Raw genomic sequence first — 135,474 nt, 5'->3', positions numbered from 1 at the left:
TGGGATACATAGTTCATAAAAAGAAAAATTAAAGTTTGTTTAATCTTAAAAAATAAATAAATATATATATAGAACTTATTTTTTATAAATAAAAAATCCTTATTTAAAAAATAATTTATACGCTGCTTATTTTATTTTTAAAAAAAAAAACTTAAACAAACAAACCTCGTTTACATGATTTGTGGTGAACAAAAGTAATATAATAGAAAACATATATTTCTGATAATTATAAAATACTATTCATATATCAAAGTTTAAAAATAAATAAATTTAACATTATAAAAGCTCTTAGTTGAGTTCGTGGAGAAATTAGACACGTAAATGCTGTTTGAATAAAGTATGTATAATGTGACCGGCATTATTTTGTTGAGCAATCTTTTCTTCACGGCCACACTGAACAATGACAGGGAAAAAAATTGTACGTGTAAGAGAAATTGTAAAAAAAAATTCAGTATAATCAAATATATTCATAAATCATAAAAATCAATAATATATATAGACAGATAGATAAATAGAAAATATATATGTAATTTAGAGATGTCTATTTTTTTATTATTTTATCTTTATAATTATCTTAAATTATGTATTTTCTTCTATTATAAACAATTTAGTATTATTTTATTTTTATTTTACATTTTTTATTTTTTAAATAAAAATATAAAGTACTTATTTTAGTCTCACGTTATTTATTTTAATTTGATGTTTAATGTTTAACATTTTATTTAAATTGTTTAAATATTTCTATTGAATAAATTAATATTTTCTTAATTATTTGTACTACGCATATTAATGTTAGTTGATGCATCATCAAACATTTATCTACTATAACATCTCTCTTAGTTTATCTTATATTACCAAGTTAATAAGGTTATTATAAATAACGGATTTAATTAAACAGATATACTATAACGAATTAAAATAATTTGTTTTATTACCCTATTAAAATAAATTGTTTAAAACTTAAAAAAAAAATGAATGAATGACGAAAAGTATGTTTTATCTAAGTTCATAATTTGGATAAAATACAGTTTTATTGGTAATGTACCTGATAGGCACTTAATTGAGAAAAAGGGTATTTACGTCTTTTGGTGATGTTAATATCAGAACCTCGGCCAGGCTGACAAATTTGGCATGGCGCCGGCACCCCAAACGAAAGTAGATGAAGATCACTGCATGACTGCCACGTGCGCAAACACATGTCCTACGATATGGATAACGTTTTATTTTATTATCATTTTCTTATTAAACTTTCAATTCCTAATATATATTTATCATGTAACTCATATTTACTTATTCTCATATAAGATAAGATGCTTCTTATTTTGTAATAAGTATTTTATGTTTTTTTATATATAAATTTTTATCTTCTTAGGAGTGTATTGATTTAGGATTTCATAGAATTTTAAAAGATTTTTTTTTTAGTAAAAAAGTTTGTCGGTATTCAATCAGAATTTTATGTCACTTAAAAATAATATAGTGGTATTCAATCAGGATTTTCAAGATTTTTTAAAGAGTCCATTAAAATTCATTGGTATTCATTTAAGACTTTTTACAACTTAAAAACAATCCTGATATTCAAAAATATAAGAATTTTAAAGGATTGTTATATTATAGGGATTTTGATAGACTTTTTAATGGTATCCATAAATACCAAATTCATAAAACAATCTCAGCCAAACCCATAAGATTTTGGAGGATTGTTTAAAGTGGCTTTTCAAGTGCTTCAAGAATTTTCAAATGAACTTTTTATCTCTTTTTTTTCTATGCTCATGTCTTCTTCATTTTTTTTTCTCTTGTTAATAATATTGCACTACCATTCTCCTATTTGGTAAAATTTTTATACGTAAATGATAGTGTCATTGACTTGTCTATTTTTCTCTCCGTTCTCTTTAATTGACTTGCTCTATTTTGGTCTATTTAATTGAGATTGTTCCTCAGTTATATAACACAAAAAACACTTGAAATTTTTACTTTTAAGTAGTAATTTTTTTATAACACTAGTCAAGAAAAGGGAAAGGTGAAAGTTAAAATTAATATCATGGTTTCTATAATCAACTATAAATCTTCAATACCTTGTAATCAATTTAGATTTATTAAAAATGTAAAAGATGAATTTGAGTTAGGGTTTCTGTAAGTAGAATGAGATAAGAATGGATTTTAGTTGGGGGAAGAACCCTCTCAACAAAAAAACTGCGATCTCTCTTCCTCTCTTAAATTTGTTATTGTTATCCTTCCCTTTTTATGACTCAACAATTATTTTATTTCTTTTTTTACTATGAATTTTATTTTTTTAATTTTTATATTATGAAATTAGGATTTTTATATTTTAAAAAAGAAAATTAACATAAGACATTGTAGTATCTTAGAATTCAATACCAAAAATATTTCTTTACGAGTGAATAATTGAAAGCAATTAAAAATTGAAAAAATTATTTTGTACCCGTAACAAATTTAATATATATATTTTTTCTCCCAATTTATGTTTGTAAATTTCTATTTTAGTACCGATATAAAATGAATGGACATATTTAGTTATAAGAGAGTAGGGTAGTTGTCCCACTATTTTTTAATCATTTATAAAATTATAAATAAAATATTTTAAATCACAAATTATAAAAAATTTGAAATGTTGTTTAGAATAATTTTTAGCATGTGTGGGACTACATAACTTTCTTCGTAAAAAATGTCATTACGATGAATTTCCAATTGAAGTGATGGATGAACCTTCATCCTCAACATTATTGGTTAATAAAAATCATAATTTTGAGCCTATTATTAAAACACAAGAGCAAGGACGAAAAGATACTAATATTTGGAGGACTAGTATAGCTATAAATATGTGGGTGAATTCTATTTAAAACGACATGATATTACGAAAAATTATTATTATTATTTATCCAGACATTATTTTTTTGATTTTTATATTTGACTCTTTTTAAATTTGAATGTATGAAAAAAATCATGAATTCTTATCCTGTGTCAAAAATTTATGAAAGTCTGCAAAGTTCACAAAATCTCGCAAAATCTATTAAAATCCTAACTTAAAAGTCTTGCATAATCCATTAAAATTATGATTGAAAGTCTTGTGAAATCCTACAAAATCTAAAAAGTCATGAAAATCTAAAAATGTCCTTTAAAATCTTAATCCTTTTAAATTTTTAGATGCAATTGTAAATTAATTATTATAAAAGCTAATAGACCTATTGTATTTGTATATAATAATATATAATTGAAAAATAATATAAAAAAATATTACCAGTATATTTTAAGTATTTTAAAAAAATATGATTTTTAATTGATTAATAATAATATAAAATATATATTAAACAAACGTTAAAATTTAATTTTATGATTTAGAAAGTGGCTTTAAATTGTAATTAGCAAAATAATGTTTTAATCATAAACGCAAAATATATAATATATTAATTAATAAGCTTATGACTTTTTCTACAAGAAGTTTATGATAATTTAACACCAAAAAGAAAAAACAGTTTATGATTAAAGTTAAAAATTCTTACGAACCCTTAATCTATATTCAACGGCGGAAAAGAAAGAATTTGTATTTGTGTCTAGGTGGAGATAGGAGATAATGTATGGTTATCGTTCGTTTTAGAAATAAAATTTATACTAATATAAAGAAATACTTATATTAGCAATTATTTTATTTTTTATATTTGATAAATGATGTTTTGAATTTTAAGAAACGTAACGATGAATAAAATGTGTATATTAAAAAAAATATGAATATATATGTAGATAAGTCTTAAGTTTCATTAATTAATAATTATATAAAATATATTTTTTATTTTTTCTTAAATTATTATTATCACCATCAACCACACTTATCATAATAGTTGGAGAGAAGAGTTAAAATTTGGAACTAGAAATATGGAAACATATACGTTCTTTATATGTCCATCTTTATAATCTTCTTTATATTGGTGACTATATTATTATTATTATTATTATTATTATTATTATTATTATTATAATATCTGGAATTTATAACTATTTAATAAAAGAAATAACTGGTTTACTTTTTGTAAAAAAAAAGACTAATTTATTTTTTAACTACTCTTTAAATTACCTATTACTGTATTTGTTAACTACTCTCTAAATTACTCGTTACTTATTTTGGACTGTCGTATTAAATTAATAGAAATATAAATCATTAAAAAATTAAATTTAATAGTTAAAAATAAAAATGTGGCCAGGCACGTAGTTTCAATCTTTCTACTAATAATTTATAACTGTACCAGAGAGACCGTATCGGTCACGTGGGCCAACACGTGCCATTTCGTCAGACACCCATGCATAGCCACGTACAAGCATCACCATCAACGTCGGCTCGGCATGAGGCCGAGAACCGACATCAGTCTGGTTAATGCAAATATGGACCATCATCACTCATCGATTCGGCTCGGTCAGGTACCGTTCCGACATAGAACATACCGGAAGTATACAGGCTGCCGTATACGGACTAGACGGCTCGGTCATTTGCCGTTCCGACTAGTATTGATTAGCCGGCTCGGCCTCTTGCCGAAGGGTTAAGCAAGTCATAACAAGTAATCACAATCAAGAAAGGTAAGTACATGATTAAAGCCTAAACGACCAATTAGTACCGTATTACCTAATTTGGTAAATATCTGAGAGGGCCCATCACGCTCAGGCCCATGTCAGATGCTATAAATAGGTCACACGTAACAAGGTATGTCACTGTTCATTAATTATCCTAGAATATCGTACTTATCCTGACTTGAGCGTTGGAGTGCCTTTTGCAGGTGCCTCCCCCCTCTGAAGAATCCGTTTGAAGTATCCGTTCGGCCCTTCTTACCAAGAAGACTACGAGTGTATCCTTAAGCAGGTACAATAACTATAAGTCTTTTTTATTATACTTTTTATCTTTTAATTTTTTTTTAAATTACCCATTAATTTACATTTTAACTATTATCTAATTTACTCACGACACTTACTATTCATAATAATAATAATAAATAATAATAATAAAAAACAGGGACAGGTACATGGTATATGTTATTCAAAACTACTAATGACAATACTCGTCTTGTATTCATATCAACGAAGAAAGTTTTAATTTGTAGCTTGTTTATGTTTTGTTTAGAAAAAAAAACCTAGAAATTCAAGAAATTTAAAATTTTTATAATTTGAATTACTTTAAATTTTATCATTTTTTAAACATTTTATTTAGATAAATTAATTTTAATTTTTAATTTTTAATTTTAATTTAAATATGATAATTTTATTTCTATCATAGATAAAATTGATTATATATATGTATATATAAAAAAAATAAGATTTTAAAATTAAATTTTATTAAAAAAAATATTAACTAATTTTTAAATAATTAATAGTTTTAAAAACTAATACTAGATAAAATTTAATAATTAAAAATTATCTTTGAATATTCAATAATTGAGAAATAAGAAAGAGATATAAAAGATATATAGGTGAGATAAAAAGAAGAAATATGAAGAATTTAAAATTCTTACTTTTTTTATAGAAATTTTAAATTTTTTTTATTTCAAAAAATTTCACAAATATTTGAATTTCAAATTCTTTATAAACCCTAAACCCTAAATTTTTTTATCCAAACAAAGCATTTCATCTCAAGATATTGAAAGTTTTTCAAAAATATAAATTACTCCATTCAAATTCTTCATCTAAACACACTATTAGGATAAATACACAAATTTTTGATAAAGTTAATATTTATCTGCTTAGCATGTTGACACAAATAAATAAATCCTTCAATCTAATATTCACATTGCAACTTTTTTGGGGGCCCAAATACACTGCAATAATATATGGGTTGAGAGGGGAGCCCAATTGAACAGTTAAAATGGGCAAGCCTGAAATCGTTATCGCAATAAAGTCCTTAGTCGTTGGAAAAGATGGCCCAAGTAACGATCCTTTCCTTGTTTGAAGAAGCTTAGATAAACGTCCCTTCCAAAAATATGCTTACAAGTTACAAGACGTGAGACATCAATCAATCGTTTGTAACGTTTGTGTTTGTGATGCCCCCAAAATAAGACGTTTGTGAAGCATATTTTATGCGTTAGATTTCAAAAGATTTCGATTCAGTTTTGTTTATGAGTAATAGAATATGATCATCTTCATTTTTTTTAATTTTTTTTTTATAAATTGTATCAAGTATAATTAGTGAGTTTTATTTTATAACTAATATTTTAATCGGTGGAATACATAGGTTAAATATTATTATATATAATTTATGTATACAAATAAATATTATATTTAAATATATAAATTATATTAAAAATTTGTATAAATAGTTATTTTTAAATATATAAATTATATTTTAGATTTATGATAGATAACTTTTATTATAACATAATATTATTTTTATTTATTTTAAAATATTAAATTTAATTCATAAATAATCATGACAAATAAAAATTAAATTAAATTAAATAAGAACTTAACAAAATTTTAAAAAAATTTATCACTAAAAAAATCTCTAAAAATAATTTTGTACAAAATAAAAGTTTATATTTAATATATAGAAGTTGATTAATTAAAATAAACTTCTGTTTGATGAAAAATATTTTTTTTATCCGATATAATATCACAACAATATTATTAGTCGACACAGAAGGAGAAAATCTAATTATAAACCTAGTTGACTGATTGAAATACTAAAAAATGCATTCCCTGTTCATCTAGCATTTATTTTTGAGTTGATCATCCATACACTAGTAGTGTAAAGTATTTTTACATTGACAATTAATTATATCTTTTAAATTATTTTATTTTATTTTTATTTTATTAAATAAGTAACTGATATGGTACTATTAAAAGATATGATTGGTTGTCAGTGTAAAAAAAATTTTACACTAATAGTGTATAGGTGATTAACTCTTTGTTTTTTCTTCATGATTTTTTTTTGTCGTATTTTTTCTTGACCTTTTTTAATTTATTTTATACTATTTTAAAAAGTTACAAATATTCCATTGCGTAAAATATTACACCATGCCGTTAATCAACACAATCAATTCTATAATTTAAGTGCAAATTTTTGCTATTATGTCTGTCATTGATGTAGAAAAAAAAAGGAAAAAATAAAAAGAAAAGGAGAGGAAGTGGGAGGAAAAAAAAAAAGGAAAACTCTATGGTACCCCGTCGGTACCGGAATAGTCGAATATATTTTATATTTTTTATTATAATTATTTGTTTTATTTTTATTTTAATTTATTATTTTTAATAATTTATCTTTATAAAAAATTTATATCTTTAAATTATTTTTTTATTTTTTAAATTTTATTTTAATGTGGCATCCATTATAATTAAATGATTTAATATTAATATTAATATTTTGTTAATACGTTTTAATTTTTTTTAGTATGAATTTTTTAATTTATAGTATAAATTAATTTTTCAACTATATTATTTATTATTATTTTAATATTTTTATAATATTATTATATTTTTTGTTTTAAGTTTTTAATTCTATCACATATAAATAAAATTTATTATGAAAATTAACCTTTTGATTATTTTTTTTAATTAGTCTTTTTGATTGATTCATCTTCTACAAATTTTTTTATCTAAAATTTATGTTATTTAAAATTTATTTTTTAAAATTTATTTTTTAAAATTTATTTGTTCACATAATTTGAAGTACTAAAACCCTTCAATTATCATGAATACCATAGCAGTTCCAAAAAAAAATACCTTGCTGATGTGTGCTGAATCAATGTCCTAACTCCTGACCGGAATATTTCAGATTTCAGTTCATCACTGACCACTTGCCTGTTTATATAAATAAATAAATAAATAAGTATATATATATATATATATATATATATATATATATACACTTTTGTGGATTATATTCATTTAGAACATCTAAAGCAAAATTTAGCTACACTATTCATCTTAAAATATTCATTAATTTTGAAAAAAAAAGTTATATTTTAATTATTATTTTAGGTAATTAAGAAAACACATATCAACCTTCAAATTCTTAATATTTATTAAATAAAATGAGATAGAACAACGGTAAAGCGATAGTAATAGGAATGTTTGATAATAAAAAAAATAATAAGTGTAAATCTTTTTCGTTTGAGTTATAGGGATATTCCAATTCCTAACATTAAAAACTTATCATCCCTATCATGAATGAGCTTGAAATGGAAATCCATTTAGCTTGGAAAATGCATCGAATTTGATTATTTTGTGATGCGTTTTGTTCTGATTTTTGCACATTTTGTTGTTTATTATTTGAGCTGAAAGAGATAATGGAAGTTAGAATGACTTTATTTTGGTCTGGTTTGTAGTGACCAAAGTGATCTATAAGGTATTTTAGTGTTTTTTTGTACACCATAATCCATTATGAGCAATACAATCAATTATAATTCGATTTGGCACCACAAAGAAGGCGTTTGTTATTCCATTCAAGTGTTTATTAATCAAGTATCAATATTCTCGTAATTGACTATTGTTGGTTCATTGAACGTAACTTTTTTTTTAAAAAGATTGTGTTTTGTTTAGTATATTTTTTTCCGTAAAAGTTATATTGTTATTTCTCTTATCCCTTACTTTGTTGGGCACGTATATTTTTGATATAAGATTAGTTACATAGATATATAGTGACCAACGAAGACGTGCACCTTGAGTAATTGATTAAAAATGTTATGCAAATTACACGTACTTCTCTCGATTCCTCACCAAACACACGAAAAAAGCAGTCATATTCGAACCACCGTGAAAGCTTCACGTACGGTGAGTTTCCAACAAACAAAAAACATATACATTTTCCCACTTACACATCCATGATCCATGTAACGTTATATTTGACACAGCCCATAGTGACACTCACCAAAGGCATGACACCATTGTAGTATGTGGATACAATATGTTCTCTTCTCACCACCATTCTCTTGTGCCTCCAACCTCTTGGTCTGCGTCATGAAAGAATAAAAAGCTGGTGGAACTCAAGTTTGAATATAAATCCTTGTAAAACAAAGGTTTCAAACTCACTCATACACGTGCATCTTTTACATATATACACGAAATCATGCATGATACTAGGTCAGTTTTGTGCGCTCACTTGGTTATTGTTTGTGATTTTATGTTTTTATACGATGCTGCTGTAAGTGAGGCTCGAATACTATGTAAATTACTTTTCTCATTTCTGTGTGCACATGCTGGAAAATAATCGTAAAACAGTCGCAAGCATCTTCGACTCTTCCTGCTCCTTTCCTTCTCTCATTCTCTCTTTTCATTCTCTTTGTTTACTTAGATACTGTGTTGTGCTACTATAGATCACATGTATATAATTATAACAATATATCGTATAAGGCAAGTAAATTTTATTTTATTTCATTAGTTTCCCTTTTTTTTTACGATTAAATCCTGAGTTTGCATTGACTTTCAATATTAATTGTAGTTTATGATAAAGATTAGTTATAATGAAAGTTAATTAACGTAAAAATATATATAATTTAGAAATTTTTGGATTTATATACATATGTAGTAAGTTAATTGTAACAAATTCAAAACAATAACAATAAAATATTGAAAAGTCGTGGATTTTAAAAATAAAATAATGTATTTCAAATTTATATTAAAATAATTAAAATCAAATTTTATAACATAATAATAACAATAACAATAATAATAATAATAATAATAATAATAATAATAATAATAATAATAGTAGTAGTAGTAGTAACTTTTACAATTTTAATTAAAAAGGGGTTGATTGGATTTTAACATTCAAAACTTCTAGAACATAAGTTATGTACAACTTAACCATTTTAAAACTCTTAAAAATAAATATATAATTATTTAAAATATAATTAAAGTTAAGATGTAATTTTAAATATAAAAAAATTTGATTTAATATGACATTTTTTAATCTTATAAATTCTCAAGATACAAATTGTGAGAACTTGATAGTCTTAATATCTTTCAAATTAATGTATTTTATAAATTATAAAATTTAAATAAAAATTTTATAATTCATCAAGAAAATAAATTATTTAAAATCAAGTAATTCTTAATAGAAGATTATTTAAATATGACATTCTTTTAATTCTATGATTTTAGGCCCAAGTTATAATAACTTGATGTTTTTAAACTTTTTCCTCTAAAATAAAAATACTAACTTAAAATTAAATTCCTATACCACAAATAATAATAATAATAATAATAATAATAATAATAAATTAAAATATTTTAATAGATTAACTTTGGTGTACATCTTTATCAATTTATATTTTAAGGTGTATGAACTATGATTCTAAATTTAATAAAAAGTAAAATCTAAATAAAAAAATTAACACACAAATATTTAAAAAAAAAAAAAGAAAGAAATTGTGATTCTGAATTTTCATTACCAATGGGATACATGGGAGTAAGAAAATCATTCCTGTCGAACCAAAAATTAAAAAAATAATAATATTATTTCTCATTTTTTTTATAACAATAACAACAACAATAAATAATTTTAGTATTCATTAAAATAAAATATATGTACTTGTTAAATAAAATATATTTGATTTTCATAGTTAATTTTATTAATTTAGGGTGAGATAATATTTTAAAAGTCATAAATAATTTACTTAATTAATTAAAAATAACCATTTTTATAACGAATATTCTAAGATATTAATACCTTCATATATATATATATATATATATATATATATATATAAATAAAAGTGATTCTCAAACTTAAATTTGTTTTTTTAAAACATATTTTTTATTTTATAATTTTTCAATATTTTTTTCATAAAATAAGCATAGTTGCAACTCTTTAATTTTTAATTTATTTTTGTCATCTCATGACGACCTACAATTATTATTATTTTTATTTCTCTTTTATTTTTTTTCTTAAATCAAACATTTCTTATTTAAATACATTCCTTTACTTATTTATATTCACTTATTACTTTATATTATTTTTACTCTATTTATGATGAAAGGATTAACTTAGTTTTACAAAAATATTTTAAGGAACTAAAGATAAACTTTATAAACATAGGGCACCGGACTATTATAAAAATAAAAATGAGAGATGCAATTTTTTTTAATAAGATTGAGATTAAATAAATCTATATTTATTAAAACTAAAACTATTTAAGTCAAATTATAAATATTAGCCTCTCATTTGTTTTTTTGTTGGTTTGCGGTGTAGCTTTCTCCTTTTCATGTGAAATCCATGTGGGTATCCTAATATTCCTCGCGTAATTAGTTAATTTCATTATATCCGTTGCCAACATATTGCATTGGTCAATGACAAATCCCAGCAAGAATGATGCTGAAAATCATGGTGGAGATCGCGTAGATACAAGTCAAATCCTACTTGAGATTATTGCTTAATATATATTTTTGATAACTCAATATATATGCTAGTTGAGATTACTCTTTAATATATAATTTATGTTCTACATTAAATGTTAATGATTCAATTATTAAATTTAAAGTTTTTAATGTATAATTTAATGATTCAATCGTTAAATTTAAATTTTAATCCAATTTAATAATTTATATTTTACATTAAATTTTAATGATTCAATTATTGAATTAAAATTTTTTAATGCATAAATTAAGTTTAAAATTATTTTAAAAAAATTGGTAGCTATTTGATATTCCGTTTCATTAATTCAAACCAACGTATAAAATATTTTTATGATTATTCATCAATTTGATCTAGTAAAATAGAGTATCAAATAATTTTTAAATTTTTTAAAACTTTATAAACTTGATCTATGCATTAATTTTTTTTAATTCAATAGTTAAATTATTAAAATTTGATGTAAAACATGAGTTATTAAGTAGAGTAATTCTTAGTGTAGTTACTTCAATTAATAACTCACGATCTATATCAAATTTTAATGATCCAAGCATTAAATTAAAAGTTCTTAAAATATAAATGTATGCAATTTTTTTTTAAAAATTAAAGATTATTTAATATTTCATTTTATTAATTTAAATTGATAAACTTTATGTAAAAGTAAATTTTATTGATTAAATTATAATTTTATATTATCTTAAATATGTATGTCAAATTTTATTAAAATTAAATATATAAAAAACAATCCAATTGTTCATTATTCATATATTAATAAATCTTAAAATGTATACATTAAGTCTATTTTGATATATTCTATACCTTAAACCCTAAATGTCATATTAAATAATTTTAAATTAATATAAAATTATATATATTAAATTTATTTTTTAATATGATATCAAAAGATATATATTCAATAAGAAAAAATAATTATCACTATTGATAATTTAATAGCATTAAACGAGAAAGTATATCGAAAAAAAAATTACATTAACTATAAGTTAATATTATATATAATTAGAAAATAATTATAATCTTACATACTGACTTTATAAAATTAAGGTATAAGGTTAAATTTATATTTAAAAAGCTTTGAAAATTATTTTTATTACCAGGCTATCTGATTGGAACCCGTTGGATCGTTGATATATAAATAGAATATTAATGGTATTATTTTGCGTGAAATATAATGATGTATGTTAGATATGGCTTTTGTGGCCACCAAGAAAGTGAATATGACACCTATAATGGATCCTATGATAACCATTTTTATGACGCTTTATATCATCTTTCATGTGCCTCTATAAAGTGGCCTCACAGTTGCCTAGTGCTTTTAATTGCAAGTAAGGAAAATGTTTAATTAAACTTTATTTGATAAAATAATTTTTATTTTATCATATAGTAAAATTATTAATTTTATAATGATTCTTTTAAAATTATATTTAGCATATATACTTTTTAATTCATTAATAATATAGAAATGTTTATCCTGATTCTATATTAATTCATTTAGTGGCGATATTTTAAATACGATTGTCTTTGAAATTGTGGGAAAAAAAATATTAAAAAAAAAAACGTACACAGCATCATTGTTTATTATATTATTATTGTCGCACGCGCGTAAAGGTTCGGTGGGATTTGGCGGTACACTTCAGTGACGTACCATATCGCACTGGCGAACTATGAAAATAAAATATATTTCAGCAAAATAAAAACAAATTAAAAATTCAGTATTATTTAATTATAATGAATAAAGACAAATTTATATTATAATGAGGATGGATAGATATACTATTTTATTTTAATTAAACTACTAATATATATTTAAAAATATTATATTTTATATATTTTTTTTAATTTTATATATTGAACCTACTTAAATTTATTTTTGATATTTATATTTTTTTCTTTGTATATATAATTAATGATGATTATTAATTTTTATTTTTTTTTAATAATATTACTCCATTAAACTAAAGTCTTGATTTAAGACTGACACAAGGTGTGCATAAATATAAAGCATATATAGGTTCACCACAAATAAAAACATAAATCATTATTATCAGAAAATAAAGAGAAAGAGAGAGAGAAAACGTGTAAAACATGTGGATATATTTTTTTTTATCTGAATGTACAATACTTGATAACAAGTATTTATAGATAAGATTACATAGTTTTAATACCACTAAACTCTAGCAAAATCAAAACAAAAAAGAGAAAATATACAACACATTAGGCTCTACAGTAAGAGTTTAAATCTATACTACTTATAATAGAAAAATGTTATATACATTATAGACTAAGTGTTCTAACATTCTCATATTTTCATTCGCAAAAATAAAAAACTAACACGAAAAAAAAGAGAATCGACCATTTAAGTATTCTTAATTGTATAAAAAATACTAGAAGTAGGGGCATATAATATAGATAGATATATGGTATATATTTGTGTATATTGAATTGTGAATACAGAGACAATAGAATCATTTCTAATTCAACCAAATAATGGTATCCATAGATAAAAGAAAATCAATAAAGATATTGAAATCGAGTAGGAGACAAGGCTTTGGTAAGAATGTCCGTACACTGTTCATCTAAGAGAACATGTAGAACTTTGAGACTGTTGTTGATTACTTTTTCCCTCAAAGAAAATATCAAGTTTCATATGTTTAGTTCATACATGTAGGATAGGATTATGAGACAAAGCTACCATGCTCAAGTTATCATAGTATATGATAGGAGACATAATTTTAATATGTAATTGTTGTAGTAGATAACAGTGTTCAAAATCGAACTAGGTCGAAAAGAAAATTGAGAATCGATCCAAAAAAAATTGAAAACTGAAAAAAAAAAATCATTAATTTAAAATTTTTAGATGTGTTTTTCAGAGAACCGACTGATTCGATTTAGTTTTCGGTACAGTCAGCTAGAACTGAACTAAAATCGACTACATCGTAGTGCTGCCAGTCACTACACCTGCACGTGCGACTATAAGTTATAAAAATTTTAAATTATGTAAAATTTGATATTTATAATTATAAGGTACTTACATAATTTAAATAATGTATATTTTAAGTTTTTCTTTTACTCAGCAATGTGTATTTTAAGTTAACTTGTAATTTGTTTATTAACTTATAAATTCCTTTAAAGAATCCATTTGAAAGATACAATTTATTTAAATTTATCTAATAAGCAATTCCCAAATGTTTGGTAGAGATTATGAAAATAACTTATAATATGATAATAAACAACTTTTAAATTATCTTAATAAACTCTTCAAAACAGTTTTAAAAAAAACTTATAATTTATGTAGAATTAATTTAACCTTATTCCCTCTTCGTTTATAAGAACAAATTAAATTATAATAAATGTTTATATTTTCTTATTAATTATGATATTGATATAAAATATTTATCATTAAAAATACTAATTAATTTATGTTAAAAAATCGTGAATGCACACAAAAGAAACTTAAAATAAAGGCAAACTAATAAGTTATTGATTTAAATAAAACTAGATTCGATTTTCTTCAAATATGTAATAATGTACAAATTTGTTAATTATTATTATTTTAAAAATAATTATATGTTGAGGTAAGTTGAGGTTTATTGTTAAGAAATTCTAGAAATTAAAAAATTTCTTAAGAATTTTCAGGTGTTTTCATTCTAAATTCTTCTTTTTTTTTTCTAACCTTTCAAAGTGTTGTAACCAATCATAATTGAGAAACTGAGTAGAGATTCGAGCTTGAATCAAATCTCTTGGTGTATGTATGAAGCTTTCGGATAATTCGTAGTTGTTTAAGTTTCTACATGCAGTAAATATTTCATTATCTCAAAAAGAATGTTAAATCCACCAAGAAATTAGTGTATCAAAAAAGTCATTAGATGATTGCATCTCTTTCACAACTGTACATTGCCACTATAGCATCTTTTTTCTTCTCTTGACGGCCGGTTGGATAAGAATTCAGAATAGCCAGCACAATAATAATTGAATGTTGAAAATTGCAACTTGTTATAAAAAAGTGAAAAAGTGAGAGAATAAATAAGATAATATAAGATGGAGAAAACAATTTGATTAATATATTATTTTTAGAAAAAAATTAACTTATTTATAAGTACATGTAGTAATTAAATAATTATATAATAAAAAAATAATATATAAAACAAATATAAATAATAATAATTAATAATAAATATTGATATTTATTAATTAAATTACTAATTATTATTCATAACATAATTAATCATTAATTAGTTTTGTTTTTTCCGAGTCAATATACTATTTTTTATTCATTTAATATATACGAGTACTAAATTTAAGTTTATTTTTCTCTTTAAAAAAGTATTTATTTTAATAAAAATAAGTCGGTTAATAGCAGTGTATGGTTATAAATAATCTTCGAAAAGTATTTTTCTTTTATATATGTACAACCTCCAAACTTACCAACATTTTTTTTTTGACAGCATACCAACATTTAATTTTAAATACCGTATTATTTGTTTTAAACTTCTAGTAAGTGGATTATATTTTAAACATTTATATAATTATCTTTGAAATTTTAAAGTTTAGAAATAGTTTTTTTTATGTATTGAGAAAAATAAACAAGATAAACGAAAAGAATTAAAATAAAAAAAAATATTTTCTCACCAATTAGGAACTAAAAATAAGAGGATTCCTCCATATAAGTAGTTTTATTTCTAATTCCCAACTCACAAGAGCATGAGCCACCTTGTTTATATTGCGAGAGACAATGATAGATTCAGAAATTTTAAATTGTAGGAGCAATACTTATAAAAGAAAAATTTATAATACTAGAAATTTGATAATACTATTTGAAACTTTAAATATATATTGTTATTAATTTATTACAAATTTTCATATTTTAAAAATAATTAATAATTTTCCTATTTTAATAGTGTAATTTTTATTTATATAAATAATTAAAATTTTATTTGATCATTCTTCTTATTTGATTTTTCATGACGATCCTTATGGTTTATTTGGAATGATGAAAATAAAGGAAAAATCAAAACACACAGACCTTACACTTGAATTTAAATTTTTAAATATATAATTATCCTTCAAATATAAATATCGAATAGTAAAAAAAATTAGGATTGAAAAAACAAAATAAATGAGTTACTCAAAACTAAAAAGGTGAAATACATGAGATAAGTTTTGAAATTATTTTTCTATTTTTCAAAAACTGAAAACAAACACAATCCTTTATATATTATTGGAGAAAAGAAAATGCAATATATATATATATATATATATATATATATATATATATATTAAAACAAATAAAAAAAAGTGGTGGGAGCGATTGCATCTACATTCCATAAGTTGAATATGTCCCTATCGAGAGATACTCACAAAAATAACTCTCCAATCTTAAGTCACTATCCTCCTCATATTGTTGATAATAACCTAAAGCTTGTCAAGATGACTCTCATGATTTTACTCTTGAATCACCAACACCGCCCCCAACATAATTTGATTCACAAATTATGTGCTCCTAACCTGAGTGTCAGCACAACTCCAAATCTTTCACTTTTACCAACAATTTTGCATGAAGTGGATCACCATTACTCGTGAAGCTTGCAAAACCACTCTTCCAACCTCTTACTACATCCCTCACAACACCTCCAAATCCCATAACTCTTTTATCACTCAACCAACTACCATCTATATTCAACTTTAGCCATGGGTATCTAAGGGGGACCAACACACATTCTCCCCCAACTCCTCTTCTGCTTCAAATATGGGAGATTATCCACAATAATTATCCCAATCTGATGTAACACATATTGAGTATTTCTTTTCCTAGAAAATCATATTGTTGCGAAACCTCCATACCCACTAGAGGATCATACTCAACCTTATACCATCTTAATGTTGAATGACAATTAAGAAGCAAGTATTGGTATCATTCATCATAAACACTAGAGCAAACCTCTAACCCATTTGTAGCCATATTTCATTCAAATGAGGATAGCCCCCTAAGGCATGTAATAAAGTCTCCGTTGAGCACAAACATCTATGGCATGCATCACTAGACACAAGATGTCAAGAGAACATGAACTAGTTTGTAGGTAAAGCCTTATGTAATCCTTGTTAAAGAAAGAATATTTAACCTTTTGTGGTATATGCAATTTTCATAAACCCTTCCATATGTGTTGCCACAAACAAGGTGCCTCAATTTGAAGAAAACGAAAACCTGAACTTGTAGTGTAACAGTCTAATACATCACCCTTCCATGAGATATGATCCTCGCTACCCCTAACAAAGAGAATGCTAATCTACTAAAATCGTAAGGCTTACTCATTAGGAAGCTGAGTGTATAAGAACCTGAAATCCCAAACTCCATTCCTTCATCATTGCGCCATTGTCGCTTTCACATCATGAATATGAACAAATGATTAAACTAATTTTTAATAACATTGAGAGTAATAAAAAAAAATTAAGCCTAACAAAGTATTCAGTTAGAAGAAGATTGAAAGGATTGGAAGGGAAGAATGATGTTTTTTTTAAAATATAATTTTATTGCTCGGGGCAAAATCTTCCTGGAAGTGGTGTTCTTGGAGAACTCCACCGCATGCTGTGCTGGATAGCTTCTTCCTTGATTTAGCCTTCCTTTAGTTGGTTCTTTTCCTTTATGCTGTCTTTGTTTCTTTGCTTTCTTATAATACAAAAAAAAAAAAAAAAAAAAAAAAAGCTAAGAGAAGAGAATATATATTTTTTCAATCTAATTCTTTGATTCCTCAAATATTTGAGGATTTGGAAAAGGCAAAGTGGTGTATTGACTAAACTATACATCTTTACTTATTTTTGAAATCTAAAATTACAATACATAAAACTATAAAAGTAAATAAAATTTTAAAACCTTCACTTTCGCTATTGTGAATAAAAAAGAAAATGACCATGTTGCCTCCTCTCCTTTTGTTTAATCAAAATTCCTCTCATCATTTCCATCTCTTCTAGTAAAATTTTTCTTTCGCTTCCTTAAACCAAACAGTTTTCTAAAAGATTATTTTATATTAAAATAACGAATGAGAGTGTAATATATTAATCTTTTCAAGAGGAAAATATAATTTTAAAATAAAAATAACAATATAATTTAAGATTCTCTTGAAAGAAACAAGTACAGGATATATTTATATATTTGGTCTATTTAGAGTAATTTACAAGATTATTTATTGTTAAACAACGAAAATACAAAAAAGTTACTTCAATAAATTCTTAATTCAATAATAAAAACACTTAAATATATTTTCAATCTTTATAAAAAAAAAACGTATTTTGGCTTTGGTCTCAGTAAAAAAAAAAACTTATTTTTCACCCTTGAAAGACTTTTAAATATTTTTTTTCTTGTAAAATAAATAATTCTTTGTATCATTATAAATATTTTTCTTTAATTTTTATTCCCCTAAAATCTAAAATCATTATGTTTTATCTTTAAGAATCATTTCAAAGTAAATAAATAATACTTATGTTAAATATATAAAAATATTTAAAAGTGTCGCGTTAACATAATATTATAAATAATTATAAATATAACATGCAAATATGACTTAACTTTTTTACTAAACACATAAATAATTAAAAAAAAATCTCTTAATAATAGAAACTAAACAATAATTTTAAATTTTGGATGATGAAAAATATTTTTTTTATAAATTAAAATCAAAATTTAATCTTTTTGAGATACCAGTAACGTATTTAAGTGGTACAAAAATTGAATTCAAGTTTTTAATTAGAAAGTGGAGACCTGAATTGGCACTTTTTGGCTACCGTTAATCAGGTTTTGGCGGAACTTTTACGAATAAAAAAGGTAGAAGGCCATTTGCAATATCAGAAAAGCACCTTGTATTTGTTTTTATCTACAAATCTATAAAAATGAAACGACAAAGATATCTTGTTCAGTCTACAGAAGAAAGGATTGCTGAGTTTGGTTTTTGAATAATTAGAGGAAGAAAGTGCAAAGCAGATCATGAAATCAAATTAAAGAAGAACACTGAGATGATTCCGATTCGGATACTCAATCCAGATGATGTGCCTTCAATCTGTCCTATTATCTTATCCTATGTATTCCTCAACCATTGGCCCTTCCTAACTTAATATGTTCATTTTTATGACAACGTTATGCATTTTTTTTTTAACTTCCGCAACATTCACCATCATTCATTCCCTTTATTTATTCTTTTCTTACCAACATTAATTGCTTTTACTGTGAAAAAGATCTAAAAGTAAAATTATATATTGAACCTTGCATAACAGCATAAGTAATAATGGTTAACTATAATTACTATACTTATATATATATATATATATATATATATATATATAATTGTCCTTCTATATTTACACTAAATAAAATTTTATATAAGGATGTTGTTTAAATTAAACGTCCTTATAAAATTTCCAACATCTAAGGATGTTGTTTAAATAAGTTTTTATACATTTAAAATGTATTTAGCAATATTTTCTCACGATTAGATTTAGTAACCTATTTTTTTAGTTTAAAGCTTAAAAATAACGTTTGTGTTTTTATATAAATTAAAAAGGTATCTTCTTAAAAAAAAAAAAATCAGTGCCATATAAAAAGGCTTAGTTAAAAGCTTTTAAAAATGCAACCCTAATTTTAGAACGGTATGATAATCCATTTTACGAAATAAACTGATATAATATCTTGTTAAAATGTTTGGTGGCAACTCTCTTCAAGAAAATGTTAACTTGAGGTGCTAGTTGAGTAGTTGTGATGAGTTAAAGCTATTTGTTTTATGTATGTTCAATAACTTTTTGGGGGAGTCTTCACTGACAAATTCAACACGCACCCTACTCATCTTAGTACGTAATAGCGGAAGTGTCTCATGATTTTACGACAACTTTCATTTACCAAAAAGAAAAAAAAAATGGAACTAAAAGTCTAAAACCTTTATAATTTAATGGCTACAATAATTACCCGTCCCCCTTTGAGTGGAAAATGATCCATGATGACGGGGCAGCCTATGCTTAAACACAAAGTTGTAATTTGGAAGTAATGGAGAGAGTAATGATAATAATAAGCATGAGGTAGGGTGGGAAAGTTTTTGGTTAAAGATATGAATAAGATTTGCATCCTATGAAAGTGATCATGATCATTTTATTTAAGAAAAAAAAAAGTCAGAAGAATCCATTATTTTTGGGAGGTTTGTTTCATGTGATATTGAAAAGAGTCTAGCATGGTCTCTGGCACAGAGAGGAGGAGTCTGAGGGATTGAGCGTCCCCGGCAACCGGTAAAAACAAGCAGTAAATATCACTAGTCAAGGGACCCATCTGCAAAGGCTTGCCCTCTCCAAAGTCAAGGTCCTCCAACCCGAGCTTTGACCACTGGGAAATGACGAAAGTAGTGGAGAGATCCGTTTTGACCCTTTTGTCCTCCAACAAATCAACCATGGACCTCACATACTCCTCGCTCTTCACCCTCGCCTTCGCTTCCTGCACAACCCTCACAGCCTGGCGCAGGTTAGACCCAACCAACTCCTGGACGCTGCTTTCGGCGCACGCTAGCACAAAGCCGTTCCCGTAGTACCCTTGCGGAAGGTTAAGCACGCCTCTTACGTTCACCGAGAAAAGAAGTTTCACAAGGAGCGTCGGGGGTAGGCTTTGGTTGAGGGAGCGAATCCAAGAGCGCCACGTGTGTGCGGCCAGGGTCTCGAAGGAGGTGCACTTGAGGGAAGGGACGCACTGCTTCTTTAGGCAAAGGAGGTGAGAGGGGGTGAGCGTGAACGAGGTGGCTACCAATGTTTGTGATTGTATCAACCGAAGGAGGTCCACTTCAGGGATTGGGCTTGGGCTTGGGCTTGGCCTTGGCCTTGGTGCGCTGTAGGAGGGGTGACGGAACTTTACCTGGGCGGGGTCTCTGGGCTTCAGCACGTGGCGCCAGTGGAAGGGGACCACGGTCAAGTCGGATTCGGGCTTTCGGGTGAGTTCGGCCCAGGCGTGTAGAAACTGGGACGTGCCTATGCCGTCGCATAGGCAGTGGCTGATCGCGGTGCACAGGATCATTCCCCCGCAACCCAGACTCGTTACCTGAATAATTATAAATAAATCACGACACGACACGACACCACACTTAAAATTTTAGTAACACTTGAGTGGATCATGGTCAAATCGGATAAGGTAAATAAATGTAAGGTGGGAATAAAATGTTTATATAAAATATATATATATATATTTTTTTTTCCGTGTTTGAAAATATATATGTATTCAGGAGTTTAAACTTGCTATTTTACTCACAGTTTCGTTCTGATTCTTAATATTATAGGAACTTTTGGACGATGTATATTGATGCAGCTACGAGTACTCTCATAATGTGGTTGTGAAGACACCAAAAATCTTCTTGTTACTACCAAAATTGTAGTCATAAACCGGTTTTTAACACTTTGGTAAAAAGAAAAGTAATACAGTAGATAGGATAAATAATGTAATGAAAAAGCAAGAGAAAGATAAGAAGAAAATGAGTGTACTTTGAGAATTTTCCATTTTAATACGTAAGGAGGAAGGATAATATTTTTTTTTAAACTAATTTACTTGATATTTAATTAATAAATGGATATATTTGAATTTAAAAATAATACATATATTTATCTTTTTATTTTTTTTATCAAGCAATAATAAGATTATTAAAAATAAATTAACGTTACTTAGAGGAAAAATTCTGTTTTGTGTGGAGGAGAAAACTAGGTTTTGCCTTTTTAAATTATAATCATCAACTTTAATTTAGACGTGTTAAGTAATTATCATTAATTAGTTGTAAGTAATAATCACTAGTTGACTAGTTAGTGTTAATTATTTGTAACATGTTTGATTGATTTTTTTTTTTGGGGAGGAGGGGAGGTCGGTTGTCGGCGATAGTTAAAATTTAAAAACTCTAAAAGGTTAAAAAAAAAATTAACAACTTCATCTAACAGTTGTCTTAAAGTTGTTTTTTTTTTTTTTTTAAATTAAATCGTTTGTTAAACAAATTTTGAACTAAATTCTTTATAATTTGAGTAAGAACCAACAACCAAGTAGATGAAATGGCCAGTTCTAGTTTGTAGATCGACAACCTAATAAATATGTAGTCAATTATAAGATTTTTAATCCGATTTAAGAAATGTCATCCTCAAGACTTTTCCCTCTCATAAATGATCAACAATGACCGACTAACAGATTCATCAGTAAATAATAGCAACCACATACAATCATATATATCAGCTCCACAGGGGATTTATTAATCTTGTAAAAACAAAAATGTAGATGTCGATCTTTTCATTCATTTATGAGAGGCTCCGATCAAGGTTTCTGAAAATGAACTTCACCCGAGTGAAATAGACTACTTGGTAAAGGAAAAGAGAAGCACATATACATCAGGTGGGAAGAAATTCATTCAAAAACAAATTGTCCCCATGATTTTATAGTATATTTCTAGTACCACACATCTTCACGTCAAAGTTCTTTGAACCTAAACCATAAATAGTGGATACTATACAAGGTTAAAATTTTTTTTTTATTAATAGAGAATGGAAAATTTAAGCAAGGCTTGAACTATAAACTATAAACTAGTTGGTCATAGAATTTAATTAATAATAAATAATCTGACCTGTATTACAAGAGGAGGAACATCTACGAAAGTGTGAGCTTCGACCTTATACAAGAACTTCTTCCAAGACTTGTTTGGAGTTTTGGAAGGTTCAAGTAACTGATGAAGAGTGGTGTCGACGAAAGCCTCAGCAAAAAGAGCACCTTCTCCATTGCAATCCAGCTGAAGCTTGTGATCATCAACGTTCCTCAACCTGCCAGCCAAGGGGTAATAATCCACTAGAACTCTTGCCAGAGAAGACTTCAAGATGTCCAAGCTTAGAGCCTTGTTGAATAGGTAGAAATACTTGATGGAGAACCTTAGGAACTTTTGGTCGTCGAGGTTAGACAAATAGAGAGAATGTTTTGGCGTGGGAGCACTAGGGGAAATTGTCACTGGCTTCCCACGATAGATACAATCAGGGACATCCACAGATTGTAACATGTTTTATGAGAGTGGAAGAAAGTGCAGAGAAGGAATTAGAAATGGAGATTGAACCATAGCAAAGGGTGTGTTAAGATGAGGCTGCCCTCCTCCTCCTCCTCATCATAGCTTTTTATATAGTGCTCTTTCTACACTGTCACTTCACTTGTTTAACACAAATTCTAATACCTTTTCTCTAAGAAAATAATAAAAAGGAAAAAAGTTAAGTCAACACTGCAGCAGGTTCTGCTGATAAGAGGGAAGCACTATACACTTTAATTAATCATCAACCTAAGCCACTAAACATTTCAATAATAATTTTCAAAATGTATTAAAGTTTAACAAAAAAAATATTGCAGTTTTATGTACCATGTCTTTTTAATCACATATAATCATGCAGATAAAATTGTTAACTGTTATAATAATTTTTTGTATTGTGAAAATCTTATATACCGAATATATAGCAGGATATGACTAATAAATATTTGGTTTAATCAAGAAAACAATATATATATATTTTTCCTTAAAATTGGATATTCATGAACCAACCTAACCTAGTGCTTTGCATCTGTTAGATGAAAGGTAAAAAGTTATTTGAGAGAGTAGCACGTGTAGGAAATTGAAAAATGGTGGTCGTTTAGGAACTTGAACACGCATGTTGTACTATGAAATGTATATGGACTTGAATAGTCTAGAATTTTCTTTTTCTTTTCAAAAAGGAATTCTGGAGACAGCACCTTTAGAATTTTAAATCATATCATCTAGATAAATTCGTCAAGTTTTAATAATATATTTTCTGTACCATAAAATTAAGACGGATGAGTATGCATGAACTTTTCCTTCTCACTAGAAAGGTCAAACAAATGAGAGCAACACCTCATTTCCAATGTAAACAGAATAATAAAAAAGTATAAAAATGGTGGCGGGAACACTTGTCCTATATCTGGACAGATTTAATAATAATATTGATTCAGATAAGGTAAATCATGCTATTTTATAGCAAATATTCTTCCTTTTTCATCGAAAATATCGAGATCAAATGTCTACGTATGCACTGAAGTATGAACCGAATTGAGTGGATAATTAAGAAATTGAAAATGCCTATTATTCAACCTACGTATAGATTCCCATTATCCTGCTCCTGGTTAAAATTAGGTCACTCGGCCGCAAAACCAAAGCATATGTCACATCTTGGACAAGTGGATTACTTTCATATAGAGATTAGAGACTGTTATTGTTCGTACATATATATGTATATATTTCTATACACGAGTTAGACTTTAGGGGTTGATGCTGGGGCGTATGTAGGTATAATTGATGGATGCATTTGTTTATTATTTGTAGAGAGTATTCAAAAATTAATTATTAAGAAAGTCCTCACATCAATAATAAAATTCAGACTCACTTTCTTGTGGATTATCCTTACTAGATCAATCTTTAGGTATGATATGTCATATATGCATCCATCAAGGTTTAAAAGTTTTATCTTGATCAATTATTAAAACAAGTTCTTTAATGATTAACAACTTTTAATAATAATTATTATTAGTTTTTGTAACATATGATGAATTTGTTAATTTATACTTTATTACTTATGATTAAAATGGCATCAATTAATTAAAATATAATGTAGAAAATACAAGATCTCTTTAGTTTCAGAATATATATTTTAGTTTGTTTAATATTTTCAATAAAAATAAATATTTTATTCTATTTTTTAAAATTTATGCTGGAAATAAAATCAAAAAATTGTACAATCTTACAAGTGGAATAAAAGTAAAAATAAACAATATTTTCATAATTATAAAAAAAAATTAAATGTTTTCTCAAACTAAACATACTATCAAAAACAATCCTAAAAAATATTTCAGAAGATCATTTCCTAATTCCTACCATATAATTTGGTAAAAAAAAAAAATCTTACCATATAATTGGACAGCTAATATAATATATATAGAGAGAGATATATATATCATGTAATTCAATATATATGTTGCGGCTAGTGTGTACTATTAATTAAGGAAGTCAATGTGATATGTAACGCACTCGATAATGCTTTATTAATTATGTGTATATAATCAAACATTCTAATTTTACCTTTATTACAAAAAAAAATCTTGTTATATATATAAATGCCTAAACTTATGCATAAAAATATTATGTAATTTTATTATATATAAAAAAATCAGCAGTGCTGTGTCATATATAAAAAGTGCACCTAGACTTCGAATTTCTGGAAACAATACCATATATATATTGTTAAGAGCTAGTTATCAGGACTAATATCCTACCATTTATTCACTCATTATTATGATTTATTCTCTCATTATTATGATGTAATTTCCTGTTTTACATTGTAATCTTTTTCTTTAAATCATATTGATTGCCTCACACAAATTGTGGTGAGATTTATCACATCTTACATGGTATCAGGTTACGGTTCCAAACCCTAGCCTCCAAACCCTTGTATCGTCATCTGCCACCACGGTCGTGCATTCTCCCCCAACCATGCGATCGTCCAATTCTGTTTGCGGTCCTCTCTCATGGCTGACGATACCACTCCTCCGTCTCTGCCATTTGCTACCTTGGTTCACATGATCACCATTCGACTTAACTCTGAGAATTTTCTTCTCTGGCGTAAACAGGTTACTTCTCTTCTTCAAAATCAGAATTTGTTTCACATTGTTGATGGTTCTATTGAACCACCGTCGCAAATCCTTGATTCTATTCCAAATCCTCGATTCGCTCAATGGCAAGCTCAAGATCGAAATGTCACCAGTCTCCTACTTTCTTCCTTGACCGAGGAGGCCCTCTCTGAGACACTTAGTGCTGACACTGCTCGGGATATTTGGAATGCTCTGCATACTGCCTATGCTTCACGCAGCAAGGCTCGTGAACTGCGCCTCCGTGACGAGCTTCAACTCATGCGTCGTGGTTCCATCTCTGTGACAGAATATGGAAAGAAATTTCACACTATTTGTGATCAGTTAGCTGCTATTGGTGCTCCTATTGCTAATGATGACAAAGTACACTGGTTCCTTCGTGGTCTTGGTCCTTCCTATGCAAATTTTTCCACGGGTCAGCTTGATCAGGTACCTTTGCCTCGATTTACTGATATTCTTTGTAAGGTCGAAAGCCATGCTATTTTTCAGGCATCTCTTGAGGAACCAACGCCCTCTCAGCCAGCTGCCTTCTATGCGAACAATCAATCTCGCTCATCTGGCAATCAGTCGTCTCGTAGTGGTAACCGTGGACATTCCAATGATGGTTCTAATGGTGGTAACCGTGGCAATTCTAATGGTGGTTCTCGTCAACGTCGCAACAACTCTGGTCGTCGCAACTCTTATGTCCCTCGATGTCAGATTTGTCGTGAACAGGGTCATTATGCTAACAAATGTCCTGTTCGCTGGGACCGGTCTTCTGAGTCTGCTAATTTGGCTCAGGCATTTGCTGCCAGTTGCTCGGTGGACACCTCAAACCAGTCAGATTGGTATATGGACACTGGTGCCACATCTCACATGACACCTTCTTCGTCTCAGTTGACTGATTCCCAAAATCATAATGGTACTGATCATGTTTTTGTGGGTAATGGGACCTCTTTAAATATTACTCATGTTGGTTCTCGTTCTTTATCACATACTGTTCCTTTGTCAGATGTTTTGGTTGTGCCTAATCTAACTAAAAATCTTGTATCTGTTAGCAAACTGACTCGTGATAATCATGCTAAAGCTATTTTTGTGGATGACTCCTTTGTTATTCAGAATCGAAAGACAGGTAGAGTTCTGGCAAGGGGACGATGTGATCAAGGACTCTATGTGATGGATCAAGGACCACAAGCGTTGCTTACTACTAGTTCTTCACTGCCTCGTGCCTCTTTTGAACTTTGGCACTCTCGTTTGGGACATGTTAATTTTGATGTTATTAATAAGTTAAATAAGCAAGGTTATTTAAATGTTTCGTCTATTTTGCCTAAGCCAATCTGTTGCACTACTTGTCAGATGGCTAAGAGTAAACGTTTGGTTTTTTATGACAATAATAAAAGGGCTTCTGCCGTTCTTGATCTTATTCATTGTGATTTATGGGGACCCTCTCCAGTTGCTTCTGTTGCTGGATATTCTTATTTTGTTATTTTTGTGGATGATTTCTCTCGCTTTACCTGGTTTTATCCATTACGACATAAATCAGATTTTTATGATGTGCTTGTTCGGTTCAAAGTCTTTGTGGAAAACCAATTTTCTCGATTTATTAAAGTTTTCCAAAGTGACAATGGCACCGAGTTCACGAATAACAAAGTACAGGATTTATTTGCTTCTTCTGGTGTGCTTCATCGGTTCTCATGCCCGCATACTCAAGCACAGAATGGTCGGGTTGAACGGAAACATAGACATGTTCTTGAGATTGGTCTTGCAATGTTGTATCAGTCACATGTTCCTACTCGTTATTGGGTTGATGCTTTTAGTTCTGCGGTATATATTATTAATCGTGTTCCCTCTCAGGTGCTATCTGGCCAGATTCCATTCACACTTCTATTTCAAGTTGCGCCTACATATGCTAATTTTCATCCTTTTGGTTGTCGTGTGTTTCCATGCTTGCGCCCATACATGAAAAATAAATTTAGTCCTCGGAGTTCTCCTTGCATATTTTTGGGTTATAGTAGTCATCACAAAGGATTCAAATGCTTAGATCTGACCACTTCCAGGATTTATGTGTCTCGCCATGCTCAATTTGATGAAACTTGCTTCCCTTTTGCAGGTTCTCCTTCTTCTAGCATCGATCTTATGGTTTCTTCATTTTATGAACCAATCACAGGCTTCAAGTCTTCTTCGATGTCTGCTTCCTCTAGTTTTCCGACGAGACCACCACCAGTTACTACCTTGTCTTGTCCATCATGTGTTTCCTTGGATGCTGCTCTGGCTCCCCATCCTGCTCCACCTGTTGCACCTGCTTTATCGGAACTTGTCTCTCCTCCACGAACTCCATCCCCAGCATCGGCCTCTCCTATAGTGTTGCCTGCTTCTTCTAATGCTTCTATTCAACCAGCCCCGGTTGCTGTTCGTATGCAGACTAGATCACAGAATGGCATTTTTCGGCCTAATCCGCGTTATGCCCTCGCTCATCACCAGCCTACTGCTCTTCTCACTGCTTTGCATGTTGCTTCTGATCCCAAGGGTTTTAAATCCGCCATGAAGCATCCTCAATGGTTGGCAGCAATGGAGGATGAGCTCTCTGCTCTTCGTAACAATCATACTTGGACCTTAGTCCCTCGTCCATCTGCTACTAATATTGTTGGTAGTAAATGGGTTTTTCGTACCAAACACAAAAGTGACGGCACTATTGAGCGCTTAAAAGCGCGTTTGGTGGCTCAAGGTTTCACGCAAATTCCAGGTTTTGATTACTCACTCACTTTCAGTCCGGTTGTCAAGGCTACTACTATTCGTCTTATTTTATCACTTGCCGTGCTTAATGGCTGGCCACTTCATCAGTTGGATGTAAAAAATGCTTTTCTTCATGGCCACCTCACTGAAATTGTCTATATGGAACAACCTCCTGGCTTTGTTGATCCTCGTTTTCCGACTCATGTCTGCCGGTTGAACAAGGCTCTATATGGGCTCAAACAGGCGCCCCGTGCTTGGTTTGAACGTTTGAGCTCTTTTCTGATGCGCTCTGGTTTTATTTGCAGCAGGGCTGATCCATCCTTGTTCTTCTTCTATCGCGGGCGCATCACTCTCTACCTCTTGGTTTATGTGGATGATATTATTCTTACTGGAAGTGATCCCCCCTTTCTCACTCAATTTATTGCTCGTCTTAATGCTGAGTTTGCAATTAAATATCTAGGAAAGCTTGGCTACTTCCTTGGTCTTGAGATCACTTATACTGCCGATGGTTTGTTCTTGGGACAAGCCAAATATGCTCATGATCTGCTTTCCCGAGCTATGATGCTTGAGGCCAAACCTGTCTCGACCCCATTGGCTGTCGGTTTTCATCTTGTCAGTGATGGAGTGGCCTACTCTGATCCAACTCAGTACCGCTCTTTGGTTGGGGCCTTACAATACTTAACCATTACTCGCCCTGATTTATCATATGCCGTCAACATGGTAAGTCAATTTCTCCAGGCTCCTACTATTGATCATTTTCAAGCTGTCAAACGTATTCTCCGTTATGTTTGTGGTACACAACATTTTGGACTTACGTTTCGCAGCTCACCTTCTCCCGCGGTTCTTGGTTATAGTGATGCTGATTGGGCTCGCTGCACGGACACTCGTCGGTCTACCTATGGCTATGCTATCTTTCTTGGTGACAATCTTTTGTCTTGGAGTGCCAAGAAACAACCTACTGTTGCCCGCTCTAGTTGTGAATCTGAGTACCGGGCCATGGCCAACACAGCTTCTGAACTTGTTTGGTTGCTCAATCTCCTTCGTGAACTTCGTGTTGGGTTGTCTGCGACTCCTCTCCTTCTCAGTGATAATCAAAGTGCATTGTTTATGGCTCAGAATCCTGTTGCTCATAAGCGTGCTAAGCATATTGATTTGGATTGTCACTTCATCCGTGAGTTAGTTGCCTCTGGTCGCTTGGTTGTTCGCCATGTTCCTACTTCTCTACAACTTGCTGATATTTTTACAAAGGCGTTGCCTCGTCCGTTGTTTGAATTGTTTCGATCCAAGCTTCGTGTTGGTCTTAATCCAACGCTTAGCTTGACGGGGGGGTGTTAAGAGCTAGTTATCAGGACTAATATCCTACCATTTATTCTCTCATTATTATGATTTATTCTCTCATTATTATGATGTAATTTCCTGTTTTACATTGTAATCTTTTTCTTTAAATCATATTGATTGCCTCACACAAATTGTGGTGAGATTTATCACATCTTACATACATATCAATGAGACGATGCACCTACATTCCTCACGAACAACAGTGCCATTTCATAGTCACAGATGGGAAACACAGAGTTTATCGTGGTCCAGAATGAATCTTCGCTTGATATATTACAGCTCCTGAGGCAAATTTAATGTTGTTGAACTCAAAATTACCCTTTCTTTTAGTCCCGCGTTGACTAGGTAAGAAATATTATTACTACGGGATAATCACACTGACACCTAGGACAATTCTTCATTCAAACTTGAAAAAACATTGTTTCTTTTGGTATCATAAACCGAAGAACCATGGGATGGATTAAACTAAATATCATGCATTCATCACATCAACTAAATTGAACATCATACTTAATGGCTACTATTCTGCCGACGAGTTGTTCTACCTAACATTAATATGCTTCTGTTTGATTTAAATAAGGTGTATCCGTTCGTAAATCAATCACCTTGACATTTTGAGTATCGATTATCAATTTCACCTGTTTGCCATGATTAGATATTGCGATTCCTTCCATATGCTAATCCAAACAGAGGCGTTATAACTTCTAACAACTTTGCATGTCCCAAAGCAAAGGCACAAACGTTGCCAGAACAACTAGTCCAATCCTTCGTAGCTTTTACCTCAATCAAACAAGTCCATGCAAGACATTATTGGCGACATAATAACAAGGAACACCGTTTTATAAGATCTAGGTTGGCTCAACTCCACTATTCCCTAATAATTGATCTTCCTTAGGCTTTCACAATGAAACTTTCGTGCCTTATTTTACCTAACTTGACAACTTAAGTTTCAAGAACGAGATTATGACTTTGAAAGGTGCAAAACGTAAAATTAGTGTATACGTTTTCGATACAGATTTTCAATCCTTCCACTAGTTGTTATAAGAGTATAATATTTTTTTATATATATTTTAAATCAGTCCCTCTTTAGTCTCCTTTTTTTATGTGTAAAGGGACAAAATTGTTCTTTCATGCACCGATTTCATTTCGAATAATATTATTTCAGGCCAAGAAAGTTTTCCCTTCACTCCTTTGTCTTCTATTCTATAATATTATTGATGATGCTGTTCTCTCTTTTATTGATGGATAATTTCAGGAATAAGGGCCATGTTCTATCTTGTGAAAGAAAATAAATTCTACATGAGATCATTACTGATCCAAGGATTGACATGTGCATCTTGCAGAGCAGTGAAAGCTTTAGTTGATCAACACTTCAATTATCCTATGGCATTTGAAACTCAATCATGTTTACAAACACCTAAATTTCTATTGGTGTGTGTTTTTCAACATGCTTTAGTAGAAAGGAAGACTAACCCAACAAAAAGGTACTTCATTCCTAGTCCATTGAATTTGGAAGTATTATAACCTTCCAATTCATTTGCTTGAATCGAATCTAAATCCAGTCGCCTGTGAACAAAACAATAACTTATTTCATAGTCATAATGTCGAACAGTTTTATTGATATGGACCATCTATAATTGTGCGGGTGTGAGAAAGCTTGTCCTTTTTCTGGTGTTGGAGCTTACGGAAAAACTTTTTAATTTTATTCCACTTTTTTTAGTAATGTAACAAAAAACCAAACATTCCAAGACGAGATCCATGTCTGCTGCCTCACTCATCTTTTGTCGAAAAGGATAGCTCATTGAAATATAGATCCATCCACGGCTATATTTGTCTATAGATGTAATACGCACTAAAACAACTTAATGTAGCGTCTCAGAATCAAAAAACCCAATACCAATACTAATTGTCTTCCCACAGCTCTGGATTTGATACGGTCACCTCAATGCATTTGCTTTCTTCTAGCACGGTCTCATTGTTTTGCAAATATACGAAACTTGTTTTCTTATTGAGCTACTAATATACAATTGATATGTAATGAACATCCCCACCTTTGAATAAAATATATGTTATGTCTAAAGGTCAAGACCTATGTGTTCGGAACTGCACTTTTCTGTGTACCTTATACGCTGCCTACGGCTTTCCACTTTCATCACACTTTTTCCTTTTTGACTTTTGCCTCTAAAGTTTCGAGACATACGGGGCCAAAGGAATCGAATTCCCGTCAAAAACCAGCTCAAGTTCAATGGCATATACATTATAACGAATCTCTCCAGTCCAACCCATTACCAAGGAGGCTACCCACATCATAAGACTACTGAGATGAGATTACATAAAGTAAACAATTTTAAGTTTTACAAGTTCTCCTCAAATTACACAGTTTTATTATCATTGCCTGCTTAGTAATTTGTCTTGTACATATATTCATTTTCATTCATAATCTTGTACAGGCAGGGAGCCTGCCATCTTTTCACTCTATATGCTGCCATCCCCCCAAATTTAACTGCAAATCGCAAATTAATCAATCAATTTTAACTAAATAAAAATGTTACATGTAGTTTGCTGGAATCTGGAATAATTCAGTACACATGGACACCAATGAGTTGAAAAGCAAGTAACCTCAGAATTTGGACTTGCAGAGATTCCAATTACAACCGGGCAACGTATGAGTTTGCTTGGGTTACATATCTAACCCAACGATAAGGATTTTGTGTTTTTGATGTCTTTGCTATCTGCAAATACTTCACCTACACCAAAATAATGGCATCTTTAGAACTATTCAAGGGAGTGCAAATACACCAGATAGAAAAAAAAAAGAAAAAAAAAAGGGTTCTATAATAATAAAGAGTTTAGTTGAATCTGTATTTAAAATAACAAGGGATGATAATTGATAACACGGGCATCCATGTTAGTAGTATCCAGTAACACAAGCTTCAAGAAAATCAACAAAGACATAATAATAAGACTTAATTTCTAGGTTAGCATATAACGATGACACTATAATATACTATTTCCATTCCATTTTATTTGATATTTTAGCAATATATATATATATATATATATATATATTGATTGTCATTTTACAATATCAATGAAACATTCAATGTGTTTTTTCTATTATATTCTTAACAATTTATTGTGGAGTGAAAATATAAAAGAAATATAAATGAGAGAATCTAATTAATATGAAAGATGTATTGAGAAATTGTATAATACTAGTAACTAATATGAAATTTAAAATATTAATTGTATTTCTTATTACAATTGCAAAAACCTTAAATGTCAAATAAAATGGAACGGGAGAAGTGTCATTGAAAACTTCCGACACATTTTTCCACTAACACATATATAAGTCAAAGACAGACTATTTTAGCTTTGTTTAATAAAACGTAAAAGAAAACATAGCCTCAAGAAAATCCCTAGCATTTTACCTGAAGCCTTGAAGAATTGTACATAGGTATAATGAAAGTCATGCTAACAGGCCCTGCTTCTTTCATTATATTTCCTGTGCTCATTACAAACACGTTAATTCATTACAAAGAACAGTGCCTTTTGAAACATTAAGCCAAAACAGAATTATCAGAATTGTACCATGTAACTCCTGTGAAAATGTCAGCTTTGCTCGTAAAGTATGTTCAGATCCACCAACAACCTGTAAGAGGATGGATCAACCATTATTGACATATATTAAAACGACTCATTAGCATTAAATACCCAACTGGGATTTTTATGAACATCACTAGATCTGGGCTTAAAAATATACTAATCGTCAGTGGAAAAACAAACAACCAATATTACCTTTTTCAGGCCCCATTCCAGTCTTTTATTTGCTTCCTTAAAATCAGTGGTGTGTCCCACTGCTCCAGGTTCTAACTCAAAATTAACACTGAAAAATTAAAAAAATTTACAACAGGATATAAGATCAAGTAATCAGGTTGGTACAAACAAAAGGTAGCCAACCCTGTGCAATAAATTACATTATAGTTACACACTTACACATACAGACATATGCAAAGCACAAAAAAGGTAGAATATTTAGCAGATCAGATTCCAACCACCCCATTTGCATCAAGAAGAATAAATCAGCCTCCAGCAAGTACATGCATGGTTTCCCTACTTATCTCATTTTCTTTCTCACATCTCCCATATTCTAGCTCAGTCCCTAATTATAAGACCCTTTCAACAAAATTACACCTTTTAAGAAAATTAGTTAATTTAGTTAAGAGCATTAAATTTTTCAATAATTTAAACTACTTTTTCAAAATTAACCTTTGTGGGAAATCAAATAGCATTTTAGGAAATAATAAATTAGGAAATTTGTATATTTCCTTGTAATTTGTACAGATTTGAATAATTAGGAACAATCCCATAAATCAAGGGATTCTAGAATAAAATAGAGTTATTATATTTCCTAAAATAGCATAGGTCTCCTGTATATATCTTGCATGATCTCTTTGTATTATGATATAGAAAATCAGTTTTCATTTAACCTAATTTTCCAGATGGTATCAGAACCATTTAGATCCACTTTAAAAATGGGTCACCCACCATTGATGCATGCCTCATAGGCATGAGGGGGTGTATTGGGAAAAACCCAAGTCCCGCCAATCCTAGATCATTAAAAAGGGCCACCCACCATTTATCCACGTACCAAGCCCAATAGTGCTAGACGTGAGGGGGTGTATTGGGAAAAACCCAAGTCCCACATCGACTAGAGATTAGGCAATTGAATAGTATATAAGTGGAAAGCAACCCTCACCTTACAAGCCGGTTTTGTAGGGTTGAGTTAGGCTTAATCCACTATTCTAACACTTTACCCTCTCTCAGATGGTATCAGAGCTTCCGACCTAGGAAGCTTTGTCTGCGCACTGTAAACCCTAAGACGGCAGCCTACATTGCTGCTGCATTTTTTCCCTAACCCTAAGACGGCAGCCTGCATTGCTGCTGCATTTTTTCTAACCCTAAGACGGCAGCCTGCATTGCTGCTGCATCTTTCCCTGCTATTTTCTCTGTGCCTTAATCGCACAACCTTTCCTTTTATTCTTCACCACTCAGCCACCTTGCTATAATGTCAGGGGAAAAGGAGGTTGTGAACCCAACCCCAGAAACAGGGAATACCCAATCCCAACAACCTGGAGAACTGCAGAATATTCATTCTGCATATAGACTAAATGAAAGAAATTATTTGAAGTGGGCCCAACCTGGTCAAGGAATTGGCCAAGAAAAGGAAGCTGGTCAAGAAAGTGAAATTAATTGTGAAGATGATCAAGGAGATGTTGAAGATAAGAGATTTGGTAAGAAGCTGGTGTACTCAAGGAAGATTAAGGCCATTCCAGGATCAAGCCATGTTCAAGAATCCAACTCGACTCCACAAAAAGAGGTAACAATTTTTTCTCCAGCTGTGCAGGTTGAAATTGAAACCCAAAATGATCTTGACCTCCCAATTGCCATTAGAAAAGGGACAAGAAAATGCACCAAAGAGCCACTTTACCCTCTCTCAAATTACTTGTCTTTTAAAAATTTCTCTCCTAAATAGTACACTTGTACCTAATACCCTATCTGAGGCATTGTCTGATAGAAAATGGAGGCAAGCCATGGATGTAGAGATGGAAGCATTGGAGAAGAACAACACCTGGGAGTTAGTCACCTTACCAATAGGAAAGAAACCGGTTGGATGTAAGTGGGTCTATACAGTGAAATACAAGGCTGATGGATCAATTGAGAGATATAAGGCAAGATTGGTTGCCAAAGGGTTCACCCAAACCTATGGAGTTGATTATTTGGAGACCTTTGCTCCGGTTGCCAAAATGAACACAGTTAGGGTGATATTGTCTCTTGCTGCTAATTATGGTTGGAACTTGGAACAATTTGATGTTAAGAATGCTTTCCTACATGGAGACCTTGAAGAAGAAATTTATATGGAGATACCTTCGGGATATGGTAGAGATGTTGCTGCCAACACTGTTTGCAAGTTGAAAAAGGCATTATATGGGCTAAAGCAGTCCCCCCGTGCATGGTTTGGTAGGTTTACTAAAGTTATGACAGGCCTAGGTTACAAACAAAGCCAAGGGGACCACACTTTGTTCTTTAAACATTCCAAGTCAGGGGGAGTAACAATGTTATTGGTGTATGTGGATGACATAATATTAACTGGAGATGATAAAGAAGAGCAGCAATTGTTGAGCCAATGCTTGGGCAAGGAATTTGAGATCAAGACCTTGGGAAAACTAAAATATTTTTTGGGAATTGAAGTTGCCCACTCCAAGAAAGGGATATTTATATCCCAACAGAAATATATCACTGATTTGCTCAAGGAAACTGGCAAGGCAGCTTGCAAACCTGCTAGTACCCCATTAGAACCAAACCTAAAGCTTGGAAATGCAGAAGAAGATGTTGCTGTTGACAAAGAGATGTACCAACGATTAGTGGGCAGACTTATATATTTGTCTCATACCAGGCCAGATATTGCCTATGCAGTGAGTTTAATTAGCCAATTTATGCACAGTCCAAAGGAGACCCATTTACAAGTTGCCCACAGAATTTTACAGTACCTTAAAGGAACTCCAGGAAGAGGAATCCTATTCAAAAGAAATGGTAATGTGAAGCTTGAAGCCTATACAGATGCTGATTATGCAGGGTCAATCGTGGATAGGAGGTCAACTACAGGATATTGCACCTTTCTTGGAGGGAATCTTGTAACTTGGAGAAGCAAAAAACAGGGTGTAGTGGCTCGGTCCAGTGCTGAAGCGGAATTCAGAGCCATGGCACAAGGTATATGTGAGTTGCTATGGCTTAAAATCATCTTAGAAGACTTGAAGATAAAATCGGAAGGACCTATGAAGCTCTATTGTGATAATAAGTCATCAATAAGCATAGCCCACAATCCAGTGTAGCATGATAGAACAAAGCATATTGAAGTAGACAGACACTTCATCAAAGAAAAGCTTGATAGTGGCTTGATATGCACTCCATATGTGTCCTCTCAAGACCAAATTGCAGACATTCTTACCAAGGGATTAGGCAGCCACAATTTTGAGAAAATTGTATCCAAGCTGGGAATGGAAAACACCTATTCACCAGCTTGAGGGGGAGTGTGGGAAATCAAATAGCATTTTAGGAAATAATAAATTAGGAAATTTGTATATTTCCTTGTAATTTGTACAGATTTGAATAATTAGGAACAATCCCATAAATCAAGGGATTCTAGAATAAAATAGAGTTATTATATTTCCTAAAATAGCATAGGTCTCCTGTATATATCTTGTATGATCTCTTTGTATTATGATATAGAAAATCAGTTTTCATTTAACCTAATTTTCCAGAACCTTCTCTCTTTTTCAACCTAATTAATCAATATTTGGAAAAGAGAGATATCTATGTGGCTATTTATCTTCCCCAATCCTAATAAGAGAGTTTTTATTCAATTAACTTCAAGTATTTATTATTTTGTCTAAAAGAATTGTTTGTTAAATAAGGGTATTTTAGAGAAGATATAATTCATGCAAATGACAATTAGAAGTCTTATAAAAAGGGACAATCAAAAAAGTGAAAAAGGTCTAATATATAGGGACACATGTCGTAGTCATTAGTGAGGCAGTAACTTCCACAATGGTCTAGTGCCCTAGTAACCACTCCTTTTTTTTTTCTTTTTTTCATTTTGCATGTTGACTGTTTTAAGTTCTGATTTATGATTGGATACATACAGTATTGGGCATTAGACTTTCATCTTGAATGTTTGGATGTGGGAATAGTAGGTGCTGAAAAAGGAATGGTTTGCTAGAACTTGAAAAGGAAAATGTATTCCAAGTCAAATATGGTGAAATTGGCTGTTGTAAGTATTTGTGTCCTATTTGATGCTCAGTTCACATATACTACCTTCAGTCTTTTATATAAGAAACAAATAACTAATTCATCGAGACGGATAAAAATAGTTAGGTTATGTTTGGATTGGTAGTAGATGGTGGAATGGGGAGAAATGGAGAGGGGGAGAGTTGTTCCATTGTTTGATTTGTAAAAATAGGAAATAAACACAATGGAAGAAGATGGATCATGATCCATTCCATTGCTTAACCCCAACTTTCTTCCCCCTAAAATTTAGGGTACTCTTGATGAAACAAAATTTTCAAATTATAAAAAATTACAATTTTATCTTTGCAAATTCTATCCTAGTTATTAGTCTCTTATGGATAATACGTAAGTTGGCTAATTTTAATTAATAATGCCATAAATTTAAATTCTGTTCCAAAACATATCATTTGAATTAAATTGTTTAAATAGTGATTATATTTAACAAAACCACCTAATTCAAGAACTAATTTTTACCAATGTGTGACTTGTGTTGTTATTGTTAATAGACAATAAATGAATTCACTTGTATAAGGGATGAGCAAGTGTCTCATTAATAAATAATAGGTTTCACAATGAAAGATATAAAAGGAAATTAGCAATTAATACATCTTAAAGTAAACCTATTTTTCTTATAATTAGGACAAGAAAAAAAGTAACCATTTGTTTTTTATATAAGGACCAAAGGTAGCATTTTTTTTTCTTCATAATCTCTCCTGCAATTTAATGTCCATCCGTTCCACTGATAGCAAGAAAATATTACAAGCAAGCAACCGAGCATGACAGGAAAGGAAACCTGTCATCTAGTGATTTTCTAGTTTTGTGTTGAATTACTAATGTCTATCTTCAGTGCTTGATGTAGTCCAGATTGCAAGATTGATACAGATTCTGCTGCTTATTCAAAGGTTGCACCAAGTATGCTAACATAAATGACATAAAAACGTTGTTTTTTTTTTCTATTTGTTTTTTTTTTTTAGTGGATTGATGGTTATCTCATTTGAACCACCTAACACGTAGCCTTCAGTAACTTAAATCCTAATCATCTATCAAACAGACCAACCAGTCTGTTAGTTAGCTACCTATCTCATTATTGACAATTATACACCAAAGAATTCCTATCAACTATGATTACAATTAAATGTACAATAATCATGAAGAAAATGTAATTACCGAGCAGTAAATGATGGCAGAGGCATCTGTATTAGAACACTGTTAGCATTGACACTTGAGTTGAATTCAGCTCGCACTTTAATGGTCACTTCAGCCTACAAAAATATGCAGAAAATCAGAACATGCTAAAGAACATGAAGATTTAGAAAGTTAAAAGGGAGTTCAAAACCACCTTCAGGGATCCTGTTTCTTCAATCAATGCATTAATACGAAAGGGTGGTTTAAATGGTTGAGTCATACGATAATTCATGACTGGAAATTCACCATCTGGTGGTACCTATCAAACAATGGAACAGTCATTAGTCAGGGAACTCAAAACAAAAGTGCAACATGCTATTGTAGTATCTATTATCTATACATGTAAGCTAGTACACAAGGTACTTACCAATGACAAAGTTCTGTCAACATCAAAACTGTCAAGGTGAACTGACTCATGGAAGTTACAATCATCTAAAATCACAGCACCTGAACCTCTATAATCTGTTAAAGATGATTGAATGAGACCAGGAAATAATGAGAAGACATAGCAAAAGGTGATCGGGATACGAAAAATCAACTAGTCAACTAAAATCTTTTCAAGAAAACTATCCATCTATCAGTGATTCAACCAAAGCATAATAAACCCAACTAAAAATATCCCCATTTTTGTTTTGGTAAACCAAGGTATCTCTTAGCCGAAAGTTAAGGACTAATTTTTCTAAGTACTCAAATCCATTTAAGAGGTTGACCCTTCTAACAAATGTTTTTCTATACACACTAACCAAAGATTAAAACACTTACCACATGCTTAAAGAACAAGGTTATCTATCAATCATGTCACATCTTATTGGTAAATATCCCTTATTGACACTAAATATAGAATTATTTTCAATACAACAATAATTTAAATATTTAATAAAGAGAATACAAAGTTGAGAATATGTTCGGACAACAAGAAAATTACATGATAGAGAACTGTACACATTTTCGTCAAAATATAACTTTAGATTGGCCTACCACTTGTTCCTATACTTAGGTCCTCATTCAGAGCAAGTCGAATCTCCGGGTTACCAGTAAGATAACTCTTCATTTGAATGGTGCCATCAATCTCACTTGTAAGTATAAATCCCTGTTTCCAACAACTAACTCATATCAAAATGCTACAGAATTTTGCATAGTATACGTGTGGAAAAGGAAAGGGCGACATCATAGCAGACAGAACAGAAAAGCCATAAAAAAAAAAAGATGACCAATATATACTCACACTAGAGTTGAAGGTAACACTTATTTTCTCAATTACATCAACAAAGATCTCATCCCTCTTCCTACCACCAGGTTCATTAGCAACCACAGACTTTGTAATAGCTGTACCTGGCATTCGTTTACTACCTTGCTGAAAATACAGGTGTTTAACAAGTCAATAAAACCATGCATGACAACCAATAATATGCCTGCAGCAAGTAACTGGCTGAATCTACAAATAGATAGCAACATACCATAAAAATGGAAGCAGGACCAAGGGGAGGCATCCGTGCAGCATCAATCACAATTGGCTCGTTGAAAACATATGACTTCAAAACCTCAGTGGATGTTGTTTGCACATAACCAAAATCCTATCACAAATCAACATATTAAACAGAAAATGCTGCAATTAGAATCACAACAAAAAGTTCACTTTCTTATCAATCTTAGGTAAGCATGCTTTGTGAGCCAACATGGTTATGCAGTTATTTTGTGCATGCATGCAAATCACCAGTTCAGGCAAGGAAGAAAAGCAAACGCTTACAATGACTTCATCGAGCAACTCATACACGAGCACGAAGTTCTTTCGAAAGGAATCTTCATTGAGAACACCAAGGTAATCTTTGATGACACGTGCAATTCTTTGTAGAAGTTCCAAAACAAGGGAAGGGGAGACATTGACTCTAGTTGTAGCAACAAATAGCAATCCAGCAACCTTCACATGGAAGTAGTTCACACCATCTATATTCTATGGAAAACGGAAAGAAGAGAAAACACACACACACAAAAAAAACAAAAACAAAATCAGGTTAACAAGAGGGAAAAGTATAAAAATTAAATTAATTGTCGAGAAATGTGAAAAAGAAAAGTTGATAATTGACATAATGACTGAAATACCTACAAAAACAGGTGGAGCATCTCCCTCAGCATCCTCTTTCCAGAACTTTACTTTTCGGAAAAATGTCTCAGCGCTACCTTTTTGAGCTTCACCGCGATCTGCATTAATTTAATTATTAAAAAAAAAGTGAGAAAGGAAAATTGAATCGAATGGATCATGAAAATGGAAGAGAGAATGAACTCACAGTCACGGTAGACGATGTTATCGCCTCTCTGGGAAAGCACGAAGAACTGCAAAATCATTTTTCTTTCTTCTTTCTCTCTTCAACTCTACTCATCGTCCATCTTTACTTTCTCCACGCTTCGCAACAAACGCATTGCCGTTTTGCCACGCACAACCCATGGCCCACAAATTGGCAACGTCATTTTACTCGTGTCGTTTTATTATTATTGTTTTTTTTTGTATAATATACATGCAATAATTTACATAACATATTTTTGTGTTTATATTTTTTTATGTGAGTCCAAAGATAAAAGACATTCCCATCTATTTTACTTTGATTTTTTTTTTCTCTCAATTTCCATACATCTAAAAGTTTAAAATATGGTGAGCAATGCATTTTTTAAGGGTAGATTTAAAATTTAAAATTGAAAAGGAACAAATTTCAAATTAAAAAGACAAAAACACATCATTTTATATATAAAGAGTATAGTTGAAAAAATAATTACTCTCAACTAAAAGCATTTAAATTTAATAATGGGAGTAAATTTATTGGGAGAAATAAAATGTACTTTGTAAAACTCTACGATTAAAAAAAATTCTAAACTTTAATATAAAAAAATAATTACAATACCATATTTTTACACCGAAACTGAATAATAGATAGTCGTATATTTTTTTTTTTGGTAAAGAATGAAATTAAACAGCAAATAACTCAAGACATAGAGTCTCGACCTAACGGTAACAGAATAAAATCAGGAGAACTCCTCCAAAATACATTGGAACTTACGTTCCTTACACCCCAACTAGCCAGTGTATGAGCTACTGAATTCACGTCTCTAGGGATATGACTTACATAAACTCCCCAGTCCCTAGCTAACATGCACTTAATACGGCGAATAACATCATAGTGCTTATGCAGATGATCCCTCTCCATTGACCAGTCTTGAAATAGCGTAACTTCTCCTAGGCAATCACAATCGCAACTCACCTTCTGAAACCCACCTTCCCAACAAAATGATAAACCCTCCTCCAAGGCCAACAGCTCCGCTCGTAACGCATCCCCATGACGAACTCCCCGCGAGAATCCTCCCCTCCACATACCGGCCGAATCTCGAATTACTCCACCCATCCCCATAGCAGAATTCTCACTCAACCAACTCCCGTTCGTGTTTAGTTTGACCCATGGATGCTCCGGAGGCCTCCAAAGAGATTGCTCCACCCATAAACGCCTCTGAGCGTTGTACACACTATTCTCCACCGTAGACATTATCACCTTCCGACGGACCGCCGAGACCGAACAAAGCTCGTCGTTAAACACCATGTAATTCCTGAACCGCCAGACCCACCACAAGGTAATGGAGAGCTTAATAGCATCCAGATGCAGAATAATCCCTTTCAGCCACTGGGAGCAGTCCATTACAGAGAAAGACCAGTCCACACTGACCCCACCAGACATCAGCACCTCCCTCGAGTACGGGCAATCCCGAAGTGCATGTAAAATAGTCTCTTGAGGGCAAGAGCAACGCGGACACGCACCAGACTCTGCCAACCTCCTATCAGCCCGTACCTGATTCGTTGGAAGGGATGAGTGAAAACATTGCCACAAGAAGAACTTTACCTTCTCAGGGAGCCTTAACTTCCAGAGCTTCTTCCAAACTTCATCCTCTTCTATGGACAGACCCGTATTCAGGAAACGATATCCAGACGCCGCTGTATAACACCCCGAGCTATCACCCCTCCAAGCAAAATGATCCAGCCCCAAGGAGGCGTTGGAGACTGTCAGTCGTTGGATCGAGTGAATCAGTTCTGCCGGGATAACAATATACAAGGAATTGAAGTCCCATTGATTACTAACCCAGCAGTCTGCGACCGTTTTGTTAGTATCAGCAATATGAACAAAAGGAACTCTCCCACACCACAGCCCAGTCCCTGACCAGTCCGTGTACCACAAGGATGAGGCACCCGATCTTAGATGAGGCTCGAATCCCTCCCGAAGGGAAGGAAGGCCTTAATAAGACTTAACCAGGTTGGAGACGCACCCCGTCTATTTTGCGCACACAGGATAGAGTCACCATGTAGGTATATACTACTGAGGATATGAACCCAAGGCTTCTGTGGAGCCGTAAGCAGATCCCAAATTAACTTCCCAAGGAGCGACACATTCACCCTTCGCGCCTCCCTAACCCCCAGGCCGCCCAACGTCATAGGTTGTGTAACAACTTCCCAACTCACTGGGGACCAAAACTGTGTACTGTCGGACTTAGCCCAGAGCATACGGCGACAAGCCTGATCAATTCTATTGCACACTGCTTGAGGAAGCCACAGAGATTGCATGCTATAAACTGGAATAGAGGAGATAGTGGACTTTACTAGACACAACTTACCAGCCTTATTAAGAAGCTTGGACTTCCAAGCCGCAAGTCTACCCTGGATCTTATCCATCACATCATAAAAATCTGCGCACCTCGGCTGACCATGAGTCATGGGAACCCCCAAGTACTTCCCGATCCGAGTTGTGTGGCCAATCCCTAGCAACCCCTCCAACGTATCAATCCTCCTCTGAGAAACCCTTCTAGAGCACACGAACTGAGACTTATTCAAGTTGACTTTCAAACCTGATGAACGCGAGAACTCTCCCGAGATTGACGCCACCAACTGAGCCTGATCCTCGGAAGCTTGACAGAACAGTAAAATATCATCAGCAAAGAGAAGGTGTGAGAGTGGTAACCCCCCAGGGGAAAGCTGAATCAGTTTCCACTGACCCTCCTGGAGCATCTCGGAAATTCGAAGGGCTAGCCGCTCCATGCAAAAAACAAACAGGTACGGAGATAGTGGGTCACCCTGCCGAAGGCCACGAGACGGAGCAAAAGGCGGTAATGTGCTTCCATTCCAAAGGAGTGAAATTGTCGAATTCTTCAACCCCCACATGATGAGTTGGATAGTGACTGGGGGAAACCCAAACTGCTCCAACGTAGACTCCAAAAAATCCCACCTGACCCTGTCGTATGCCTTTTCAAGGTCAATCTTTAACGCCAATGAACCCACACCTGAGCCTTCTTTCCTTACGTAATGGAAGGGTTCTTGAGCAATAATACTATGGTCCCAAGTCCCCCTCCCAGGGATAAAACTGCCCTGGAAAGGACCAATGACATCCTGCAGGAAGGGTCTAAGACGAGTCACCAGAACTTTAGAAATAACCTTCCAGGCCACATTACATAGGCTTATAGGGCGAAATTCCTTCAGCCTAACCGGATGGTCCACCTTCGAAATTAACACCATTTGAGTCTCCAGTAGTGATACTTCTGAGAACCCGAGCTGAAAAACATCTTTCACTGTACGTCATAGCTCATCACCCACAATAGGCCAATACTGCTTGAAAAAGAACGGTTGAAACCCGTCCGGCCCCGGTGCCTTGTACGACTTCATGCTCATCACCGCCCGGCGAACCTCCTCCTTCGTGACTGGGGCAGTTAAGGCAGATTGGGCCTCAACCCCCAGGCCAGGTGGAACCCCAGTATGCATGTCTAGAGATTCTTGATCGCTGATTATCGAGAAAAGATCTTTATAGAATCGGACTGCCTCAGTTTTCAATATCGCAGGATCCGTGTGCCAAGACCCATCAGGTAGAAACAACCCCTGTATTTTATTCCTCCTTCTCCTCGCAAGGGTTTGAGCGTGGAAGAAGGACGTATTCCGGTCCCCAAACCTCACCCACTTCTCTCTAGATTTCTGAAACCATAAAAACTCCTCCTGAAGACAAGTTTCATCTAACTCCACTTGAATGGCCTTTTCTAAACGCGACAGACTCTCCGACTCCCCTAACTCCAGTTGTAGTTGAACCCCTTTGAGACGTCTTTGCAGAGCCTTTTTTCTAGTAATGATATTCCCGAACACCTCGTGATTAAACTTGGTGGCATCCACACGAACAGCTTGTAAACCACTAGCAAGGGTCGGAGTACTCCGGCACCACGCCTCCCTAACAACTCGCTCAAAATCCTTATGGGTGGCTCAAGCAGCTTGGAACCGAAAGGGTCGATCATGAGAATTTGCCCGTGAGCCTTCCCGCCGCAGTAGGAGAGGGCAATGATCAGAGTAGACCCTACACAGATTCTCAACATATGCTTCCGGAAACATTTCTTGCCATGCAACATTACACACTGCACGATCCAACCGCTTCGCCAGCACAACCCCACGTTGATTACGATACCACGTAAAACGGAGACCCTTGGCCCCCGTGTCAAGCAGATTACAATCATTCAAAACCTCCAGAAACTGAGAAGCCCTTGATACCGAGAAGCGCCCGCCCCTACACTCCGTTGACAACATAATTTCATTAAAGTCCCCAAGCACTAGCCATGGTGACGTAACCCGACCTCCCAACTCCTGAAGATGAGCCCAAACCTGTTGTCTGAGGACCACCCGAGGATTTGCATAAACTGTCGTAAACACCCAGCTCTTCCTTCCTTCAACCACCTTAAACGAGATAGCTTGAGGGTGAGAGGCAAAGTCAGATATGTTAGCAGAGCACGATCCCGCCATTAGAACCCAAATACCTCCGAAATGCCCTGTAGCCTCCACGCTATAACACAACGTATAGTCCAACTTCCTCCAAAAGGATTCCACCGAGGAAAATTGGCAGTGAGTTTCCAAAACAATAAAAAAAGACGGGTGGTGGAGCCTTACCAACTCCGAGACCCTCCTCTTACCTTTGGCATTAACCGCCCCTCTAATGTTCCAACTCAAAATGTTAAAATTTGTAGTCATTAATAACAGCAAGATACGACAACACTCAAACCATCATGGTCTCCAAAGGCTGGTCATACTGCATGAAATCTTCCGTCCCCGGAATCTCACGTACGGTGTCCTCGGAGCCATTGTGTACGGTGATTGTGCACCCCGTTTGAAGCCCACTGGACTCTGTACACTGCATTCCCTCCTGCACAGCGTGTGCGTCACCTAGATGAGGCCTATTGTGCGTGTGTCGGTCCTAAAGAGCACTCGAGGCTGCTGACGCGGACGCACTACCTGGAATGATCCGTGGTTGAGCACTTGAATCCCCCCCTCTGCTGCGTTTCTTTCTATCTAACATGGTGTTAAGTCTCAATTTTACCTCTTTTTGGATGAGACTTATTGAAAAAATTCCACTCATCCTTTGAACCATTGCAATATAATTGTTCTTTTTTTGGTTCATTTTGTGTGCAGATATAACTAACCCAAATTTAGCTAACAATACCTTAATACACCTCATTTTTGTGCAGGTATTGAGCTAGAGAAGTGAGGATTGAAGATTCTTAGGATTGGGAATCCAAGAGGCTAAGGAGCAGAGAAGAAATTGCGTCAGGCGCAAAATGACTCGCGCCGGGCTTGAGAAGAACAGAGTCTGGAAGTCGTGGCGCCGGGCGAGAGAATACATGCGCCGGGCGTGGTCGAGACATAGAGTGCTTGAAACTCTCTGGAAGACATCGCGCCGGGCGTAAAAGGAAATTGCGCCGGGCTTACACTGAGGTAGAAAGTGCACAGAAGAGTACGCGCCGGGCGCGAAGACTTACACGCTGGGCGCGAAACCCTAATCTGATCTCCCTGGCTCGTATTTGAAGCCATTTTCGGGGGAGAAACCCCCATTCTCACATTGGGCACCTCCAGGAGCTGCGGAAGGGATTCCTAGGGCTTGGGATCGTCCGTGTGCGGATCTTTCCTTCGGTTCTTCACTTCCTCTTCCATCTCTATTTTTGTATTTGCCCTCATTGTTGTGAGTGGTTTCACCCATTTTGTGGGGTTAGATGTAACCAACGTACTCTATTGTAATCTTTACGATTTTAATGATATATATACATGTTGTTTTATTCTTTGTTGTGTTTGTTTCTATTCTTAATGCTTGCTTTGGATTGATCACCCTTTGCATGATTTAAGGTTCCATGGGTATTGGAAAATAACCTTTGAAACTAGTTCTGAAACATATGCCTAGTGGTGATTGTATCTAGGGATAGAGCTTGACCCATTAGTAGTCTTAAACCCTAGCCCGTAATGCGGGTGTAGATATTGGGTACTCAAGGGATTGATATTCAATATCCGCACCTAGGCTCTTTCTCTAAGGGATTAGGTTTGAGTAAACTCTTGGGTTGACTAAGCAATGAATTCAACAAGAGATTAAGGATACATTAGTGTTACGTTTGGTGAAATCTGACCCCCACAACCTCACAATACCACAATACCATTCCTTACCTTTTCCACTCACAAAACAATATTTATTTACAACTTTCATTCCAATAGTCACAACTTTGAATTCACTGCACAAACTATGAAATTGGAATTATTCTTTAGTCACGAATAGTCAATAAATGCTTATATTACCTTCTAATCCCTGTGGATACGATATTTTTACTACTTGAACGGCCGGTATACTTGCCGTGTTTGAGACCGTTGATAGAATTAAATGAATTTACAAATATTAACAAAAGTGTTTCAATGGAAATCTCAACACATGGGACCCATACGGTTATCATTCGCAATCACCCCGTGGCCCCCATCAGTAACTAATGAGGCCAATGCATGGCCCTGTTGACATGGGGACTCTCTCGCCACATGTGTGCTTTTAACACCTGCACGTGTTTCCGCCAAATTGTGGGCTCCCCTCTTCGAGTAACTTGGCACATTATAATGCTGCTCCGTGATTACCTCAATCCCATTGTGAGCGGAAGATCTGCCCTTACTCAACGGTTTCCCGAGATTCGATTTTCGATTCCTCCGTTTCACAATTAACCAATCTCCATGCGGTTCAGGCGCGATTGCCCCTCTGACATGCGGAGCAGATTGCTCACCTGTTGGAACAGCAGAACCCTCACCATGCAGTGGATCCCTTGGCGGCTGCTCCGTATTTTCCTTCTCACCCATGCCAGTTACCGTTGACTCAGACCTAACGGCATGCGGGCGATTCCGTAGAACATGCCCATAGCAGCCGCACGAGGAGCACAACAAGTGTAGTCCCTCATATTCCACCTTATACCACACACCATTGAGGAAAAATCTTCCTACGACTGGTTCCTCCAAATTAATCTCGACACAGACCCGTGCAAACCTGCCCCGAGTCATGTTCAGGGTATTAAGGTCCACCTTAACTGGTTTTCCTATGGCTGAGGCAATTGTTAAGAGAACACTCTCATCATAGAACATAACTCCTAAACCTGGAAACCGGATCCATACGAGAGTACTGTCGACCTTTGTTGCAGACGCAACGAACTCCGGGGACTATGGTCTCACAATCAGATAGTGATCGAAGAGCATCCACGGGCCCCCGTGCATGACCCGATCCCTATCTGCTTCCAGATCAAACTTCACCATGAAATACCCATTTGAGACGTCCAACAGTTCAAAACCTCCTTGAACCTTCCACAAAGCAGGCAGTCGGTCCCGCAGGGTTAGGAACCCACCTCTCTCCCTAGCAGCTTGATCACTAGACACTGTTCCCATGGCTCACACAATTGTTTAAGGGTGGGCGCCGTAATGCTAAATTTGGGTAGCAACCGATCACCACCCTCAAACTCCAACGTCATCGCCCCCTCTTTAATGAGATCTCGAACAGCCGGCCGCGTAGTCGGAGCACCCAGTACCTTCTCCTTAAAGGTCATTGTCTGACTCATCTCAAGACTCCCGACTCCCCCATCCGGCGACTCCGATGGTGGTTGACTCCCCATAGGCATGCCCCAAATCCTCTCCATCCTCCGTATGCTATTTGTTTTGTAAAATTAGATAGTCGTATATGATGAATTTGCAATTACTTTAAAAATATTGTTCACTCAATAATTTGAATTTCTAACTAATTGAGGGTGTAAAATTTTTATTTAAACTTTAAAATAAGGCTTTTTAATTTACAATGTGGCTAAAAACTCAACTAAAAATCACAATCGAATGAAAATTGATTTAAAGCTTGTTTAGATATAAAGTAAAAATATTTTTTTAAGATTTTTTCACTAAAAATAAAATAAAAAGTAATAAAAAAAATCTCAAAAATATGTATAAATTTGTATGTTCTTACTAAAAAAATAAACTCAGTTATACATTGGTACACAAGTGCACTTTCTTCACAAATTTATTGGCAAACTGATAATTTCTCAAAATAATTTATATTTATAAATTTTTGCTTACAATAATTTCTCTGAATAATTAAAATTTGATTATTTTTTCAAATGGACTCTTACTAAATAATAAGCTCAGTTATACATTGATACACAAATGTACTTCTTCACAAAACTATTGGCAACTTGATAATTTCTCAAAATAATTTATATTTATAAATTTTTGCTTAAAATAATTTCTTTGAATAATTAAAAATTAATTTTTTTATTATTTAAATTTTCTTCAAAAAGTTTTGAAAATGCACATTTAATTTGTAAAAGTGTGGATTAATAATATCTTTAACAATTCATTAACCAATCAAAAATTATTATTATATAATTTTTAAAATAATTATTATTATAAAAATTAATAAACCTATCATATATTTCTATTATGCATGCATGTATTATTTATTTAATAAAAATAAATAAATAGAAATTCATTGTTAACAAATACGATTAGAAGTGGTAAATGTTTAAGCCTTCATAATTTTTTAAAAATATTTTATACACTTACATTACCAAATTGTTCCTATTCTACAACCGATTATATAATTTAATATGTAGTCTTGAATTCGAATTCGGATAAATAACTGTGTTAAATATTATGATACTTCTAGTTTATAAATAATAATAAAAAATTCTATTTTATTTTTTTAATATTAAGTATTAATCATATTCTATTAATACTTAATAGTGATAAACATTATTATTAGTTTACAATGAAGAATTAATAATGAAATTTTTTTATATTAATTAATAGGTAACTAATTTAACCAACACATGTTTGATCTTTTTCTGCATAATATATATATATATATATATATATATATATATATATATATATATATATATATATATTACAAAAAAAACAGAAATAACAAAATGGATCTCAGCTTATAAATCCATCAAAAATTGATTGGTCGAGTTAGATATTTTGATTAATTTAATCTAGTTTGTGAAGTCAAATAATGAGTTGGAGCAAATTACTTTGTTAACCTATTTAATTTTTTTTTCATTATTATTATTATTATTATAATAATCATCTTATTTTTTATGTTAAATTTAAATAAGTTATATTAAATTTATTATGTAAGTAATTTGCAATTTATTATACAATAAATATGTTATGTATTTAATTTTATTTTATTATCTAATTTTATACTCTTTTGTGTTTGTTGGAAGAATTATTATTATTATAACCACTGAAAATGAGATATTTTATCTCTTTATATTTAATAAAAATATTTAAGAATTATTAATATTCGTTAGATCAAATGATGTTATTCTTGATTTTCAAGAATCAAAGTTTTGAGTTTGAGTTTTGTATTTATAAAAGTAATTACCTTTTTAATATTATTTTTATTATTTAATGATAAAATTATTTATATATATATATATATATCAAATTAAACTATCACATTAATATATCTTGTAGATTACATATATATTTTATTATGTAGTAAATTTGAGATTTGTTAAGTAAGAAATTAAATCAAATATATTGTAACTTGAGATGTATTTTATTATTTAATTAGATTAATTTATGTAAATCTTTTAAATATTTTAAAAAATATATTAAAAGAGATATTCAAAATAAATAAACTAATTTTTATTTATTTGATGAAATTAATTTAACCGGCTTATTTTTTATGAGGCCAAGTTTTACCATCATACAAGAAACTAACTTTATTCGTAAACAATGAAATAAAATCATAGGACTATAAATAGTTGTAATTCCAAAAGAATTTAGTTTAGAGGGGGGAAAACTGTAAAACTATCATTATTCATTAAAATACTTTGGAAAACATGAAAACACTTTTGAGGCACTTGTAAAGTTAACGCGGTCATGCTAACGTTATATCCACGCTACGTTTCCTGTAATACCCGGGTTAATCTTTAATGATTTTGTTTTACGAGTTTAATCATGATGTCCTTACCCAATTAAAACGTCATTTTTAAATAATTCCAAAGTAATTATCATAAAAACTATAAACGTAAAAACAGAAAGATTAAAATTGAATAATAAGTAGGACATTTTAAGATTATGAAAAAATAAAAATAAAGTAGGGGGGAACAGGAAAAAAGAAATATATGATTTAAAAATATAAAAAAAAAAAATGGTAGCGAAAAAAGAGTAAAAGGATTTAATGGAAAAAGAGGAAGGAAGAAAGAAGAAAAGAAAGAGAAAGGAAATATGAGGAGGAAGTGCTAGGTGCGAGGTGCGAGGTGCGAGGTGCGAGTAGTGGAGCAAAAGGCGGGTGTGTGAGATGCAGTTCCGAAGCGACAACCTTAGGAATCTCGATCGCTGAAAAAACCTAGGCACTCTGCAATTGCATTCCTCTTCCTTAAATTCTCTCTCTCTGCTCCAAACTATTCACCCTTCTCACTTCTCTCGCCTTCGCTATTTGCCTATGAAATCCGATTCTTCGCCACCGCCACACTCATAATAAGCTTCTCTTTTCCAAATAAAGGTTATCTTTTCTTCTACGCTCTTTCTACATTTGTAAATATCACTCGCTTTCTTTTTTCCCCTTTTTCTTTTTTTTATTAATTACCAATTACTCTCCACTCTCTCTCTGCTTTTTAATCCTCTAATTCGCAACGTAACCTTCTATTTGCTACAGATCTCTGCATCTTCTCCACTCCCTATTAATTAATATTTTTTTTTTTTTATGGATCTAGGTTCTTAATTTGGTAGGGTAGTCATAAATCCTTCAATTGTCTCTTAATTAATTGTGTTAAGAACAAAAAATATCACAAATAAGACTGTGAGGATGTTAATAATGATTCATTACTGTGTTTGTCGGTTTGTGTGTGATTCTGTTTGCCCACCACTCGGCAGTGAACACTGGAACTTTCTGAATTGTGATGATTGGTTTGAGTTTTAAACTCTGGGACTTGTTGGTGTTGATTTTTGTGTAGGGAATGGCGACTCCTGTTGAGCCTCCAAATGGGATCAGAACTGAAGGGAAGCATTATTTTTCCATGTGGCAAACCCTGTTTGAGATTGATTCAAAGTACGTGCCCATCAAGCCCATTGGTCGTGGAGCCTATGGGATTGTGTGCTCTTCTGTGAACAGAGAAACCAATGAGAAGGTTGCAATCAAGAAGATTCAGAATGCCTTTGAGAATCGGATCGATGCGCTCAGGACTTTGCGCGAGCTCAAGCTTCTTCGCCACCTTCACCATGACAATGTCATTGCTTTGAAGGACATCATGATGCCTGTTCATAGGAGTAGCTTCAAGGATGTCTATCTGGTTTATGAACTCATGGACACGGATTTGCATCAGATTATTAAGTCTTCTCAAACACTGTCTAATGATCACTGCCAATATTTCCTCTTTCAGGTATGAATCTTTCCCTCTTTGTTGGTGTAACTGAACAACAATATTGTCGGCTTCAGATATGTCAATGTGTTCATATTGTTGACTGTGTATGCATGTTTAGTATTGTGGAGTTGACACTACGCAGAAAACATACATGTTGAACTTGTTTGAGTTTGTGACAGTCTTGAAGGGAGCTTTTGTTTAAAGGTCTTGTGTAATTACAATTTTTTTGCTCTCATCATTTTTGAAATATTTGTTTTTGTTGCATTTTACCCCCCTGCCTGTAAAGTTCCCCCTTGGTTTTCTAAAAATCTAAGTTCTTCGCCGAAGAACTGACATCAATCATGCCGAGGAACATTGGTAGTGGTTGCTGAAGTTATAAGTTATGATCATTTCTGTTGCTTAGCCAATGAGTGAATTTACCGATTGAAGGTTCTTTGCTGCAGTTGCTCCGGGGCTTGAAATATCTTCACTCAGCTAACATCCTTCATCGTGACTTGAAACCTGGGAATCTTCTAATCAATGCAAATTGTGACCTAAAAATATGTGATTTCGGGCTAGCACGTACTAACTGCAGCAAGAACCAGTTCATGACCGAGTATGTGGTCACTCGGTGGTATAGGGCACCGGAGCTCCTACTCTGCTGTGACAACTATGGGACATCGATTGATGTTTGGTCAGTTGGATGCATCTTTGCGGAGCTTCTTGGACGAAAACCTATTTTCCCTGGTTCAGAGTGTCTCAACCAGCTGAAATTGATTATCAATATCCTTGGTAGTCAAAGGGAGGAGGATATTGAATTCATTGATAACCCAAAGGCAAAGAAGTATATCAAATCACTTCCTTATTCTCCTGGAACCCCCTTTTCTCGACTTTATCCCAATGCGCATCCATTGGCAATTGATCTTCTGGCAAAGATGCTTGTTTTCGATCCGACAAAGAGGATTAGTGTCACTGAAGCGCTTCAGCACCCTTTCATGTCCCCTCTCTATGATCCTAACACTGACCCTCCAGCTGTCATTCCAATTGATCTTGACATTGAAGAGGATCTAGGTGAAGGGATGATAAGGGAGATGATGTGGAAAGAAATGCTTCATTACCATCCAGAATCTGTTATGGAGAATGCGGGGTTGTGCTCATGATGTTTTTTTCTTCCTTTTATGGCTATGTTCCCTTTTGTTGGTGCCAACTTAGTTCTAATATCATAACTCCTTCAAATAATTAGGACTTTGTCATCGGTGAGCTCATTATCTATTCTGTTTTCTATTTATTGAAAGCAGAGAAAAACAGCAAAAAGATGATCATAAAAAAGTATGTTATTGCTGATGATGCATTATAGTCTTTAACCGCCATGTTCAGAGATTTATTTTGTACTGAACTCAGTATTGTAGTTGCTTCGTTTTGTTGTACATAAACATGTTCCTGTGTCTTTCATAAACCATTTTGTAAATTAAGTCTAATGTTTATCAATAATGTATTATTGTTTGAATTTTGAAGTTTACAATACTTCTTTATTATTTTCTGTTAGGGGGAACATATAATTTTTGCATTGCCTTTGTATGTGACAGATCTCAGAATTATCTACTTTAGTTAATACCATGAGGGCCTTTATTTTCATGGTTGTGCCGGCAGAAAGGAATTTTGGCAAAGTTCAACCACAGTTATCAAAACATCTGATAATTGAAGTTGTAACCTTTCTATAGTTCTTTTTACCTATCAGGTTTTTTCGACGCCTTTTAATTGATAATTGATAATTGATGAACTTGTAACTTACTAAAAAATTAATATTGACCTATAACCAAAATTGAAAATGCTTGATACACGGTACCTGGAATTACATTTCTAATATATGAGAAAATGTTGTTTCTTGCTTAAGCTAATTTTATACTTTCACGTGTCAATTTAGATGCTTTTTTTATTCATTGGAAGCAACAATTTATTTAAATGCTTTAATTTGTCTTGACATATTTGGTACTTTAAAAAAAATCAGAAAGCATATTTTTCTTTTGCACTCATACTTTCATTTATTATTATTTCATCTAAATATTTAAATAGATTCACAATTATATTTTACTTTCTTAATGAGGATATTTTTATTAAAAAAATATTTTATCATAATAAGTTGTGTCATTAATATTTTCTTAAAAATGCATCACTTTAAAATAAAAAATAATATGAATAAGATATTACAATGAATAGCTTTGTAATAATCGGCACTATGAAAATAATAACCTAGTTACATCTTTTGTTCTCTACTATGCTAACTACTATATAAAGCTTCCATTTAAGCTCGTTACTATTTTTGGGTCCAGACCCAAGCACTTTCCTCAGTTTCCTTATTTTGTCTTCAGTTTGGGCCTCTTTGCAAATTGTCTCATTCCTTTCTTTGTGCAAATTATTTGATAAGAACCTTAAAAACTTCACGCTACAAAAGTTAGCCATATAGTTAGAAGTCCTGAAATTTTACAGGCTTTACACTAAAATTTCATCTCTCTAATTTAAGATTCAAATTTCATCACTTTATATATAAATTATAATAATTATATTGAATAAAAAGGTTTTAGGAACTATTTTTCAATAAAAATATTAAAAAATATTCAATGAGAATATTTTAATATATTATATCTTTCAATCAATTATTTTCATCTTTATCTTTAAATTAAATTTTAATATTTTAAAAATATCAATAAATAAAGATAACTTTATATCACAATATAAAATATTTATGGTAAATATAAAATATAATTTATGTTAAAAATTATTTATCCAACAACTTATACTTGTTTATCTATCTTTTTATTTATTTGTATATTTTTCTCTATTTTCTGCTAATTCAAATGTTATTCACCACACTCGTTTTTATTGTTTTTCTGCCTACTTGCACATATGAGATTTAAGAATTTATTGCTATTATTTAACTATTTATTATTATTTGATTATATAGAACATGTAATACAAATATTCATCAATTTTATTTTAACTTTATTTCTTATCCATTATTCCTCCCTCTTTACCTTTTTTTATACACTTTCTCTCTATCTATTTCCTTTTGCTCAACACTAAATGACATGTTTTCTCCTAAAAGCACCAAATTGCTGGATCATCACAGCACTCAACTACAATTATGAGTGATCAATAGCTTTTGTACTTATCGTATTTGACAAGTAAAAAAACAAGTGTTGTACGATCTATTAGTCGTGATTACCTAAGCTTTGGATTGAAAAGAAAATGGTTCCACCGCAAGTGTAACTTAATGGCTCAGTCATTGGATATATATTATATGCAAAATATAAGGTAGCAAGATCAAAAGCACATGTTCACATTTAACTCAAAGGTGAGTTATTCGCCAACAAATTCAAATCCTATAACTCAAAGGCGTTATGCGTTAAACCAAAATCATCTTCATTCCCACGTTGAATGCAAAGCAGTACAAAGTTGAATCCATTTTTTTTACAGTGACACTGATTTTGGTAGAAGGAATCGATTCTAAATGTTTTCCAAAAACAAATAAATCTTTGTGGAAACTGGAAAGTGGAATTAGAATTTGTCTGACCCAGAAATCCGACCACCAAATCCCTTTCATAATAATGTCTCTTTTTTTTCTTCTTCAAATTAATTAATTGAAGAGTTTGTAGTTGTAGGTAGGAAGAAACATAAAGAAATCATAGCAGTTATTGGACTGCAAGGGATCGATTTAATCATTGAAAATCGACCTATTATTATTTTTCAACAAGTCCATCATTTTGTGTACCTTTTATTTGGTGTGCATAAAACTCTACTGACTTTTTTTCTGTTAAATAATAAATATTATAGTTTTCAAATCGATAAAATAAAATTTACAGTAAAAAAAAAACAGAAAGAACTGAAAGCAAGACGAATTAAGTTGAAGTTGTTATTATTGGTATTCATGGGTACTTTAATTAGTGTGAATTGACTTATTAGCAAGTTGCAGCATCGTTTTAGTATATTCTTTTGTTCGACAATAGAACCCTAGTTACACCTCCTTTCAGATTAGTTATCTAATGATACACATTCTCTTAGGTCACTGAGTATTTATTTATTTATTTTTATAAGGACGAGTGAGTATAACATTATTAAGATTAGGATAATTATTTTTTTTCTTCAAATTTAAAATTTATATTTTTAGTTCTTATAATTTTTAAAAAATATATTATAATATTTTTTTTATATATTCTTTGACCGCTCAAACTTAAAACATATTTTTAGTTCTCAAAATATAAAAAATTATTATATTAATCCCTCAAATTTATAATTTAAAATTTTATTTTAGTTTCTATAATTTTAAAAATATTATTTTAATTTCTCATAGTCACTTATAGTATAATTAGCATGACAAATTAAAATTATTTTGTAATATTAGTTGATCTAATGTGATATTTTTACTGATAATAATATTAATATTAACATATTTGACAATGATAAATTAAGATAATATTGATTAGTCTAATGCGATATTTTTATTGACGATGACACTAATAAAAAAATTATGTGCAACAAAATTAGTTAATGACATTTGCATAAAGAGGCTAAAATAATATTCTTTTATATCTTGGGGTTAAAATTACATATTTTAAATTTGAAGGAAGAAAAGATTGATTTTAAATTTGAGAAACTAAAATAATAATATTTTTATATTTTAGAGATTAAAAACATGAATTTTAAATTAAAAAAAAAATAGTCTTAAGGTTATATAACGTGTTAAAATTAACTAATTATCACATGGAGCATGTATTGTGGTTTCTGAGTTTGTAGTAAAAGAGTGGGAACATGAAATTCTATGGATTGATCCTTTGTCAATTGTGAGCAACATAAAAGATCTGCTATTATAATCTTTAACATGAGAATAAACCAGAAATTGTGTTCCATAAATGAAGGGGTGAAAACATTAGAAGAAACCCTGCTCCTGCTACACAAGTTACAATGGTACGTAATAGACTCAACTTTGGGGTTTAAATTGTTTGCATTTATTTTTGTGATCGTTTCTCATCTTGAAGGGGACAGTCTGCACTTTCACATTGGCAGCTACAAAAATCTCCCAAACAGTAACCTCACTTTAACTTTATCTATCAAATATCAACAACAATTGAGTGTCAACAATCAACATTCACATACCATGCATGTTCCAATCAAATAAACACTCTACAATACATCCCCTTGCAATTTTACCACCACTAACGTCCAATATTCTATTCTCACGTTACCTAATCACGTAATTCGTTTTTAATGATATTCATTTTAGTTATAATTAATCTTAAAGAGATGTAATTTATGCTTACATATTTTTTATATTAAAAATGAATTAATAGTAAACTTTAGTATAAAGTTATTTCAAATTATAATCAATCCCATATCCTAAAGCATTTTCTCAATATAAAATTAAGTACGTAAAAATTACCCTAAATCACAATAACTAGTATTACCAATGAATTTGAAATCAAACATGCATTATTTGTGTCTTATTTTAAACCCCACGTACCAATGAATTTCCTCTATGAACCATTTCAACATCAAATTTCAACAAAACAAATAAATCTATAAATTATAGGCTTCAGGTAATTTGGGGAATAAAATACCACAATTTGATGAGAATAGATTAGCTAACGAAGACAGGCCACTAAAATAAGGCAATTCAAATATTAGAATCAATTTTTTCTCATAAATCAAAGCTTTTTTTTTTTACAAATGAGTCTAGATTACAAAATTAAGATTAATTTAATTATACTATAGACTTTATGTTTTTTTTAACACCTGGACTTGATTGTTTATTAAGGCTCAATACAACTAAGATAAAAGTTTGACTCAAATAAAAAAAAAAAACATAAAATGACACCACTTTCTATTTCCTATAAAATTAATATTTACTCATGTTCTACTAACCGTTAAATTGATATTTAGTAACATGATATTTATAAATAAAAAAATTATATAAATATGCATATAAAATTTTTATTAATAAAATAAATATCAATTACTTGTAAAAATAAATACAAACGAAATTTTTTTTCATATTATTCTTTAATTTGATTTCATATATATTATATCATTAAATATCATATCAGTTAAATAATGACAAATTATTAAAAAATATCAAAATTTAATGATTAATTAACACCAAATTTACAATAAAATCAAACCTTCATATTTTAAAAAACAAAGAGGTAAATATTTCTATTTTAAAAATAGAAGGGTAAAAAGTATAATTTATTTTATTTTATATAAATAGGCATAATAATATTTATCCTTTAAAAATTTAGATTATTGTGAATAGAGTATTAACCTTTTTTATTTTTTTTTTATAGCTAAAAGTATCCTGATTCTTACCAAAAGGATTTACTTCGTAATAAATTAAGTAACTTAGTCTTATTAAAAAAAATATGGAATTGAGTAGTAACTAGTAAAGTTCTATAATAGATTAATAAATTACTAAATAATATTTCTACTTATTTAAATAATAGGTGTAATTTTGAGAGGAGTTTAATTAAAATACACAACATAAAACTTTTTTATATACAATCATTTAATTAGATTATCATGTATATATATTAATTTTTTAATAATTATTTTCAAAATTATTATATATATATATATATATATATTAATCAATTGATAATATAAACATATTTATATTAATAATGTATTAAAAGTAACAAATAAGGTCATCTCTTGCGTGACCAGTCTCACAATAAGCTTCTCACTCAGTCCTAACCTACTTCCTATCAAGTATGATCATTATAGTCTCGTAATATGAAAAAGTAATGTAAATTTGTAAAAGAAAACAACATAATAACATAATAGAGGAGTAACAACTTTACAAAATATAATCAACTTAAAGACGTGTTAGTTTCCAACTTAAAACATAACTACAACTTCAACATTAGTCACAACTTACAACATTCACAACATAAACAACTTTAAGCATAACTAAACAACCAATGCGTCATCACACATATCAACTTATAAAGATCTCATATAATTGAGGTGAATAATTTAAGTGGTTTAACCTTTATGAACCACAATGTCTCACATGTCTTCTCTAAGTTAAGTATAGACAACTTTAGACCTTTCTAAGCACTTGTATAACAACTTATTTTGGTTTCTTGAGTTTCACCATTTAAACTAGGAAAGACCAATATTACTAGCTATCAGGGATAGAACAATTTAGGTGTGAACCAACCATGGCCTTAACATGTATAATTAAGTATATATGGAATTAGTGCCCCGACTATCCTCTAAATACTTCATACCTTTCCAGTACTTAGTTAGGAATTTTCACCCATGACCTTGATTCGACCACCACCATATTGTTCATCATAAAAATCTAGAGGAGAAAACTTAAAAATAAATTCTCATTCATGAGACAACTTACTCACTAAAGGGTTCTCAACTTTGGATTCTTCGAACACCATAACTTATACAATAGGATATTTTAATTTCTAAAACAATTTTACTCTCGTCTATATTTTATAAAACTTCAACTTAAAACATGTTTCACGTGCATCATACAACTTAACATCTTATAACTTACTTCATACAGTATACATAGTTTTCAACTTAATCAACTCAAGACTATAAACAACTTTCAACTTTATCAACTTAAACGATTTTCATATACATCATAGATCAATAAATAATGAACTAGATTAAATCATCATCATGCATCATGTAAAAAACTAACATACTCAACATGTTTTCATCATTTAAGTAACTAAAATCACAAGTTTCCTTTAGCATAATGATGCTCGACAACATTCACCCAACGCTAGTGAGGTAGAGAGCATCTAGGTCACTCACACCTGACGTCAAACCATCAATACCTAGCAGGAATGAGATATAGAGTCTCCATGTACACTACGCCTAGCATTATTCGAGCAAAAAGCCTTTGCCTAACTCACGTCCGATGCTACATTGCGCCTAATGTCATGAAACTACACCTAGTGCGATGACAATTTCTACACTTAACAAAATCATGATTTTGGCTCAAGCCTACAAAATCTCATACCAAACCAACATGCAACCAATTATTCAACATATATAGACTACAAATAACTCAATTTTAGTGAAACTAACAACATGCAACCATCAAATTCAAAGACCACGAAATTCTCTTCAAAACAACACTTAGAACCAAAAGTTCTCCTCTCATGATTCAACCAAATTCAACCATCAAAATGAATAATTCTAGGAAAAATTCAACAATTATATTTCAACAATATCAATTAACAAATTTTCCTTATCTCGAATCACCCAAAAATGAGAAGATTGAAGGGAGTACAATGAAGAACAAAACTTTTCCCAAAAGCTCGTCATGTGACCAACTCTACTTGGATTCTCAGCTCACAACTTTGAATCCACCAATCTACCATTATTGCCCAGTTAAGAGAATAATTTGGAAGGTTTTTGCGAAATCAAAAGGAGAAAAAAAAACTTGTCTTCAAAGTTTATCTCTCTAACTTTTCTTAAAATATGAACTTATGAAATTCAAATTTTAAGAAAAACTTTAAATAAATTCTCCTAAATATGGTTAACTTGACTCCAACTCAAAACAACTAAAAAATAACTTAACTCTCAAAGATCATTTGACCCTTAAAATTTTAAAACAACAAAAAATACAATAAATTAACATTTAAATATCAAATATTATATTATTGAATAATAAAACATATAAAGCAAGCAAGCAATGTTATAAAGAACTTATAAAAGTAATGGAAATAATTTCTATATTCTTTAATTTTATTCACTATTTTTTACTTTTTATTCTAAACAATTATTAAAATGAAATAAACAAAGTGATTACTCAAAATAAACGATCTCTTTTAAATTTGTACCTTTCCATGTTTATCATGAGAGAAAAGGCAAGAGGAATAGTATAAATATTAAGACAGTGAGTGTAAGAATACTGTTTTTTTCTTTAATATATAAGTCGGCATCAATCACGAATCAAATAAATAATATGACTTGTTCTACTTTATACTACTACTATTAAAATAATAATAATTATTATTATTATTATTATTACCTATTAGATATTAAATTTAAAGTTTAAATATAATTTTTGTCTATGTAATTTATCATTTTTTTCAATTTAGGTCCCTATAAATTCTTTTGTTGTTGTTTAATTCTAAACTTTTTATCATGTTTTAAAAATAATTTGTTAAGTCAAAAGACGATTCTTTTTAATTTAGAGTTTTAATGCTAATAAATAAAGCATTTTTATATATAGAAAAAATGTTTACGAAAACATCTCTGAAACATATTCATGAAAGGCTTATCAAATGAAATATAAAATACGGATCGTCTATAAGATGATTATTAATTAGATAAAGTATACAATCTGTCTTGTATATATTAAATATTTATCATTTATTGAGAATAATGACAATGTTTGTTTTGAATGTTTTATTCCTTAACAAATTGAATCAAAAAGCTGTCTTGGAACACACGAATTTGTTAAAGAGAAAAATCATACTTTTCATTATAAACAAATCCCTTAAATCACCGAGAAAAACAGATAAAGTTACTACTTTAGCTGCTCTGCATTGACATTACTTTTGCAAACTTTGTTTGGCATGAAAAATTGATAGGTAGCCTCCTTGATCCCAATAAGAGGTGTTATTTGGTGAAATATAATTAATGTGTGCGTTAAATGTACCAAACGGTTACTTGCCATTACAAGAAAAAGACGATGAAAATGAACGAAGCAAACTTGTGAACTAGACTCAAAGCGTTGCAACAAACATTTTCTTCGAGTTACTATACAAGAAGTTTCAAAACACAAGAAAGACATAGAAGTGATATATATTTGTACAGAAACATATTCTCTGAAAAATCCAAAATCCATTCTTTATTGTAAACACTCATTGCTCTACAAATTAATTAATTGTATAACGTCTAAGTGAGACAAACATAACATTTGTGTAACCTTCATAACCATTGTTATAAGGTTGAACCTGGATAGCTTATTTGTAAAAAAAATACTTGTTTTGAATCTGGAGAGGCTTGATTGTAAAAGAATACTTGGTTGTTAAACCTGAAGAGACTTACTGTGAAAAAAATACTTGGGTAGTTACTTGAAGAGGTGAGTCAAAAAATATTAGGATTAGCCCATAAGTGGTTTGGTAAAAAATATATATTTGTATCTTTGTTTAAAGATAGTGAAACTTAATCTGGTTGAATTAAGAATTAGATGTAACCTTGATGGTTAAGGCGAACCAATATAAAAATACTTAGTGTTCTAATTAACTACTCTCCTTACTTCATCTGACTAGTGTTACTGCCTCACTACAGAAAAGTGTGAATTTTTGATATACACTATTTAACCTTTTCTAATGTTTATATTTTCCTTATATAGTTCTTAACGTCAACTTTTGTTAAAAAAAATTGTGTGGTAAATAGAATAAATTTCACTCTCCTAACTTGCAAATATTTATTGTTTATTTATTTTTATATCAAACAAGAAATTTATCATTTAATAAGCAATATAAATATCAAAATAATATATATATATAAATATATATTATCTTAAAAATTAAAATTGTCGTTGTTGTGTGACCTCGACTGCCCCCAACAAGATAGTAAAAAAATTGCATTATTAAAACTATAATAATTTTTAATCTCATATCCCTTTTGATATATTATTTTCACACTCATTTCAAAATTTTAAAATTTCTTAACTCTTTAAATATATAATTTTTATATTTATTTTAATAATTAAAAAATTATCAATAATTAAAAATAAATAAATAATTTTGTATGACAATATAAATTATTTATTATAAATCTAAAATATAATTTAAATGTAAAAAATTATTTATTTATTATAAATTTTAATTATAATACAAGATATATAATAACATATTTATTTATTATAAATTTACACATATAAAAAGTTTAAATAAACTTTTGATTCTTGTAATATACTACATTTTTTGTTTTAATCCTTATAAAATTATTTTTCTAAATGGTTCTCATAGAATTTTTTTTTTATAATTTGGGTCCTTAATATTTTTGTTTTAGTCTTAATAATATATTTATTTTTTCCCTTTTTTATGTAATATTTGAATAACGTTTTTTTAGTACTTAGTAATTTTGTTTCAAATGAGCTAATTCAAAATGGACAAAATATTATAGGAATTAAAATGGAATATATATATATATATATATATTAAAGACTAAAATAATATAACAAGTATCAAAATAGAAAAACTATTTTTTATTATAAAAACTAAAAATATATTTAAATTTAAACAAATAATTATTATATGTATTACAAATACTAGATAATTACATCTAAAGAAAATCTAAACAAACGTTATTATAATTGTTATGGATAAAAAACATTTGTTGGTTGAAACTTCAACTTGATAATGATGGTTTATTGAATGCAAATAAATTTAATGAACTTAATTGTATTTAATATCGAAATAAAATTTTCATTAATGTTCTTTATTATACATTTCATAATTAAATATTAGTTTGTTTTTCTTCTAAACTAGTTACTTTACAATATATTTCATAAATAATGATACCTAAAAGTAACGATATTATAATTATGTAATTAAATTTAAAACATTTCATAATACATTATTTTAATTAATAATCATATTCATATATATAAGGATAAGAATTAATAAATTATATATATATATATATATATATATATATATATCATGATATTAAGTAATAATTATATATATAGTTAAATTTAAAATAGTTGTAGATCTGTGTTAAACAGGCTTTAACTAATGTGAGCCTTTGATGGATACTCCAATTCTACAACCTTTGATATTATCCAATAAAATATAACTGACCAAATTATAGTTTAAAAAAATTGATTTTGTTACCTTTCACCTAAAAAAGAATTGATTTTGTTAATGAATACATATCCATTGAGCTAAGCAAATTCAAAGAAACTGTTTTTATAATTTTCTTTTAACTGAGACAAAATTGTTTTTATTTATTGATTTTTTTTAAATTAGTATACATAAATAGTTTTATACATATAAATTAGATTTAAGATTTATGATAAATAATTTGTATTATAATAAAAAATTATTTTTATTTATTGATAATTTATTATAAAACATTAATATTTAATACATAAATAATTATGATAAATAAAAATTGAATTAAATACGAAATTAAAAAAATTTCTACAAACTCTCTTGTTGAAGAAAGACTCCTAAATACATTCTCGTGCAAAATAGATGTTTGTGTTTAATATATAAGAATTGATTTATGATAAATAATTTGCATTGTAACAAAAAAAATATTTGTTGATAATTTATTTTAAAATATTAATATTTAATTAATAAATAATTATAATAAATATAAATTATAATTACTCGTTTTGGTCAATACACTTCTAAATCATCTACACTAACAATGAAAAGATAACTAATCACGTAGAATTATATTTACGATAACCGAATAAGTACATATATCATGCATCCTAAGTTATCGGTCAAACAATATTTATACAAACTAATAAAAGTAGTCATCGACTACATTGCCAATAACATGAAGGTCCACTTTAGCTAACCCTGCCTTATTCTCACGAAAAACATAATCATCACAATACAAGCCACATGAAAAACTGTTGGGATGCAAGCAAAGTCCCACATCGTTCAAACAAGAGAATGAACATGTGTTTATATACACACAGTTGCCTCCATTGGTTGAGAGGCCTTTTGGGTGATGTCCAAAAGCAAATCCGTGAGGGTTTGGGCCCAAAGCGGACAATATCTCACTAATGTGGAGACAAGTGTGTATGTGTAGTACCCACCATGCTCAACAAGTAGTATCAAAGCCGATGGTCTGATCAGGTGACCAGCTCGACGAGTATGATGGCTGGTAAGTGGATCCAAGTTTGGGATCCCTTGTGTCGAAAGTCTTCCTAACAGTGGGTCTATGTGGAGGAGAGGCTTCCTAGTAACATGGAGGGTTAGGAGGCGTGTCCCGCTGTCATGAGGGAGGTCATGATAGAGCGGTGGTGCAAGCACTCTCAACATGAGTGAGCTCTGTGGGGCTGGCAAGTGGATCCAAGTTTGGGATCCCTTATGTTCGAAAGTCTTCCTAACGGTGGGTCCATGTGGAAGAGAGACTTCCTAGTAACATGGAAGGTTAGGAGCGCGTGTCCCACTATCATGAAGGAGGTCATGATGGAGCGGCGGTGCAAACACTCTGAGCGTGAGTGAGCTCTGTGGGGCCACCATCGGATAATACTCGTAGTTTCCGTTGCAGGGATGTATTAAACCGTGGTCCTTTGTTTGAGGGGAGGATTGTTGGGATGCAAGCAAAGTCCCACATCGTTCAAATAAGAGGATGAACATGGGTTTATATACACACAGTTGTCTCCATTGGTTAAGAGGCCTTTTGGGTGATGTCCAAAAGCAAATCCGTGAGGGCTTAGGCCCAAAACGGACAATATCTCACTAATGTGGAGACATGTGTATATGTGTAGAAACCCCCCTCGATGCTCAACAAAAACACACAAAAAGTAAGTTAGATTTCAAAAACATGCAAGTATACAAAGAAAATATCTATGCTACTAACATCATCCACATGTAAACCAACTATAAACATCTCATGGTTTACAACAGTCACCAATTCAATGAAACAACCAACATGTTTGAAAGATAAACACCTAAATAGTTCAAACATTCACCATAATCATACCATACAACAAGGTATTCATTTGGTGCATGTGAACAAAAATCAATTCACACTTCATCACAGACATACATCAAAACCAATGTGTCGTCACACATTCACTTACAAAAGTCTTTTAACATACCTAAGCAGTCTGAGTGGTTTAATCCTACCGAATCAACCCAATCACTTTCACGTCCAATGCGCTCGCTAGATCAACAACTAAAATCATATACCAATCTCTACTTTTGATTTTTAAAGTGTCATTACTTTCATTAGGAAATTCTGATTCTACCATCAGGACTAATATACCTAAGTATAGACATATCTCGACCTTGACATGCATCACCAAGTCACTTATAGAATTAGCCTATTAATTATCCTTAAGAAATCACACAACCTTTCCAATAATCAATTAAGGGTGGTAGTCATCGACTTTATACTTACTCCATAATGACTAAGACCTAAAGGAGACTCAACAATATCCACTCAAAGAGTTTCATACCTATTCAAGGAGGGTTTTCAACAAGTAGCCTCCCATAGTGCCATAACAAGACTCCCTATATGGGATTTTCAACATTCAAAACAATAACATCTTCTTTAGTCCTAAGTCAATAAACATGTTTTAGTGCCTACAACATTTTCAGTACCAACACCTATATATACATCATCTATACATTACCCTAAGTCAATGTATGTAGAGATCAAATCACACCAATCATACTTAGCATATCAATGCTCAATAATTCATTCAAAAATAGCATATCAATTCCTATTCAACTCTCCAACCATGCAATTTATAGCATATCAATTATACATAACATATCAATTTTCATCACCATTTCAACTACATAAGTGTAGCATGCCAATGCTTATTATCATCATCCTACATACAACATGTAATAGATTAAACAATGCTATTCATGTTCACCATTCAACAATTAATTTCAAAATAATTTGTGCCCGGTGCCATTAATAATGCAGATCACAAAAATTGCATTCCAAGACTTGAAATTCAGTTAAACCAGACATGCAATGCATCCAACAACACATAAACACCATTCTCAACTCATAACACCAAAAATTCAGCATGCACCAACAATTTGATCACATCATCAAAATTCAATTCAAGTGCTCAAAACACCCAAAACCCACCCATTTCATTCAATCATCCAAAAATCCAACACATAAACACATTATTGGTGCAAATAAACAACATGCAACACAATAATCTAACAAGAAATGCTCTTAGCTTTTCTAACCTCGATTCTGAGCCAATCAAAAACAAAGAAGAGGAGGAGGAAGAACCCCGAGCTTCCACAAGCTCCACAACCACCCAAACTTCAATTCTCAACCTCCAAATGTTTTAAATCCACCATCCAACAACAATCCTCAGTACTAGTAGAATCTAGGAGGAAGAAGAGAAAAGAAGGAAATCAGGAAGGAAAGCCTATCTCGCTAGGTTTCTCTCTCTAGATTTTGAAGAACATGAATTTATGATACTCAATTTTTAATAGAAACTTTTATATACCTTTTTCCCTTTAGGGTCAATTGGACATCTAGCCGAGACTCTTAAAATTAACTAATTTCTTAAGAGTTTCTCAACTCTTAGAGTTCCGCAACACACTTTAAGCATCAAATACATAATTATTGCTAAAAATCAATAACTAAAAACTTACAATATTACGATAACCAAATTAAATAAGAAGTTAAAAAAATCTCTACAAACTTTCTCATTGAAGAAAAATTCCCTAAAAACTATCTTATTCAATATATACAGGTTGTTTTAGATTTATGGTAATAACTTATATTATAACACAATATTATTTTATTTATTTATAATATATTTTTTAAAATATTAAATTTTATTTTTAAATAATTATGATAAATAACAATCGAATTAGATAAAAAATTAAAAAAAATCTCAAAAAAATCTTTTATAAAAAGAACTTTAAAAAATATTTTCATAAAAGATAGAAATTCCTGTATAATATTTAGAAGTTGATAATCTTAATCCTCATTAGGTGGATTGTAATAATTAAAAAATAATAATAATACAATCTTTTATGATTAAGGAAAATTAAATATATATAATAAGAGTTTACAACATTATGGTCAACCCACTCACTTGATAGAAGCAATACGATCTAATATACAAATAGCTAGATATAGAATTTAAAAAAAGAATAAATAGCGTGATTGAAGTTATTATTATAAGGTTGTTTTATTTTGGAAAATGAAGACATTAAGTCAGTGAGAAGAGAGAGAAATAAAAGCGGGGAAGAAAACATTAACACAATGTAACTCTGTTGTGTTGTGTCCATTCCATAACCTAATTCCGTCATAACGATTGGCGCTTAAGCAAAGATGTAAGCAATATTCATTCCTTCCGCCAAAGCCAAAATGACTGCATCGACGTCTTTTTTTCTCCCAAACTCAATCTTTTGATTTCAAGAGGTAACCTTCCTTCTTCATCCTTTTTCTTCCCTCTCTATTTTTAGCACTTCGCTGATAATGAACCGCTCTTTGCAACAACCCCAAACCCTAGTTTTTTTTTTCCCTCTTTAAAAAACTCATTCTAATCCAACACCAAAATCATGACCTCATTTTGTGCGTGCTGAATGATGTTAAGGGATAAGGGGGTTTAGTCCACGGGAGATAAAAATTGCATTTTTTTACCAAGTAATTATTGAACAATTCTCAGTATTGGCTTTGTGGTGCATTTCTGCCAAGTGCTTTCAACTGAGGGATTATGTACGTTCAAATTTCTTTTGGGAGCTAAGCTGTATCTGTTTTTCCTAATTTATTTTGGAATCACTTGTTTTATGATTGCTGGCAATTAGAATGTTTTGGTGTCTGTATAGGGAACATGCTCAATGGTTATCATTATTTCACCCGACACTGTTATGTTTACCTCCTAGTTTCTACGAGGCTTTCGTTGGAATGCAAATTTGAGTTTGGGGCTTCTGTTTTCCATGAAACTCCTCATGGGTGTAATGTTCAGTTAGCTATCCCAAGATTAATGAGTGAATTGTGGAGACTTAATATCTACTTTCTAATTGGTTTTTCATGTATGTAATATACGTGCTCTTTAACAAATGAATATTATGATTATTAGTTCATCGCTCAGTGAATGTTTGGTTGTGCATAAAATGAAATGATTATATTGTTCTTTTATGTTTAGAGCTTTGGCCACTGAATGGCTTTTAACACCTATTGCCAGCAACGAATTTCCATTTTGTTTATTCTTCTAGGTAAGGTAGGATTAGATTTTCTTTTTGGCATGTTGTGGTGGCTTTTTGATATGTAATTGGATGTGTTCTCTTCATTGGAAGTTCTTTAACTTACCTATACAAGACTAATTATTTAGTCTTTGTGTGTGCAAGAATGCAAGTTACATTGACGGTTGTCTAAGTTGGCAGTTATCATGGGATCAGCTTGTTGTGTTGCTGCAAAGGATCATACTATTCCCAGAAGAACTGGAGGTGAAAGTATACATAGAAATGGCGTATGTTCGCCGTCATGGAGTTTTCAGTGGGATAGTTGGGGCCGTGTTGCTGGTGAAATTGAGGATCCTTCCTTTCACTCATCTCGCAGAGTCAGTAGAAATGTAAGCATGGAGTTAAAAGGGTCATTAAGTTCTGAAAGAGGCAATTTATCTGATGGGGGAAGCACCCTGGATAATTCCGTGTCATCTATGTCTCAGAAGTCCCCTGTTCGGGAGCATTTGGTTACAAGTCAGATGACTCTATCTTCAGGTAAATGTAAACTCAATTATTCTTTTGCAGAATGTACTGGAACATTAGCTTATGGCGGTTGATGTTTTTACTGTCTCAGAGTAACCCAAATTTTGAAAGTAGATTTTGCTGGTGGATAAATTCTTTTGGCAATTATCTTTGAATTTATTATGCTCACTCCCTCAATCTTCACTTTTTCCATTAGACTGGTTATTACGCTCACCTGACAAAGGGGTAAAGTGAGGATCAATATAAGGGTGACTTGATCATATCAATAGACCCCTTGCACTAAGTGGCGGGGCTGTGCACTTTCAGGGCTTAAAAGTTCCTTTATCAATCATTGCTCTTTCTAGATTCATTTCTTTTGCAAAAATGAAATCCAGCTTTTTCAATTTTACTCATGTCAAGATTCTATTTTAATAATTTTATTTTCTATGCAAGGATCACTCTTTCAAACTAGTGTGCTCTATATCATGTATTGCCTTTCATCCGCTGTTTGTTTCCTGACTATAAGATTTTCTATTTTGGTGATATGTTGCTCCCTTTATCCATATGATCATTGTATCTGGTTCCTTGTTTGCTGGTTTTTTTGTTTGGGAATTAATTTTTTTCTCTTCTTCCTGATTGTGCTTGTTGCAGATTTATCCATGTCAAGTAATTGCTCCGCAGTGGTGAGTTTGAACTGCTAAATTTGATACGGACAAATTTATCAATATCCGAGTTACAAGCCTTCTATCATTTTGCACTGACCTTACTCTTCTATATTTCTCTTTAGGTGAAGAATCTGATTGGATCACCAGAGATTGCAGAATCTTCAATACCAAATCATTCAATACCTTCAGTTTTCTCAACTCCTGGGACAGATTCCATGCCTAATCATAATTATCACAATCTTCCTAGCTCAACCCTATCCAGATGGGCTCATCGTTCTCCAGGACACCCACTGTTGAGACAAATATCTGATAGTCGAATTCTGGGCCTGAAATCACCTGACACCTCAATTTCTGAAGGCAGGCCATCATTTGTACTCTCCAATTTTAGCAATGAAATGGCAACAGGATCCCAATGTGGGTCATCTGATGGCTGGTCTATGCGCACCTTTTCTGAAATGGTGGCCTCATCTCAAAAGGAAAGGTGGTCTTTTGATAGTGAATATTCGGGTTCAGGCCATCAGAAGATAAGTGGAACTAGTAGCAGATTCTCGTACTCTCCCTCAATGGATTTACAGACTTGTGGGGCTTGCTCCAAGCCCTTGACCGAAAGATCTGCATGGGGCAGCCAGAAGTTTATTGCCGGCAATGACCTCTCAGTTGTTGCTGTACTGGTGTGTGGTCATGTATATCATGCAGAATGCTTGGAGACTGTGACACCGGAGGCAGATAGTTATGATCCAGCTTGTCCAGTTTGTATGGTTGGAGAGAAGAACTTGTCAAAGTTTTCCAAAAAGGGTCTTAGATTGGAATCAGAGACTAAGGCCAAAAGCTACAAGATATCTAGAAACCGAGTAGTTGATAGCTACCTTGATGGTGGATTAGATGTTTTTGATCGGCTAAAAGATGTAGTTTCAAATATGGAGCCTAGCTCCAGTTCAAGGAGTTCATTTGGAAAGCCCTTCTTGAGGCGGCATTTTTCATTGGGATCCAAATGGAGCCGGTCCCTATTAGAGAATGATTCTGCTAGGAAGAAGGGCTTTTGGGCAAGATATCGTAAAGATTGAGCTTTTTTAGTAGCAGCAACAATCATACTAGTAACCCCCAAGTTAGAATTTCATGTTTCCTATGCAGTCTAGCTTTAGTAGTAGTTTTAGACTTTTAGTTTAGATTTATTTCAAATTTATTTTGAATTGTCACCAGAAGTTCTCACCATGTTGTTGTTCATATTAATTGTATGAATGAAGCTTCTTTCGACAAAAATCAGAGCATTAGGCCTTAGCAGCGACGAACACTGGGATGCGAAGAAACAAATACACCGTGTATTAAAACGGTTCACTTGTGTTGTAACAACATTGACTCGCTCAACCTGCTCGAGGTATTAAAAATTACATACGGTGATCAATGTTTAGTTCATTGTTAGTCTAGAAATATTTACGTATTGCATACTTTTTTAAGTCAAATTGGCATCAAACGATTAAACAAAAAGAATAATACGTGCTATTCTTTGAAAGAAATTAAGGTGGATAATATCACTAGTGTGACGTGCTTTAACAAATGAATGCGTCCGTCAAAAAACGGCTGAAGATAATCAAAATGACCTCAATGTACAAGTATGTGTCTCTATCGCTGTCTCTGTATTCTGAAAACAACACTCCCGATCCGATCAGTTTTGGGTTCTCACAGTTGTGACTTTCCGTACTGTTACTGTGTATTTAACACCAAATTGCCCAGTAAAAGGCTAAATTAATTAATTTAAATATAGACATTTACAGAATACCGAGTATTACGTGTATATTATGAACTCTAATTCAATTAATTGAATTTGTCAAAAAACTTAACTCACAATTCTGAAATTCAAGAAGTAAATAATTATATAACACTACCTACTTTCCTTTCCCTCCCGAAAAAGCTTGTTTAAACCTCACCACATATAATATCATAATATCCAGAAAAACTTAACAGTTATTATTCTACTCTTTCTTTAAATAAACAAAATAATTTGACAATCAAGTAAATATGCAAAATTAAGAAATTTTAATTTTTATATATAAATCAAATTAAGCACATGCCAAGATCAAGTATAAAATACGTGAGTCGCGCGTTTACAATAATATAATTCAATCGAACATCCCTTTAGCGTTTGACAAAGTTATCCTTCCAAATCTAGAATTCGTATAGCCCAAAAAGGGAACATGACGCTAACTTGCCCGAGGGTATTTCCAACTCTCAGATGCACTGCCTAGATATCCATGGCTCTGCAAGAATATTGCAATAGATTCTAGTCTTTACCAAAATCAGCACTATAGTGTGCACTGGATTCAAGTTTCTTTGCCTCATTCAGTTTCCTAACAGCCTGGAACCAAAATAAGAAATAAAATTATTGTCCCGTAAGTGTCAAGGAGAGGTAGACCACGTGACCATTATAACAAAATTTACTTCCTAACACAAGGAACTCACCTTCATAAAATCTTCATGGATCACGTAATCACGCTCTGCACGAATTGCTGACATTCCAGCTTCTGTGCAGACATTTCGAAGATCAGCCCCATTAAATCCCTGTACAATTTGCAAACACATCAGACATGCACCAACAGTTAATAAAAGCCCACCCGCACTACCAAGCCACCTGTACTCACCTCTGCAAGCTTCACAACAGCTTCGTAGTCTATTTCACCATGCTTAGCGATCCCAGCTGCATGAATCTTGAGAATTTCCATCCTTGATTGTTCATTAGGAAGAGGAATTTCTATTTTCCTATCCAATCTCCCAGGACGCAGGAGAGCAGGGTCAAGAACATCAGGCCTGTTTGTTGCCATTATCATTTTAACCTACAGCAGAAACAATGACAACAATGTCTTCATGAATCCACTATTATAGTTTTGCTCAACAGTCATTTGAATAAAAAAAATCACCATATCTATAAAAATACATGAATGACAAAAGGTCAATGCTTTTATATTTATTTCATTTGTATTATATCATATAAAGGAATGATCATCTAATAAAATATTCCATACCTTAAAAGTATGTACGAAATTGATTTTTAACTTTACAATTTCATATTACGGGAGAGAAAAGGCCATGAAATAGCAGCTCTTTCATTTGAATAAATGATCAGTGCAGAATTCATTTATAAACATTGATTCATGACAATTTGCCAATGAATCCAGATTCGAAACAATTTAATAAGTAAAATTGAAGCATCAATCTGAAAGCACAAGGTATATGAAATGTACTTTAACTTATGGACTCAGTGCATTACCACCAGTCCACTGCTCACCCCATCCCCAACTAAAAATATTTTTGGCATATCCCTTTGCTTTTGTGAATATTCAGCCCTAAAAAATTGCTACGTGATAAAGCCAAGATACAGATTCCACTATTGTCCTCAACATTTATTCCCTCAAAGCACATTCTTACTCTTGAAATCTTGTCCTATGCAAAACCATAGCAGCATAGTGAACATGTGGGACATGGAACACAAGTTAATTTTTTTTACTGTACAAGTATAAATGTTGTGTCCTATTGAGTGCCCCAAGGGCATTAATTTAGAAACCAATAAACAAAGGTTTTTATTGGAAATCATGGTGAGAGTGCACTGACAACATTAAATGTTACACTTATCTATAAAAACGTTCCAATTTTGATTCCTTAATTAGTACCCTTGGAGCATAGATTACCATTATCCAAATTTTATTTAATATACACAGCAATGTCTATAACAGTGTTTTAAAAAAAACTATCGTGTTTTAAATCATATTAGACAGTCACATGTACACCAGTGCAACACAGCTCAATAAAAAGAATAATAAAGCATCTAAAAGACTAGGATATATGAGTGGCATTTTGTACAGGCTTACTAGAGAATCACAAACTCACCATCCACTTACCTCCACACAAAAAAATGATAATACATAAATAAGTAAAAGACAAAAAGTTCCTTAACCTTGAAATTTGCTAAGGTGGAAACTGTTTTTAAGTCGAGTTGATCATGGAATAAAATATACCTTCCCAAGTTGATCAAATCCATCAAGTTGATTAAGCAGCTCCATTAGTGTTCTCTGAATCTCACGATCAGCACTTGTTCCCTCACTGAAACGACGACCACCAATGGCATCGATCTCATCCATAAAAATGATGCAGGGCTAATCAAGCAAAGTGTAGATTTAGAATGTCTATCAATTAGTTTATATAAACCCATAGGAAGACAACTTCACACATGTATCTTACCTGGTGATCACGAGCATAACCAAACATCTCTCTGATTAACCTGGCACTTTCTCCTATGTACTTATCTATTATGGCACTTGAAACAACCTGCACCAGAATGAAGAGAAGGTAAAATACATATTTTACAATGAAGAAAACTTCAAAGCACACAGAATTGATAAAAGAAACAGAATCTGACCTTTAGGAAGTTAGCATCTATATTACTGGCAATTGCCCTAGCTAACAATGTTTTACCAGTACCAGGAGGCCCATAAAGGAGAACACCCTGAAAGATTAGAATTAAAAAGAAAAGATGTTGGTCAAATGTAAAATTTAAACGTATGGCCAAAAGTATGTCCCCTAAAAAAAACCTCCCACTGAAAAAGAAAATTAGAAATGAAATGACAAAGCTACTAAATCACAAATTAACACTAATAGAGGTCAGAGACTAGAAAGTGCAGTGAAAAGGACCTTTGGAGGTTTAATTCCAACTCGAAGAAATAGCTCAGGATTCATCAGAGGTAGTTCAATTGATTCCCTCAATTCCCTGATCTGATCAGATAAACCACCAACAGCTGAGTAGCTGATATTACCAGGATCTTCGTGCAGCATATTGTAAACTACTGGATCAACCTGGCAACTCAAATGATAGAGACAATAGTGACCACAAGGGATAAAAAAATATCTGATGATCTTCAGAAACTAAATAAATTGATTGCCCAACAAGACAAGAACATGATCATAAAATGAAAATATTAAAATATTAAAATGCAATGACTTACTTCCCGAGGAAGAGCTCGCATTATGGTGAGTGTTGTCATATCAAGAACCACCCTTGTCCCAGAAGTCAATTTTTCCTTATCCACTTTACTGCGGCAACCAACCACATACCTGGGACCGCTGCTTGCTTTAACAATCACTGAGGAAATAGTAACAAACAATTCCTATAATCTTTGACTTACTTTAAGTTCATATCAATCAGGAAACAGATGGGGTAATTTATTGGGTAGCAAGCTCAAAAAATTGAATTATGAGAAGAAAAAAAATCAACAATGAATAAGGCACACATTTTATATTCATATGAAATAAAAACTAGCTCAGGGATAAAGTCAAAAACAAAAAGAAGAACTTAATGTAATTTAATATTTATAAAATGCTTGGTTGGCAACACAATCAAAGAAGGAAGTTGGACAATGAGAAATTGATAAAACTTTGGGAGAACCACACCACAAAAGCTAGTTGTAGTTGGAGAGACCTGGGCCCTATAAATCCCACACTGCCATTGTGGGACTAAATGTCAATATCCATACCTTGTAATTGGATCCTAACATCCCACCCCACGGGCTAGTTGTGCACTAGCCCTTTGACTAGTCCCAGCTAAACGCTGCAATCCTGGCATCACCACCCACACAGCTCCTTTCCAATAGAGACATGGTGGAAGACTATAATACCTATTGATATGAACCTTGGTAGAACCACATCACAAATGCTAGTTGTTGTAATTAAAGAGGCCAAGGCCTTATAAACCACACACTAGATTCTCATCCTTCCAATGTAGGACTAAGAGTCATACCTTGCCATTGAATCCTAACAGATATCATTCAAATAAGAAAATAAAAAGACAGAATAATTACAGCGCTCATTGTCAAGAGGCCGGAGAACTTCGCCAATGATCTGCCCAACACTTTGAAGAGACTTCAAATCATCTTCTGTTTTATTGAACTCTTTCTTTGAGGCTCGCAAATTCTCCCTGACTGCAATTTGAGATTTTAATCTAAAGTCAGTAAATAGTCGGTCTAATCTATAAGGATTCAAGTCAAAAATTGAAGACTAGAGAAAGAAAGTTGTGCCACAAATGGTATAATTAATAACCGTGTTCTCTCTGACTAAGAACTGTGTCAACCAGGAATTCACTTGTTTCATCAAAAGAATCTCAGTTGATTTTAACAACAGATCTAGCTGATAGCCTTACTCTTAAGTTCCAGAAACAAATGTAAAACAATCAAAAACACATTTCATCTAGGTCAGGCAAACTGCACAAAATTTCTCCCAAAATAACCCAAAACCTAATCTAAGAATATAATAGGGTTGCCTGACATCAAACGAATCGACAATTACAAAACCCTAAACAGCGAATTTCAAGAATAAGTAAAAAGTAAAAGAATGGAGGAATTGTAGAGGGTATTAAAAGTGAGAAACAAACCGGATCGAACTCTGGATTCCAATTCCTTGTGCTGAAGAAGTTTCTTCCGATACTCGGCGACCGCATTACGGCGTCGTACGGCATCATCGGCGTCAGCCATGGTTGTGGCGCTTCGGAATCGCAAGAAGGAGGGTTAGGCCGAAGCGGAACGGAGAAGCAATGTATTTAACTTGTGAATGTGACTATCAAAGCTTGAGCTGACATCACAAGTTATGTCTCGCAATTTTACCACTAACCCTACTATTTAACACCACCACCAAATTGTCATTCCCCCAGGTCAAAATAAAATTATAATTTTAAATAAATAAGGTTGTTTGTCTCGTTTTATTTATTTTTTTAAAAATATTTTTACTTTTTTCTTTTTATTTTTTAGTCCTTTTGATTCATTAAAAATTAAGACAAATATAATTATTTTGTATTTAATTTATAAAATAATCATGAGATAAGATAAAAAAAAGGATAAAATAAAAGTTCAAATTTTTATTATTCATGGAAAATCTTTTTTCTTAAGTATAAAAACATTCATTAGCATATTGTTGTACCAATACCACTTTGTCTCTTATTGTGTTGTCCAATACCACCACTATAGTCATCGTTTACCACTGTCGCTGACTTAACTCATTATCATCAATATCATCATGTATCATTATATCCCTATTATTGTCATTGTTGTTGTCGTTATTGCCACCATGACCAATATTATTGTTGTCATCACACTTCTTGTCACTATCGTTCTCACTTGGTTAGGACTTTATTTGTGAAACTCATTAAGTTATCGGTCCTCCACACAACTTAATTCAACTAATTTGGAATTGGATCTCCAGCACCTCTATTCAAGTTCTTGGGAATGGAGAGATTCTTCAAAAGTTCACTCCAATTAGGGGCATTCGTCATGGTGATTCCCTCTCTCCCTTACTTTTTATCTTGAGTTCAAAGAGGTTATCTTAATTAATTGAACTTTTTTTTTATATAGAGATTGGTTTTTAGAAACATATATTCAAAGGAGGTCCTAAAATATCTCATTTTCCTTTTTGTGAACATCATTCTCTTTGTTGAAGCTAATATTGAGCAAGCTACTTTCATTAAAAACTGTCTTGGACATTTTTGTTCCAGTGCTAGTCAAACTATTAGTGTGAAAAAGACTAAGATTTTCTTCTAAAAAAATGCTAGCTAAAGGATAAGAGAGAAAATTAGTTATGAATTGGGCTTTGGTAGAACAAATGACTTGGATAAATATCTTGGGGTCAAGATTCATCACCATAAAGTAAAGAAAACTACTTACAAAAATTCATAGACAAGGCAATTAGTAGAATGCCGACTTAAAAAGCAAATGATTTATCTTTTGCTTGTAGAACCACTATAGTCAAATTACCTCTTTCAACCATACCATCTTATGTTATGCAATTTGAACACATTCTTAGAGTTATTTGCAATGATTTGGAAAAATTGAGTAGGTCCTTCCTTTGAGGTGACCATTTGGGATCTAGGAAACTTCATACAAAGGGGTGGAATTTTATTTGTTTGCCAATAAATTTTGGGGGACTTGGCATAAGACATGTGAAGCGAGTAAATGATGCCTATATACAAAAGTTAGCTTGGGAAATATGCACTAATAGTGATAAACTTTGGGTGACAACTCTTAAAGGTAAATACTAGTGCATAAATCACATTATTCCTCATGACTTAGAAGAAATGTTTCAATGGGTTGGAGAGGGATAAACTCTTTTTGGGACAATTTATGGAATTTGTCTTTTGACAATTAGGTGATGGTAAAAATATTTTATTTTTGATTGATGCATGGATTCATAATGTTGGAAAGTTGTCAACTTATGCTATAAGACCTCTTTGTAATGTTGATTTACAAAAGAAGGTGGTGGGGACAATTTTCATGGGCATTAAGGTGTCATCTTATATATATGCAATTTTTATTACTACAACATATGGTTCTTGAAATTCTAGATATTTACATGAATTGCTTTTAGCTTATGTCATAAATTATTCTTTTTATCTTGCCCCCAACTCAAATGCTAGAAATGATTTTCTTGTTTGAAAACATACAAGAAATGGTCTTTTAATCTTGCTTTTGCTTATGCATCTTGGACAAACCATGAGGGTCTTCAACCAATTTAGATTTTCCAAATAGTGTGAGCTTGGCCAAGTCCAAAAAGGGGTAAATCTTTCCTTTGAAAGACAACTCATATGGTATTACCCACAAATAATTGGAGATTCCACTGTAGTATCATTCAAAATGACCATAGCGCTCTATGGTCAACAAAATGAAACTCTCTCCCACTTATTTAAAAGACTATCCTCCCCATTCCACCTTTTGGTGTCTTATCTTAGCTAGACATCATCACATAGACCATGATTTTTGGATTATGGACCCTACAATGTGGCTTTAATCTCATTTAGATCAAAATCATGTGAAAAGTCCATGGTGACAATTGTGTTTTAAGTTTCTTTTAAATGAAATTTGGAAGCGAAGAATTGGTGACATTTTCAACCAACTTTGCACTAGTAATTATGCCATCCACGTCAATGCAAACCACTTGGCCAAAAACATGCTTAACATTTTGAAGGAACAACAACAAAGTAATAACATCATTTTCCTACATCAAAAAAATTCTCTTGTCTTCCACCAACTAGAGGGTGGGTGAAGCTCAATTGTGATGGAGCTCATTCTTAAAGCTCCGACTTATCCTCTGTCGGTGGTATTGTTAGAGATCATAATGGATATTTCCTAACTATTTTTGCTACAAAGTTAGGGCAATGCTCCATAGTCTAAGTCGAATTCTAGGCTATTTATCATGCTGTCAAACTAGCAATAAGTAGGGAGTTATCAAATTTGGAGATAGAAACCGATTCTTTGATTGTCATTCATTTTTTTGAATGTAGGAGTTAATTCTCATCATCATTGCTATTAGGAAGATTTCAGGTATGCTCATTTCGTCTGCCTATTTGTGCTACAATCACATTCTTAGAGAAGCAAACTGTTTGCTAATGCTCTTGCAACTTTTGATTTATCTAAAATTATAATTTCTAGAATTTATGATTTTGTTCTTGACTTTTTATGTTTGTCTTTGTTAGCTGATTCTTCGACTATTGTATTTAAACGCTAATCTAGTTTATTTTGGTCGTTTTGACCCTTTATATCACAAAAATAAAAAAAAATCATTATGATAATTAATTTTAAAAAAGATGTTATAACAAATTTAACATTATTTTTGTTTGTGTTGTCTAATATCCATAAAATAATGTATAAAACAAAAGTTGTTTAATAACTCGAGCATTTATTTTGTATTTTTCCTTAATTATCACCTTAAGATGTATCAAACACTATTTTTTTAGTATTCATTTTAAGTTTTTTTATTATTAATTTTAGTTAATATAATACTGACATGATTAATAAAATAAAATATTAATTAAAATGATGAAGAATAAGATAATTAAAATAATTATGTAATATATTTTAATATTTTGTATAAATAAGATGATTGTATACAATAAATATTTAATATATTAATTTTTGACAGTTATTTTTTCACTTTTTATATATAATATTAAATATATTATAAACAATGTTTTTTTAATTATACTCAATGTTATTCTTATTTTATAATTAATTATTTATTTTAACATTGCACTTTATATATACATATACATACATTTTTAAATAAATAAATATAATTATAATCATCTTAACTTAAAATATTTTTTTATTACTTTAATTATTTTAATTGATATTCTTCATTTTATTGATCATGTAAAATTAAAAAAAATAATACAAATTACAAGAACTAAAATCAAATAGTTCCTCGTCTCTTAAAAATGGGGAAAGAAGAGTGGGAACATCGGCAAAAATAGTAATTATAATTATATTTTCTTTTCTTTTCATTTTTTAAATTCACAAGATACAACCTTTTCCTCACTTTGTTATGTGCCAAATATTGTAGTGCCATTTGAGAGATTTCGATGAATGTTAAAGAAATTACGTTGAAAAGAATTTTGATACAAACATTATTTGCTTGTGTATTAGCAAATGATGAACATAAAATATTTATAGATGCATTACTGATAAAAATTAAGATATTAGAATTACAATAATCAATTCATTCAAAACCTATCAAATAAACTATTTATTTTAATTATATAATGTTTACGACACTGTGATTGACGTTTATCTCGATATCTATTTATTTTATTTTAATTCAGATTATTTTAAATGGTTTTATTATTTAAATAGAAATGAGTAATACTTTTCTGTTTTTGTTTAATAAAAATTAATTGAATTATAAAAGTTAAAAAAATAATTACGAAATTATAAAACGACATATAATTAAAATGAATGTAAACAATAAACATCAACATATTTGTTATCGAAGTTATCAAATATGATTGTAGGTATTCAAAAAGGAAATTTACTGAAAACATTGTTATAAAATAGACGCATGACTACAAAAATAATTAACTACCATTCAAAATAACTTGTCAAACCAATGACTATATAAAGTCCCAATCCCAACCTAGAACTAAACATAAAAGTATTTACAACAATTCCTCTATGACGACACTTTTCTCTAAATTCTTCCCCGTCTCAGAAACCTCGCCATTTTCATTCACTAACTCTATTTATTTTGTTAGTCGTAACGTCATATCACACATATTAATAAAAACAAATTATATAATAATTTGTTTAAAATTATATAATCATGCACTATTTCCAACATACTCCATTTTTTCTTCAGGTAAAACACAAATATTATCATTTGAAATTTATGATAAACTCGCTAAATAGAGTGTCAGACTTGCTCGCATTCTCTTTTTAGCAACTCACTTTATTTAGCGAGTTTCACTTTCACATCAGTTGCAACTAATAATGAAGCGCGTGTCAAAAAGAGTGTCAGACTTGCTCGCATTCGTGTTTGGTATAAAGGACATTGGATATACAATTCATTCTCACCGAAGCATTCTCTTTTTTCCTGTGGAATCAATATACAAATTAACAGTGAAGTACCTAACCTGGTTAATTTAATGTAATGTCTATTGCCTAGCCTTCTGTAAAACATCCTTCAGAACCAACGCAATTCTCTGTGACATATGGTGCTCCAGAAACCTCTCCTTCACTCTCTCATACCCTTTCTTTCCCATAGTCAGCCTCTTCTCCACATGAGTTGCCAATTTCACAATGTTCTTTGCCAGAGGTATCACGCCTTCTTTTGCAACAGGATGCAGCAAACCGGTTGTACCATTCACCACAATCTCCATCGTGCCTCCAGCTGCTGTTCCCTGCGAATTTTTTTTAAAGAACTAAGTTACGGGAAAAAATAAAATAGACATGCAAAAACATGTTTGCAATGTATAGATTCCCGAACTTGCACTGGTTTAACCAAGTTGAAACAGTCCATAAATAAAAAAGATGAGTTATGTTTTGAGATAACAAATTTCAAATAAAAAGCATAATTAAACTTCAGTATCGTCAATGTAGTGTACAACAACTAAAAAGGGAGACCACCCAGTAAGATTTGGGGAGGGTAAATGTAGAAAACTAGCCAAACTAAAATGTCTCGTGCTCTAACTGAAATCACCAGGAATTTGACTATACAGTATTCTGTATGTTGTTCACGTTAGCCCAGTACTGGCTGTATATTAGCTTCCGGTATGAGTAAATATTTCTTTCTTGATAAAAATATTTACCGGAACCAAAATATCCCCAAACTAGCTCAATAATCATGGATGCATTACCTTGAAAACAACTTTGATAACTAGAAGGTGGAGGTAGAAGATTGAGCAAATTGAACGGTAAATAAGTGACAACTGACAAAGGTTGAAATATTCAAAGGAATAGTGCATAGGGTGAAACTCAAGTTGCTGAAAGCTATCCTAATCTTTTTTCCTTTTAAAAAAAAATCAACAAAAGAAAAATCAAGTGCCTAAAACTTAGACGGACTAATTGATAAATAGAGCATAGGGTGCAACTCAAGTTGCTGAAAGTTATCATAGTCTTTTTCCTTTTAAAAAAAATCAACAAAAGAAAAAACAAGTGCCTAAAACTCAGATGGACTAATAGATAAATGAATAAATTAAGAGTTGAAATTCCCACAAGGATGTAGCTAATGAGCGTGCATAGCAAGGCAATTTGGTACTTCATTAAGGCCACAAAAGCTTACAAAAGTGAAATAACTTTTGTTTCTATTTTTTCTTTTTGTTAAGGAGTACCAAAGGAAAGTAGTAAAATGATAAAAAGTAACGTTGAAGATATTAAATATAAAAAAAAAACAAAGTATATTATCATATAAAACTGTGTAGAGCAAAATTGTCCATAATTAGTGGCAATTATACAGACAAAAATTATAAATAGAAATGTCAGTCTGAAATGGCAACTATAATCTGTAGTAAAGGAGATACCAGTACAGGCAGCCGAAATGCCATTGCTTCAATGGTTATCCTTCCAAAACATTCTCCCCTTGCCTGATATGGAGATAAGCACATTCATGAATGAAGCCCAAAAACCAAAATAAACATTAAACAGGATATATAAACACAACTAAAAAGGACATAAAATTATATTTCCTTTAAAAAATCAGGGTTTCTATTAGAAATTCAACAGTGGTCGGTCCCCATAACCTATGATGTTGTTCCCCTGTTGCAGTCATATGGCAACTTTCAATCTGCCAAAACAATAGAAAGAAATATACATTCTGTTTCATAATCAATTTTGCAGAGTATATATGAGAAGATAACCTGAGAATTCTGAACAAGAACATCAATAGAAGCCAGGTAAGGAGCCACAGCCAGGGTTTTGTTAACAAAGTGAACACGGTCCTGAATCTTTTTCTCAACAACAAATTTGCGCAGTTCCATTTCAAACTTCGTCTGTTTATCCATATCACTCCCGACGACCACAGCATGCAAAGATGGCAACTGGAGTTTCTTCTCCTGAATGAGTTGCAAACTTTCATAAAAGGAACGAAGAAATAGATCCTGCCCTTTACCACGAGAAACACCTGCAATTATATCACCCTAGGGCTTAAAATATAAATTGGTAAAAGGATTGTCAAGATGAACAAAAAGGATATAATTTATAAACACCACACTAGGGAAGGATTCAACTGGCATGCACAACAAGAGGAAAAGAGAAACTACAATCAAAATGATGTTAATTAGGTACTAACCTCGCAAGCAAATCATACATTATATTTGGATTAAACTAGCCCAATAAACTACAAATGAATATAAAATTATTGGAAATGACCAATAAGGAAGAGATCATACTATTTATGATGGCAAAAAGTAGATCATCATTTCTCACTCCAAGAGATTCCCGAACATGCTCACGAAGAACTCTCTTTGCTACACTATCTTCTGCAACTTCCATAAGCTCCTTGCTATTTCCAAGATGTACAACATAAGTTTCAGGCATTTTAATCCTATAAAGTTGGACCAAAGCATACAGTTAGAAACACAACTCAAATTATAGCAGTCACACAGAACAGGTAGCAGTAAAATTCTATGAAATGATGTTGAAAGCATACCCTAAACGCTCCCTAGTCCTATTCTTCCAGTACTCGGCAGTTGTATGTGAATCAATCATTGCACCTGCAACAAAAGGGAGGTGCTTAACATATTCCACTTTGAAATAATGCCCTCGCATTTCATGAATCCACCATAAAACCTTTGGAAGAACACGGTCAACTTTTTCCTTAAGAACGGCATCCAGCCACTTTCCAGCAACAGCAGTATTTAGAATGACCATATCAGCTTTAAGTGCCACATCAACAGCCTCTTCACCTTTGGCTGACAGGACCTAACAGGAGCCAAAACATATGAATAAAGGCTGCACATAGAAGAGCAATAACACATGGATACAAAATGCTGATCTAGCCATTTCTTACAGATTGGAACTAATATCCAACTCAATCAGGAAACAGAAAAAAGGGGTGAAGAATAATTCCTCTCTCTATCAAATATTTGAAGAAGTCAATTCTAAATTGAAATCGTGGAAAGATAAACAGGTTTACAATAACATATGCATCCTCCAGCATCTCTATAAAAATGTTGAAATGTGGTTAATAGGTTAAAAGGAATAGGCATAGGAGATTCATTAGTTTTATATTTTCACAGTTTATATTTATGTTTGGTCCCTACAGTTTACCTTGGTTTTGATTTTTGGTCCTTATACTTAAAAATAAATGGTTTTCAGTTACTATTACTTCATTTCATTCAAGCTTTGCTCTCTCCTGCTAGCAATACACCATCACCATACCCTTCGAGAGACAGCTATCTAAATCAATCTGGTTAAACTACAGGGGCCAAAATCTAAAGAAAACCAAACTATAGGGATTAAAATCCAATATCTATAACAATATATAAAGGGGGTTCTAACTAACATTGATTGGCATAAGCCATAACGGCTTGTGTCCTTTAACCAAGTTGTCCAGAGTTCGAATCTTAGCTTTGGGTATTAAATAAACTAAGTAGGGAGAGGAATACCTACCTTGTGTACACTCAAGGTTTCTACGGAGATTAGTCACTACTTTGGTAGATACTTCGTACCAATACTATGGTTACCAAAAAAAATATCAAGGGGATTCTCCCCTTTCATGTCTATTTTCACTAATATGTTTATAGCCCTCTATTATGTCTTTCCATTAATATATTTCTAAAGGATTATTGTTGAGTGTCTTTTATGCATGATTTGCACTCAATTTTTGGTACTTTTTTTGGTAATTGTAGATATTATATATGTTATTTTACCCCCCTTTATTTAAAGAATCAAGTTATACTAAAAGAGTAGAGGAGTAGTAGCAAAATCTTAAGGAATTTCCTCATTTTTTGCAGGTTTTTTAGGAAGGCAAAGATCCACAGCCATAGCTGTGGATCTGGAGCTCGAGCCGTGGAAATCTGGGGAGAAATTGTGAAGGTCAAAAACTTGCAGCTATAGCTGTGAAAATCTGGAATGCTCATTTTTTGGTTCCAGAGACTTGAAGTTAAAGCTGTAGGTCCATAGCTTGAGCATTGAGGCTTGGGAGATCAAGGAAAGTCACAGAGACTCACAGCCATAGCTGTGGTTTCACAGCTACAGCTTAGGGAGTTGCTTAATCATGAAGGAGTTTCCACAGCCATGGCTGTGGAGCTACAGCTGCAGCGCCAGGAGTTTCTTCACACTGAAGGACTCTCCACAGCTATAGCTGTGGATTTACAGCTGTAGCTGTGAGCATGGTTGTCAATCTCTAGTGACAACTCGTAAACTCGTACGAGTTTACGAGTTTACAAGAGCTTACCTGTACAACTCGGAGGTAAACTCGTTTTTTAGTGAACTCGGAGCAATCTCGGTAAACTCGGGTAAACTCGTGTAAACTCGCGAGACTACCTCCGATATTAAGAGTTCACCATTTTTTTTTTCACTTACACAAAACGCACTTTTTGTGTTGTGGGTTAGGGCACTTTGTCTCCTTTTCTCCTCTAACCTCCGCAGCGCCTCTTCCACGACTCTTTTCTCTTCTCCACGCCTCACCTCAGCTCCTGACCTCCGTTCCTCACCTCCGCGCCTCAACCACCTCCGCGCGCGACACCTCCTCTGCGCGACACACCTCCGCGCGCGACACACCTCCACGCGCGACACACCTCCTCTGCGTGCGACACACCTCCTCCGCGCACACCACCTCCGCGCGCAACACCTCCTCCGCGCGACACCACCGCTCCTCACCTCCGTTCCTCCGCGCGCCTCGCCACCGCGAGCGCAACACCTCCTCCGCGCCGCACCACTGCTCCTCACCTCCGTTACTCATGTGATGTCTTAGTTTTTTATTTGTCTATTTTTAAGAACTTGTGTTTTGTCATTTGTGTGAACTTTTGATCTTAAATTTGTGTTAAGAACATTTATTATTAATGTAATTTGCTATTTGGGAGTTAAAATATTCAATTATTATGTTATTTTTATTTATTTATTTATTTATTTATTATTGAGTAATCTCTTACGAGTTTACGAGACGAGTTTACGATACGAGTTTACGGAGCCTCCACGAGATTACGTAAACTCTCGAGATTGACAACCTTGGCTGTGAGAGGAAAAATCACTTTTTGCCCCTATTTTAAAGCTCATATAAAAGGGGAAAAGCGAAGAAACAAGACATCACGAAAAATACAGAGAAAAACAGATTGAGGAGCACGTGAAGAGGGAAGAACAAGGGGAGAACAAAGATTTGGGAGCTGAATCCTTTGGAAATGAAGATCAACTCCATTTCTTCATCCTTTACTTTGTAATTTCTTCTTTTCACTCTTTGATCCTGTAATGGCCATGCGTGGCTAACTCATTAAGGATTGGTTGGATGTAACTACTAACTCTTCTTCTTCTTAAATATATGCATTTTGATCTCATTATTTGTACTTGATTCTTCTCTTAATGCTTATATCAGCTTGATCACCCGTTGTATGAATTTTGGTTTTTGAATCTAGTTGGAAAACGTTTTTGGAAACCCGAACTGAATCTTGCACCTAATCATTTCTTGTTCTAGGAATAGACTTGATTTGGTTAGTCACATTGTTCAAGTCATTGTTCTTAATGCGAAGTGTTAAACTCGAAACATAGAGGAATCATGTTTTGAGCTTAATGACTTTAAGATTCAACCTTGAGGAATCTTGTTGGATTAATTAATGAACGTGAAAATAATGAAATTAGAATCGCATTTATTTTAAGGAGATCTACGAGTTAGCAAGTACTTCTGAACCAATCCTTGTTTCTTAACCATTGTTCTTACTACTTTTATTTTATTGTGTTGTTTTACTCTATCTTTACTCATTTGCAATTATAACATTCTCTTTTAAATCGTTAGAGCAAGAATTACTAAACACTCAAATCCCTGAGGACAATATTTGAATACTACTTCGAAACATGGTCCGCTTGCCAAGTGGAGAGATTGCGAAAAACCACATCAAGTTTCTGGCGCCGTTGCCGGGGAAAATGATGGAGGGGTGACTCTTCCCTTCAACTTTGCATTAGCCTAATTTCTCCACTTTCTTTCAGCTTGGCAATTTTTACCAACTACCCTAACTTAATCCCTAATTCATTTTCATTTACTCTCAAGAGTTTGGTCAGGGTGATGAGTTCGTATTTGGGAGATGTTTAAGGTTATTTGAAGGTTAAGGCTCAAACAGGTTTTAAAGGATGGATTCAATTATGGCTAGCTGTTTGGCTCTAGGCTTAAGAAAATTTCAGTTATTCACAATGGGATGCCTTGATCCTGTCCAAAACTTCTCACAAGAGCAATCATTCAAGACTCAAACAATGCAAACACATATGCAATGATGATGGCTCTCAAAGTATAAATGTATATGATAGATGCACTGTTTAGTCTTTCTCACTCACCAGCTTGGCTAAATGTTCAATTACTGATCTTTCATGCCATGCTAATCAAATATCTCACAACTTCATGATCAAGCAAATTGGATGAGTACAACCTCAAAGCAAGTCTCAAAACAAACCATTTTAAGGTGAATCAAAAGATGTGTTTTCACTTTTTGTTGATCTAAAAGCCATCTCATTTATTACCTCCCAAGAATGATTTTCATTTTTTCCCAAAAGATATTTAAATATATATACATTTTTTTTTCAAAAAGTATATATGTATATCCCAAACATTATAAGATTATACCACAAAGTATGAGTTGAGTTCAACCAAGGACATCAAAAGTTCAACCATGAACACAAAATTTCACCATGAACACCAAAAGTTCAAACAGAACACCAAAACAAGTAAACCACCAAAATAGTCCAAACGAAACGAAAACTAAATAACTAAAATTAAAATGACTTGAATTTAAACTGGCATAAAATTAAAATTAAACTCCTTTTCTTCAAAAGGTGGGTGATAGTGACCCATCATCTCCTCCTTCTTCACCAACTTGCTCTCCCTCTGAATCCATCACCTGCTCGCCATCATGATTTCTACCAGCTTGTTCTCCTTCTGAATCCATCACCTGCTCACCTTGATGTGGCTGTGCATCACCCCCTCCTGGAAAAACAGGGTTGTCCCCAGGCCAAAGAATAGCCCGTTGAAATTGCTCTGGGGTAGGCCAGGGGTACAAGCTGCCACCGGTGTCGGCCTGATGTAAAGTGTAGTTGTAAAAGTATGAATGCAAGGCCAACTGTCCACGATGATTAGCAGCCTGTTGAAGTTGCACATGGCAGAGATGAGCCATCTCCAGCTGGTGACGTTGCTCAATGTGCTGGAATTGTTGAGCCATGTAATCTTGCATGGAAGAAAAATCAAAGGGACCAAGTGGCGGGGCTTGAGGTGCAGACACTGGAATTGTTGTAGCATCGGACATTAATAAATACATGATCAATCTTCTTTCTGATGGGAGTCAGTGGTTGTGGAATATGAACTCCCTTCGCCTTGCACATACCGGTGATGAGTCCCAGGAAAGCTAAAGGCCGCACCGTGCCAGATTTTGAAGGCTTGGACAGAACGATGGCGTGCATATCATCAGAAATCAAAGTGGCAATGTCCACATCTCTCTGTTGCATGATACAGAAGATCAGCTTTGCTCGTGCAATGGTGATATCTGATGTGTGGGTTAGAGGAAGGATATTGTTGTATATAACCGCTTGCCACAATCGAATAACAAACTTCAAATCTGATCTGAGTATGTGGGTGGGCTGATTTCTGGTACCAGTTTGGTATTGGCTACCAGGAAGACTAAGAGTTTCTAGTACCAAGGCAGACATGTCTTCATCCATAGCTGTGCTTGAGCTTCTGATAGTCGTCTTCTGCAGGAATGGCATATTCAGTGTGTAGGTATGCATTGATGGCTTCTGGACTATAGGGGACTGAAACGCCTCGCACCTAAGAGACTCGGTCTTTTGAATTTGGTTTGGTTGGGTAGGCGTTGGCATAGAACTCCCTAATTAGAATGGCGTTGTAGCTCTCTTCCGATTGCCCCACCTTAGTCCATTTCCTTTTAGTGAATTCATCGTTGAATTCTAACAGAGGAAGGAGATCAACAATTGGCCTCTCAGCGACGATGAGTCTACCCTCCAGATTTATGAATCTTTGTTGTTTAGACCTGTTGTGAAATCTGTTGGGCAGGAAGGTGAAACCTCGAGGTGGTTGTGAGTTCTTCATCTCTTTGAACCTTTCTCATAATCTCTCTTCATTTCTGAATTCTTTGATTGATTTGGAAGTATACCAATGTGGAATTGCATGAGTTTGGGTGTTTGAGTTCTCAACGTGAACATGCATAAGCATTCACATTTTCTGCCTGTTTTGTGTTCGAAGAAATGCCTGAATGAGAAAAGTTTTTGATTTTTGAACACAATGAAAGTTTTGAAAAAGGTGGTCACTGAAATGTTCTATTTTGTGAAGAATTTGGAGCCTTGCTTGACAAGAATTCACATGCATGTTATTTCTCCTTATCATGCCAATCAATTGTTTGACCAAATGCCTATGTGAATATGTGTTGTTTATTTAAAAGTGTAAAATCATTGTGCTTGGTTCATCATTGAACCTAGTAGGAAATATGTGATTGTGCATTGGTGGGTGTTGTATTGGTAAAGTTTTTCCCTTTAAACATTTGGCAGATTAGGCTATAGAGAAACTCTTCCAAACAACAATTTTGAGGCTTTCAATGTGTTGCATGTGTTGTGTATAAATGATTATGTTTGTAATTTCCATGCATGCATTGTATACAATTTTAGAGTGGATGGAAATGTGTTGAGAGTCTCATGTAGTGGAATGTTAGTAATCATTTCTTTTGCCTCATGAAGAATTTTATGTTCCACTTATGTATTAACTTGGTTGCAAGGATGGTTTTAATTTTTCAGATGGCTCGTTCAAGGGGTGGTAGTTCTCGGTCAACTCATGAAATTCCGGCTGACCACAAAAGGAAGAAAGTGGCTGCTTCCTCTCCAGATTCATCCTCATCTTCATCCTCAGAAGACGAAGCAGCCCCCACACCATCACAACCACCCCGAGGTTTCACCTTCCTGCCCAACAGATTTCGCAACAGGTCTAAACAACAAAGATTCATAAATCTGGAGGGTAGACTCATCATCGCTGGGAGGCCAATTGTTGATCTCCTTCCTCTGTTAGAATTCAGCGATGAATTCACTAGAAGGAAATGGACTAAGGTGGGGCAACCGGAAGAGAGCTACAACGCCATTCTAATTAGGGAGTTCTATGCCAACGCCTACCCAACCAAACCAGATTCAAAAGACCGAGTCTCTTGGGTGCGAGGCGTTTCAGTCCCCTATAGTCCAGAAGCCATCAATGCATACCTACACACTGAATATGCCATTCCTGCAGAAGACGACTATCAGAAGCTCAAGCACACAGCTATGGATGAAGACATGTCTACCTTGGTACTTGAAACTCTCAGTCTTCCTGGTAGCCAGTACCAAATTGGTACCAGAAATCAGCCCACCCACATACTCAAATCAGATTTGAAGTCTGTTGTTCGACTGTGGCAAGCAGTTATGTACAGCAATATCCTTCCTCTAACCCACACATCAGATATCACCAATGCACGAGCCAGGATGATCTTCTGTATCATGCAACAGAGAGATGTGGACATTGCCACTTTGATTTCTGATGATATGCACGCCATCGTTCTGTCCAAGCCTTCAAAATCTGGCGCGGTGCGGCCTTTAGCTTTCCCGGGACTCATCACCGGTATGTGCAAGGCGAAGGGAGTTCGTATTCCACAACCACTGACTCCCATCAGAAAGAAGATTGATCATGTATTTGTTAATTCCCGATGCTACAACCGGAGGGAGTTTCCGCGGTCTTCTGATAGTCAGTCCCAACCTCCACCATCAGTGTCTGCACCTCAAGCCCCGCCACTTGGTCCCTTTGATTTTTCTTCCATGCAGGATTACATGGCTCAACAATTCCAGCACATTGAGCAACGTCACCAGTTGGAGATGGCTCATCTCCGCCATGTGCAACTTCAACAGGCTGCTAATCATTGTGGACAGTTGGCCTTGCATTCATACTTTTACAACTACACTTTACATCAGGCCGACACCAGTGGCAGCTTGTACCCCTGGCCTACCCCAGAGCAATTTCAACAGGCTATTCTTTGGCCTGGGGACAACCCTGTTTTTCTAGGAGGGGGTGATGCACAGCCACATCAAGGCGAGCAAGTGATGGATTCAGAGGGAGAGCAAGTTGGTGAAGAAGGAGGAGATGATGGGTCACTGTCACCCACCTTTTGAAGAAAAGGAGTTTAATTTTAATTTTATGCCAGTTTAAATTCAAGTCATTTTAATTTCAGTTATTTAGTTTTCGTTTCGTTTGGACTATTTTGGTGGTTTAATTGTTTTGGTGTTCTGTTTGAACTTTTGGTGTTCATGGTGAAATTTTTTGTGTTCATGGTTGAACTTTTGATGTCCTTGGTTGAACTCAACTCATACATTGTGGTATAATCTTATAATGTTTGGGATATACATATATACTTTTTGAAAAAAAAATGTATATATATTTAAATATCTTTTGGGAAAAATTGAAAATCATTCTTGGGAGGTAGTAAATGAGATGGCTTTTAGATCAACAAAAAGTGAAAACACATCTTTTGATTCACCTTAAAATGGTTTGTTTTGAGACTTGCTTTGAGGTTGTACTCATCCAATTTGCTTGATCATGAAGTTGTGAGATATTTGATTAGCATGGCATGAAAGATCAGTAATTGAACATTTAGCCAAGCTGGTGAGTGAGAAAGACTAAACAGTGCATCTATCATATACATTTATACTTTGAGAGCCATCATAGCATATGTGTTTGCATTGTTTGAGTCTTGAATGATTGCTATTGTGAGAAGTTTTGGACAGGATCAAGGCATCCCATTGTGAATAACTGGAATTTTCTTAAGCCTAGAGCCAAACACCTAGCCATAATTGAATCCATCCTTTAAAACCTGTTTGAGCCTTAACCTTCAAATAACCTTAAACCTCTCCCAAATACCAACTCATCACCCTGACCAAACTCTTGAGAGTAAATGAAAATGAATTGGGGATTAAGTTGGGGTAGTTGGTAAAAATTGCCAAGCTGAAAGAAAGTGGAGAAATTAGGCTAATGCAAAGTTGAAGGGAAGAGTCACCCCTCCATCATTTTCACTGTTCAAAATCAAGTGTGCTTGTTAGTTTCATTCTATCATTATCATATATTCAAAAAAAAAAAAAAAAAGGTCAAAAAATCAAATCAAAAGCAAAATAAGCAAGCACCTGTACAAAAAGTCTAAAAAGAGAGGGGTCTCTTAAAATCTAGGCAGAGAATCTTGAGGAAAGAGGGTGTGTAATTAGAGGAAGAATTTGGGCTGAGAGATCTGGTTGGAGTTGAATATTTAGAGTAAACAGGATGGAGAGTTTGGTTCAATTTCATTTTACTCTCTTAAGTTTAAACCCTGTTAATCTGAAAAACCACACTCCTTTGTTAACCAAGCTTCAATCAACCCTCAACCTTCAAAAAAGTCCTTGTGATCCCTAATTTTCTCTCAAAGAGTAGTACTGAAGAGATAATATCAATGTTTATGTTCATAGAAATGATGATTGGAATTGAGAGAAACACTCACCCTGGAGAGCCATTGTTGAGAGAGTATGTTCAAATATTGGTTTGTAACTTTCATGCTATGATTTGCCTTGCAATTTTTGTGGTTGGGCATGATTGTTGTTGTGGGCACCTCAATGAGTAGAAATTGGTTTGTGATGGTGAATTGATTGAGTGTTTACCTATTGTTGATACAGAAGAAATCTCATGGTAGGAAGTGACCTTTTTGGTTTTTGATTGGTATCTTGTAGGGGACCAACAAGAGATTAAGTTGGGGTAGTTGTTGAGTGTCTTTTATGCATGATTTGCACTCAACTTTTGGTACTCTTTTTGGTAATTGTAGATATTATATATGTTACTTTACCCCCCTTTATTTAAAGAATCAAGTTATACTAAAAGAGTAGAGGAGTAGTAGCAAAATCTTAAGGAATTTCCTCATTTTTTGCAGGTTTTTTAGGAAGGCAGAGATCCACAGCCATAGCTGTGGATCTGGAGCTCGAGATTTGGAAATCTGGGGAGAAATTGTGAAGGTCAGAAACTTGCAGCTATAGCTGTGGTTCTACAACTATAGTTGTGAAAATCCGGAATGCTCATTTTTTGGTTCCAGAGACTTGAAGCTAAAGCTGTAGGTCCATAGCTTGAGCGTTGAGGCTTGGGAGATCAAGGAGAGTCACAGAGACTCACAGCCATAACTATGGTTTCACAGCTACAGTTTAGGGAGTTGCTTAATCATGAAGGAGTTTCCACAGCTATGGTTGTGGAGCTACAGCTACAGCGCCAGAAGTTTCTTCACTCTGAAGGACTCTCCACAACTATAGCTGTGGATTTACAGCTGCAGCTGTGAGAGGAAAAATCACTTTTTGCCCCTATTTTAAAGCTCATATAAAAGGGGAAAAGCGAAGAAACAGGACATCACGAAAAATACAGAGAAAAACAGATTGAGGAGTACGTGAAGAGGGAAGAATAAGGGGAGAACAAAGATTTGGAAGCTGAATCCTTTGGGAACGAAGATCAACTCCATTTCTTCATCCTTTACTTTGTAATTTCTTCTTTTCACTCTTTGATCTTGTAATGGCCATGTGTGGCTAACTCATTAAGGATTGGTTGGATGTAACTACTAACTCTTCTTCTTCTTAAATATATGCATTTTGATCTCATTATTTGTGCTTGATTCTTCTCTTAAAGCTTATATCGGCTTGATCACCCGTTGTATGAATTTTGGTTTTTGAATCCAGTTGGAAAACGTTTTTGGAAACCCGAACTGAATCTTGCACCTAATTATTTCTTGTTCTAGGAATAGACTTGATTTGGTTAGTCACATTGTTCAAGTCATTGTTCTTAATGCGGAGTGTTAAACTCGAAACATAGAGGAATCATGTTTTGAGCTTAATGACTTTAGGATTCAACCTTGAGGAATCTTGTTGGATTACTTGATGAACGTGGAAATAATGAAATTAGAATTGCATTTATTTTAAGAAGATCTACGAGTTAGCATGTACTTCTGAATCAATCCTTGTTTCTTAACCATTTTTCTTACTACTTTTATTTTATTGTGTTGTTTTACTCTATCTTTACTCATTTGCAATTATAACAACATTCTCTTTTAAATCGTTAGAGCAAGAATTACTAAACACTCAAAATCCCTGATGACGATATTTGAATACTACTTCGAAACTTGGTCCGCTTGCCAAGTGGAGAGATTGCGAAAAACCTCATCAATTATGTAAGAAAAATAAAGTGTATATGAAAAATTAACTGTCCACTCTATTAATAATAACTACCGACTTCTTTTTTTAATATAATAACCACCCACTTAATAGAAGCACGAAGTGCTTTTTTGGTTGCTAGTTTTAAATTATATGATAAGAAACCAAAACCAAAATCAAGGTAAACTTCAGGTAAAAAAAAAAAATGTATTCAAACCTACTTTCAGTAGATGTTTACTATTTGCAGACTATTGATGCACACAACTTCACATTTGCAGATGCAGAATAAAACAAAAATATATAGCATTATTTGACACTCTCCATAAAACTTCCAATCACAATTTTCTAAATTTCTATGGATTAAATGCGAATAGAAAATTAGAACACTGTCAATTAAAGTTTGATTTAAACAGGCAATGAGGGGAGGAGGAAATACTCACAACCGGTAAACTAATTTACATAACGAGCACTCCCTCTGGCTCCCTTGTGATTTACCTTGGAGCTACATAACTGTATAGTATTCACATTTTTGACTTTTCATATCTTATAATAGAAACCAGGAGCCTATTTACATACAAGCTTAAAAGGACCTTTGGTGCTTCTCTATGAAAAAAAAAAAAAACTTAATTTTCAGTGGCATAATCTCTCAAAAGCTCTTCTAAAGTTGTATCCATACAGACTCTAAAGTTAGTTTAGTTGAATTCAATTACAGGTTATAACCGAATCCCAGCATCTCTTGTATTGAGTTACAGTAGCTAAGCTCAATGCTCATAGCCAATCAGTAAGTGTTTCATATTAGCTAACATATCTCCCATCCTATAAATACATGTTGCAATATTGATTTGTACTACAATCTTAATCAATTACACATAGATTTTCCACGGCACTCCCCTTATCTACTTGGTGTCACATGTATCTCTTCTCAAAACTCTAATATCTTACATGATGAACCAAGAAACCTAATGAATGCATTAAAAAGGGAAAGTAAATCACCTGAACTCCTCTGTCCAACATCTTACTTTCCAAACTGTAAATAACCGGATCAGGTTCGCCGGGTTTCTGATTGGTGATCCAAACAACATCAGAACCAACGCCCCTCAACAGAAACGCCAACTCCATCAGCAGCAAAGGCCCGCCTGCAAGTGAATCCAATCCACTTTTTTTTTTATCATCAAACGGGAAATTAGAAAGAAAAAAAAAATTCGATTCGATTGGGGGTGAAAAGAACCTGAAAGAGAAAGCTCGTGCGAAACCATGAGAACGAGCTTGGACTTCATGAAATGCAGGGGACTCGAAGCGGCATTTCCGATTTGGACGGAGGAACTAATCTGATTGTCTTGCTGTGCTCCACCAAAGTTCTTGATGTTGCATGAATCGGAGCTGGTGGGTCTCATGAGGAGCACCGTCACTGTTGAGATAGACAAGAATGCCGCCAACACGATTGGCCACCGCTTCTTCGCCATTGCCACCGAATGCTTCGCCATCCTCTCCCACCTTTTGCACTCTCTAAATTCGCATGTTTTCTAGGGTTTCCGCTCGGCTTAGATTGATTCAAGGTGCGATAACGAACTTGGTCGCAACCAGGTTTAGGAATCTAGAAGGACTCCTCTTCACTAGTCCCAGATCGATCGTAGTTAAAACTCATACACTCACTATCTTCAATCTTCTCACCGTGATCGGGCGAACAAATGTTTGGGCCTCGAACATACTATACTGCTATGGGCCCTCTTGCCCAAATTGCTCTTAAAATCCCTTGGCTTCTCATAAATTTGATTTTTTACAATTTTTTTTATAATATTTTTCTTATCATTTATTATGGAGAGATTTATTATTAATGATAGAGAAATATAAATAGAAAAGAGATATTATTAAATTTTTATACAACTTTTGTTAAACATGTAATATTTATCTATTAAAAAGTGGTGATAAATTTAGCTGAGACATTGAATTAATAAATTATTAATTTTACTGATGAATTATTAATTAAATTGTATGAATTAATACATTATTAAATATATGGTATGAAAATTATTTTTGTTATGTGTAACTCTCGTCACACTGTTGGTTTATATCTTCCTAAAATTTCATAAGACATGGTTTTAATCATTGTTAGGTGCATAACTTTTTCTTTTAATCATATCATATATAGTACTCGGAATCAGTTCATTAAAAAAGTTGAATAGAGACATTATATTAAGAAAAAACTGAACGAAGACTTTACATTCTTGGTTTGGTGCAATGGATTGAATTATGTAATTGTGTTTGTCTTTATTTTAGTTCTTTATATATATATATATATATATATATATATATATATATTAAATATCTGAATTAATAAAGCTCAATTTGATATTTTGTAGAATAAAAAATTATGCTAAATGTATTTAATTCAATTTTTTAAACATAACTAATTAATTTTAAGATCAACAACTATATTTTAAATAGGATGATAAGGTAGGTTGGTTTGTCCCTCTTTTAAGTTATCATATCATTAGCCTACGTAAAATGGAGCAATGGAGTGGGACGAGCTAATCCACTTAATGATGGTAAGCTAAAAATTCTTGTCTAGCCTACTTAAAGATAGATTGGTGGATTGATAAGTTATTGTGCCAATTTTTATTTAAATTAATATTTTTATGTAACTATTAAACTAAATTAACAAACTTAATTAAATGATTTAAAGTATATTATTAAGGACAAAATTTAAGTACAGTTTCTTAGATGTGATTAAGGTTATTCTCTAATCAAAGTTGAAATTCTACTTTGATATTATGCAACAAAAAAAAAAAAAACATTTAATACAAATTTCATTAATATATATTTACGCATACTTTCAAGGTAAAATCTTAACTCTAATTAAAAAACAGTATCAACTATATCTACAAAATTATACCTAAATTTTATCTTATTAATAATTTGTTGTGCTTAGTTTAAAAGATTTTTTTTATAGCAAAAGCTGTTAGTTTCAATGGTTCAACACTTATGCACCTTAACTAATGACTAGATTTGATTTCTATCTTAAGTATGGAGTCACAACTAGATGTATCATTTTATCCACATATAGGATAGACTAAGTGAGAAAAAGTTGTATCTTCTTATTAAACATTTTTTTTTTTATAATTTCAAATACCTTTTCATGCTTATCATCGATCTAAGAATCTTGTTAAACAAAAACTTGGCCAATGAAGGCATGAACTTATAAATGTAGTATATCGCTTATCTATTTTTTTTTGTTAATTTGATTTTTATTTTTGACACAAATAAGAACAAATATCATGAAATTGGCTAATGGCTATCTCATTTATTACAAGATAACAAATGACATGCTCATACGCAAGTGTTACCGGACAGGGTTATGAAACAAATTATGAATTTGATATAATGAGATCTTCTCATGATCTCATCCACTGCTTTCTTCCTATAAACTGGTATCAATTGCATACCTGACATAAAACAAGCCTCATGAATCATGGTTTCACTAAATCTAAAGAACATCATTAGTCATGATTTTCAAAAACTTGAATTTGATCACCTGAGGACATATTGCCTCATCATCTTCTCATGTTACATAATGTTTATCTCTTGGTTTAGGAGAAAAGAGCAACCATTTCAATGCCCATTTTTGTGAAACAAATTTTTTTTTTTGTTCACACGAGCTTTGATTCAATCCTCTACACAATCTGTGGTATCTTCCCTCGTCAAGAAGTTGTTACCAGCCGGGTTGGAGTCTTCAGAAGACTCTCCAAACTCCTCTTTGTACATTTCTTCTATCATTGGTTTCCATAGCCGTACTCTTGCATTTATGAACCAATTTGAGACCTGAAGCAACAATAAAGGCACCAACATGAGTATCACAACAAAGGTAAAAAAAGTAGGGTTAAGTTTTGGACAAGGAATTACTTGGTTTTTAGTTAAACCTGTCTGAGATGCCAGCATTAACTTTTCAGAATCATTAGGATAACTGCATAACCAGATATCAATCAGCATTTTTCTTAAGGCAAGTAGTGACTTAAGATTAAGAAAACAAGAACATAATTTGAATAGCTTACGGGTGGAGAAAGTGCTCAAAGAGCCATGAGCGAAGAATTGCCACAGAGGTTTCAGGCAAGCCTCTGATGGGTCTCCAAACTTGGCGTTGGCTTTGGATCACACGAAGTTGTTGGAGAGACATTCTACTCTGTCTACTGTCTCTATCAAACAAGCTTAGTTGAGACAAGCCGCTACTGATCTTAGGTAAATCCTGAAAGAGTTTTCTTTTCTCAGCATTTATTTGTGACAATATGGCATCTCTCAAGCTGCAGAAATGCCTTGACATGGCTTGGAGTGCCAAAGCAGTGTAACACTTGGCAGCTCCCAAACCAGCTATCATTTCAAAGGATGATACCACTTCTTCCATTTGATGGTAGTATTTCTCACACCTGGCCTCAACCTTAAAATTGACCACAACACAAAAAGAAAAGAAAAGACATTAGTTTCAACTTTCACCTTTCAAGTCCAAAGGCATATCCAAGTTAGTGAGAGCAAACCAACCTCATCTAACAAAGAAATCAACCTTGCAATTTTGATTTGATGTTCATGTTTGTCAGCCAATAAGGGTCCATTATTCCTCAACTCTGCCTTCAACTCCGAGGAGAGAGTCCTAGCACCTCCTCTTCCCCCACGAAACAACTTCTCAGCATACTTCTCATTGATTCTATCAACCACATTTCCACCAACATCAACAAGATCTTCAAGAAGGGACTGAACCGGTTTGAGGTACCTCGAGTTCCCAATGACAGAAACAAAAGACTCAGCAGCATAGGAGGTGGAAGGAGAACGGTTTAATGGGGCAGAAGAGGAAGCAAAAGAGGCACTTGCAGCGTTGAAAAAGTAGTCACTGGTTAGATTCTGAGGTTCCACTGGTGGATTACAAGCCTCACGTGGCTCTTGTCCAGAGATGAAGTAATTGGGGTTCATGAGAGCAGGGTTTAAGGGTCTTTGATGCATGTGAGAGCCTAAAGAAAGAGAAAGCCCTTGAGTTTGGTGATGAATGCTCTCATTTGCTGCTGCACCAAGAAGATCCATCAGATGCCTTGTGTGGCTGATCTCAGAGCCTTCAGCTACTCCAATGCTGGGAAATACTCCCAAGGCCTCAGAAAATGCATTGTTGTGCCTCATGGAAGAGGCATAAGCATCAAGCTCTTGGTTCTCAAATTGGTTTTGATGGGTGATGGAGTTGGACATAACGAGGAGAGTTTGTGAGATAGTTAGTGTTGTTGGTTGTAAACAAGTGTGTAAGTGTAACTAACAAAGTGAAGAGCATGGGCTATTGGAAATTTTAGAGTTTCGGAAATGCGAACCCCATGTCATCGTGATTTGTAAAAAAGATAGAATGAGGAAAGGGGGGTTGGAAGGCAAGTGGATACTGTTTTGGACGTACTGAAGAAACTATTTGAGTAAAAAGGTATGTGAAGATAGGACTTAATAATACACAGAAGTGGAGAATCCGTACCACGTCGCACAATGGCCATCGATGTTCACCAGTGGCGAGGATAATCAGTGGTCACAATCAACTCCGAAGTTTCAAGGTGGAGAGAGAGAAGCAAAGCCATTGATCATGGGGAAAGGAAGCTCTAGTGTTATTCAGTAAAAAAATGTGAGTGACAACTCTAACCAAATTTGGAGTGTGCCAAGATCACACAAGAGAAGACATATTATTAGGACTAGGAGGTGGTAGTGTCAAGACTCGAGAAGAGAAGAGGGTTAAAACTTAAAAGTTAAAACACAACACAAGCTAGCAACCTTGAAAACAAGACAACGGTTGTACAACTGTTTCATCCACTAATTCGAACTACTTATTGGCAGTTAAGATGCAAAGAAACTTCCTACTTATTTGTGTAAATATTTTATTTACAAAATTAAAGAATTTAATTAGAATATAATGCACTAACAATAAATAAAAAAAGTTATACTGACATTCAATTGCTAACTTTATAATCACTAATTAAAAATTATATCATAGTAAACAATTTCTGATTAATTTATAATATAAAATTATTTAATCTCCGATGATATTTCAAATAATATTGTTTTTGAAAGAATATACACATGAAAAATTAAAGTATCTCTTTAACAGGAAAAAAAAAAAAAGGACCCCAGTATAGTGACATAATAAAAAACATCAGAAATATAAAAAAAAAATTATTTGTGAATAACCACTGCAAATAACACGGAAATTCCTTAGATTACAAGTAACTTTTAGTAAAAGGATAAAATAAAATTCCATGGAAAAATAACTTTAAGAATTAAGACTTTTAAAAGAGTAATGCTATACCTCTGACTTGATTCACTCACAATTTTCTTGCTATCTTATGAAGTAAGTATTAAGTTAAAAAAAATGTACCTATGGTATAATTTTTTTATATTGTCATTCAACTACAAATTATAATAAATGTGTTCAATATCTTAAAAATATATTCTATGTTTACCATAAAACAGTAAGAAGATTCAACAACTTGTGTTTGTTGCCATAAATTATCTGGAATTGTATTTGATTCTTCTGAATGAAAAAAAAAATAAGAAGATTAGTAGAAAGATGAAGTCTTAAAAATAATTGCATAAATATTTTATCCACAAAGTTAAGGGTACAAATGCAAGTAGACCCCCAGGCGCTTTTATAGCCCTTGCAGATTCTGCAATTCAAGTTTCAACAATGATGTAAAATATGCGTTAGACAATAATTCAATGAATATTACAATAATTTACCCTCTCTTTCCCAGCAGATCTATATCTATCTATCATCTACCCTCAGACCTATTAGTCTATTGCACAGTTCTGGCCTTTCTTAAAGAAGCCAAGTTAATTGGCTATGTTAGAGAACATAGAAAATGACAATAAAATAAAATGGTCCCCAACTTTCCTGACTATAAAACAACAAGCAAAAGCATCAATCTTCCAGCTTTAGTCCCTGCAGTTGTATTTTTTTGGGAGACTCAAAAGCAGCTCTTGAAACAGTGTAAATCTCTTTCTTTCTTTCCCTCTCACCACAGCCACAGGGGGGAGGGGGGGGGGAGCCCTCCATAGGTTAAACTGTTCTGTTCATTGTATTGTTGTGATCTGAAAAAAGAGCAGAAAAGTGGGCTATCTTTTGCACACTCCCAGTTCTAGGATTGTCAGTTTGTGAGCCTGTATAAATTATATCTAACTTTTTTTCCTGTTAGGTATTGTGGCCATGCATAGGGATGTTGAAAGGACACTGATTATCACAATTCAGATTAAAAACTCAATTTAAATTAAAACTCAGAGGGAAGGAGGGTATGTAACTATGTATGTGCTGTTGAGCCTGAGATTGTTTTTGAGGTTTGTATTGGTCCGTTTGGATGCTTTAGTAATCATTGCGATCTTTGTTCCTTTGGACTCCTTCACTTGTCCCTTTCTCTTTCCGTAACCTTGCTCTGTAAAGGCCGCATACCTACATCAAACCCCTTCCTCCCTCGTCTGATTTATGAATCAACATACTATTAATAGAACTGTGCTTAAAAATACCAAAAGTTTGTGCCACTTCAAACCATAGACATAGACCTCCATGTGAATCCTGTTTCAATATCAGTTCTTTAACTTTAAAGCCATGAATAAACCATTTTTCTTATACAAAGGACATAATTTAATATTATTTGTACTGCTCATTTGCCTCCGTGCAAGTTATGAAGCATCATCATCATGATTGATCAGTGACACAGACTAAGGTGCGCGTATGGACCACACGACATGCCGTGAATTTACTAACAAGAATCAATACATTCACATCGTACTTGTTACCGTGCTGTTTTATTTATTTATTTTCTTTTACAAGATTCCTTATTCAACATAATGCACGAGACGTGTTCTTTTATCCTTACAAAAATTGCCTGCACATACATACAACCAATCATCTGTAATATTACAAGCGAATATATCTACACATATCTACCTGTATATTTTTGTACGGTTCGTGATTTGCATCACTTTTACGAACAATGGGCAACAAGAATGAGGAAGAAAAAAGGGTAGCAGCAGCAGCGGCAGCCAGCATAGGCTTTCTCTTTAAGCTTAGTGGAGGTACACCTCTCCAGAGATCATAAAATATTTTTGCTAGATTTCATACGACAAACTCATGCAGCAGATGGGGATTGCCGAACCTGTGTTGTTGCTTTCCTGAATCCGTGAAATGATAATCTAACAAATCAGCCTCAGGGGAAGAAGCCAATGTTTGATTACGTCGTTTGTGGATGGCATCATCAGACATGGCAAACCCATCACTTTCACAGTTCCTCAACTCCAACGCAAGCGAGACGTGGCCTCCCACGGTAAAGTTACCCAACTCTGATAAATCATATGTGGCATGAGTAGAACCCATTAGGCTCCCATCCCCACCGTTCTGGTTGGTTGAAATAGAATAAAGGTTGTTGTTGTTGCTCATGCCAAGCCTTTGGTTTTGCAATTTCCCAGTTCCAGGATCCATTACCACGTTTTCGGCATGGACCCCTCTATCCATTTCTGCATGTAATTCCGGCTTCAACCCATCATGAGGTTGGACTTGGACACTGTCAACAGTTACTAAATTGTCCTGTGACTCTTCCCATTTATTATTATCACACTCTTGAACATGATCTCTTTTACCTTTCACTGTGTTCTCAGATGACAGGTTGCAGTTCATCTCGGATTCTCCAAACTCCTCTTTGTACATTTCCTCAACCATTGGCTTCCAAAGACGCACCCGTGCATTGATGAACCAATTTGCCACCTGATGTCAACATTGGATGCCTCAACAAAGATCAGAAACCAACCATGGTACCGGACTGAAACTTAGGTTGTAGGTTAATTAAACAGGAAATGAAGTCTCAATGAAAATATTTTTGTTCAATTCATGAAACAAAATTATCCTGTACCTGGTTTCTGGTCAAGCCTGTTTGCCTTGCTAGCATAATTTTCTCTGAATCCTTGGGGTAACTGGTATCAATTATCAAATTTAAGTTGAGTAATTTTATCAGAATAAACTTGAAAAATTAATACAATTTTATTAATTACAGAAAAAAGAGAAAAAATGTTCAGGGTGAGGGTGATATGTGAATGTGACATACGGATGAAGAAAATGTTCAAAGAGCCAAGCACGGAGTATTGAAACAGAGCTTTCTGGAAGCCCCCTCTGAGGCCTCCAAGCTTGTCTCATTACACCAAGTTGCTGAAGGGCCTTTTGCTGTCTAAGTTGCTGATCCACATAGCGGAGACGGGGTATTCCCTCTTGCTCCCCAAGGCTCCTTTGTGTCACTTGAATTTGGCCACTTATGGCATCACGCAAACACCGAAAGTGGCGAGAAATTGTTCTTAAAGCAAGTGTGGTATATGGTTCTGCTGCTCCACACCCAGCAACCATGTCAAAAGATGACACCACGATCTGCATCTGATGGCAGTACTGTCTGTATCTTTTATCTACCTATAACCAGTGGTAACAAAGGATTATGGACTCATCCGCATGGTCAACACTCAACACTATGATAAATTCATAATTCATAACTAACGGCCTTTTCAATAGTTAATCATATTGTTCAAACGCTAGAGCAACAAATCTATTTTGTAGACAATTATAGATGTAACTATAGAGCAATATTATGTCCTCTTAATTGATCTTCTTTCACATGATTTGAAATGGAAAATATTAAATGAAACAAAAATGATTTGTAGAAACATTGCTATTTGACACCTAGAAAAATGAAAAAGTATAAACTTTGTGAACATGAATCGAATAATAAATGGCTTTACTGGTGGTGCACTTTCTCAATCTGGAGTGACAGCTAATCTTTCGAAATGAATTTACTGCGGTTACTGTTTTGGGCAATTGGAATCTCTGCAAACCGCGACAGTATATACATAGGTACAGCAGAGCCCTTTTAAACAGTGTAAAAGTTCAGAGGTTTAAGAACTAGAAAACAAAAACGCACACATACAGACATACTCCCATATAGAAGAGTAAAAGAAGAGAAAACAAGTTATAGTATCCAAAAAAATGTTTTATATAATCTTTTATATGTTGTATAGCCTATTTTCTATTCAAATAATAATCTATATAAACAACTACGAGTAAAATGGGAAACATATTACTAAGCCAATTATGTCAATGAAATAAAAGGAAACAATTTAATCTAATAATATGGACTCTACCTCATCCAGCATGGACAAAAGCTTTGTTTTCTTGTCCAACAAGTTCTGCCGTTCTCCAGGTGATAGTTCAATAGAAGCATTGGCAGTAGAACCATTAGCACCGGTAGATTTCCCATCCGAATCTTTAGAGCCATCTAATCCAATGTCACGGCAATTCTCTTGTTTTTCCATTCCAGGTTGCTTCAAAGCCTTTCGGACACTAACTATTTCATCAAGCAACTCCTGTGCTTCCTTAAGGTATTGGGAGTTCAAAATACTGTTTGAGTAACCTTGTGATCCTTGAAGGCATGGATCAGAGGGAACTTCTTTAAGACACATTGAGGTGTGGGGGTTGTAAAAACCCTCCTTTTTGATCATGTCATGAAAGCCTCCAGAAGACACAGATGCCATGCATTCAGCACTTCTCAACTCCTTATGTAGGTTATTAGCCTCATCATCTTTGAGAGACATAGTTCCCTTGAGGTTTGGAAAATCAGTCATTAGCGGCAAGAGACCTGTGTCGTGATATTGGTATTGAAATGGAGGGACAGATGAAGTAGAAGGCATGATTGTCCCGAGACTGAGAGATAAGCCATGACACTGCATGTTTTGCTCACTATCTACAATTCCCATTTGTGTCCTTGAAACAACATGGGAATCTCCAGCATAAGAGTTGCATGCAGGATCACCAGTTGCAGCATTGGAATGTCCATTAATAGATTGCATAGTCACTGTGCCACCCATAGCTGTGATAAACTTCACCTCATTTTGTCCTCCTACAGATTCACTGTAGTCATGAGGTAACAGTGAGGTCCCAGACATCATCTCTGCATAAGATCCTGAAGAAAAGGCTTGGTTGGGATACATTATAAGCTGATTTCCGGTTTCTTCACAATGGAGTCAGCTGGACATGAGTAGCGATGGTATTATAATAAACCCCCTGCTATTCTGTTTCGTTAGGTGAATAAGGTAAGAACCATGTTGAATCATTAAAAGCTCGTTGAATTAAAATGTCAAAACTGTGTACAACAGAAACTGCAGAGGATAATTAGCACAAAATTCAATCAATATATGCATAGTATAACCAAAATCACAATATATGCTTTGTCTGAGGATCAAGACATGTATAGCATGTGATACAGGCAAAGCAATTCAAACCGTCAAAATATGTATAGCATGATGAAGAATTTAATACCACTATTACATTATTTTTTTCACTTGGTAACTTTGATTTTGGGTATTTTGTCACAACAGATACGCACGAGGAAAATTCCTCAACGATGTACAAGAACAAAATTGATTTCTGGGCTCAAAGTTCAAACCAAAACTCCCTAACCAACCACCAAAACTTGCCTGAAACACCCCCAATTAACATTCTTCCAAACAAATGCAAAATAATCTAGTATTGTTATAAGGTCATAATTTTCTCACATGATCAGATCGAAAAAATTATGGGGATTTTGATTAAAGGAAGAATGTTGGTCTAAAATACATTGATGATGAATGTGGCACTCAATTATTAAAAGGTATGCAAATTCTCATGGGATGCAAGATGCAGGAAAAGAAAAAGAAAAAAATACAAGAGAAACAGAAGCACATGTGTATGCGCATACTTTCAAGTTTCAACTTTCATTATGAGCTACGTATAGATTGTGTCAAGGGCTTTGATTACTGCTGGTGGTGGTGATATATGCTTGCTGATTACAACAAAGACAAAATGAAGGGAGAAGAAAGTGATGAGAATTTCGCAAACAACATTGAAAAACCACGAAAACCAAGCAACCATGAAACAACAATTCCACTTGTCCAGAACGCAACGCTTCCTCCCCTTTTGGACCTCACAAAACAACGTTTCTTTGGTGAAAAAACGAAGAACATGACTCAAACACGGAAGCACCAATAAATCAAGAAGGAAAAAAAAATCTAATAAGATAAAAAATCCAACCCGCTTAAACACCTCACTCATTGTGACTCACTTGTGAAATTATAAACTTTTTTCCCCAGTCAGTCACAGTAACTTCCACATTCTAATTTTCAGCTTTTTAGTCATCAAATTCAAATCCCCCCATCAGTCCTGTGACCATCAAAGCATCATCTAACACCACAAACAACACTACATCACCCATCATCACCATCACAATCTTTTTTCTACTTTTTTGCACACTTGTACAAACACAACCCAAAATTAGAAGGGATGAAAGAAAATTAAAAAAAAAGAATACCTGAAAGTGAGAGATAAAGGCAGGGGAGTAAAATTGGAAAAGAGTGGTCTTAGAGCAGAAATGATAGACAAAAATCCATAAATTGTGTTGAGTTTGAGGTATAACCGAGACAAATGGCAATCCCAAGAGATATAGTATTTGAAACAAAGACCGACCTCCTTATCATTGGAACAACGGCACCAACCAATAAAAATATATATTATTATTAAATGGGAGAACTTGTCTAGTTGCCATTGCCAACACCACCTACTTTTTTAATTTATTTTTGTAAAAAGCAATAAATAATTAGTAAATTTCATGGTCAATCATTGTCGAGTTTCTCACGTGTGGCAAACGCCTCATGAAAATCGTGCGTGTGTGGAAGATGGGAGGGTGGTTGTTTGCTTGGAAGGGTTCAAACCCTAACCACCAGTTGGTGGACCTGTAACTTGTAACCCTCCCTTAAACCTCCACTTAACGCATACATAAACCATAACAATCTCTCTCTCTCTTTTGGTGCAATGAACTCAACACACCACAAACACAAACTCATCCAGCATATCATGGTTGGCTGGATTCGCTATTCGGGAGTAGGTGAAAGTGACAAATTCACGCGTGTATGCTTCATGTCTTCTATATGCAACTGCACCCCACGAATCATTTTGCTCCTTTTATAAATAATAATAATATACTCATCATTTTCATTTCATTCTATCACACCATTATATATATATATATATATATTTGTTTCTTTCAATTAATTTTAATTTAAAGGTCAAAGTAATTAAATTGAACCACCCATGTTTGTTACGTATTCTCTAACAGCAAAAGACTTTTGAACTCGAAACATTTAATATATAACTTTATCGCCTTCATAGTCCAGCATCCATGGCCAGTACATTAACATTATTGTTCTCTTGACTGTATAGTATATATTATATATTATATATTATACATATATTCAAGATAAGAATATTTCATTTGTGAGAAACTTTCTTCGTTCTTTTGTTCTCCATCTCATCGATCCCCCACGGGGCATATTTCATATATAAATGCTTTATTTTGTGTTCTTCAATTCGTATGCTTCATTGACTTTCGAGGGAAGTTAAAAAGAGGTTTTTTTCCTCTTTCTTCTTGACGATAGTCGCTAGTGGAGTTAGGTTCCTCTTCCACTACTTTTCAAGAATCCAATACCTTTCAAGAAGCAGGGAAAAATAAAGATATATGTTTATCTATTAACATTTTTAAGTAATCAAATATGAAGTAAAAAAAAATTATATATGAAGTAATTTAGCTTATTTTTTTATTCATAAATAAATTTTTTTGGGTTTCTCATGATATAAAACACCTTTGTATTTTTTTATATAATTAATATAAAGATTTACTATCGCTTTCACATATCAACTTATGTTTACCGCCAGTGTTATATATGTTATCTTCATTGGCACTTGACCCCTTTTTTTTTTCAATTTGTACCTATAATAACAACCGGAGATAGCGATGTAGAACTTATATCTCACAACGCACACATTCATTTAATTGTTTGAAAATGTTAACCACAATGCCAATGTTAGACCCCGTATCCTCATACCAAACAAAAAATAATGAGCATTTACGTAGATATTAGTGTTTGCTTTAATTTGTTAAACGATCTATTCTATAGATGTGATGTTTATCCATGGTAGTGGCAAATCAAATATGTTATGGGTTCCTCTGATTAAATGCGTAATTAGTAACCTACAACTACAATGAAGCAGCGTTGATGAAAGCAAGTTAGTTAATTATATTTGTGGTACCATTTTACCAAAAGAAACTCCATCTGGTATCAGCAGTGTTTTGGCCAAACCAGTAAAATACAGTTTTTTGCATCCATCCCTCCCTTTCCTCAAATATTTATATATAGTTTAATCGAAAAAGAAAGAAAAAAAAATATTTATATATAGTTCATTTCATCTTCAAATTAACCTCAAATATTTAACTGAAAATTTCTTCCTCTGATTAAGGTTTAAGTACGGATTAGGTCGAGTAATCTCTAGCTTAACATGGCCAAAATTTTGGACTAAGTCATTTATTTGAACTAGAAATTAATTGATTAAAATTTGAAATATTATTGGGAAAAACCCAAGTCCCACATGGACTAGAGATTAGGTAATTGAATAGTATATAAGTGGAAAGCAACCCTCATCTTACAAGCCGGTTTTGTAGGGTTGAGTTAGGCTTAATCCACTATTCTAACATGGTATCAGAGCCATTTAGATCCACTTTAAAAATGGGTCACCCACCATTGATGCATGCCTCATAGGTATGAGGGGATGTATTGGGAAAAACTCAAGTCCCGCCTATCCTAGATCATTAAAAAAGGGTCACCCATCATTTATCCACGTACCAAGCCCAATAGTATTGGACGTGAGGGGGTGTATTGGAAAAAACCGAGTCCCACATCGACTAGAGATTAGGCAATTAAATAGTATATAAGTGGAAAGCAACACTCACCTTAAAAGCCGGTTTTGTAGGGTTGAGTTAGGCTTAATCCACTATTATAAGATGGTATCAGAGCCATTTAGATCCACTTTAAATGGGTCACCCACCATTGATGCATGCGCCAAAGGCATGAGTGGGTGTATTGGGAAAAACCCAAGTTCCGCCAATCCTAGATCATTAAAAAGGGTCACCCACCATTTATCCACGTACCAAGCCCAATAGTGCTGGACGTAAGGGGGTGTATTGAGAAAAATCTAAGTCCCACATCGACTAGAGATTAGACAATTAAATAATATATAAGTGGAAAATAATCCTTACCTTACAAAGCCGGTTTTGTAGGGTTGAGTTAGGCTTAATCCACTATTTTAACAAATATGGGTTGAGTTAGGCTTAATCCACTATTTTAACAAATATATATGTGATCATACTGAATTAATCGAAGGTTTAATAGAATGTATTAGTATTAACATTATGTATGTCATAGAATAAATAGAATATAATTAATGTATATTTTGTAGTATACATATATATATATATATATATATATAGGAGGGTTCAAACGACACCGGTGTAACTTTTACTAAGTGTTACACCGTTCAATAACTTTATATTAAATGTGAATTTTAAAAATCCAACCGTTAGATGGAAAGTTCATATCTCTTAGATCATATATGTCAAATTTTGTTAAAATTGAACAACAAATTGAAAGTAATCAAAGTGTTCATATTTTAGTATATTTTAAAATGTATATATTACGTCAATTTTGTTTTATGAGAATGAAGTATCAAATCATCTTAGATTAATATAAAATTTGATATATATGATCTAAGAGATATGAACTTTCAATCTAACGGTTGGATTTAAAAAATTCACATTTAATATAAAGTTATTGAGCGGTGTAACACTTAGTTAAAGTTACACCGGTATCGTTTGAACCCTCCTCATATATATATATATATATATATATATATATATATATATATATATAATATCTTTATGAAAATAATCCAAATTCATCCTAAAAGATGTATAAGATATAATTTTGAAATTCAAATCCATCCTATCCTTTTTGAGTCAAACATATGGGTAGGACAAATTGAGTCTTACTCACCCTTAATTTTAAATAGTATTTTACTTTGTGTATTTTACACGCTAAATTTTTATTATATATAACTAAGTTTTATAATAAATTATACATCTAAATAAATAATATATTTAAATATATCAATTATATTTAAAATTTGAATAAATAAATATTTTTAAACATTAATTATATTTTTATATTTCAGTAAGAGATTATTTTAATTATTGATAATTAATTAAAAAATATTAAATTTTAATTCATAAATAAATATAATACTAAAAAATGAATTTGATAAAAAGTTTAAAAAATTTCTAAAAATGCTCATATAAAAAAATAATTCCTAAAAACATTCTCACACAAAATAGTCATTTATGTTTAATATACAATAGTTAATTATTTAGCATCTAAGTTATTGCTTTAATTATTTAACTAATAACACCTACTTCTGTAAAAAAAAAAAAAAAACTAATATCACCTACCATTTAGACCAATTAAAATAAAATTATTTCAATTTAATTGATCGTTGTCTTGAATATAAATTCTAAATACTATATATTTACGGCAAATACTCATAAGACTATTACATAAAAAAAAATTATATAAATTTCAATAGGATTCTCTTTACTAAACGCATGATCCATGCGATCTCAAAATATTAATTAAAAAAAGTTATTTAAAATGATGGAACTCTTGAATAGGCTTGTAAATCTAATGACAAACTCCTGAATAAGTGGTGGGCAAGGACGGAGCCAAGGGGGGACCTACGGGTGCCACGGCCCCCCCAAAAATTTTAATTTTTTTTTATATACATATATATTACTATATGGCACCCCCTATTTTTAATATAAACTCATATTTTTAATATAAACTCGTATGTATATTACTATATGGCACCCCCTATATGGCACCTCCAGTATTGAAATCCTGGCTCCGTCCCTGGTGGTGGGTGAGTTTTGTAAAGGCAGACCCTTTTCCTTTTTCTCTTGAGGAAGAAAATAATTATTGAATTCAACATTTTGAGGCAATTGTGTGGAGAGCTAGCGTTGGATTTGGAGGGGTTCCCATAAATATTCTATTGGTTAGCAAGTCAGGTTAATTGTTAGGAAACAAAGGTGGGTAGGAAAACTCATATAGCTAGCTTTCTTTAAGTTTCTCCCAAGGAATGAGATTTCATTAATTCAAATTAGAGCAAGGCACTGTATCAGGTGGAAAATCTTCAGCCTAATTATGGCCATGGCCGTCAAAATTGAAAAGCAAACTTATCAATCATCCTAATAGTTTTTAATGAGAGGAACAAAAATTTCACATTCAACATAAATTTACTAACACATGAATAACAAATACTGATACACCAAATGCTTAAACAAAGACTCTAACACCAAATGCTGAAAGTTTTTAAGTTTAACGTGTATTGAATTGACTTACCTTACATGTTATAAACTCTCCTTATAACATATATAGATAATAAGTTAACAATATTCTTAAAATTAAAAAAAAAACTTTATTATAAAAAAAACTCTTCAAAATATTTTTGCACAATATATAACATATCATATTTAATATTCAATGGTGGATTACTAGTTCACCTCTTGTGTTGTCAAAATTAGACATATTTAATATTTTATTTCTTAGTTTTTGAATATAAAAATCTTGCAAACTACTCTAATATTTAGTTGAAAATTTATCTTTCAAAGATTCTCTCATTTTATTTTATATGTCTATTTGATTTTCATAAGATCTGTTCCTTTCATTTTAATATTTTTTATCTTTGTTTTTACATAACTAATATTTTAGCATATGTTAAATATTTATTATATATAACTAAAATTTATAATATAAATTATATGTACAAATAAATACTATGTTTAATATGTAAATTATATTTAAAATTTGTATAAATATATTTTTTTAAACATATAAATTATATAATTTTTTGACAGTGTATTGGATATCACCATATATAATAAATGAAATATGAGGAGAAGATCAAAACATAACATTCAACCATTACTCACTTGACTGATAAGTTTTCAACCGAGAAGCCAACATGTTGTCATCCGAGTAAAAGCTCTCAAATGGATTTCTCAAGTATAAAATCTTGGTTGACAAGTTTTCATTTGAGTAAAAACTTTTGGATAAATTTTTTCAAGTATAAAATATTGGTTAACATGTTCTCACCTGAGTAAAAACTTTTGGATGAAGTTTTTTCAAGTATAAAATCTTAGTTGACAAGTTCTCATCCGAGAAGTTGACAAGTTCTCATCCGGGTAAAAAAAACTCTTTGATTGATTTTTGGTTAAAATATTTATGGATGCACTTGAAACAATTAATCTCTTCTTCCATGGACTCAAAGCTTAGGGGGCTTATGTACCGAATATGACCAAATAATAAATAAAATGGGGAAGAACAAGGCATAATGTCTGATAGTTACTTATTAATCAAATGTTTTAAATACTTTGTATTACTCTCACGCTCTGGTAATGTATCTTCTACTATTTATATTCTTGCATTTCATGCATCCTCAAAAAGGATACTCATTCTTGAGATTACATCCATACACTCTGAACATTCATTAACTTAAACATCAAAATCTCTTTTACAGGTACTATCACCAATTTAAAGACTGAAGATCGAAGACTTTACAAACACTTTTCTAACAAGTACAGACAATAACATATAAATTATATTTTATATTTATGATAAATAATTTATATTGTAATATAATATTATTTTTATTTATTGATAATTTATTTTAAAAATATTAAACTTCAATTCATAAATAATTATGGTAAATAAAAATCGAATAAGATAAAAAGTTAAAAAAATTCTAAAAACCCTTTCCTCAAATGAAAACATTTAAAAGCTCTCTTTTGAAACGCATGTGTTTGTATTTAATATATAAGAGTTGCTTAATGCATGTGATCTAGTTAAAAAATGTCTTATAATAAATATTGAAAGAAGTATATATATTAATTACGATTAATAAAAATTAAATTAGATAAAAAATTCAAAAAAAAAACTCATAAAAGTTCTCTCATAAAAAAATCCATAAAAACGTCTCACACAAGATATTTCATGCTTATATAGAAATTAAATGTTAATTTTTAATAGTTAAAAAAAATTATTTATTAATTTAAAGGATTTAGTTCCTCTAAAATAAAGGATATATGTTAAAGGATAAAATACACTTATAACTATTGATTAAAAAAAAAGCAATTAAATTTTTTGATAAGATCAAATATATATATAATAAAATTTAAAACTAATTAAAATAATCTTTATTTATTTTTTAATCAATATATATTATTGGTCTTTATTCTTTAAGTGAAATCTTCTCAGACGAGATAATTTAAATTGTTAATTATAAACTCAAATATAATTTATATAATTAAAGACATTTGTTATAATTTTAGTAATAATATAATTTATATATTTATTTATTATAACATTGTTTTCGGTCAATATATTACACAGTTTAAAATAAAATTTAAATTCAAAAGTTTAAAATTTTGAAAATATTATTGTTATCCATTCCCAATAATTTTCGGCATCTTTCTATTTCTTTTCCCCACGTGTTTTCCCCAAGTGTTTTCCCAATAATTACTACTGATACTCTGCCAATATGGTTCTAAAACAAAAAAAAAAAAAAGGATTGTTGGACTGGACATTTTGTTGGTCCAAATCTGTTGTTGGACTTGTTTCTGAATAGTGAATGGTTCATTATATATACACCTCTTTTTATCTATAAGTACGTACACTTTCATTTTTAAAAAAATAATTAAAATTTTAAATTATTCTTAATTTTTTATTTTTTATTTTTTATTTTTTAATTTTATATCTACAATATTTAATTTAGTAAAAAAAATTTCATACATCTTCTCTCCTTTTTTTAATTTTTACATGCACCCCTTACCTTTCCTTCACCCCACTTATTTTGGGACTTCTTTTTTTTAATATACTATTTTATTTTAATATTTTAGTAAATATTTCAGATTAAATTTTATTTATGCAAATATACCGTTTTTCTTACACAGTGAAAAGTCGATCAACGAGGAAACGATTTCTCAATTCAGTTTTTATTAGAACAATGAACACCCCTTTGAGAAATCAGTGTTTGCCAAACCGATTTCTCATCGGGTCTTTTTTTTTTTTAATTTGTTTTTTCCGTTTTTTTAAATATTTTAAAAATTATTATAGTTATAATTAAAATTTTAAATTTATAAATTAATATATTTTATAATTTAAATATTTCAATGTTATTTAATAAATATTGGTAATATAATATTTTGAATTGATTTAATAATTTATTTTTTTTATAAATAAATATATTTTAATATTTTTAAAATATTTATTTATTTATTTATTTTTGTAATAAATATAGATATTTTAATATTTTTTTTAAATATCTATTGACTAAAAAATAATAATATTTTTAGGGTATTTAAAATTTTAATTTTTATTTAAAAACATAGATAATTTGAAATTATTTGTTAAAATTATAAAAATTTGTAATTTTATTTTTTATTTTTATTTGTCTTTAATTTGAAACAGGAAAAAATAATAGTTTCATAAGATGAACAATTTAGAAATATTTATCCCAACACAATAGGAGATGAAATAAATAAAAATAACAACAAAATCACAATCCACTGAATTACATAATAGGAACCTAGTTTAATGAAGTTTATTCCACACTATAAGGTGGTTGGTTATCTCTAGCTATTGGGGTATGTGTTGGTGTTGGATAATATTTTTGAAATCCTGTTGTTGTTGGATGTTGTGTGTTAGAAGTGGATGCACCAGATGAAGAATATTGGCTACAAAGAAATATTTTTGAATTTGCATGAAATCATTGCAAATATTCAAGAGTGTGTTGAAGAGGCCCTTGAAGTGTTTGCCCAAAAATAACATGTTTGCGTCTATCTTTCTAAATAGAAATCCAGTCTGCATGTTATTGAGCCTAGTTGGTGTCACTGTGTCCTCTCATGTCAATTTCGTGCATTTTATCAAGATTATGTGCTTCATTAGGGATTGATTGCCAAAAGCCAAATTGCAATTGAACTCTGTCACTTTGAAGCCAGACTATAACTGCAAATGAAGTTAAAACAGTACAAAAATCCATATTCTGGAATCCTTGTAAGCACGTGTTGGTAATGAGGACTCAAATCCCCTATATGGCATCTCGTGGTTGGATGAAAGACATGCGATACCAAGCCCAAGATTGCAAAAGTAAAGAACATCCACCCATTTTCTTGGATGATGGATAAATCGCCCTACACATTTCTCTGTACAAATATGCCAAACAAGCAGAACCTCAACTATTGTTGAGATTTCCGTTGAAATAACTTTTGTTCTTATCTTAAATCATCTTAACCCTGACAACGGACTCAAACACGACAAGTATACCGGCTGTTCAAGTAGTAAATTTATCGTATCCACATGGACTAGTAGGTAAAATAAGCATTTATTGACTATTCATAACTAAAGAATAATTTCATTTTCATAGATTGTCATGCAATTTTGAATTAAAGGTTATGACTATTGGAATGTTAAACTATAAAACTATTTGTTTTGTGTGTGGAAAGGGTAGAAATGGTATTGTGGTTTTGTAAGATTGTGGGGTTAGATATCATCGAACTACACACTGATGAATCTTTAATCTCTTGTTACATTCATTTCCCACTAGGCATTTGTTTCAGAACTAGTTTCAATGATTATTTTTCAATACCCAATGGACTCTATATCAAGCAAAGGAGGATCAATCCAAAGCAAACATTAAGAATAGAAACATATGGGTTAGCTATATGTTTCCAATCCTATGGGTCTTCTATCCTCAATTCTCTAACTCAATACCTGCACAAAAAATGAGGTGTATCAAGGTATTGTTAGCTAAATTTTGGGTTAGTTATATCTGCATAAAAAATGAATCAAAAAGAGAACAATTATGTTGTAAGAGTGCATGGGGTGAGTGGAATTGTTCAATAATTCCTATCTAAACATATGTATAAATGAGACTTAACAACTATATCGTCCTGCACATTCTAAGTCAGCCAAAAGTGGTAAATACGTTAAGTAAAGTCTGTTACCTGACTTGTCTGGCATTATTACACCACCAATCAACCCTAAGATATATGTCATACAATGTTGGTGCAATTGTTGTTCAGTGGGTTCATCTGGTAGTGCAATTGTATGATCTCTTAACCATTTTAGTTTTATGGTTGAGCCAATTAGAGCTTCCCCTTTTGGAGGTATAAAGCCAAACAACTCATAAATGCATGCGCGTCAGGATTCCAACAGTGTGTTATTGATTCAGAGTATCATTGATTCAGGATGTCATTGATTCAGAGTATCATTATTTTGTTGTGTAATTTTCACAAATGTAATATTATGTAATTTTAATTTATTTAAAATTTTAATTTGATTATGTATGTTTCACAAATATTATCTCAATTTCACTACAATTTTATTTATATTTAATTATAAATGCAAAAAATATAAATTATATAAAATTTAAAATATTACAAATATAAGTATAATATTAATTATGAAATTAAAAATAAATTATAATTAAAATATTAAAATATATATATTTATTAAAAAATTAAATTATTAAATAATTCAAAATATTAAATTACCAATATTTATTAAATGACATTGAAATAATTAAATTATAAAATATATTAATTTATAAATTTAAAATTTTAATTATAACTAAAATAATTTTTAAAATATTAAAAAAAACTAAAAAACAAATTAAAAAAAATGACCCAATGAGAAATCGATTTGGCAAACACCAATTTCTCAAAGGGGTGTTCAATATTTTAATAAAAACTAAATTGAGAAATCATTTTCCCGTTGATTGACTTTTCACTACATAAGAAAAACGGTATATTTACGTAAATAAAATTTACTTTGAAATATTTACAAAAATATTAAAATAAAATGATATATAAAAAAAAAGTTCTTATTTTGATAGTATGTGAAAATTAAAAAAAAATGTGTGAAAGAAAAGAAAAAAAATAACAAATTAAAAGTTAAAGGTGTAAAATTATAAAATCTAGGCTAAATACCTATTTTGGTCCCTTATAATCTTTTTTTGTTTCAATGTAGTCCCTCATTAATTTTTTGTCTCAAACTAATTAATTGGTTTCAATTTAGTCCCTAATAAATTAATTAGTTTCAATGTGGGACTTCCGTCTAAATTTCTTTAACGGAGTTAACTGTTGCATAGGTGGATGCCACGTGGATGCATAGGTGGATGCCACGTAAATGCCACGTGGATCCCAATTTTTTGAAAAACCCTGGAACCAGAACGGCCCGTTCTGTTCTGGTTGGACTTTTGGTGTGTTAATTTTGCATCCGGAACGACCCGTTCCAGGTGCAAAATTAACACACTAAAAGTGCAACCAGAACGGCCCGTTCTGGTTCCAAACTGCTAAACATAAACGATCAATGATTATAGTTCACGGTTGTGAATCATGGAAGGAAAAAGACCCAAGGTACAAAGCATTTCAAACACTGAATTTGGTAATATTGTCAATGGAAATTGATAACTTCAATTGCTAAACAGTTAGGCTATACAACGTATTATTAAGGATAATGCAATGTATCAGTAAAGGATGAACCACTTACTACCAAATTGACACTATACAGTAAAGGATGAAATGACACTATACAGTAAATGATGACATGACATTATTAATTATATTTTAATTATGTTGTTATATCTAATATAATAAATATATTAATATTTTTTTATATATTTTATTTTATTGTTTAATTGTTTTTTATTTTGTGGTAAAATTATTTTTATTTTTAATGAAGAAAAAATTTACTTACTTCAATAGTAGTTCTTGATAGATTTATTCTATTTAATAATTAATGTTCTATATCATATAATACTTCGTTAAATTAATTCAAATTAACATATAAAATATTTTTATTTTAAATGAATGTAAAAATTTAAAAGACACTAAAAGAATAAATTAATAATTTTATTATGTTTATCCTATTAATTTTTATCATTTTATTCTTCTAATTTTAAATATGTTACAAAAAATTATAAAGTGACACTTAAATATTTCTTCAGATAGAAAGAGAAAAAGAAAAAGTTATTACTCTATTTATAAGGCAATTGTATTTTATAAAAATAAGTAATTTTAAAATTTTAACCATAAAAAAATATTTTTCAAAATTATTACATTTTTTAATAAAATTAATAAATAATATTTTATTCTCAGTTTTGGAATCAGAACGGCCCGTTCTGAAACCAGAACGACCCGTTCTGGTTTCAGAACGGCCTGTTCTGGTGTACTCTTATTGTGTAAATTTTTCATTTGAAACGACCGTTTCCGATGCAAAATTAACACACCAAAGCGCATCCAGAACGGCCCGTTCTGGTTTCAAAACGGGCCTTTTTGGTTCCAGGTGTTTTCAAAAAAAATTTCATCCACGTCGCATTTACGTAGCATCCACCTATGCATCTAGGTGGCATCCACGTGGCCAATAGTTAACTCCGTTAAAGAAATTTGGACGGAAGTCCCACATTGAAACCAATTAATTTATTTGGGACTAAATTGAAACCAATTAATTAGTTTGAGACCAAATTGAGACAATGAGAAACTACATTGAAACAAAAAAAGATTATAAGGGACCAAAATAAGTATTTAGCCTAAAATCTATAAAAAAAACTATAATGTTTTATAATTAAAAAAAAAGTATAAAAGAGATGTACTTATTAAAAAAAGGAAGGTGTATATATCATGAACAATAGTGAATTAGGGACACAAAATTTTTTGGTATATGTGTGTTTGGTTTCAATTTTTAAACGCAAGTTCTTCATCTCTCTTCACGTCTAATCATCAATTTTTGTTTTTTACCTTTCTGTTAAACGTGAAAAATCACGTTTTGAACACGGCAAGTCCACTTGCCCTAACTCAAAACTGAAAGGGATTTGGGTGTTGCATCGATAGACGGAAAATGTTGATTCGACGTTTGCCTTGGACGGCGATTTCCATGGCAGCACCACTTCCCTCCTTTTCCGGCGCCACCACCGGATTTTGCATTCCCATTCGCAAGCAACTTTCCTCTTCTCTCTTCTCCTTCTGCTCTACCTCCGGCGTCAATCTCCCTCTGCAACATGTAATTTGTAATTTCATCTTCATTCCATGCCTAGGGTTAATTCGTTCCATTCCTCGCATTACTCACCGAATTTGATTTTCCATTCGTAGGGTCACGAAGCCGATACTCGTCATTCGCAGTCTCTGAAACCCGGTCTTTACCTCGTCGGAACACCGATCGGAAATCTCGAGGACATCACTCTGAGGTGCGTTTATATTTTCCTCATTTCTCTTTGGCGTTTAAGATTAACAGCTATCACGTTTCGTTTGATGTGCACGCGCAGGGCTCTTCGCGTGCTGAACTCCGCTGACGTCATACTCTCAGAAGACACGAGGCACTCTGGGAAGTTGCTTCATCACTACAACATCAAAACACCTCTTGTAAGTTGTAAGCCCCAACCAATCGTTATTGCAACGTGTGGTTGCTTTCCAATTTGCCGTTTCTAATGCGCTTTTGTAGCTCTTCAGATGAGTTATCACAAATTCAACGAATCTCAAAGGGAACAGGTTGTGCTTAGGAGGTTGAAGCAGGGTGAGATTGTGGCTCTTATAAGTGATGCTGGAATGCCAGGCATCAGTGATCCTGGTACGGAGTTGGTAAGTGTGTTTTTGCTCTGGAATTTTTTTTTATATATAATAATGTGTCTGCTTGAATAAACTTTTTCGTAAGCACTTTTATGAGAAAAAATAGGGAAAAAAAAATGAAATATGTTTCTTCGATAGCTAAAATTAACTTTTATGTATTAGTTATTTGAAGAAACTCTCTCATGTTAGCTTCTTCACAAAATTACTTTTAGCTTATGCATAATCTAGTTTTAGCTTATGGAGAAGATTTTTTCATTTTTCAATATCTCTATGTTTTTTTGAGTGTGTTTGGTGACGTGGAGGTTTTGTAATCATCAGGAACGTTTTTAAATTTGATGCAGGCCAAATTGTGTGTTAGTGAGAATATCCTGGTTGTTCCAATCCCTGGTCCCTGTGCTTTGGTGTCGGCTCTTTCTGCCTCGGGTTTACCTACTGATGAATTTACATTTGGTAATAATCTGGGTAAACTGAATTTTGGCTTTTATGGTATGTTGGAACCTAAAACGGCTGTTGTGGTGTTTAATTTGATAGTTGGTTTTCTTCCTAAACATTTGGGGTCGAGAAGGAAAAGACTTATGGTTTCGGCTGATCAAACTACAACACAGATATTTTATGTTCCTCCTCACAAGCTTGTTCAGTTCCTCGAGGAGAGTTCTTCAATTTTTGGTGATGCAAGGTACCGAGAGTTGGCTTAATGCGATGCTTACTTCCATGATATACAACTGTCAGCCTTTTCTTTTAATCACTATACTTTTTGTCTCCCCTGAGTCCCCTCTCGAATTTTGCAGCTGGAAAAAGCAATATATTAATCATTGAGGTTCTGAACCATGATCTGTTTGTTTCTCTTATCATTCAACTTCAGCGTGAATTTTTATATCTTATGGCTTATGCATTCTTGTTCTTGCAATAAACGGAAGGAAGTTGCACTAATGATACTTTTTCTTCAAAACCTTCCTTTGGGCAATACTAATGGAAGATCTTAGTTCTTAGAGGTGTGGCTTGGGGAACGTTGACTATAGATTGGTTGACTCTTCAATTTCATGATATTGCAGGCAATGTGTTATTGCTCGGGAAATGACTAAATTTCATGAAGAGGTAAGCTTAGCATTTAAGTCTCAGAAGTCTGTATTCTATAGGGGTGGCAACCTTGCTTCATCAGTTCATAACTTCAAACTCCATGAAAGGAATAAAGTTGTTGATTTTGCAGACTACATTTTACTTAATTTGTGGTGATACGAACAAAGGGGCCCATCAGCTTTTTGGCTCTTTACATGTCCACACCAATGGAATTCATTAAATAAAGTTTTAGCCATAGATGGTGTTTTGTTATAGCATTATTTTTTTCCATGTATGTGACTGTTTGAGATAACTATTTTTCTTATGAAAAAAACATATTTTTTATGTCGTGCTAGAAAATTTAATTATTCAATAACTACAGTTACCTTAGTATGCCTGACTTTGAGATTTCAAATTACTACTTTGATACTTGATGTTTGCTTTTAGCATGCTTTTATTTGTAGAATTTTGTAAATAGTTTGTTTAATCAATATGTATTATTCTTGTTCTCATGATATTTTCTTGACTGACACAGTAGATATTGCTTCTGTAGTTTTGGCGTGGTACTCTCAGTGAAGCCAAGGAAGTATTTTCTGTTCGTCAAGTGAAGGGAGAACTTACCATATTGGTTGAAGGGAAAGCAAATTCTAAAGTTGAACCTCCATCAGACATTGAGCTGGAGAGCGAACTAAGAGAACTGATTGCAAGTGGCGAGAGTCTCTCCACGGTAATAGCCTCCTTATATTTGTATTCTTTAAATTTTAGTTTTAATAGAAGCTTGATATAGATAAAAGAAATAAAGCCTTGGTCCATGATTTAAATAAGTCAAGCTAATGAAAATGGTTGTGGATTTGGAGATATCACATATGTAGTCCAGTGTGGCCCTGCAAAACTGATTATTAATTTCTCAAGCTTTACAGTTATAAGAAACAGGGAAAGAGAAAAAATAAAAGAAGTTAGTATCTATATTATGGACAAATATTCATTTTAAACTGAAGATGGTCGTCACTTTTTCCCTTTCATTTAATTGACGCTGCCCCCTCATTTTGGTGAAAAAATCCTAACCAGCTCAGCTAAGAAAACTTTCTAATCTTCAGTCTTAATACATCTCACTATTCAGTATTCACTTGATCTAAATCTCCTGTTTTTCTGTTTTACTTAGTCCCTTAGAGTTGAATTTTAATCATCCTGAAAATTGACTTAAAATTATCTACTAATTTACCTCAGTTGATTTACTCAGTCATTTCTACTATTGAGTTAATCTGTTATTCCAATGCATTTGTTTGTTAAGTTCAACTGTCGGTGTGCTTTTAGGCTGTCAAATTGGTTACCGGCAGAACATCAGTGAGTAGAAAAACTATATATTCACTTGCCTTAAGAAAGTTTGGGAAGCAACTTGAAGTGGAAGATGATTCAAATTAGTGCAGATTATTTCTGCAGGTAAGTTTGATATTTCTTTGCTAGTGTTTCATTGATTGCCATTTCTTAGTCGAGTTATTGTTCTCTTGAAGCATAAAATCATCTGTAATGAGAAAGACATGGTTTAGTTGTCTCTGTTGCTCAATCTTTCAACCGCTATGGTGATGGGCTTCCTCCTAATCCTAGAGAGGAACGAAACAGAATTACCCCTGCTGTTGGAGCACTATTTACCAATCATACTAAGAAATGGTTGTGCTGTTTTATCGTGTGTCCACATTGTATTCTTTGCTCCCCAGGCTTCGGGTCTTCTGGACACAACAAAATTAATTATAAATTTCTATTGTGGCCAAGATAGCTGGGCAGCTCGGGGTCGTGCTGGCGAGGAAAATGACAACGCTGAATTTCTTATATGCTTTTTTAGTATATGGGAATGGCCATTTTATCTGAATTCTTTTTCATTTTATTGTACATATTCCATCCTTACTATTTAATCTACCCCAATCATCTCTAGCTTGAAAAGTGAAAATCTCATTCTTCTCAATTTTCCTCTTTTTGAAAAGTATATTTCACACACCATATTCTCGCAACTAGTCTCGGAAGGTGTAATTTATATATTATCAACTAGTTGGGTAGTATTTTATGCTTGTTGAGTAGGAAAAAATTCATAATCATCAGATTGGATACTTGTTGAGTAGTTCTGAAAATTGTGTTCTTGAATGTGAGCCTAAAGACTAAGAGATGAATGATGATAGGGTGGTTATCGAATTTTGTTGCCCTGGTGAGAATAAAACGGGAACTTCTCTCTATCTTCAATACTAGACCATTTCGTTTTCTACCATCTTCAATCCTAATACCTTGATTACAATCCTCAGTGAAAAACTATTCCCTGTTACAGTTCCCAACCTCCGTTCCACCAAATTAAGTTTCTGCAAGACTTGAGAAACTATAAGCTAGTCGACCAAGCAGAAAATCATCTGTTTTCAACGTAATGTTGTGTTTGATAGCGTAAAAAAAAGCCACATAATTGAGTATGTCATGCAGCATAATGGATATGTTGCCAGTTACCGTATCATTTCTTCACACTTCTTTGTATTTTTGTGAAGCTTTTTAGCATTGGTTTTGTGCGCTTCTATGTATTTCTTCGACATTTCTGTCTACCAAACTGCAAAAATGGCTGTTTTTCACGATATTCTTGTCTTAGCTATTTCAGCTGCACCAAATGCAGTGATGAAGTATCTAAAGCTAGTTCCAGATTTCGATTAAGTCAGGAACAGCTTTCAGCCAAAATTGTGGAATTTTTTCACAAATCCACGGTTCGTCCGAATTACGTTAAGAGTGTGATCTGTAAAAAGAAAACAATGGTGGTTAAGTAATAAAGTGAGTGAAGAAAAAAGGAAAAAATTAGAATAAATAAAAATAAGAGTGCTTAATTGAAAAAAAAATAGGAAGTAGAATTTTTTTCATTGGCTTTTAATCATTTTTAATTTAATTGATCAATGTGTACAAAAGATGATTTTAGTCAATTAAAACATAAAAAGTGAATTTAATCAATTGAAAAACACAATCAAATAAATTCTATGCCGCAAACGATTTCGTCAGTATTTCTCTTCAATTCATTTATGAAATGAAAAGTTGTGGGATGAATCTTGGATTTCAATGTTTAGAAAGACGAATGTGCATAAACATTAAATATTGTTTTTATAAAAGTATATTTTTAAATAAAATAAAATTTTCAAATGAATTTATTGAGTATTCTTTCAAAAAAATCGAATAATGAATGTATTATATTGTATTATTATTAAATGAATCATGAATAAATTGTTTCTAAAACATTAAATATTTTGTGTCTAAAATTGATTTTGGTAGCTATCCAAGCACTTTAAGTGTCCAAATTTTCGGGATATGTGAACACCTCAATTTTTTTAATACTTAATCAACACTTTTCATTTGTCTTTATCTCTTTTTCTTTATCATATTACTTATTATATTTATGTTTAAATAAATTATTAACTTCTATTATAATAAATATATTAAAAGTGATATAAAGTCAAATTTGATTAGTTGACTGTATAAAGTTTTATCATGCCAACGCAATGCAGCCTATTAAACTTTTAAATTATTAACATTATTGATAAATACTGAGGATTATGTTTTATGAGTAACTGATTAGATGTTTCCAACTAAGTTTTCAGGCGTTACTTAGTCATTGAAACCACGTAGAGATAGATCTAATATATGTAGGACAAATTTGGATAGGCATTAGAAGCTAAAGATACATATTTAAAATGGGGATACAATGAAAAATAAGAAACATTGAGAGAAGTGGAACTGGACACAGCTGCATGTTTATGGAGGAGACAATGAAACGAAGACGAGCGGTCGGGATCACGGGCGCTGCACAATACATGTCATGTGCACATTGCCATTTGCCAAGGGCCCACCACTTCTTATGTTATCATCATCAACTACCACTTCTATTAATCCTTCTTCATTTACCTAACCTCATGCATATCATATATATATATATAACAAAAACCCTACTCCTAATTCTTTTTTCTTTTTGGTATGATCCTCCTAGCTAATGACATGCAATGCAATAGTACAACACAACACTTGCCTTATTTATGTAATGGAGAAATTGTTTGTTTTGCACTAAATATAGTTGGTGAGGGTGAGGGGGTTGGAGGGATCAAATTGAAATATTTGCTGGCCTGTGGCCAAGATTTGGCGAGGATCGAATTTCATCTTCCTGGCACTGAATTGGGTCCACTTATCGCCAAAGTGGTCCATCCACTCCTGGTGCGTAGTGTAATGGGGCAGGTACTGTTTCACCTTGATCTCCGAATCATGGCAGAATCTCACAATCTGACGGTTCTCATTACTCAGATACTCCAGCGTCTCAGTATCCAATGCTGATCTCAGAAATGCCACCAGGTAAAACACATCCTCTTCCGGTGTCACCACCGAGCTCCTTTGGTCCCACCTGCACGTCACCATCACCATCACCAAAATCATCTTTTGCTACTACGTTGTTAACAATCCTTTGACTTGTCAGACAACACGCCTAGGTTAGGTTAGCCACCCAACATGCAACGCAATTTTAATTATTACTACCATTACATTCTTTATGTCCACATACATACATATACGTGCTTTCTCTTTTATAACATGCATGTTTTATTTTTATTTTTATTTTAATATGTTTATGTTGTTATTGACCTCAACCTAGAGGTGGATGGTTGGGTGCACATACGGCGGTGTTTGTGGAACTAGTTAAGTATGAGAGGACATCCCTACCATTATAAAGGTGTGGGTCCCCATGGAAGATCTTCTGACAGCAGAATCCCCCCAAGTTGGATCATCATGGCCATCCATTTTGTTTGCTTCTGCTCTTCACGAAGGCCAAAATAATAACACGTGCCACTTCCTTGCTGGCTTTGATGCAGATCAATCTTTATCTCCTGTGTTGGCTACAATACAACCCTCGTGTCTCTTCATCTCTTTCTGCTACATGCACTTCGCTTCTTCTTCTTTTCACATTTTACATTAGGTTAAGCTCTGCCTAATTTTTTTTTATTAAGACATTTTATGCTGTAGCTCTTGTTCAACCGCGATACTTTTGTCTTTTTAATTAATTCATTCACCAATTATTGAAGACCTAGATTAGTACACATCCATAATGAACGTTAGAAGCAAACAGATTCGCCATTTGTCATTAAGGATTAATATATACGTGCAGGTTTTATTTATTCCCTATTCCATTTATTCCGACAATAGTACTATCAGTCAATCAATCCTTCAGAGAATCTTCACACATTATCATTAAGTTCCATAATTATTGGGAATATTCGTTGTAGAATACTCCTTTGAATATTATGTTATATATATATATATATATATATATATATATTATGTTGTACGGTTTTTCTCTTTCATGTATATATAGGATCACAAAACTTCATTCTCTATTTCATTAATCCTTTGAATATTATTTCTTTTCTTCTATATATCTATAGTTCTATACCTTAATCAAGTGGGATCGAAAAGAGAGATAAGATATGGATCTCAACACTGACACACGATAAGAGGGTGTCAGCAATGGATATGTCGTTTATATATGAGAAGATTTATGCATGCCTGCAAGCATGCAGTGGTTTTATTCTACTACACATATGACTAGGACATGCATGAGCATGAAGATGATAAGTGAAACAATATACACAGTGTAGCAAATGGATGCATGCGGAAACAAATAAACTTACTTGTTTTTGTTCATGGGGTAGATGAGGATGGGCCCACTTGTCTTATTTCCAAGAATGCCCTTGAACACACCCTTGTCGAAGTCCGCTATCCTTGATTTTGGAACAAAAAGGTTGAGCCATGGATGAGGCACGTCCCATAAACCCTTGGATCTAAGCTTAAGCTCTGCCTTATGTACTCGATCCAGAAAATCCAAGTAAGGCAAGTCCGTTGTGAACACTGATGTTGGTATAAAATCCAACTTCTTCAATAGAGATTGTATTTCCTGCACACCATAAACTGTATGAAAATGTCTTTATAGATGTATGTGGGGTTTTAGTTTATTAGGTTGTTTTTGTTATGGAAGAGTTTGTTTAAATACAAATTAGAAGTATTTTTAAGATTTTTCAGTTGAAAATAAAGAATTTTTATTTTAAAAAAAACTCTTACAAATCCTTTTAAACTTGTGTTTATATACACTTTAAATCTTTTCATTTTCAAAATCAATCTTACTTCTAATATCTTGGTTGGTAAGTTTTGAATTAAAAAAATATTTAAAAGTATAAATGATTTAATTTGTCAATATTTTAAATAAAAATCAGAATTTAAAGGTTTTTGCAAAAGAAATAATAGACATATTAACTTTGTTTAATTTCAGAAATAAAAGGACTTAATAATAAAATTAAAAGATTAATTAAAATGACACATACAATAATCTAATGGATAAAAAAGATACAATTAATTCTCTATTTAAGTATAATTATAAAAGCTGAATATATATATTTTCTAATCAATCAAAATTACAATAACAGTTTGAAACTAGAATCATGTTCATATATACTACACCAATTTCTTACACATTAGCATAAGAAGGAGTGATGGTATATATATTATGTTTCTTTATCACTTCATCATATTAGATTATTTATTACATCTATTTCCATCTCATCATCTTTTTCGATCGAAGTTAAATAACATTTGGTGTATAATATATTGACTATTTTTCCAAATTAAATAGCTATACATGAAAAAGAAAGCTGCTAGCAAAGGTAGCGGCTGCTTTTGTCGGGACAAACCCTATTATTTAAAGTAGTTAAATAGGTTTGTCAAGAATTAAGAGAAGTTAGAATTAGAAACAAGTGAGAGAATACTCTATTGCAGTGCCGGCATTTTTAAACAGTGGAATTAACTATTGTAAAAGGTTGCCTTCAATGTTGCGATTGAACCGAGAAGATAGATTGCACAAGATCTTCCACATGTTTTCTTTTGTATGTTTTATGCATTCTGTTGTACAACGACAGACTGGTCTATGTTTGGGTACAGAGAATAATCATATACGAGGACAGCCATGCAGGAACAACCAAGGTTTAACATTTAAATAAATTATGAAAATAAATAAAATATTTTGGTCATAGAATTCTACGGCAAAAGTGATAATAAGAGAAAATTGTTATATATTATTGCTACTTTCAAGAGGCAATCACTTGGCTTTTAGCCACGCACTTAAAAGATACCATCAACAATATTAAATTTGATTTTAAAGAAGACATTGAATTATTAAACTAAGCATGCTTTTTTTATTAATTAGAAAATAGAACACAATGTACAGTATTACAAAATCACATAGATCGCTCAATCAATTGAACTCAAACTGTTTAATACTAAGCATGAATTTGTGAATGAAAGAACATGACATTTGTGAGATTTGACATGTTTCTTTTGTTTCAAAATGATTAAATTTTAAGATTTTATATGGTTGAGAAAATTGTTAAATAATTTTAATTTTAAAAGAATAAATTCATTTAATTATATTGCCTTCACTTTATTAACACTCTCATTCTACCTAATAAAAATACTAAAAGACAAAAGTACAGTTAAAGAAAATAATTGGTGATTTCTAAATTTTAAAAATAACAAATAATTTATATTAAAGTAAAACTTCAAATACGAAAATTATGTTGAATTAAACAAATTGAGTACAGGTATTTATTTATTTAAAATTGATCATAATTAAATGGACAATTAACTATGTTCTAGATCGTGACTGTTCCTTTTTTAAATGTAGAATGATATAGAGAAAAACAGACGGACTAGTCTGACTAAAGATTAAAACTTCAAGTTTAATGTGGAAAAACAAGTGGTATTAAATAATGCTATTTTTGTTCTTTCATCTTTGTCTGTTAATTTGTTATGCAAATCAATGATATTTTTTATTGATGGTCAAGTCAATGCGATTAGTTTTGTCCTTTCATGTTTGCCTGTTATTTTTTTTTTCCTCCCTGTATGTATTGACCAAAAGCACAAAAACTGGACAAAACCCGAAGACCTAATTAATCTGGCACAAATATATCTTATCAAGTGTTTAAAATTTAAACAACATTAATATTTGGATTATACTGTACCTTTTCTGAATTGTTTAAATTATTCACATTTTAACACAATTAATTAAATAACTTAGGAGAGATGATATATCACTAGTGAAAAATTAGTATATTACGTCACCTCTTTAACGTCGGACACACTAAAATCTGACGTAAAAAAAATGCGGTGGTATTTTTGTAATTTTCGCGAACTTTTTTACGTCGGACTTGGTAGGGTCCAACGTAAAATGTCAAATCTACGTCGGATGACGTAAAAAAAGGACGCAAAATTGAATAAGAGAGTGCGAGGCACACCGCGTGCATTCACTCTTCATCACTTTTCGTTTTTTTCTCTGTAAACCCTCTCCCTCTCCTTTGTTACTGAATCGTTTTTTTGTCTTTTACAGAGTGGGGTGAACTCTTTGTTACTCATTCGCACACTGTTGCAGCTCATCAAGTATGAATCAAGGTTTTGTTAACACCTTTTTGCTTCGCATTGCTATTGTGGCTATCTGTTCTATTCGGTTTTTTGGTTGTTCTATTTGTATAGGTCGTTGGCCTTTTCTTTTGGGTTGTTTTACGAAGCAGAATGGGCCGTTCTGCTTGCACTCGTTATGTTTTTTTTTTACTATTTTTTTACGTCGGACCTTGGTAATGTCCGTCGTAAATTTACGTCAGTTTTACAGGGCTGACGTAGATTTAAGTCTCCCGCATTAACGTCGGTATTTTTCCGACATAAAACGCTCAAAATAACCGACGTAGAATACCTCTTTTATACTAATGTATCAAGTAGCATTTATGAGAAATTTACAACTATTATTCTTGTTCTATAATTTAAAATATTATTATTAGTATAATAATTTGTTTACTTCAAAAATAACTTAACTAATCCAGTACCCTCCTAGTAAATAAAACGGGCTCATTAATTAGCAAGCTTCGTAGAGTGATCTTTGTAAAAGATCGATGCTATATAGTACAAAAACTATACACATATATACTTAAGTCAGTTTTTTTTTTAGAAACTTATTTCTTACTTTTTTAAATAATTAAAAAACACTTTTTAATGTATTTTTCCGCTCTTCCATAATTAATTCTATTTCACTTTTTTTTATTCATGTGAATTTAACACAATATACCAAAACAGTGTACAGTAATTCACACTTCTTACTCAACTAACTAGTTAGACTCCATTGATTTCTATCTCACCTTCCTTCAGCATTAAGGTCACATCAGACACATAATATATCAAACTAAGCAAGATAACTTGTCTCACAAAAATTAATGATATATGAATATTTCATTGTCACAGCGCATTATGTTATGTGCATACGTAGTATATAACTGTGAATATTAATATTATATTATAATTGAAGGAAGTGACAAAGAAGAGAAAGTGTACGTTGGGTTGGGTGTGTAGTGTACCTCATCAACAGAATCTGCGTTGCCTTGGTTGTAATTTTTGGTAATCTCCAAACAGTACAAAACATCTCCGTCAGCTTTGAGAGAAGTGATTTTAACAGGGTTACTTGCTGAAAAGAACGAAGACCTCCAATTATTGATCAACCCTTCATCAACGATCACGAAACCTTCCACATAATCGAATCTCTCATTTCCTGGTTTCCCATGCATAGATATCAGATACTCCTGGTCTTTACAAAACGTTGCAAAATTCGAATACAGTACTCTTATCCACCGAACCTGTATGTTCAATATTTATCATATATTAACACGATATCAAGAGAAAATAATAAATGCACATACACTAGTAAAAATAATTATATGCTCACATTCAATCATAAATAATATAACTACTTTTGAGATCATAATTTTTAATTAATTGACAATTAATAATGTATAAAAATTAAACTAATTGTTATATAGGTCATCAGTCACTGGTCATAATTAATTTTCCTTAATCGATATTACGGGTTTGTTAACAGAAACTAATGAAATTAGAGAATTCCCAGGCAAGCGACACGTAAACTAGGATTCCAGCTTTATATTATTAGGAGAGTACTGAAACCATCCTTTCGAAAACGACCCTTTTTAGGTTTTGTCGCTGATGTGAAGAAAGATTTCCAAGACAAGACTTATCGTGTGCCCCTCGCCCTATCATCTCATGGAAGTCATCTTCAACCGACTTTTTTTTTTACACTTCAATTTTATTTACAAAGAGTAAAAATAAATAGACATATTATTCAGTGAGAACTTTACATGTTCTTCAAGGAGATACTTTTCACACGAGGAATCAAAAATCGATTATTCTTGTATCGCTTTCATACCCCAGATATCTAAAAGGCTTTCACTAGACCAAACCCCTTTGTATACTATATAGGTAAAAACATTGTCATAACAATACTTGTTTCTTACATGAAATGAAATATTAGTATGTGCGTGGTGTAAGAAAAGGAGAAAAAAGTACGTATACACATACTCTGTGAGGGGCTGGTTCGAGAGCAATTCTAGCCCTTGTAATGATTCCAAATTGTCCAAGACCTCCAAGAACAGCATGGAACAACTCCGAGTTACGATCTTCTGAACATGTCACCAGCTCACCCTTTCCTGTTACAAATTATCTTACTAATTCACCACGCTAAAGACAAACCATCCTCATTTGTACTCAGCAAAATGACAAACATCGTGGGACATCACTCTTTATTTACTCAAAACTTTTCCTCCCGGGGAACAACTAGTTAGTACAACCACCATTTTTATTTATTTATTTTTATAAAACTAATAACAAACCCGACAACAATAACACCACAAAAGTCGAATAATTTAAAAATCTATAACAAAGTTAATAGCATTGAATCGTGTATATGTATGTGAAAAGCCATAATTAGAACATTGTTTGAAAGTTTATATATGCATAATTAAATTACCTGTAACGACATCGAGCTCATAAACATTGCTGATCTGAGGACCGTGATTGAAGGTTTGTCCACTAATTCCAGCGTTGGAGAGGGTTCCACCCACAGACAAATACAAGTAATCGGTCCAAGACATGGGAGCCAGCCCATACTCCAATGTTGCACTCAAAACGTCTATCCACAACCTCCCACCCCACACATCCACATACATTCCTTTCTCACTCACTCTTATACTATTCTCCTTGTCGCCGTTGTTGCTACCACCACCTTTTACCATCTCAATCACCACTCCTTTCTTCTCCTTTATCAGGGCTTGCCCGTTTATCGAGTGCCCGTGCCCCCTTGCCGACACCGCGAACGGCGCTTCGAACGCCGCCTTCACCACCCGCACCACGTCCTCCGCCGTCGCGGGCTGCACCACCGCCCAAGCCTCCCCTCTGCTCAGCCTCCCGAAGTCCACCGAAACCGCTTCCAGCTCCCGCGTGTTCACGCTCAGTCGACCCTCGAGTCCAACATCGAGCGGCTCTGGGACCACCGTTAGTCCCACCGTTACTATTAAACAGCATATTGCGAATGTTAACAGAACATGCTTGTTGTTGTTGAAGGCCATTGATTGAAGAGGATTATTAATTAAAAACTACCCCACAAGCTAGCTAGCGTACGTACGTGTGGTTTCGCTACGGAATCATTGAAGATACATGCATGTCATGTGTGTAGTGTACGATGATGATGATGAGGAGTTATTGGGTTGGTTGAGGGAGAGAAGAAGAAAGAATGTTGGGATTCTTGGGAAGGTCGAGAGAAGAGAACAAAATCCTCGAACAGCGTCGTGGGTTAACGTAAGCACGATTTCGCTTTAAAGATTCTGTACGCAACATGCAGAAAGATGAAGATTCTTGCTCTCACTCACTTTCTTTGATTCTTTGCTAAGCCTTTCTCCTTATTATTATTTAAAAAAAAAAAAAAAATATGCATGTGCAGATTAAGGGGCGTGTAGATCGTATAAGAAAACGTAGAAAGAAAGAAAGAAATAGAAAGGAATGGATCTGTAGGAAGTAAGAAAGAAAAAAGGGTTTGGCATGAAAATTAGAAGGACTGTGTGTCTAGGATGTAAGATACAGGCTCTCATTTTATAGGACAGAGGACCAGAGGCTGAAGGTGAGACTAAAGGCACGTGGTTCTTCACGTGAGAGGGTCGAGGTGGCACGTGCCTCATTGTGGAAACAGCACATATCTTGGGCCATTCTAAATTTCAATCGGTATAAGGGTGAAACGGTAACACAGGTCAAGTACGCCCCAGTACACAGTAATTTGAGCCAAAATCATATTTGAATGTCTACACTTCTTACAGATATACCAAAGGCGGAGAGATAAGAAATTTTTGGATGAAATGGAAATGACAAGTACAAATGGAGTATTTGTAAATTTGTAAGTGTCCAAATGTCATCACTCATACCCCATTTTTTAGATAAAGAATGCATGTAATGGGAAATAAAGAGAAAGACTGAAAAACAGATTTTATATATTTGCTAAATAATAGAGATTAGAATAAAAATCTTCAACATAAGAGAAATCTGGTAGAAAAAAATTATAATTTTATAAGGGGTAAAGTAATAATAATTATGAACTAAAATAAAGAAGAAGAAAAAAGTTTTAAGAGCAGGATCAAAATAAAATAAAAGCAACTATATGTATTAAAGGAACCAAAAATTATTTAGGATAAATATTTAATATTATATATGATATTATATGTAATTGATTTTATTATTTATTGATCAATTATTTTAATATAACTATCTATAAAAAGAATTCTCTAAAATTAAAGTTGGCATGGTATTAATGATTTTTTATGTACACTGAACATTTTCTTTTAAAATGACTATGGGGTACAATAAGGTTTTACAAATTGTATTCTATTTAAAAAAAATGTAGAAAGTAAAGAGATGAAAATTGCAAAATAAGATGAGTGATATAAATAAAAATCATTATAAGAAATGAATATAAAAAATAAGATAATTATTACAAATTAATTCCCTTTCATGGATCCTTGTCCCAGGTTTCATTTAATATATGGCTCCCATGTTCGATTTAATATGGAAAGGTCTAGGGGACAGACAGATAAAAATAGATGACTCAAATTTTACTTTCAGAACTCAGATTTAACATACAATATTTAACATTTAAAAATCACGGATGAAAAATGATTTTTAATTTTTTTTTAATGTTCCATCAATATGTCTCATTTTCTTTGTGTCTTTCTCATTATCACCTTACATCATTTTGAGTAAGAGATACACATAAAAATGAAGTTGAGTGTTAAGTTTTTTTTTTTTAACCTTTCACATATTTTGTGTGTGTCTCTCCTACGGGA

At 32.5% G+C, this 135,474-nt stretch overlaps 12 protein-coding genes across 20 annotated transcripts; 3 read left to right on the top strand and 9 right to left on the bottom strand.

The window, feature by feature from the left end:
* Positions 1 to 20,452: 20,452 nt before the first annotated feature.
* On the bottom strand, positions 20,453 to 23,530 carry LOC109802289 (HXXXD-type acyl-transferase family protein). Its single transcript, XM_020363596.3, has 2 exons — positions 22,966 to 23,530; positions 20,453 to 21,413 (listed from the first exon to the last, which is right to left on the bottom strand). The coding sequence occupies exons 1-2, from the start codon at positions 23,386 to 23,388 to the stop codon at positions 20,517 to 20,519; spliced, it is 1,320 nt and encodes a 439-aa protein (XP_020219185.2). The 5' UTR covers positions 23,389 to 23,530; the 3' UTR covers positions 20,453 to 20,516.
* Positions 23,531 to 32,298: 8,768 nt separating this feature from the next.
* LOC109802556 (AP-4 complex subunit mu) lies at positions 32,299 to 41,558 on the bottom strand. The gene is made up of 14 exons (XM_020363959.3): positions 41,399 to 41,558; positions 41,218 to 41,312; positions 40,861 to 41,064; positions 40,571 to 40,687; positions 40,339 to 40,467; positions 40,092 to 40,203; positions 39,481 to 39,575; positions 39,268 to 39,372; positions 39,096 to 39,190; positions 33,879 to 33,966; positions 33,672 to 33,732; positions 33,512 to 33,585; positions 32,700 to 32,827; positions 32,299 to 32,583 (listed from the first exon to the last, which is right to left on the bottom strand). Exons 1-13 carry the CDS (start codon positions 41,454 to 41,456, stop codon positions 32,729 to 32,731), a joined length of 1,332 nt encoding a protein of 443 aa, XP_020219548.1. The 5' UTR covers positions 41,457 to 41,558; the 3' UTR covers positions 32,299 to 32,583; positions 32,700 to 32,728.
* A 3,157-nt stretch (positions 41,559 to 44,715) lies between these two features.
* On the bottom strand, positions 44,716 to 45,915 carry LOC145957012 (uncharacterized). Its single transcript, XM_083073248.1, has 2 exons — positions 45,401 to 45,915; positions 44,716 to 45,352 (listed from the first exon to the last, which is right to left on the bottom strand). The coding sequence occupies exons 1-2, from the start codon at positions 45,913 to 45,915 to the stop codon at positions 44,716 to 44,718; spliced, it is 1,152 nt and encodes a 383-aa protein (XP_082929374.1).
* A 1,935-nt stretch (positions 45,916 to 47,850) lies between these two features.
* On the bottom strand, positions 47,851 to 49,091 carry LOC145957011 (uncharacterized). Its single transcript, XM_083073247.1, has 3 exons — positions 48,804 to 49,091; positions 48,679 to 48,759; positions 47,851 to 48,621 (listed from the first exon to the last, which is right to left on the bottom strand). The coding sequence occupies exons 1-3, from the start codon at positions 49,089 to 49,091 to the stop codon at positions 47,851 to 47,853; spliced, it is 1,140 nt and encodes a 379-aa protein (XP_082929373.1).
* A 2,553-nt stretch (positions 49,092 to 51,644) lies between these two features.
* LOC109802231 (mitogen-activated protein kinase homolog NTF3) lies at positions 51,645 to 54,313 on the top strand. Its single transcript, XM_020363502.3, has 3 exons — positions 51,645 to 51,961; positions 52,413 to 52,838; positions 53,264 to 54,313. Exons 2-3 carry the CDS (start codon positions 52,416 to 52,418, stop codon positions 53,957 to 53,959), a joined length of 1,119 nt encoding a protein of 372 aa, XP_020219091.1. The 5' UTR covers positions 51,645 to 51,961; positions 52,413 to 52,415; the 3' UTR covers positions 53,960 to 54,313.
* A 14,422-nt stretch (positions 54,314 to 68,735) lies between these two features.
* Positions 68,736 to 72,283, top strand: LOC109802554 (uncharacterized). Of its 2 annotated transcripts, none has more exons than XM_020363956.2 (4): positions 68,736 to 68,942; positions 69,908 to 70,243; positions 70,862 to 70,893; positions 70,998 to 72,283. In XM_020363956.2, exons 2-4 carry the CDS (start codon positions 69,913 to 69,915, stop codon positions 71,937 to 71,939), a joined length of 1,305 nt encoding a protein of 434 aa, XP_020219545.2. In that variant the 5' UTR covers positions 68,736 to 68,942; positions 69,908 to 69,912; the 3' UTR covers positions 71,940 to 72,283. The 2 variants fall into 2 exon arrangements, with proteins under 2 accessions (XP_020219545.2, XP_020219546.2); XM_020363957.2 differs by having other exon boundaries at positions 69,872 to 70,243.
* A 616-nt stretch (positions 72,284 to 72,899) lies between these two features.
* Positions 72,900 to 77,508, bottom strand: LOC109802244 (26S proteasome regulatory subunit 10B homolog A). Its single transcript, XM_020363524.3, has 10 exons — positions 77,288 to 77,508; positions 76,719 to 76,838; positions 75,867 to 76,003; positions 75,556 to 75,717; positions 75,284 to 75,370; positions 75,106 to 75,192; positions 74,883 to 75,020; positions 73,512 to 73,703; positions 73,333 to 73,431; positions 72,900 to 73,228 (listed from the first exon to the last, which is right to left on the bottom strand). The coding sequence occupies exons 1-10, from the start codon at positions 77,385 to 77,387 to the stop codon at positions 73,154 to 73,156; spliced, it is 1,197 nt and encodes a 398-aa protein (XP_020219113.1). The 5' UTR covers positions 77,388 to 77,508; the 3' UTR covers positions 72,900 to 73,153.
* A 4,656-nt stretch (positions 77,509 to 82,164) lies between these two features.
* LOC109802242 (uncharacterized) lies at positions 82,165 to 97,236 on the bottom strand. The gene is made up of 7 exons (XM_020363523.3): positions 96,763 to 97,236; positions 96,528 to 96,670; positions 84,820 to 85,091; positions 84,560 to 84,714; positions 84,029 to 84,291; positions 83,693 to 83,755; positions 82,165 to 82,573 (listed from the first exon to the last, which is right to left on the bottom strand). The coding sequence occupies exons 1-7, from the start codon at positions 97,016 to 97,018 to the stop codon at positions 82,328 to 82,330; spliced, it is 1,398 nt and encodes a 465-aa protein (XP_020219112.1). The 5' UTR covers positions 97,019 to 97,236; the 3' UTR covers positions 82,165 to 82,327.
* Positions 97,237 to 98,807: 1,571 nt separating this feature from the next.
* Positions 98,808 to 101,382, bottom strand: LOC109802525 (BEL1-like homeodomain protein 11). 2 transcript variants are annotated; one of them, XR_014433611.1, is made up of 5 exons: positions 100,065 to 101,382; positions 99,584 to 99,963; positions 99,435 to 99,495; positions 99,067 to 99,353; positions 98,808 to 98,977 (listed from the first exon to the last, which is right to left on the bottom strand). XR_014433611.1 is itself a non-coding variant. In XM_020363922.3 (4 exons), exons 1-4 carry the CDS (start codon positions 100,755 to 100,757, stop codon positions 99,198 to 99,200), a joined length of 1,290 nt encoding a protein of 429 aa, XP_020219511.1. In that variant the 5' UTR covers positions 100,758 to 101,382; the 3' UTR covers positions 98,808 to 99,197. The 2 variants fall into 2 exon arrangements, 1 of the variants encoding a protein (XP_020219511.1); XM_020363922.3 differs by having other exon boundaries at positions 98,808 to 99,353.
* A 1,939-nt stretch (positions 101,383 to 103,321) lies between these two features.
* On the bottom strand, positions 103,322 to 108,483 carry LOC109802049 (BEL1-like homeodomain protein 7). Of its 3 annotated transcripts, none has more exons than XM_020363252.3 (5): positions 107,912 to 108,483; positions 105,711 to 106,724; positions 104,633 to 104,985; positions 104,441 to 104,501; positions 103,322 to 104,295 (listed from the first exon to the last, which is right to left on the bottom strand). In XM_020363252.3, the coding sequence occupies exons 2-5, from the start codon at positions 106,554 to 106,556 to the stop codon at positions 103,651 to 103,653; spliced, it is 1,905 nt and encodes a 634-aa protein (XP_020218841.1). In that variant the 5' UTR covers positions 106,557 to 106,724; positions 107,912 to 108,483; the 3' UTR covers positions 103,322 to 103,650. The 3 variants fall into 3 exon arrangements, with proteins under 3 accessions (XP_020218841.1, XP_029128055.1, XP_020218842.1); XM_029272222.2 differs by having other exon boundaries at positions 105,711 to 106,708; XM_020363253.3 differs by having other exon boundaries at positions 105,711 to 106,637.
* An 11,798-nt stretch (positions 108,484 to 120,281) lies between these two features.
* On the top strand, positions 120,282 to 127,289 carry LOC109802928 (Tetrapyrrole (Corrin/Porphyrin) Methylase). 4 transcript variants are annotated; one of them, XM_029272223.2, is made up of 10 exons: positions 120,282 to 120,596; positions 120,686 to 120,780; positions 120,859 to 120,962; positions 121,035 to 121,171; positions 121,501 to 121,609; positions 121,691 to 121,835; positions 122,212 to 122,254; positions 122,769 to 122,942; positions 123,530 to 123,655; positions 126,864 to 127,289. In XM_029272223.2, the coding sequence occupies exons 1-9, from the start codon at positions 120,435 to 120,437 to the stop codon at positions 123,635 to 123,637; spliced, it is 1,077 nt and encodes a 358-aa protein (XP_029128056.1). In that variant the 5' UTR covers positions 120,282 to 120,434; the 3' UTR covers positions 123,638 to 123,655; positions 126,864 to 127,289. The 4 variants fall into 4 exon arrangements, with proteins under 4 accessions (XP_029128056.1, XP_020219936.1, XP_020219935.1 ...); XM_020364347.3 differs by lacking the exon at positions 126,864 to 127,289 and adding an exon at positions 123,727 to 124,183 and having other exon boundaries at positions 120,283 to 120,596; XM_020364346.3 differs by lacking the exon at positions 126,864 to 127,289 and having other exon boundaries at positions 120,283 to 120,596; positions 123,530 to 124,183.
* CKX5 (cytokinin oxidase 5) lies at positions 124,434 to 134,217 on the bottom strand. 2 transcript variants are annotated; one of them, XM_020364345.3, is made up of 5 exons: positions 133,116 to 134,217; positions 132,668 to 132,795; positions 131,656 to 131,931; positions 127,897 to 128,159; positions 124,434 to 124,976 (listed from the first exon to the last, which is right to left on the bottom strand). In XM_020364345.3, exons 1-5 carry the CDS (start codon positions 133,711 to 133,713, stop codon positions 124,964 to 124,966), a joined length of 1,278 nt encoding a protein of 425 aa, XP_020219934.1. In that variant the 5' UTR covers positions 133,714 to 134,217; the 3' UTR covers positions 124,434 to 124,963. The 2 variants fall into 2 exon arrangements, with proteins under 2 accessions (XP_020219934.1, XP_020219933.1); XM_020364344.3 differs by lacking the exon at positions 124,434 to 124,976 and adding an exon at positions 125,871 to 126,617 and having other exon boundaries at positions 133,116 to 134,216.
* Positions 134,218 to 135,474: the final 1,257 nt, after the last annotated feature.

Source organism: Cajanus cajan, chromosome 4, assembly GCF_000230855.2.
Source record: "Cajanus cajan strain Asha chromosome 4, NIPB_CcT2T_4, whole genome shotgun sequence".
Lineage (NCBI taxonomy): Eukaryota > Viridiplantae > Streptophyta > Magnoliopsida > Fabales > Fabaceae > Cajanus > Cajanus cajan.
Note: the sequence above shows the minus strand (reverse complement) of the source record. Positions and strands in the feature narration are given on the sequence as shown.

Coding starts and splice junctions, on each gene's coding strand:
- LOC109802289 (XM_020363596.3), bottom strand. CDS start 23,388: ATGTTACAATCTGTGGATGTCCCTGATTGTATCTATCGTGGGAAGCCA. Junction 21,414..22,965: donor TTCCTCCTCTTGTAATACAG/GTCAGATTATTT, acceptor ATAATTATTCAG/GTAACGAGTCTGGGTTGCGG.
- LOC109802556 (XM_020363959.3), bottom strand. CDS start 41,456: ATGATTTTGCAGTTCTTCGTGCTTTCCCAGAGAGGCGATAACATCGTC. Junction 41,065..41,217: donor GAGATGCTCCACCTGTTTTT/GTAGGTATTTCA, acceptor CGTTTTCCATAG/AATATAGATGGTGTGAACTA. Junction 33,967..39,095: donor CTGCCATCATTTACTGCTCG/GTAATTACATTT, acceptor TTAATTTTTCAG/TGTTAATTTTGAGTTAGAAC.
- LOC145957012 (XM_083073248.1), bottom strand. CDS start 45,915: ATGGCGGGATCGTGCTCTGCTAACATATCTGACTTTGCCTCTCACCCT. Junction 45,353..45,400: donor TCTCATGATCGACCCTTTCG/GTTCCAAGCTGC, acceptor GCGAGTTGTTAG/GGAGGCGTGGTGCCGGAGTA.
- LOC145957011 (XM_083073247.1), bottom strand. CDS start 49,091: ATGGAGAGGATTTGGGGCATGCCTATGGGGAGTCAACCACCATCGGAG. Junction 48,760..48,803: donor TCAAGCTGCTAGGGAGAGAG/GTGGGTTCCTAA, acceptor GCTTTGTGGAAG/GTTCAAGGAGGTTTTGAACT. Junction 48,622..48,678: donor TGGAAGCAGATAGGGATCGG/GTCATGCACGGG, acceptor GTGAGACCATAG/TCCCCGGAGTTCGTTGCGTC.
- LOC109802231 (XM_020363502.3), top strand. CDS start 52,416: ATGGCGACTCCTGTTGAGCCTCCAAATGGGATCAGAACTGAAGGGAAG. Junction 52,839..53,263: donor GCCAATATTTCCTCTTTCAG/GTATGAATCTTT, acceptor TCTTTGCTGCAG/TTGCTCCGGGGCTTGAAATA.
- LOC109802554 (XM_020363956.2), top strand. CDS start 69,913: ATGGGATCAGCTTGTTGTGTTGCTGCAAAGGATCATACTATTCCCAGA. Junction 70,244..70,861: donor TCAGATGACTCTATCTTCAG/GTAAATGTAAAC, acceptor TGCTTGTTGCAG/ATTTATCCATGTCAAGTAAT. Junction 70,894..70,997: donor CAAGTAATTGCTCCGCAGTG/GTGAGTTTGAAC, acceptor ATTTCTCTTTAG/GTGAAGAATCTGATTGGATC.
- LOC109802244 (XM_020363524.3), bottom strand. CDS start 77,387: ATGGCTGACGCCGATGATGCCGTACGACGCCGTAATGCGGTCGCCGAG. Junction 76,839..77,287: donor GGAATCCAGAGTTCGATCCG/GTTTGTTTCTCA, acceptor CTCAAATTGCAG/TCAGGGAGAATTTGCGAGCC. Junction 76,004..76,718: donor GCCTCTTGACAATGAGCGCT/GTAATTATTCTG, acceptor CTATTTCCTCAG/TGATTGTTAAAGCAAGCAGC.
- LOC109802242 (XM_020363523.3), bottom strand. CDS start 97,018: ATGGCGAAGCATTCGGTGGCAATGGCGAAGAAGCGGTGGCCAATCGTG. Junction 85,092..96,527: donor TGTTGGACAGAGGAGTTCAG/GTGATTTACTTT, acceptor GGCTCCTGTTAG/GTCCTGTCAGCCAAAGGTGA. Junction 84,292..84,559: donor ACTTTTTGCCATCATAAATA/GTATGATCTCTT, acceptor ATATAATTGCAG/GTGTTTCTCGTGGTAAAGGG.
- LOC109802525 (XM_020363922.3), bottom strand. CDS start 100,757: ATGTCCAACTCCATCACCCATCAAAACCAATTTGAGAACCAAGAGCTT. Junction 99,964..100,064: donor TGATTTCTTTGTTAGATGAG/GTTGGTTTGCTC, acceptor GTCAATTTTAAG/GTTGAGGCCAGGTGTGAGAA. Junction 99,354..99,434: donor CAGGTTTAACTAAAAACCAA/GTAATTCCTTGT, acceptor TTGTTGCTTCAG/GTCTCAAATTGGTTCATAAA.
- LOC109802049 (XM_020363252.3), bottom strand. CDS start 106,556: ATGTATCCCAACCAAGCCTTTTCTTCAGGATCTTATGCAGAGATGATG. Junction 104,986..105,710: donor TTTTGTCCATGCTGGATGAG/GTAGAGTCCATA, acceptor CACTGGTTATAG/GTAGATAAAAGATACAGACA. Junction 104,502..104,632: donor TTTGAACATTTTCTTCATCC/GTATGTCACATT, acceptor AATTGATACCAG/TTACCCCAAGGATTCAGAGA.
- LOC109802928 (XM_029272223.2), top strand. CDS start 120,435: ATGTTGATTCGACGTTTGCCTTGGACGGCGATTTCCATGGCAGCACCA. Junction 121,172..121,500: donor GTGATCCTGGTACGGAGTTG/GTAAGTGTGTTT, acceptor AATTTGATGCAG/GCCAAATTGTGTGTTAGTGA. Junction 122,943..123,529: donor GTGGCGAGAGTCTCTCCACG/GTAATAGCCTCC, acceptor GTGTGCTTTTAG/GCTGTCAAATTGGTTACCGG.
- CKX5 (XM_020364344.3), bottom strand. CDS start 133,713: ATGGCCTTCAACAACAACAAGCATGTTCTGTTAACATTCGCAATATGC. Junction 131,932..132,667: donor TCGAACCAGCCCCTCACAGA/GTATGTGTATAC, acceptor TTGAACATACAG/GTTCGGTGGATAAGAGTACT. Junction 126,618..127,896: donor TACCCCATGAACAAAAACAA/GTAAGTTTATTT, acceptor GGTGACGTGCAG/GTGGGACCAAAGGAGCTCGG.